Source organism: Pinus tabuliformis, chromosome 5_2 (genome assembly GCF_031772625.1).
Source record: "Pinus tabuliformis cultivar Carrire ecotype Pingquan chromosome 5_2, CPIR1, whole genome shotgun sequence".
Lineage (NCBI taxonomy): Eukaryota > Viridiplantae > Streptophyta > Pinopsida > Pinales > Pinaceae > Pinus > Pinus tabuliformis.
In genome coordinates this window covers 754,296,652-754,440,830 of record NC_142306.1, presented here as the reverse complement: position 1 = coordinate 754,440,830, position 144,179 = coordinate 754,296,652, and the positions used below count along the sequence as shown (strand labels likewise).

Sequence of the window (144,179 nt, the reverse complement as noted above, 5' to 3'; positions counted from 1 at the left end):
AACAAAGGCCTTTGAACATCTTAAAGAGGCAATGTGCCAAGCACCGGTCTTAGCTACACCGGACTTCACAAAAACCTTTATTGTGGAATGTGATGCTTCAGGAAATGGAATTGGTGCTGTTTTAATGCAAGATAAAAGACCCATTGCTTTTGAAAGTCGTCCAATCAAGGGAAAGTTTTTACACAAAGCTATTTATGAGAAGGAAATGTTGGCAATACTCCATGCACTTAAGAAATTGCAACCCTACCTAATGGGAAGACACTTCAAGGTAAAAACGGATCATGATAGCCTTAAATACTTTTTAGAACAAAGATTATCCTCTGAAGAGCAACAAAAGTGGGTCACAAAGATGTTGGGTTATGACTTTGAAATCATCTACAAAAAAGGGAAGCAAAATGTGGTGGCAGATGCACTCTCAAGAAAGGATGAGGATGGGGAAGCATTGTTGTGCGCCATTTCTATTATCCAACCAGATTGGATAAACGAAGCAAGGGAGGAATGGAAGAATGATGAAGAAGTGTGGGCACTTATTCGAAATTTACAACAAGATTCCAGTACGTCTGATACATTTAGCTGGAAAAATGATTCTTTATGGTACAAAGATCGCTTATACAATTCCCAACTAAAACAAAAGATTCTTATGGAATTGCACACTTCTCCCTTAGGAGGGCACTCAGGATTTTTAAAAACTTACCACAGGGTTAAGAAGGAATTTTTTTGGGATGGCCTTAAATCGGATATTCAAAGATTTGTGGCTGAATGTTTAGTTTTCCAACAAAATAAAGTTGAAACAATTAAGACACCGGGTCTATTACAACCTTTATCCATTCCAAGCCAACGTTGGGAGGAGGTTTCAATGGATTTTATCACAGGTTTACCCAAGTCTGAGGGAAAGAGTGTCATCATGGTGGTAGTTGACAAACTTACCAAGTATGCACACTTTTGTGCATTATCACATCCATTTAAAGCCAGTACAGTTTCTACTGCATTTATGGAAACAATTCAAAAGCTACATGGAAACCCAAAGATTATTGTAAGTGACAGAGATCCCATTTCACTGGAAATTTTTGGACAGAATTATTTTCTTGTCTTGGTACTCAGTTAGCTCATAGCTCATCTTATCATCCTCAATCTGATGGGAAAACTGAGATAGTAAACAAATGTTTGGAAGGATATCTTCGTTGCTTTGTATCTGATAAATAGACACAATGGATCAAATGGTTGCCTCTAGCTGAATGGTGGTATAACACTTCCTTCCATACAGCAACAAAAATGACCCCATTTATGGCACTTTATGGATATCAGCCACGATCCATCACATCATATTTAAGAGAAAATTCTAAGGTTCAAGCAGTGGAACATCACATCGAACATCAACAACAAGTCCTCCAACTCTTAAAGGATAACCTCGTGTTGGCACATAATAGAATGAAACAACAAGCAGATCAACATCACAACGAAAGAAGTTTTGATGTAGGTGATTGGGTATTCCTACGGCTACAACCATATAACCAAATGTCCCTCAAGCAAGCTAAGAAGGATAATAAATTATCACCAAAGTATTATGGTCCGTACAAGGTGTTGCAAAAGATTGGTACTATGGCATACAAATTGGAGCTTCATGCAGCTTCTCGATTGCACCCAGTTTTCCATGTTTCATGTTTAAAGAAGGTTATAGGCGACAAGCTCCCAGTTCAAACAATATTGCCAGAACTTGACGAGGAAGGAAAAATTATATTGGAATCGGAAGCAATCACAGAAACAAGAACTCGACAGCTACGAAATCGATCAATTTCGGAGTATCTTATCAAGTGGAAGAACTTGTCTGCTGAAGATTCCACATGGGAGGATGAGAATTTTAAACAGAGGCATCCAGAACTACTCAAATGTTGAGGACAACACTTTTTTGAAGGAGAGGGGCATGTTGGGTCCCTATAATACTAGTGATTACCCCATTACTATTGTAGTTGCATCCCTTATTAATATTGTTGTGCCCCTATTATCCCCATATTGTTATTACTGTGCCCCATAGAATCCCTCTATTGTTATTTTTGTGGCTTTATATTATTATTGTTAGGTCAGCTAGGTTATATTGTGACTCATTAGACTCCTATATATAGAAAGAAGGTTTTGTCATTTGAATCATCCAAGAATTGTTCATTTATGTAATGTAAAGGAGGTTGCCCCCTAGAAGAGGCTGAATTCTAAAGCGTTGATCTATCTTTTCTAACCTTTCTTGAGCTGGTTTCATAACAATTTGGTTCTCTTATTGTCATTGGCATGGGTTTTTCCATGTGTGACAGTGGTTTTCAGCCTTGCCTTGCCATTTTTGTATAAACATGGTGTGATGTGGTTTCTCTTACTTGGTTGAGTTGGATTGTTGGACGGTTTCAAAATTGTGTGGGGTGGTCTCAAAGAAATCACAAGGCCTAGTAATCCCTGGATTGGTAAAGGTGGGATTCTGGTAAAGCCTAATTGTTTATGCTCTCGTTGGTCCTAGGAATCCTTGACCGGTGAATGGCAGGATATATGGTAAATCCTAGAGGGTGGAGATGAAAAACTCCTCATGGTTTAGGTGGAGAGATCCAAAGACATCCATGCTTGTATAGGCATAGGAATCCCTTCCTGGGATTGTGGTAAATCCAAGTAGTGTATGTTTCTTGTTTAGGCCTAGGAATCCCTTGGCAAGATTACGGTAAAGCTTGGTTGTATAGATGAGGGTTTCAGGCCTAGGAATCCCTTGGTGGGATATATGGTAAAGCCAGAGGAAGCGCTGGTTGGTTTTGTTGTGAGTCCCACATTCATGCTTGGAATATGGTACAGGGGTGATTGGATGAAAGAAAGATTTGGTTCAACCCAATCTATGGTCGGGTGGTACATGGAAGTCCCTGACTTGGTTGAATTTTTAATATGTTAATAAGAACTATTTTCCTCTTGTGTTTTTATGTTTAAATTTACTTATTATTATGTGGCTTTAATGGTTGTTCTATCATAGTTATTATAATGGTTATATGCTAGTTATAAGCATGGTTTTATAACAGATCTTAGACATGGCTCTCATCATGTTTTGAGTAGTAAATGAATGAATGATGAATGTATGACCTAATAAATGATATTGCATCTATTGTGAGAGTGCATCAGTCCTTCTTGGAAAATCTGAAATATGTATGAGACCCCTATGTTCAGATAGTTGTTATGACCGGTAGATTACATGTTCATGATGTGTTTGACGAAATGCCTGTCATGGTTGTTATGGGTCAGGTCAAGTCCTTGTTCGAGATTTTTGTATCAGTATCTTTGTTTTAATGTTATTTATCATTTCTAGAAGCTTCATAAAGTTATGGGTAGAGGCCTGAGTCCTAGCCCTGAAAAAGTGGCTTAGAATCTAGGGTTGTTGGCACAGAATTGCCTGAAAAAGACTGCAGCCTCATGGATGGCTTTCCATGGGAGTGACTGGAGGCTTTCAACTGCTTTTAGGGCTTATCATGGGAGTGACTGGGGGTCTAATTCAGTGAAAAGCTAAATTGACTCAGGTGTTGGGCACCTGGAGTGGTTGGTTGGCTCCTGGGGGTCCTCTAACAACTGAGGAAGGTCTGTAAAGTGTAGGTCCATCAGTTCCACTTCCTTAAGATTATCTAGGAGGTCAAATCATATCGTAGTAACACTTCATCACATGTTTACCCCGCTGGACCCATTAGCTTGGGTAAATGTAGGAGGAGGGTGTTACACAAAGAAATGTAGGATGTAGTCGTAATGCTTTTCCAAAATATTTTCAAGAACCTAAAGATGCTTTTGAAAGAGAAGTTGAGGACAACCAGGATGTAGAAGAGTGAAGGATTCACTCCTTATTTCACTATAATTCATAATGTCTGAGATGAGATTGCAACAGTTGGGGAGACACCTCACGAGAGTGATCTAGTGCGTACAACTCTTAATGTTTTAACCAAGGAGTGGGCCACTTTCGCCCAAGGTATCCCTAGACGAGATCATACCTGAATGGGATCAGTTGTGGAGCAATTTCACATAGGAAGATATGAGGCTTTCTCTTGTCGAGAGTAATATAAATAACAACAATAGAAAAGGGCCAAAGAGAGTGAAAGATGAGGAGAATGTAGCCCTTGCATCTAAAGGGAAGGCAAAGAAAGGTCCTAGTCAGGAACAAGGACCAAAGGGAGAAGAAAATAAAAGAAAGATCTATCGAAAATCAAGTGCTTTAGATGTGGTGAGTTTTGTCACTATAGTAACCGGTGTCCCAAGCAGAAGAAGGACAAGAAGGCGACGGAGGAGCATGCAACAACTTCAATAGAGATTGATAATTTTTTCCAACAGGTTGGAGGATGAATTTGCTTTGTATGCAACTATACCTCCAAGAGAGAAGTGAGGATATCTTGAGCTATAGTACCCAAAGTTATAGATATTTGGGTAAGATCCAAGGAGGATAGCATCAGACAGGTGTTTCCTCACGAATCATTACCCGTGCTACAGGGGCCCATAATTTTCAGTAACAAGTCAATCAATGTCAGATGACACAATAAGATATTAAGGGACAATTACAATACTAGTTGCAGTCAGTTATTAAGGGGTGCAAAACCAGTCACGGCCGAGACAGACTCAGTAGACAATCCAAAGACTAGTTGCAGTTAGAGACTGAGGAGACAATTACAAAGCCAGTACAAGGACATATTTGATTCAATGTTTCGTTCTTAGTTGCAGTAGAAGCAAAAACATAAGATCAGTTGCAGCACAAAGCAGCATTGGTAGCAGTGCCTTTCTTGATGTGTAGATTATGAAAGATACTTCTTGGATATGTTAAATGAATCTCCTCCACCTTATATTTATACACAATAAAAAGGCTCCATTAAATCACATGTGTGGGCTTGGAAACTTGTCACAAGGTCTTTAAATGCCTAGTCGACCTTGACCAAACTAACACATTAACTTAAAAAATTCATATCTCAAGTTCTAGACCTCAGATTTGAGTGATTTTCAATGCTCCTTGTTTCTCTCGGGATCCTCTATCACCTCATATCATCACATGTCCAAAAATCCTCATGGATTCACACCCATATGCTCGGGTGCAAAGCCCACAAGCTTGGGTTTCACGCCAACAAGCCACACTTGTGTGCCAACTCCTCCACAACCCTCAAGCCTAGGGCTTGGAGTACCTCCCAAGCTATAAATATTAACACTCCCTCTTAGCGAGGGAGGTACTTCCAACACTAGCAAGTCTCATCAACATCATCCGACAACACTAGCCCATATGGCATCCATCACTGCAACATACTCTGTAGAATAAACCTTGCAATATTGGTAATGTCTCTGCCTCATCACATCTGAACATGGATATCCCAAACCTCCATAGGGCTACTCTCTCTAAAGCTAGACTCCCATTGAGCCTACACTATCTCCACTATCTCAGTCATGCAAGCACTCACCCTCCTAGATCAAATACCACTTGTACAAATCCCTTCAATCTCATATATGAAACATCACGATCCGATGAAGACTCTAGCATGGAAATATGTAGCCCATCAGATGAATAAATCTTGATCATCCTAATCTCATCCATGCTAAAGAAGTCCTCGAGCCATCCATGACAAGACATAGGAAGTCCACGATCTGAAAATCGATATATAACATACTGAAGTGCACAAGGTTCACCATCGATCCACCAGAACTCCCAGCTCATCTCACCATGTAATCTATCGAGACCACATCTCCATGTATTCATCTGAACCCTCTACTCCATGATCTAGACAACCATAAATCCCTCTGAGTTGCTTCATTGTGCACACTCTGATTCACTATCCCTAAAAGCAGATCAGACACGCTTTGATACCATGTTGTTTTTCCACGAACTTGGTGTCTAGGATATAATCTTAAATGTATAACGCTACCAAAACAAGAATCACAACAAATCTACTTTGCACAAATATAGACAACTTTTTACATAAATTTTGTACAATAACAAAACTTCATTAAATTAATACAATTGAATAATACAATAGTCTAGGGCTCCCGTACTAGGGATAATGGCCCTCATATATCCACTAATACAAAGATACAAAACTAGGTGTTGGTCTCAGTCCATCGACAACCAATCTACCCTCAACAATATACTATAACCATCTGGTTGTAGCGTGCTCTCTCAGCCCCTCTCGGTCGTACCCTGTACCTGTCTAGTCCTTCGACTACCGATCTGCAACATTACCTCTATTAATGATCCAAGTCCATCTGGCCACGGAAAATTGGCTATCCAATCTGCTCACTAGTTGTGCCTTAGTCCATAAAGGGCACAACATATCGAGACTCTTGTCGAGTTTTTATCAACTCCACTTATGGACAACTCTCTACTGCCCACTACTGCTCCTCAACTACTCAGGGACTTCATCCCATTATAGTCTTCCTGCGCTTCTTCAATGAAGACTAACATAGGGCTTAGAGGGCTGCCACCTATCATTAGAAGATGCCATCTCTCACAATGAACATGGGGTAGGAGGACTACCCATCTTCTGCTGTAGATGTCCTTCTCCACACACAAGTCTAGGGATACTCAAAACTGCTCCTGGATGATCAAACCCTTGAGTTTAACAACTGCCACTCTAACAACTACTTTTGTCCATTAAAGTGCTACACATCGGGCTCCAACTTGGGCACTATCACGCTGTCCTCCAATAGACCATAAATCCCAATCCACTATCCACACCTAGTCCACTCGCACACTACCCTCCAATAGACCACAAGTGACCAATCCTTATTCCAACATCTTCTCCTCGTTAGGGCATTTAACCACCTAGGAAACCCTCCCTCTTGGATGCTAACAGACTTCCAAACTGTCCTCTCCTAGGACACCATCCACTAGCATCAATTCAACCTTAACACATTAATACAATACATACGTAGCCCTGCACAACTTTTGTGTCACCCTGGTGCAGTCCGCTACACACTCATCCCTCACTCGCGATGCATGCACTCACATTCCTGCACTTGTGCGTTCTTACACTCATGCATTCCTGCACTCGCGTTGCCCGCACTCACACTGCCTTTCTTGATGTGTAAACTAGGAAATATGCTTCTTGGATATGGTAAATGACCCTTATATTTATACACAACACAAGGGCTCCATCAAATCACATGTGTGGGCTTGACAACTTGTCACAAGGTCTCTAAACGCTTAGCCGATTTAAACCTCGGGTTTGACTGATTTTGGATGCTCCCAGTTGCTCTTGGGATCCTCTATCACTTCAAACCTTCACATGTCCAAAAATCCTCATGGATTCACACCCATATTCTCAGGTGTAAAACCCATATGCTTGGGTTTCACCCCCACAAGCCACACTTGTGTGTAAACTCCTCCACAACCCTCAAGCCTAGGGTTTGGAGTACCTCCCAAGCTACAAATCTCAACATTAGCAACATGAGGGAAGATGTTATGGGAGAGAACAACTTCCTCACTAAGAGGGAGTGTTAATTTTTCTAGCATTAGAGAAGTGTTCTAGTCTCGACTTGTGTTAGAGAGGCTAAGAACATGAGATATTCAAAACCCATAAAACGTTTCATGAGATAAGCTTGTGAAACGCCTTAATTAAATTAATTAGCCATCATTTAAAATTTTACTAAGTCTAACTTAGTAAAATTGGTTAATTAACAATAATTAATTAAGGAAATGTGAGAATACTTTGGAAACTCACACAGATTGAGTTTGAGATGATCTTAGTTGTTGATGGAGATGTAATCATGGTCATTGGTTCACCAACGAGAGATTATAAGAGAAACTCGATGGATAGAGGGGAAGACACAACTTAAGAGAGCGAATTCATTAACAAATCGAGCGATCTAGCTGAAGAAGTCGAGCAGGGAAGATGAGTTCAAGCCAAAAGGAAGGCAAAAGTGAGAGGGAGCAGTATAAGTGATTTCTGGTGGGTTTCCAATGCCAAAGATTTTGTAGTAAAAGGGTTGAGATATTTCTCAGTGAGGCTGTGCAGGTAGCTTTAGAGGAGGGTTTGATTAGCTGGAGAGGAAAAGATTCTGTAGGAATTTACAGGGTAAGTTCCTCAGAAAGAATACCAAGAGGACACCGCTCACAACCAGATCTCAAATCAATACACCAGTATTTTTGACGTGGTTAAAACCCTCAGAGTGCAAGGAGGGAAACAGTCCACGGCCTGTCCCAACGTGGGTACAGACAATTTATTAATCAAAGAATGAAAATTTACATAAGCTTCTCTCATGCACGGATTACCCGAACAATGACCCTCCATGCGCTTTAAATAGAACTCATGGACCAATCGGGTGTCAAGCCACGGATCAAGTGTCGGTAATACCGAGGTGAGAGTGAACCGTCGGATCACTACATATCGTGACCGTCGGATTGTAAGTTACAAAATGTACAACGGTAAAGAAACACACTTTACCTAACTCTAACCTAACTCTATACTAGACCAAGTTGAACTTAACTATATCCTATGTGTCGGAATATCCTAACATCCCCCCTTAAGAACAACTTGGGATAGGATTGAAGGATTTACAAATATGACACAATAGGAGAAGGAAGGAGGCACTAGAGCCTATCCCCCCTTAGTGACAACTTCCTGAACTCCAAGCATATATCGAAGTTTAGTGAACTTCGCCTCTGTGAGAGCCTTTGTGAAGATGTCTGCAACCTGATCATCTGTTGGACAATATTGCACTTCAAGAACATGGTCATGAATGAGCTTTCTGATGAAGTGCATGTGTAGTTCAATGTGTTTGCTGCGCTGATGCTGGACTGGATCTTTGCATAGCTGAATGGCACTTTGATTATCACACCAAAGTGTGGTTGGATGCTGCTGCTCAAAGCCAAACTCTGATAGGATCTGACGAAGCCACAAGGCTTCCTTACTAGCTTCCACGGCACCACGATACTCTGCTTCTGCTGACGAAAGAGAAATGGCAGCCTGTTTCTTACAAGCCCATGTAATAGGTCCTGAACCAAGAGTGAAGACATAACCGGCAGTAGACTTCCGATCATCAAGGTCACCAGCCCAATCAGAATCAGTGAAACCAACTAACAGAGGAGCTGCTTTGGCACTGTAATGAATCCCAAACTGTACTGTACCTCGAACATAACGAAGTATTCTTTTAGCTGCTTTCCAATGACTTTCACGGGGGTTTTGCATAAAACGAGCAACAAGGCCAACAGCAAAGGAAAGATCAGGACGAGTATGGGTTAAATACAAGAGTTTTCCGACAAGTTGACGGTATAAGGTAGCATCAACTTCAGGAGAAGTACAAGAGACTGAAAGTTTGACTCCAGACTGAAAGGGAGAAGGGGCTGGCTTACAGTCTTCCATGTGAAAATGACGAAGAATATCACAAGCATACTTGGACTGGGAAAGGAAAATACCCTCTTGGGATTGCAAGACTTGAAGACCGAGAAAATAGTGTAAGTGTCCTAAGTCTGTCATTTCAAATTTCTTTTTAAGGCTGGACTTCACATGGTTTATAAGGTTGGGATCACTACCAGTAAGAATAAGATCATCAACATAAAGAACAAGGATGATAAGAGAGTTGCCCACTTTCTTGGTGTAGACAGTATTGTCAGAATGACACCTAGAAAAGCCAGATTCTAAAAGAAAGCTATCCATTTTGGCATACCAAGCTCGAGGAGCTTGCTTGAGGCCATAAAGGGATTTCTTAAGTCGACAAACGAGGCTGGAGTCTGTTTGTATGAAGCCAATGGGTTGTTCCATATAGATTTCTTCCTGCAAGTCCCATGCAAGAAGGCAGATTTAACATCCATTTGATGGACTTCCCATTTTAAAGAGGCAGCAAGGGAAAGAACAAGGCGGATAGAGTTCATTTTGGCAACTGGAGAGAAGGTTTCAGTGTAGTCAATGCCTTCAACCTGTGAAAAGCCCTTAGCAACTAGACGAGCTTTATGTTTATCAACTTTCCCATCTGGTCCATACTTGGTTCTGTAAACCCATTTGCATCTAACAAGTTTGCGTCCCTTTGGTAGAGGAACAAGATCCCATGTATCATTTGTCATCAATGAATGATATTCTTCATTCATAGCTGTTTCCCAATGTGGATGGCCTGAAGCTTCTGCAAAAGTGTCAGGATCATGATTTACTGGAGCTTGAGCCAGTAAAGAAGAGGCTCTTTCAAACTGAGAACGTGTACGTCGCTGATCTGTAGGATCACCGGCAAGATCACCTGCTGCATCCCGAGTAGCACGGACCCATCTTGGAAGTTGAGGATCCTGAGAAGGTGGGGAAGGATTATCATCCTCGCTTTCATCATCAGAAGAAGAAATGTTTTCAAAGATAGAAGAGATAGGAAGAGGTGGCACATCCGCCGGACTAGGCTCGCAGGCCGATTTATTTTCATCAAATTTTACATCTCTTCTAATGATAACATTTTTGGACTTAAATGGAATAAGTCTATAGCCTTTTACATCTTCAGAATATCCAACAAAAGTACATTTCTCACTCTTAGGTTCTAAAGCTTTATGCTTTTCATCTGGAATATGGGCCCATGCTTCACTTCCAAACACACGAAAGTGACTTACATCTGGTTTAATGGAACTCCAAGCTTCTTCTGGAGTGATATTCTCTAGAACCTTAGTAGGAGTGCGATTGATTATATAATTTGCACAATTAATTGCTTCGGCCCAAAAACTAAGACTGAGTCCTTTAGATTGCAGCATACAATTAGCCATTTCCTTTAAGGTGCGATTTTTCCTTTCAGCTACACCATTTTGTTGTGGAGTGTATGGAACAGTATGTTGCATTTGAATTCCATTTTCGGTGCAAAAGTTGATGAATGCATTTTTAACATATTCTCCACCATTATCAGTTCTTAGCTTAAGAATTTGATGTCCAGATTGTTTTTCAACGAATGCTTTGAAGGCCAAAAAGGTGGTAAATACTTCGCTCTTGAGTTTTAAGAAGTATACCCAAGTGCGTCTGGAGAAATCATCAATGAAAGTTAAGAAGTACTTGCAGCCAGAGAATGAAGCAACAGGAAGAGGACCACATAAATCACTGTGCACAAGCTGTAAAGGGGCTGAGGCGTGCCAAGAGGCACGTTTGTCAAAACTGTCCCGATGATGTTTTCCGAGTACACATCCGGAACAAACACCATCTTTGCAAGATACCATAGGAAGACCTGTCACCATGTTTTCTTTACATAGATGCTGAAGGGAGCGATAGTTTAAGTGACCAAACCGCTCATGCCAAAGTTTGCTCACTTCATCATTATGAGCAACAAATACTGAGGGAAGATGGGATGACCCAAAGTTGTGAAACTTATACAACCTTTTGGAATCATCAGCAAGACCAGTAGCTAGAATCTGTTTAGGATCTTTTAGATCCTTGATTACAACATCATGAGGTGAAAATTCAACAATTTTACCTTCACCTGAATGAGTTATCTGATAGACAGATAGAAGGTTGCAGGATAAGTTTGGAACACATAATACATCATTGAACTGACCATTGTCTAGATGAACAGTTCCAGTCCCTACAACATTAAGAGATCTATCATCACCAACATATATATTTTTGGTGTTACAATCATTTAAAGAAGAAAACATGGCTTGGTTTTTGGCCATGTGACAAGAGGCTCCAGAATCAATGAGCCACTCATGAGAATGAGAAGAAGAAGAAGATACATTTAATGCATAACCAGACTGAGATGATTGACGATGACATGCAGAAAATGCCGTTCCGGAAGTTGAAGTTGAAGTAGGCTCCAGATGGATGTTATGTTTCTTCATTGCGGCTTCCAAGGCTTCCATCTTCTTAAAGCATTTAGATTCTAAGTGGCCATCTCGATTACAAAAGTTACAATGTCTGTCAGTCTTCTTCCATTTGTTTTTATTGGTCTTGTCATATTGCTGAAATGATCTTTCATCTTGAGGCTGAGTTGGTTTAGGACCATTCCTTTGAGGATAAGACTTCTTAGGATTCTTTGAATTTGGTTGCTGCTGGGCGGCTAACGCTTTCGAGGAAGAGTTTCCAAGATTAAGAAGACCAAGGTGTAAGAGTTTTTCTTGTTCTCTTATTAAGGAATCACAAAAGGAGTCAAAGGAAGGGGGCTTGTAGTCTTTGCCTTGACAAATGAAAGCTTCCCTGGTAGAATGGAAAGTGGAAACAAATACAGAGTAGGCTGGTCCCAACTTAGTAAGGATGGAATAAATAAGGTTACCATCTTCTTTCTTAACTTTAACACCTTCCAAGAGATATCTAAGGGTCTTGAATTTGGACAAGAAATCTTCAATGCAAGAAAAATTATTAGGATCCAAAGTAAGCAACTCATTCTCAAGTTGATGGGCTCTAATTTCATTTTTAATCCCAAAAACTTTAGCAAGTTTTTCTAATGCTTCATGAGGAGTTTCAATTTCTGCAATGTGGAATCTAAGATCAGGAGAAACAGACATTCCTATCAAACCACGTGCTTGATCTTGTCGATTTTCCCATTTTTCGGCCTTGTCTTCATCTTTGGGTTTCTTCTCTTGGTCTGTGGCTATTCTGAAGAGACCTTTACTTCTAAGTAAATCTCCCATGTAGGCTACCCATTGGAAGTAGTTAGTGCTGTCAAGAATGACTTGGCATGGACTTTCCATTTTTTGAAAAACAACTGAAGCTGAAGATGCTGAAAGTAAGTGGTCCAATGGATAGATCTCGAAAAAATAGGCGGTTTTAAAAAAAACGGCTCTGAAAAAGGCTTCCGGATGAAGAAGTTATGGCTTTTTGAAAAAAAATTGTTGACGTTGCCGGCAAAGTGCGCGAATGTGCGGGAATGAAAAAATCCGCCCCCACAAAATGGAGACTTGAACCCAAGACCTCTACTCTCTTAAAAGGTCTTTGAACCAATTGATCTATACAAAATATTTGAGAGAGAGAGAGAGAGAGAGAGAGAGAGAGAGAGAGAGAGGGGGGGGGGGGGGGGGGGCCTCGATTTGCGTGCTTGCCTTGGGAAGACTCTTTTCCCCTACAAAACACAAAACACAAAACCCAACACAAATATCCAAAGAAAAACGAACCTTACGGCTCGAAGTTAGCTTTAGCCAAAAAACTAGAAATTTTAAAAAAAATCTCAAAGTTAGCTTTTAGCCGAAAAACTAAATATTTTTCTCAATGTTTCTGATTTTCCGAGATCACACTAAGGTGCAGGGAAAAGAGCATACGCATGAGAAAAATCCTTTCTTTATGTTTCTGATTTGCCCAGATCGCACAGAGTCGCAGGGCAAAGAGCATACGCAGAAATGAAAGGTATAGATCCGGAAAAAAAAAGGCTAAATAAACCGAAACCGAAATAAGCAGAGAGAAAATGACAGTAAACTGCAAAAAAAACACTGTATACCTCCCGATCTGAAAAATGACGCAGCTAGGGCTACCGGAAACCTTTTCGCGTGAAACGAAAGGGGTTCCTCACTGAAACAGATGCTCTGAACGCAACAGAGCAGTCCTCTCGGCCCGAAAGCAGTCAGAAACAGCAGATCTAGGAAACGACAGCCGCATGCAGTTCTACCGGCTTCAGATTTGGATCACCAACGGACGCGGCCCTCAAATTGCTCTGATACCATGTAGAAATTTACAGGGTAAGTTCCTCAGAAAGAATACCAAGAGGACACCGCTCACAACCAGATCTCAAATCAATACACCAGTATTTTTGACGTGGTTAAAACCCTCAGAGTGCAAGGAGGGAAACAGTCCACGGCCTGTCCCAACGTGGGTACAGACAATTTATTAATCAAAGAATGAAAATTTACATAAGCTTCTCTCATGCACGGATTACCCGAACAATGACCCTCCATGCGCTTTAAATAGAACTCATGGACCAATCGGGTGTCAAGCCACGGATCAAGTGTCGGTAATACCGAGGTGAGAGTGAACCGTCGGATCACTACATATCGTGACCGTCGGATTGTAAGTTACAAAATGTACAACGGTAAAGAAACACACTTTACCTAACTCTAACCTAACTCTATACTAGACCAAGTTGAACTTAACTATATCCTATGTGTCGGAATATCCTAACAGATTCAATTGTTGAAGCCTAGGAAAAATTCTAGAAGGACAAGTGAATCATTTCTGGAGGCTAAGTTAGACATAAGGACAACATCAAAGTAGTTCCAAAGGTAGTACGAGTTGGGTTGCGTAGAGGCGACGCAGAGGATGACGTAGGGGTGTTTGAGAAACTATTTTAAGCCAATTTCAGAGCTAAGATCAGTGTTATGTGAGACACAAATTCTCACTAATTTTTGGCCAGATTATTTTGTTGAGGATTGCCAGTTGGCATCTAGATTTTTATACTCAGATTTCACTGCGGCATATAATAATAAAATCCTCATCTGCTGCACCGGTTTTCCCACATTGGGTTTTTTTGGGGACATTTGTCAAAAATTAAAATGTCAATTTTATTACACGTGTGCTCTATTTTCTCAATTTCCAGTTTTATTTTCACAGTGCATTTTATTTTTGGTGAAAATTATAGTTATGATTTTATTTGTTGTTTGTCGTAGTAGAAAATAAACTGCACATAATTATATTTCGTTAGAAGAATAATTTCCAATTGTTGCAATAGTGAAAATTTCACATTAATTCCCATGTTCATTTTATCTTGGATGAGGTATTGGGTGACATACCTCCCGCACACTATTGGGTACATTATCAATCCAGATTTTAATCGTTTTATCTACTTCACACATGTTCATGTCTTATTGCATGTAGGATTATTATGCCTCTCCAACACTTTGAACCACCTTTCTCTCCTGCTCATCATATCTTAATGGATGTCATTTGAATTTCATAACTGCCACTTGTACTTTCCAAGTTAAATGATTCATGATTTTCATATTCTAAGGTATGGGTTTGATTGTTTATTTCCCACTGATTCTAAGGATAACTAGGGCGAAGGTTGATTCTTCTTTGACCAACATATCTGCTTAGTAATTGTTTTTTCCTTATAACACGATGAAGTTCATAAAATTAAAATATTTTGAGGGAACTCAAAATTGTAGAAAATCTATGATAGGTTAACCCGATAATGCAATATAAATCAAAGAAGAATAGTATAACCTGCTTCTATTATCAATTTGTGGAAGCTTAAAGATCGAGTTGAACAATATAACTAGAAGAAGAAGAATCAATGGCACAATACACATGAAAATACTTTGGGGAAAGTCTCAGATAAAAACCCCACACTATTGTATTATCATACATGGTGGAAATAAATAGGAATTATACAAAGCCATAGCTTTCATAGCTAGCCAGCTCTTAGTACAATCCTCACAGATGCTCACAGGTAATCTTGGCTTCTCTCCAGCCTTCCTCTCTACCCTCCAAGCTCCTATTTCCTTGCGTTGTTCCTTGTGGATGATTAGCCTATTACCAAGTGGAAAAACAAGCCTTCAAAACTACACAATCCTCAAGGATGAATCCTTGATTGCATGCATGAGTTTTCTCCATGAGAAAACACATGCAACTAATAATACATTGTCCTTGAACATTAATCTCAACTGGGTCTTTCTCAGCATAGACATGCATGAGTTTCTAATGAGGGAATCTTCAGTTAACTGGAGTAGCACTAGTTGAGTGCATTAATGCATCAACTGACTGTTAACTCACTATTAGTTCCTCAAACAGTTTGGAACTAATTTAACTGGACTTAACTCAGTAAACTAAGTTTAACTAATTACAACTCAAATATAACTCAATGTTATCTCCTTAATTTAAGGGATAACTCTTGCATGACTTCAAAATGACTTCTAACTTGAATTTCTCCAACTAATTAATTTAAAATTAATTAATTAGTTATTTCCAAGTAGTTGTTAAGACTAAATTCGATTTTAATTCACAATTTAATTCAAGGACAAATTAAATTGGAATATTCTTATTGCCATATTTCAACACTCCCTCTCAACAAGAAAGGGATTATCTGCCACCCGATCCTGTCTCTATGGAACTCGAATTTACACTTTGACAATGCCTTTGTCAAAATGTCAGCATCTTGGTCCTCTGTCGAAATATACTGCAGCAACATGATCCTCCTCGCTACACAGTCTCTGAGATGATGATACCAAACGTTGATGTGCTTGGACCTATCATGAAATACTGGATTCTGAGATAGTTTGATACAACTCTGATTATCACAATAGATCACAGTTGGATCCATCCTCTGATCAAACAAACCAAGTAGGATTTTCCACATCCAGATGGCCTCACATGCTACCTGAATTGCAGCCATGTATTCTGCCTCTGCCGAGCTGAGTGCAACCAACCTCTATTTCCTTCTGTACTAAGAAATTGTCGCTGACCCAAGGTTGAAAATCCCTCCTGATGTGCTCTTCCAATCTGATGGACTCCCTACCCAATCTGCATTAGTGAAGCCCTGTAGCTTCACTCCCTCTATTTGTCTATACCATAATCCATACTAACATGTGCCTCTGAGGTATCTCAATACATGCTTTGTCGCCTTCCAAAACATCTTGGTAGGCTGAACCATCGCTTGACTCAACTGGTTCACCGCATAGCACAAATCTGGTCATGTGTTCATTAAGTACATCAATGAACCCACAAGCTGCTTGTACACATTAGCCTCTACCACTTCTCTTGAAGTAGCAACCTCCTTCCTCTAGTTACCTGCTAGCGGAGTCTGCATGGGCTTGCACTTCTCCATGTGGAATCTCCTAAGTATCTCATTGGAATACTTGCCTTGATACACAAACAACTCCCCATCCTTCTGCCACACTTCCATGCCAAGGAAGTAATGCATGAGACCCATGTATTTCATCTTGAATTCTCTTGCAAGGTCCTCCTTGCAGGACACGATCAACTGATCATCACCAGTCAATATGAGATCATCAACATAAAGTACGATGATCAATAGATTACCTTTCACCATGATGTGGTACAGGTTCGCATCCGCTTCACTCTTTATGAAGCCCAACCCGGTGAAGTAGTTGTCTATCCTAGTGTACCAAGCATGAGGTGCTTGCTTCAGCCCGTACAAAACTCTCTTGAGTCAACACACATGCGACTCACGATCGAAGGTCTCAAAACCTTCTGGCTCCTCTATGTACACCTCTTCCTCAATCTGGCCATTAAGGAATGCAATCTTCACATCTATCTGATGGATCTTCCAACCCATCTGTGCTAATAATGCCAACATAGATCTGATAGATGAGTACCTTGCGACAGGAGCAAAAGTCTCATCATAGTCAATCCCCTCGACCTGTGAAAAGCCACGGGCAACAAATCTTGCCTTATGCTTCTCCACACTACCATCAACAGCTTGCTTTACCTTGTAAAGCCAACAAGAACTCACAACTGACTTGTTCTCCGGTCTCGGAACCACGTCCCAAACACTGTTATGAACTATGGAGTCATACTCCTCCACCATAGCATCAACCCAAATTGGTTGTTGCACTGCTTCCTCAAAGGAAGATGGCTTGGTATCAACATATTCCCCAGCAAGGGCCATGTATCCAGTGTACCTCTCAAGTGACCTCCTTTGTCTGCACTGAGAAGATGGTGCTCCCACATCCTCTCTCGCATCCTCCAACAATTTGTTAGCTTCTCTTGTGCACTTCCATCCATCTCTGAAAGACTCTACTTGAGTGGATGTCTCCACTCCTGGAACCTCTTCATGCGGCTACTCCACATCAATCTGAGGCTCCTCCTCCTTAGGAACCAACAGTTCCTCCACAGCCTGTAGTTGGATCTCCCTCTCAAGGGAAACTCGCACGGCCTTCTGCTCATCAAACTTGAGATCTCTACGAACCATTATCCTCCGACTGGTAGGCAAGTACACCCGATAGTTGTGAGGTGTATCAGTGTACCCCACAAATATCCCCAACTCTGCTGTTAGCTCAAGCTTCTTCCGTGCATCCTTTGTCACATGGAAATATATCGATGAGCCAAAGATCCTGAAGTGACCCACATCTGGTATCTTACCGGAGAAAGCTTCCTCTAGTGTCTTCATCCCAAGTATGTGATGCAGGCTTCTATTCTGCAAATAGACTGTTGTGTTGCATGCCTCAGCCCACAAGTGAAGTGGTAGGCCTTGGTCATGCAACATTTCTTGTGCTACCCCTACAATAGTTCTGTTCTTCCTCTCGGCCACCCCATTCATTTGAGGGTTATGAGGTGCCATCAACTCTCATTTAATTCCTTCCACTGCACAGAAGTCCTTAAACTCTTGAGAGACATATTCTCCACTGTTGTCACTTCTCAAGGCCTTGATCTTCTTCCCTGACTCTTTGTTGACCAAAGCTTTGAACTTACAAAACTTTGTGAAGGTTTGGTCCTTCTTTTGCATGAAATAAATCCAGCATTTACGAGAATAGTCATCAATGAAAATCACATAATACCTTTGCTTCGTTGTGGATGCCATCGAGAATGGTCCACACAAATCAGTATGAACTCGCTCTAAGATAGACTCTGCTCGACTGTCTCGATCATGAAAGGAAGACTTGGTGTAGTTTCCAAAGGTACAACCTTTGCATGTGTCAACTTGCTCAAGTTTACCTTTGGGAAGTCATGTAGATATCTGCTGCATTATCTTCAAAGCCCCATAATGCAAATGGCCCAACCGCCTGTGCCACAACTCGCCAATGTCTTGGCTTTGCACCAATTCTGCTTTCGTACTCAATGTTGCACAATCATCTACCTCTATTTTATAGAGATTCTTCACTCGAATCCCTATCCTCTTGGTCTAACTTGTGGCTATGTGTCTTAGGAATGCCTTTCCTTTACTGAAGACAACATCATAGCCTTTGTCCTCCAACATCGCGACCGATACCAAGTTCTTCTTCAGTCCAGGCACATACATCACATCTGTCAAGGTGAGAGGAGCTCCATGCTCCCTCTGAAAAGCAACCGTGCCCACTCCTGAAACACTATACCTTCCGTCGTCACCCATCTCTATGCGCATCTTGAGGTCTTTCTCCTCCAAGGCACTGAATAAATTTTTATCACCGGTCATGTGGAATGAGGCTCCACTGTCAAGATACTAGACACAACCCATCATCGATGACACCATGCATGCGATGAGGGTAAATTCCATTTCAAACTAAGAGGCTAATGCCTCACCTTTCGATCCTTCCAAGGATCCCTTCTTGGACTTCTTCGATGGGCAATTAGTCGCATAATGTCCCATATTGTGACAATTAAAGCATCTTACTTTAGACATGTCACCCTTCTTCCCTCCATGAGAAGAATTCGATTTGAAATGGGAAGCCTTCCCCTTCCCTTTCCTTGCCTTAATTGCTAAGGCCAAATTTTCTTCATCATCGTTCTTGGATGAAGAACCATCTCGTGTGCTCCTCCTGATCTCCTCCTGCATAAGATCCGACCACAGTCGTTCCCAATCCGGCAGTTTCTCCCTTCCATTCACAGAGTCTTGGTAGCTATTCCAACTCTTTGGAAGGCCAAGGAGAGTGAGGCTCACCATATCATCATTGGCAGTAGTTATTCCCACACTGTCAAGCTCATCTCTGCAGGTGGTGAGCTTGTTCATATATGTGGAAATAGTATCACCCTTCTCCATCTTGATTCTTCAAAGCTTATCCTTGAGTGCCAATTTCTTCTGGTCGCTACTGTTCTGGTAGAGGTCCTTCAATGTCTTCCACATTGAAAATGGAGTATCCTTCCCATGGAGACTTGAGACAATATGGTCTCGAACTCCCTCAAGGATGATCTGTCTCACCTTCGCCACAAACTTCTTCCATTCAGCCAACTCTTGTGCATTAGTTGAAGCTGACTTTGGGATTTCTTGATCAATGAATTCCTTCAAGCCATTATCTTCTAATACAACCTCCATTCTTTCTTTCCATGCCATGTAATTCGAGCTACCTTCCAAGCCATACTCAAGTCTCAAGCCATAGAATGCCATTAGCCAACCTTGAAGTATGATATGAATTTGATTTGCACCTGCAACCCCAAACTTCAAACTTCGAATTCTCTTCTCAGTATACTATTCACAGCTCTGATACCATGTAGAAAATCTGTGATAGGTTAACCCGATAATGCAATATAAATCAAAGAAGAATACTATAACCTACTTCTACTATCAATTTGCGGAAGCTTAAAGATCGAGTTGAACAATATAACCAGAAGAAGAAGAATCAATGGCACAATACACATGAAAATATTTTGGGGAAAGTATCAGATATAAACCCCACACTATTGTATTATCATACATGGTGGGAATACATAGGAATTATACAAAATCTTAGCTCTCACAGCTAGCCAGCTCTCAGTACAATCCTCACAGATGCTCACAGGCAATCTTGGCTTCTCTCCAGCCTTCCTCTTTGCCCTCCAAGCTCCTATTTCCTTGCGTTGTTCCTTGTCGATGATTAGCCTATTACCAAGTGGAAAAACAAGCCTTCAAAACTGCGCAATCCTCAAGTATGAATCCTTGATTGCATGCATGAGTTTTCTCCATGAGAAAACACATGCAACTGATAGTATAATGTCCTTGAACATTAATCTCAACTGGGTCTTTCTCAGAATGGACATGCATGAGTTTCTGATGAGGGAAACTTCAGTTAACTAGAGTAGCATTAGTTGAGTGCATTAATGCATCAACTGACTGTTAACTCACTATTAGTTCCTCAAATAGTTTGGAACTAATTTAACTAGACTTAACTCAGTAAACTGAGTTAACTAATTACAACTCAAATATAACTCAATATTATCTCCTTAATTTAAGGGATAACTCTTGCATGACTTCAAAAAAACTTCTAACCTGAATTTATCCAACTAATTAATTTAAAATAAATTAATTACTTATTTCCAAGTAGTTGTTAAGACTAAATTCGATTTTAATTCATAATTTAATTCAAGGACAAGTTAAATTGGAATATTCTTGTTGCCATATTTCAACAAAAATCTTCTCAATGGTTTCTCTTAAGGCACCCTCTTTAAGGAGGATCTTCTTCATAACACTATGGATGGGGCAGTTATGAATCTTCAATTATTGAAAGGCTTGCAATATTCCTTTCCTAAGCAAGAAGTAGTCTTTGAAGAAGGGCATATGCTTTAACATGATTATTGGTTCTATGACCCAAACCCCATGAAAAATCTTTACTCAATAGTTTCATTGGGGTGAAGGATAACCCCTCTTGCCCTTTCCTCCTCTTATAATGTAAGGGAGGCATGGGGGTGGGATTTGATCCACTTATGTGTGCATGGGTCACGAAACCACTTAATATGGTCTCTCGATTAAGCCCTCATGGGAATTAAAACTTGTCTAATGGTGAAAAATTATATTTTACATCTAATTTGAGCCCACATTATATTATTATTATTATTTTAATTTCTCACCTACCAGTTCAGTACAACAACTTTCTCATATTGGGCGGTAGAAAGCTTATTGGTGCAATAAAATAGTTTTTGTTATACCCATCCACATACAATCTCCATACATATAGTCCATTTGTCATCAACCAATTAACTCCTCTTTTTTTTTTTGAAATTTTGGTGTGAATTGATGAAATCAATGACTAGGGAAAACTTATACTTGAATGACATGGGGTTGATTTTGTTTGCTGCCACTAGAACCTCGAGGTGTGCCCATGAGACTTTAATCACAACACACAAAGCTAGTCGAGGTTTGTACTAACAATGTCACAAGTAACACTTTGATATTACACCCTATTACAAAATAAAACTATACCCAAGAGAGTTGACTCTTAATCATGCAACTTTTATTTATTTAGCTTTCCCCTAAGTTCCTTTTTAACAGTGAATTTCCTTTTTAAGCTTTTTCATTTATAATAAATTTATTATCATAATTAATACTTTTATCATCAACATCTTATTATTATACCTACCACAGGTATTGTTTATTTTACTTATCATAGGCAGTGTATAACACATTCAATTTTTTGCTTAACTAGTTATTAGTTTGTTTTGACAAAAGAAATTTGCAATATTCTCCATAGTTTAACATTACAATGCGAATTTTATTAATTTTTAATAATTTTTTAATTTATTTATTTTAAATTTGATTGGTTCACATCTTATTTTGTAATCATTACATGTGTACATGATACTTGATCATCCAAGTTTTAATGATGTGTAAATTGTGACTTTGATGCCAGTTAATCAAGAGTACAAAGATGATCATACCTATGCTGAGAAGGTTGCTGCGTAGATGAAAGTAGCTAACCAAAATTGGTTTCTTCATTTATGAATGATATTGATGATACCAATAATGAGTTTCATAAGTCTTGATTGTTTGGACTACGAACTGGCCTGCAAAGTTCTATCCCATCGCTATTCTACAAACTAGGAGCATGTCCATTATGCACCCCTCAACACATCACATGGACCATGCCATGTGTATTGTTCGGCCGCATTCCATCTCACCACAATTACGTGAGGTCATTGTTATACGAATTGTTTCCACGAGTTGCATGTCACGTGATCCTTTTCCAACATGCCAACCATCGAGTTAGGGTTCCCAGTGGCGTTATAAGTGGGTGACTTTGATGGGTTGGGTTGATTGAATGATGCTCATGACCCTTTGAACCTTTTGGTTGATAGTCCCTGCTTTAACCTTCATCATTTGACATTGTGAACGAGTGTTTAGTTTTGCTTACAACGATCTAGGGTTATTCTGTAATTTTTCTTCAAGCCCTATACAAAACCTTAACACCACACCTTTTAACTGTGTGTTGTGGGTTTAATCATCATAGTGTTGTGGGTTTTCAAACCCTTTTTCCCTTTTATCCTGAGATAATGGTTTCTACTGTAGTTCCCTACTTAATCTTATCATGCAAATTTTACTAGTGTTTAAATTACTTTAGAATATTGACTTATAATTATCAAGAAATATTGGTACATACCTACTGTAGGTTTTAACCCCATATAGAAATTACCTGCATACGATTTCTAAAAACATAGAAAATAAACAATGCGAGAGCATAACACATAAAACACATATACACAAAGATTTTCCCTTGGATCCCAAAACCAGGACTACCAGCTTGATTTTTCATTATGTTCCTTTCAATGTTATAATACATATTTATACATGCCGAAGCATCCAATACCATGGACCGAAAACCATCACGTCGAAAAAACATGTGCGAAAATCATGCACAAAACCATAAGTGGGTCCGCCCAACGTAACAGAGGGTCCAAAACCAAAATTTTCTGGAGCGCTGCCCTGGACCCCATAAAGTGGGGTTACCGTACACCTCAAACCCCTTGTGACCACCCCCCCGCTACACAATCGGCGCAACAAAGGGGGGCTCCGCTCCACCTCTAACCCCCCGGTTAACTACATGGGCTAGTCGTGGAAAGAATATAACACAACCCAACAGTACCTACAATGGTGAAATTGTAAATTTATTACTGATATAAATTTTGTTATTATTCAATTCCTAACTTACCTCCTCAAATTTAAATTTTGATAGGATATGGTCTCCTTCCATTTATTCCAATTTAAATATTCATATCTCATCCCCAAAATGTCCTCTCAAATTTACTTGGGAGAATACATGGTCCTCTCCAATTAATTACCAAATTATATATTCATATCTCGTCCCCAAAATGTCCTCTCAAATTTACTTGGGAGAAGACATGGTCCTCTCCAATTAATTACCAAATTATATATTCATATCTTATCCCCAAAATGTCCTATCAAATTTACTTGGGAGAAGACATGGTCCTCTCCAATTAATTACCAAAATATATATTCATATCTCATCCCCAAAATTTCCTATCAAATTTACTTGGGAGAAGACATGGTCCTCTCCAATTAATTACCAAATTATATATTCATATCTCATCCCCAAAATGTCCTCTCAAATTTACTTAGGAGAAGATCAATCAAATGTAAGGATGAGGGGGTAGTTATGACATTAATGAGAGGTGGTTAAGGTGGAGAAGAGAGGGGGGCATAAAAGGGGAAGGATGAGGGGAGGAGAGGGGATCCTTGGGTGTTGCTTTTGGTTTTGGTTTGGTTGTGGTTTTGGAGGATTTGTTTTGAGAGTAAGGTGGGGAAGAGGGAAGGGAGAGAAGGAGAGTATTGTTTATCTTGGACACGCCACATCTGGTTGGACTTGGGCTCGGAGGGCTAGAGAACTTGTGGAGGTTTCCTGGGCTAGGAAATACTTCCTAGTTGGCTGGGAGGTAAATCTAGTCAGTAGTCAAGAGGAGCATCCCAGCAGGATTAGGAGCTCAGGGGCATCTCGACCAGGCTATCAGAACAGGTATTGAACAATTCAAAATGGCGAGGACGCGAAGAAATCAAGGTCAGGGAGAGTCATCACAAGGATCTCCTACAAATAACCCATTACCTTCACCGGAATTGACTCTCATCTTGCGTTCCCTAGAAGCAATTGATGAGACTTTAAAAGGGTGCCAAACAAATGAAGTGGAAGTGGAACACCCTCCATTAGGGTTAGGAAATCTTGAGGGATCAAGAGACTCTGATAGAGGACCTCCAATCGAGGACATTACTAGCGAGCTCCAAAAGATTAAGCTCCTGGAGTTTGCAGGAGGTCGTGCTAGTGAAGGTGCATAAGCCTGGTTAGAAGGAATGAGAAGGTGCTTCACACTAAGGGATTATAATTCCAATTCAAAAGCTAAAATAACAATATTCCAACTTAGAGATAGTGCTCTGAATTGGTGGGGTAACTTAGAGCATCAACTACACCTCACTCCGGACATAGTTACTTGGGAGTTATTTGAGGAAAGATTCAGGAAAAAGTACCTACCAACATATTATGAAGAACAACAGGTAGGAGCCTTCCATGCTTTGGTACAGGGAAATCGTACAGTATAAGAATATGAAATTAGATTCATGGAATTGGTCAAGTATGTCTCCTACATGGATACTGACAAACACTAAGCAGATTGTTTTATTTATGGATTGAACCCTAGGATTAGGGCAATGGCACAGATGTGGAAAAAATTCTCATTTGTAGAAGTTGTGGAACAAGCTCGTTATGTCAAAGAACACTTAGACTTAAGGGGTGGAAACAAAACCATTTTTCCATGACAACCAAGGTTTATGGGGAAGGCCCCTCGTACCTTCCCTAGGGGAGGAAGTTTGAGGCCACCACCATATGGAAACAGGGTTGTACCTGGAGCACCGACAATGAGGATTTCAATGGTTACTAGTGTCGCTTCACTCGCAGCTTCAAGGGCGAGTCCAAATCAAGGTCATACACGAGGAGAAACAAGTAGGGGCAGGGGTCCCAAGGGAAGGAACTCTTTCCAAAGAACTCCACAACATTTGGTTCAAGGTCTACTACGCATCAATCGTTGGGGATGAGAGGGACCTCATTACCAACGTGATTGCCCTGAGTTACAAGCTGGTAACAACCGTAGAGAAGGAAAAGCACCAATGGGGGGGGCAAGTAGCCACCATCGAATCTATGTAGCCGTTGATAACTAGCAAGTTGAACACCAGTCTGCCATGGTAGAAACGTTAGGTATGATAAACAAAGTAAAAGTTAAAATTTTGTTTGATTTAGGTGCTACATATAGTTTCATTTCACCAGTTGCATTAGAAAAATGTGGGTTGGTAGCCTATGAGCACGATGACTTTAAGCAAGTTGAGATGGCTTCTGGGATAAAACAAGTAGTATGACCTAGTGTTGACCAATGTCAGGTAAACCTTAGGTTGTGTATGACTAAGTTGAAGGCATACGTCACAACATTGGGGACGTATGATGTAATTATTGGAATGGACTAGTTAGAAGCTCGTCGAGCTTTGGTACACTGTTTCAAGAAGAAGGTGATTTGTTTAGATGATGAAGGTAGGCCAATTGAGATGTTTGGAATCAAGAGAGGAGTGTCGCTATGATTCATATCCATGATGAAGGTAAAACGTTGTCTCCAACAAGGTTGCAAGCTATATATGGTCGAGGCTGTAAGTGACCAGAAAGGACCCTCCCTAAATCAACACCTAATTTTGTCAGAATTCAAGGATGTTTTTCCTAAGGAATTGCCTGGATTACCTCCTGTAAGGGAGGTTGATTTCACAATTGACCTAAAACCTAGTGTAGAACCAATATCTAAGACACCCTATAGGGTGATAACTCCAGAACTTTGTGAGTTGCAGATGCAGTTAAAGGAGCTCTTGGACTTGGGATTTATTAGACCTAGTATTTTGCCTTGGGGTGCACCAATTTTTTTTGTTAAGAATAAGGATGGTTCCTTACGACTATGCATAGATTATAGGGACTTGAAGAAATCCACAATTATGAATAGGTACCTGATACCTCGAATAGATGACCTATTTGATCAAATGAAGGGAGCAACGATTTTCTCAAAGATCAATCTATGATCTGGATACCACCAGTTGAAGATTAAGGAATAGGACATCTCAAAAACTGCATTTCGAACTCGGTTTGGGCACTACGAGTTCGTAGTTGTTCCATTTGGTTTGACCAATGCACCAAAAATATTCATGAGCCTCATGAATGGTGTGTTTAGGAAGTATTTGGACCAATTTGTGCAAGTCTTTCTGGACGACATTCTTGTGTATTCCAAGAATGAAAAGGAGCATGAAAAGCACCTAAGGGTTGTATTGACTTTCTTAAGGGAAAGTCAATTGTATGGAAAATTGTCAAAATGTTCCTTCTTTTAGAAGAAGGTTCATTACCTTGGGCACATCATTTCAGGAGAAGGGATTTCAGTTGACCCAGAAAAGGTGAAGGCCATAATGGATTGGCCAGTACCGAAAAATGCTCATGAGGTACGTAGTTTTATGGGGCTAGCAGGGTATTATTGCAGGTTTGTGGAAGGGTTTTCGAGGATTGCAAAACCCATCACCATATTATAGCGAAAGTGGGTTAGGTATGAATGAACATATGAATGCGACATTGCATTCACAGAACTAAAGAGGTTACTAACTAGTGCACCGATCCTTCGAGTATCGAACATGGAAAAAGACTTCACTATCTGCACCGATGCTTCAAAGCAAGGATTGGGTGTAGTATTGATGCAAGAAGGCAGAGTAATAGCTTACGCATCTAGAAAATTGAAGAAACACAAAGAGTTGTATGCTACCCATGACTTAGAATTAGCAGCAGTGATGTTAGCTTTGAAACTGTGGAGACACTACCTCGTTGGGAGAAGATTTGAGTTAAGAACAGATCATCAAAGCCTGAAGCATCTCTTCACTCAAAGGGGTTTGAATGCTAGACAAAGGCGATGGAGCGAATTCATGAGTGAGTATGATTTTGAGATCTCATACATCAAGGGAAAGGAGAATGTAGTGGCTAATGCACTAAGCAGGAGACCACGAACCTTCTCGCTAGTAGCCTTAAAGTTAAATTTAAGGGAACGTGTGTTAGAGAAACTCTTTGAAGATGGTTGGTATCTAAAGGTTATCTCAGTAGTCCAGAGTGGGAAGCAGATAGAACCAAAGTTTGAGGGATATGTCCTTGAACCAGATAGAGTATTGAGATTTCAAGGGAGAATGTACATACCTAAGGAAGGGGGTATAAGAAGGACCATCCTCGAAGAGTCACATAGAGCACTCTATTATGCACATCCTGGAGCAAAGAAGATGTATGCGAACACGAAGAAACTCTTCTTTTGGGCAGGCATGAAGCACGACATAGTCTAATTTGTCGCCAAATGTCTTGAATGTCAATGAGTGAAGGTTGATCATCGCCATCCAGCAGGACTCCTACAACCTCATGACATCCCTATGTCTAAATGGGAGGTAATTTCCATGTATTTTGTTGTGGGTTTGCCACTCATGTCACAGAGGCACAATGCTATATTGGTTATAGTTGATAAATTGACCAAAAGTGCCCATTTCATTCCAGTAAGAGACACTTACAATGTTACTGATGTGGCATGAGTTTTTATAAGTGAAGTTATTCGACTACATGGGTTACCCATAAAGATCATTTCTGATAGAGACTCTCGATTTACATCTAGGTTTTGGACAAGTTTGCAGTCAGCACTAGGGACTCAGTTGAACTTGAGCACTGCATATCATCCAAAATAGATGGGCAGAATGAAAGAGTAAATCAGGTTATGGAAGACATGCTTAGGATGTACGTCATGGATAATCAGACTCAGTGGGAAAGGTACTTACCATTGGTAGAGTTTGCCTATAATAACAGTTACCACAGTTCAATCAGGATGCCTCCTTATCAAGCTCTATATGGAAGGCCATGTAGGATGCCGTTGAGTTGGGAAAAGTTGGAGGACAGAGTAATAGTTGGGCCAGAATTAGTTCAAGAAATGGAGGAATAGGTAAAGCAAATTCGACAAAGGTTAAAGGAAGCACAAGATAGACATAAGAGTTATGTTGATTCACATAGGATTGATCGTAGTTATGAAGTAGGGGACCAAGTTTTTATTTGTATCCGACCCAACAAAAGCACCATTCGGTTTGGGAAGGGGACGGAGTTGTCACCTCAGTTCGTAGGACCTTTTAGGATCAAGGAGAAGATTGGACTAGTTGCCTATTGTCTTGTACTACCACCCCATTTGAATAAAACTCATGATGTTTTTCATGTATCTATTTTACGACATTATGTTTCTGATGAATCTCACAAACTAGATTGGAGGGAACTACAGGTCTCAGACATGGGAACCATAGTGGTCGAACCATTATGCATATTGGACTGTAGGGTTCGACAACTCAGACGTCGCATGGTGGACCAAGTTAAGGTCCAGTGGGACAAGTATAGCCCATGATCTACTACTTGGGAGGATGCAGAGACTATACATTGTGACTACCTCTCACTGTTTGAGCATCTGTGATGCCCATTTTTGACTTAGACAGCTACCTATGCTAAGGTTCTATTTTGCAGTTCCATGTTATTTATTTATGAACATTATGTAATATTGATGCATTTAGTTGGACACATGAAACTACTTATATAAATCATTGATGGATTTAGTATTGATGATGGAAATGTTTGATGTATGACCTAATGTATGAATCACTTGGTGATGAATTATCTAGTGCGTGACTTATCATAATTATTGTTTTTTCATGTATGGCTCAAATGGATATGATTTATTTAATGAATGACTTAGTGAAATTATGGTTTATTTCCAGTATGAACTGCAAGATTGACATGTGGATACTAGACTTAATAACACGATGTTTAAGATCGCTTTTCTATATATCTTGTTGTTATATAAATGCATGAATGAGAGCTAACCCACAGATTGGAAAGAACTATATGATAGCCAAGATCTACTCTTCCATTGGGGGAAGATCGAGACATCTCATGGGGAAAGGTATAATGTACATTTTTCTATTACATTTTGTATCTACTGGATATGCACTCTTATGACATGGGTAAAATGTGAATGGAAGGTGACAAGACTACTTGACTAGATTATTCGATGAGAGTATTGTTTATCTTGGACACACTACATCTGGTTGGACTTGGGCTCAGAGAGCTAGGGAACCTGTGTTGGTTTCCTGGGATAGGAAATACTTCCTAGTTGGCTGGGAGGTAAATCCAGTCAGTAGTCAAGAGGAGCATCCTAGCAGGATTAGGAGCTCAGAGGCATCTCAACTAGGCTATCAGAACATATATTCCTCTATTTATAGATTGCTCATATAAGTGATTGAAATGAAATGCTCACTATTTAATTGTAGGAAATAAATTTTAATGGTAAATTATCATCGATTAAATGTTTAGTTAGAAATAAATTATTTCCCGTTTTATTGTATTTGAAATTTGAGAAATTTAGTTCTGTTAGACGACCATAGGATGGAGCCTTACATCTACGGTACTAGCACGCTCAATTTCAGGTAAGTACGCTGTCAATTTGTTTCTTTTGGAGTTAGCTACAAATTCCTTGTCTCTTTAGGCACAAGGCTAATAGTATTTTTTGTCCTTGTTGAGCAAGTTCTCTGAATTTTTTCTTCATTTTGTTTACTTGTGATATTACTGTGAAACCCCTTCCAACTATATAATAACCAATTGCCCTAGAACAAAATTCTTTTTCTCAAATTTTGCATCCAGGTCACAAACTTCTTCAGGGTTAGGGATATTTTCATTACTTGAATTATAAGCATTTATGGTAGTTCTTCAGGCTTATATAGGGTTCGTCAAGGCCATATATTTGGAGGATTATACATGTAACTTCCCATAACAAATCCTTTGGTTCTTTAACTGTAGAGATTTTCTCTTATTTTTTAGGTTTTCGTACCCATGTCGAGTAACTATCTTCTTCTTTTCAACATGTGAGTGATACGACTCAACTGTCAGAGCCCCCTAGCCCTCTTTTGGTGCTAATAAATCTTACGCAATGATATGCTGTTGTGAAAGGCATCAAATCCTCTAACCCATCACAACTATACAAAAACTTGTATCACCGCAAGTAGCACCAAGGAATTCTCATGTTCTAGCAAAATATCCATATAAACATCTATAGATGTATGTATCCATATTAAGCCACTAAACATCTGCTTAAGAGCTCATATTAATGTTTGGTTTATGTATGTGTGCTTGCTATAACCATATGCACTGAAAGTGAGATTTTTATTTCCTTTATTGTAATATATAGTAAGCTTATATTTTTGTTTCCTTTTTTTTCAAATGAGGCAGTGATATATCGTAATCAAAGTCTTTGTTTAACCAATGTGCTACTAGCAACACACTTATATACTACAAGTGTTATGTTCATTGAGTACTAGTTTTCTATATCTATGTCTTTTTGTATTCATCTTTCTGAATGAGATAACATCATGCTAATGGAAAAATCAAACACTAATGTGTAAGTTAAACAATTGTGTGATTACTCACCAAATCCAATTGGACAATTATGTGATCAATGAAGTAAAGGGATTTTTACTTTGAGAGAGGTTTCCTTATTTTTTTCTTTTTCTTATTAGACAAGTAGTTGTAGTAAAACATTGCAAAATAATTTTCATTTTGGTGCAGGTTTTTTTAATAATTATTTTTTTAGTAAGTGAAGTAGTGGTAGTCAATAACTCGCCGTCCTGAGTCCCCTCATCACTCTCAAATTCTAATGAACCATATGTCAAAGACCTTGCGATTAAATGTTTCTTTATCCCCATTGTAAACGTCGAGAAGTGAAATTTAGAAAGGTTGAATATGCATATATTTCAAGGTTGTTATCTTCATTTTCTGGTTTATAAAGTCAAATATTAACATCAAATGCTCAAAGGTGTGGTTTTTGTTTTTAGTTTCCAGTATGGGATAATTTATTGATATTTACAGTGCTAGGAAGCTTTGAGTATGGGATAATTAATGAATACATGCAATTCTAGGCAACTTTAACTAAAGTGAAAATGACGCTTTAGCTGAATCTCCTGCAATATATTAATGCTATATGTAATGTAGGTACCACCACTTGGGATTTTTTCCATAGCTAACCTTGGCTTGGGATTTTTTCCTTCTTCTTTTTGGACACTTACGTAATTTAATATATTTTATTTTGCTTTATATACAACATTAGAATCAATATATACGACTTTGCTTTATATGTAATTTGATTTTATATATGTATTTTAAATTTAAAATAATAATTATTAAGTACAAATTTATTCATATTATTGCACTATTTCTTTTGTTCATATAGTTGTCCTATACACTTGTATACCATATTTAATGCAATGGTCGAGTTTTCTTCAAAGTATATTTAATATTATATGATGTTCTTATAGGTCACACTAAAGTAGAGAAGACTCTAATCTAATCACGTTATATATATAAAAGTTAGGATAGTGAAAGGGCCATTTCAATAGTTGGTTTTCAATGTTGTTGTGAATGCAAAGGACTACTCACATTCATTATATAATTCAATATACATATATAAGTTGGGATACTCAAAGGGGTTACTTCCATAGTTGGTTTCAATGTTATTGTTTACATAAAGACTCTAATCATGTTATATCTATAAAAGTTAGGAATAATCAAGGTTTTCAATACTAGTGTAGTTATTTTATTTTTTAATTAATATAAGATGAAGAGACAGATCTCAGAGGAAGGTTAAATAGGAAGATAGCTCATCCTAATGACTAGAGGAAAACGATTAAATTTGACCAAGGAGGGAAATTAATATATTTAAACAATTTATTTATTATTATATTTGACTAGGGTAGGCAAATATAATTTGTTTAATTATTTAATTTACCTGATTAACTAATTTATTTATGCATTATTTTATTGTTATTGAATAATTGTTTATATGGTAATGAATTGGAAAAATAAGAATTAAAACTAATAACTAAAAAATAAAATAACTAAATCAATAAATAAATAAATATAAAGAGTGAAAAAAGAAGAAGAAGGTGTTCATTAAAAAGTAATAATCAAATTATTTAACTAACACCTTCTCTTCTTTATTTATTTATTTATTTATGTTTTTTAACACCTTCTCTTCTATTTTTTCCATTGTTAATAATTGATTTAATTTTTTACACCCTTAATATTTATTTATATATTCCTCTCCTTTTTTTCACGTTCTCTTTTATTTTCATTCCCTTGTTAAAATTCAATTATTGATTAATTAATTACTTAATTAAATAATTTGATTATTACTTTTCAATGAACACCTTCTCTTTTATTTATTTATTTATTTTTTTCACTCTTTATATTTATTTATTTATTGATTTAGTTATTTTTTTAGTTATTAGTTTTAATCTTTATTTTTCCAATTCATTACCATATAAACAATTATTCAATAACAATAAAATAATGCATACATAAATTAGTTAATCAGGTAAATTAAATAATTAAACAAATTAGAATTGCCTACCCTAGTCAAATATAGCCGTTTGGTTAAAAAAAAAAAATTAAAATAATAACAATAATAATAATAATAAATAAATTGTTTAAATATTTTAATTTCCCTCCTTGATCAAATTTAACCGTTTTCCTTTAGCGGTTAGGGTGACCTATCTTCCTATTTAACCTTCCTCTGAGATCTGTCTCTTCATCTTATCCTGAAGATGAACCACACGCACTGGTTCCAAACGCATCGACCAAATATTGGCAATGTGATTTTTCCCGAAAATCTTCATTAATTAATAGATTATAGATCACAAAAGCTTGAATTCGAATATTTTATTTTTATTTATAAGTTATTTTATTTTAGATAAATTGTATTTGTTCATTTGTAGAGTTGAGGCTTCTGTGATCCATATCAAGTTTATAAAAGATTTTAAAACATAGGCCAACTAAGTCTTCCGCTTTAGCTGAGCATGCTGAGAAAACCAATCATCATGTCTGTATTGAGGAGGCTAGTGTTATTGCTAAGGTTGCGCACTTCCATCATCGGAAATTTAGGTAAGCGCTTGAGATTGAAAAGAGGCCTAACAATCTCAATAGAGAGGATGGCTGGAAAATCAGTAGGTGTTGAGAAAACCAATCATCATGTCTGTATTGAGGAGGCTAGTGTTATTGCTAAGGTTGCGCACTTCCATCATCGGAAATTTAGGTAAGCGCTTGAGATTGAAAAGAGGCCTAACAATCTCAATAGAGAGGATGGCTGGAAAAGTAGGTGTTGGGTCCCGGCACTCCTGTCTTAGTCATTTTTCCGCCTCCTTCATCCTTTTTTTTTTTTTTATTGGTATTATTTTTTTTTTATTTGTATTTTATTTATTTATTTATTTTATTATTATTATTATTATTATTTATTTATTATTTTATTTATTTATTTATTTATTATTATTATTATTATTTATTTTTATTTATTTAGTTATTTTTATTTATCTATTTTATTTTTATTAGTTTATCTTTATTTATTTATTTTTATTTTTAGTTTTATTGTTATTTATTTTATTTATTATTATTATTATTATTTTATTACTTTTATTTTTATTTTTATTTTTATTTTTTTATTGTTATGTATTTTATTTTTATTATTATTATTTATTTATTCATTATTATTATTTATTTATTAATATTTTATTTGTTTAATTATTTTTATTTTATTTTTATATTTGTATTTTTATTTACTTATTTTATTATTATTTATTTATTTATTATTTTTTTTGGTTTATTTATCACTATTTTTTTTTTTTTAACAAAGTCGTCTACTTGTGTATTATAAAACTTGCGATTCGAAAACTATTACAATAAGAGGAAGATTCCAAGAGCTGAGATTCAAAATTGGGCTCGCAGACCCATAGTTCTCGAAGCTCTTCTTAACTACACTTAATACTGAATTTAAACGGCTATATTGCCTTACAAAGGATCCTCCTACCCATTTATAACTACACTGCATGAGTTAGGGGGGATGTTGGGTAACCGAGTCATCCTGGAGAGGTTCCCTCTTGCTCACTCTTGTTGAAGCTTCTCCTTGCTGGCTTTCAGTTAAGGTGCGGAGGTGGTCAATGACTGCCTCCATGTGGATGCAGCGATCCTTAAGGTCTTCGATTTCTTTTTTCCTCTTCTCCAGCTTCTTTCTCTTCGAGTTTCTGTCCGCGTGAAAGTCCTCAGTGAGTTCTTTCACCTGCTTCTTCAGAGCATTGATCATAATGACATGTGCCTTGCACATATGGCAGTCTCTGTTGTTGAATATGTTATCCATCGGGTTCCTTGGCTGCTGCTGGTTAGCTTGCTGATTGTTCTGGTCAGCCATCTTGCTGGGAGCGGTGAAGGCTTTGTCAGATGCTGAGGAGTTATGAGGCTTGCCGCTTGTGTAGCCGGATTGCTTTGGTGAGGCAGAGTTGAGGTGAGTGCCCTGTTGATGATTGAGAGCAGTGCTGGGAGCACAGAACCAACTGTTAGTATTGAAAAGAACACAGATAAAGGGAAGATTGTTTACCCAGCTCAGATGGAGATCTGGTAAGTCCGCCCTCGTGGAGTTTGCTTGCGCTCGATGCTTGGTGCCACTGTGCGCAAAGGAAAGCCAGCTATTGCCGTTCACTAAGAGAATCTCAGAGTGTATTTGGTCTCCGGTGCTAGCCTTGTTACTGCAGAAAAGACCACCTTGGCACTGCCTCCGATCCAGAAGGGCTCTCCTGCGCGCGCTATGGTTTTGATGAGTAGTGAGGGCCTTTGGGTTCTTGATGAGTTTAAAAAGGATGCAACGGGCGATCTCCCACTCATGAATGGAGGCGGAGTGACTGATCATATCTGTCCTCGAGTGATCTGAGGTGCTCTGTGACCGTCCTTGTATTCTGTAACAGGTATGGGCATGATCACGCCTTCCTTTGATTCCGGGAGAGTGTCGAAGAGAAATGTTGTTGTTTTCTTGCATGTTCAGGTCCTGAGGCCGATTCCCTGTCCTGTACCCTCCGTTTTGGCAGTCGAGATCGATTTGTAGAGCAGAAGATCTCTTTTTCGCTGGCCTGTTGTCTCGAGTTAGATGCCTGAGGTGACTAACAGTCAGATGCATTGGGATTAAGATATATCTATGGGATATCATGATCATATATTTCCTCATTCTCCCTCACCTGGCCCGTGGGTCTTTTGATGGCCTTGTTGGCCAGCTCGTCAGCTGTCTTATTATGTATTCTGAGGACGTGTTTATAAGTCACGTTGTTCATGCCCCTGGCCTGTTCAAAGATTCTGTCTTTTGTTCTGTTCAGGGCACATTGGTTGAAGTTGTTCCCCTTGTTTAAGGCCGCTATTAGGATTGCTGAGTCTCCCATCACTAGAAGGTCATGAATTCCCCTCCTCCGCGCTATGGAGATCCCCAAAAGGAGGCTATATGCTTCTGCTTTGTTGTTTGACAAAGTCCCCAAGCTCCATTCATATGTAACCATCGTTTTTCCTTGGGGGTCCTTTAAAACTCCCCCTGCTCCAGCTATGCCTGGATTGTTCTTTGAGGCCCCGTCGAAGTGTAGTGTGTGCCTTTTTTGCCTTTGGATCCAGTTGTTAACTTCCTCTTTTGACCCTCTGATCTTCCATTCACTCTGTCCAGATCCCTTGATTGTCTTGAATTTTGGATTTGGCTTGCAGTTGAATCTTTGAACCCATGCTTTCACTTGCTCAGTTGAGTATTCCGGGTCAGCTTGTTGAATCCCGTTGGCTTCAATAGTCTCAGCTATAAGCGCAACAGTTTTGGCCAGGATATTTGAGATCCTAGGTTTTTTGTCTTTGAAGATGCTTGCGTTTCTGGCGAGCCATATCTGCCAGCAGAGGTTGGAGGGAATGCTGGACCAGAGTCTCTTGGCGAGGGTTGTGTCTTTGGTTGGAAAGGGAGAGAGTTTCCCCCAGCCTTTCTGAAGGAGAGAGACCTGGTTGGGAACCTCCCCTGTCTCTAGAGGGCTGGTTATGAGCTTCCAGCATGTCGATGCTATTGGGCATTCTATGAAGAGGTGATTGAGGCTTTCTTCCTCTTTCCTGCACATAACACAGATGGAAGGCCCCTGGATCCCCTTTTTTCTCAAATTCTCAGCTGTTAGGAGCTTGCCATGAAGCAAGGTCCAATTGAAGAGTTTTATCTTCGGGATACTTTCGATTTTCCAAGCGTTCTTGTGATATTGCCAATTATTCAATGCAGCTTGTTTTTGGAGCGCTTTGTAACCTTCCCTAACCGAGTAGGTGCCTCCATTTGGATCCCATATGAAACTGTCCTCTTTCCCCTTGCTTGTGGGAGCTGCTCCTGCTAATGAGAGTTTAAGGTTGTTCCATTGCTCCTTTAGTCCATCAGGAAGATGCCTGATTTTCCAGCCTTTCCAGCTGTCATGGTCCCAATTTGAAATGTCAAAGAGAGTTGTGAGATTTTTATCAGACATCCACTGCTGCAGCGGCCTCAGATGGGGAAGCTTTTCCTTGGCTTCCTGACCCATTATTTTGTCTTTCCATATGCTGGTTTGCTTCCCATTGCCTGGGGCTTTGGAGATATGAGATTTGAGGAGAGTTAAAGATTTTTTGATCAGCTTCCAGACCAGGGTGCATTGTCTTTCTGTGATTGTGTCGGAGAGGATATTGCTGTTGCTTCCACTTAGGTATTTTTTTTTCAAGACCTCTGCCCACCAGGAGTCTTTCTCAGTTAGAATTCTCCATATTAACTTGAATCCCATTGCCAAGTTTGCCAATCTGGGCACTTTAATTCCTAGCCCGCCTTTTTCTATGGGGAGGATGACCTTTTCCCATTTTACAAGACTGAATTTCTTCGTTTCTTGCTTTCCACCCTTCCAGAGAAAGCTTCTAAGGATGAGCTCCATGTGTTTATGGATACTTGAGGGGGCGAGCGTTATGGCGAATTGATAAATAGGGAGGGCAGATAAGATGGACTTGATAAGGATTGTTCTTCCTGCTAGATTGAGCCAGTGCATCCCCCAACTTTGAAGTTTGCCTCTAAGCTTCTCGATCAAATTAACCCATACTTCGTGTTTGATTGATTCTTTGGCCAGCGGGAGTCCTAGATACATGAAGTGAGACCAACTAGATTGGGCTGGAATTTCCAGAATCATAGCAATCCTTTGAGTTATATGTCTTGGAACATTCCATGTATATATTTTGCATTTGTTGTTGTTTAGTTTTCCCCCCGATGCTTGAAGGAAGAGATCAAGGATGGCCTTGAATCTCCTTGCCATAAGGCTTGAAGCTCCACCTATTAGCAGAGTGTCGTCTGCAAATAGGGAGTGATTGATCCCTTTAGCTCCTCTGATTATGTCCACTCCAGTGATTTCCTTCAGCCTTCTCTTGTTTTCTAAATGCAAGCTTAGTGTTTCCGCCATTATAATATAGAGAAAGGGGGATAGGGGGCAACCTTGCCTCAATCCACGGGTGCTTATGAAGGCTCTGCAAGGCCTCCCATTGATGAGCGGAGCTGTCCAATTCTGAGAGACACATTCCATGACCTTATTGATGAAATTCCTTGAAACCCCAAACTTTGCAAGCACAGTCTCCAGGAAGGCGTGATTTACCCTGTCAAAGGCACTAGCCATGTCCAACTTGATTATCATTCCTTTCTCGTTTCTAGCTATACTGCTGTGAATTGCTTCTTGAATCATAATTACATTATCGGTTATGTGCCTCTTGGGAAGGAACCCACCTTGATTGTCAGAAATGATAGAAGGGAGAATTTGTTTCAGCCTATTAGCTAGGATTTTTGAGATAATTTTATAAGACACATTGCAAAGGGAGATGGGTCTGAACCTATCAAAAGATTGGGGGCTTGGATCCTTTGGGATGAGGGCTAGGAACGAAGATTTAACACTACTTCCCAATTTGCTTTTGAGGTGGAAGTTTCTCACCATTCTGAGGAAATCTTTTTTGATAATATCCCAATGGGTTTTGTAGAAGCTTACCGTGAAGCCGTCCGGGCCTGGAGCTTTGTCCAGGGGCATGCTGTTGATGGACCACTCCACCTCTTCTATAGTGATTTCTTTATCCAGATTGCTGTTTTGAACTTCAGTAACCTTTCTTTCAATAATGTTGATGAAGTCCGGGTTTTCTTTGTACTGAGGGTCAGCTGAGAGCAGGGATTGAAAGTGATTTGTCGCGGCCTCCTTGATTTCCTCACTCTCTGTTAAATCTTTCTCATTAAACCTTATCTTACCTATATTATTTCCAGCTCTCCTTAACTTGAGGCAGTTGTGAAAGAAAGAGGTATTTTTGTCCCCCGACTTGATCCAGAGACATCTAGACTTTTGCCTGAGCTCTTCCTCCTCTTTTCGATGCTGGTTGTATAAAGCTTTGTGCATCTCCGCTTCTACCTTTTGATCTTCTTCTGTTTCTTGAACTGTCTCCCTTTCCTGATTCCATTCCTCCAAGCTTCTTTGCAACTCGGTTTTTGTCCTCCTCTCCTCGTTTGCGTGGTTTTTTGCCCAATTTTTTATGGCGATCCTTAGGTGTTTGATCTTTGATTCCCAGACATAATGCGGTGAGCCTGTTATCTCTATCCTCCATGTCTCCTTGATCAGAGATTTGAAGTCCTCGATGGCATCCCAGGTCTTGTTATATTTGAATGGGAGGGGGCCCAAATTCTCCTCTTTTTCCAAGTGCAGCGCTACAGGTCTATGATCAGAAGTGAAGCCCAGTAGGATTGAACTGTGGACCCTTTGAAAGCTGATTGCTGCACTCTCCTGAACAAGAATTCGGTCAAGTCTTTCTTTGATATTGTTTCTGCCTATCCTTTTGTTAGACCATGTGAAGCGGCCATTTTGAGGGGGGATGTCTATAAATTTGTGAGCTTGTATGATGTCCTCCAATTTGTCTCTGAATGGATCTGTGAAGTACTTCCCTCCAAGTTTTTCTTCTGCGTTCCTGATTAGATTCAAATCTCCTCCAAGAAAGATCTTCCTTCCTTGTAAGGCCTCTATATCTGCTTTCAATGATTCCCAACAAGTGGCTTTGTCCCTAAAGTGGGGTGGTGCATATACATTGTAGATTGTGTATTCCTCCCTCAGATCTAGACTTTGCATGTCGATTCTAATCCACCACCTGTTTGGATTGCTGTTTATGAGATTCCATTTGCTTTTCTTCCATAATACACCTATGCCTCCTGATGCTCCTATTGCACTCACGGCTGTTCCTGAATACCTTCTAAACTTTGAGGTGCTGATTTGGAATTCTTGTTCACTAATTTTGGTCTCCTGGAGTAGGAGGAAGTCTGGTTGTTCTGAGTTCATGAGATCACGGACTGCGTTTAATTTGAGGGAGGAGCCCATCCCCCTACAGTTCCAAGAGACCAAAATCATCATTTACCTATTTTGTTGTGAGGCCCGATTTTCTCCTTCGTTTTTTCGCCGCTTCCCTTGTTCTTGTCAAGATATGTGTCTATTGGTTGCTGTGTTCCTGTGGTCATCTCTTTTGCTGCATTCTCATCTCTTATTTCCTTATTCGATTTCCTTCCCACTTTCCTTGGTGGATCCGTGGCTGTAATATTTTCCTTTGTTTTGTTCCTTGTTAGGATCCTTTCCACTGTGCGAGGGGGGGAAGCCTGGAGGGGGGAGGAGGGGGGGGTTCTGTTGCCCTTGGGGGATGGAGGGGGGGATGAGGGTTCTTCTGAGGCTAGGGTTTCGAAAGGGTTGGAGGATGAGGGAATGGAATGATCCATGCTTGATGGGACGGCGGAGATGGGAGGGATATCAGTGTGGGGCACCTCTGGTTCAAGGGGAGGGTTTGATTTCTTTTTTTTTTTTACTACTTCCCATGTTTCCTCTGGGGGTTCAGAGCTGGCATTGACTTCTGTTCTAGCTTTAGAGCACCTATTAGCAAAATGACCATATTCGTGACATACCTTGCATTTGAAGGGAAGTTGCTCGTAATCCACTTGCTGTATGTGTGTCCACTGATCAACTCTGAGCTTGACAGCTTCTGGTAATCCTTTGCCCAAATCCACTTCCACGCAGATCCTCGCACAGGCGTGCATATTCTCTTTTGGCTCCGCTCTGTCCACATATTTCCCTATTCCGTTGCCGATTGCTCTAACTGATTCATCAGCCCAGCAGTGAAGCGGCAGATGCGGAAGGCGAACCCAAACCGGGACTGCATTGGGGACATCCATTTCTGGGTCGAAGTCCGGGGTCCAGCGGTTGAGGTAAAGGCCTCTGGTGTCCATGAAGTATGGTCCATTCCTAAAGATTAGGTTGCGGTCCTCCACAGTTTCGAAGAGGAAGGTGAAGAAGCCTCTTCCACAAAATCTTATCGCAATTTTCCCCTGAACCATAGCGTTCCAATTTCTTTCCACCCATCGTTGGACAGTTCGGGAGGACGGCCATAACCCCGTGAACTGCCCAACTAGTCCTCGTTCTGCCAAGGCAACAGCGGATCTCCTTGGGAGGGTTGGGGGGAGAGGGATCTCCGGTATTTCATCAAGCTTCTTGATAAATTTTGAAGCCGTGGGTCGGATCCGTTCTGGATTGTTCTCTGGGATAAGTGATGCAAAAGATTTCTCCATGTCGGCCTGACCAGTATCAGGAGATCCCATCATGCCGGAGGCGATTCGCAGGAGAAGGGAAGAGGCAAGAGGCCCAGCAGAGGGAGCAGCAGGCTGCCCTCGGCCTCAGCACGAGCAGCAGCGGGAGACGGGGCGGAAGGCCCAGGGAGGGAGGAAGCAAGCGGAGCAGGAGGCTCGCAGCGGGAGCTGCGACCCAGCAGCGGAGCTGCCGAGCGCAGTCAAGGGCTCGGGGGTTTCACCATCGCCAGAGAGAAATCGCGCAATCCTATTCTCATAACAATATCTAGCAGGATAATTGTTATTGTTATTTATCACTATTTTTATTATTTAGTTACTTTTATTATTTTCATGTAACTCATATTCACATTTAACTCATATTTTTATTTTATTATTTTTATTATTTAGTTATTTTTATTTTATTTATTTTATTTTTATATTTGTATTTTTATTTATTTATTTATTTTATTGTTATTTATTTTTATTATTATTTATATTTATATTTTATTATTTAGTTATTTTTATTCTCATTTAACTCATATTCACATTTAATTTATTCATAGAAGTGGTCTTTTGCAACTAATTTTTAACTATTTATTAATAAACTATTATCACTAATTTAAATTATTTTTATAACTTATCTTCTTTTCATTATTAAAATGTTTTGATCCCGGTCCATTAGTCAATATTAGCGGTTGGTCAAACTAGCCGTTGGAGGCTCTGCTCAATCTATTTAACCTGCTAAGCTTTGTCCTGACGATGAACCACACTGGTTGGTTCGAAACGCGTCGGCAAATGATATTTCATGTGATTTTCGCCGAAAAATCTTTTATAAACTTGTATTTGTTCATATTAATATGCTAGTTTTCAAAGTTAGTATAGTTTTTTTTAAAGATAAAATGCATTTGTTCACATTAATAAGTTATTAGGAATGTGATTCTTAATTGTATGTATTTTTAAAGTTTTATACAAATTCTCTTTTAGAAAATGAGGATGCAAAATAGATCTTAATTTTCATCATCAATCTCAAAACAAGGCTAGATTAGATGAAGTACCTTTTGCATTTTAGGAATTAAGAAAATGGTAAACCATTTTAATCAAATCTATAACATGGAATCATTAACGTAGGGAAGATGAAAAGTGGTGGTTTGAGAAACAGTTCACAATAAGGTTATATCCAAAATTATTATGACTACATTCAATGGTAGGATGATTGAATATTTAGTTATTAAAATATTTTATTTACTAACATCAAATAAGTATAAAATAACAAAGATAATAAAATACATCAAAAGCTATTACATTCTTTTGCTTAAATGTAGTTGTATGCTTGTCGTAAATGTAGTTGTCTTCTTGTTATAAGATAGGATATATGCAATTTTAGTTTTTTTTTTAATTGTTTTTACTTTAATTTAACTATATTTAAATTAAGCGACACAGTAGCTACTATTGTTTATTGTTTATTACCTTGTTTGAAGTTTATTTTTTTCATAGAATATTTTAATAAAAGATTAAAATTTATTTAAATGTAATTGCTTTGTATTACTTTACAATTTAATTAAAAAATATGATTTACACAAATGTCATTCAATTCTTATTGCTTTATATTGTTTATTATATTTTTGTAGAAATAAGTCTTTCAGATTAATTACATTGTTAGGATTTGGTCAACTTTTCGAACCAACTAATGTGGTTCATCCTCAGGACAAGGTAAGAAATACATTGATCATAAGGAATAAATAGTAAGGATGCAACATTGCCCAGAGTTAGCCATTCGAAATTAGTTGTTGGTGAATTAGTTAATAGGTAAAGAAATTTATTATTTTGGAATTAGGGGTGAGGAAAAATATTCTATATTTAGTTAAAAATAGCTATTAAGGAATAATTAAATATAAAAATAATATTTCAATATTATTGATTGATGTAGAAATAGTTTATACCATCTTATTTGTTATGGGTTGACTTATTCATAATAGAAAACTAGCTGTTAGGAAAATATATTTAATCCCGAAATAATTCATTCATTATTAAAAACATTAATTTCAATATTAAGATTATTTAATAATAATATCATGTTTATATTAACTGATAGAGGGATACTTAAATCTCTCGAAAAGGGAATCCAAGATAAATTAAAACAAATTAGAGTGAAATGATAACAGGAAAATATTTAAAGTGAAGCAAAAAAAAGAAGAAAAATCAAAAATAAAAAAAATAAAAAAAAATAAATGTATATATATATATATATATATATATATATATATATATATATATATATATATATATATATATATATATATAATAAAAGCATATAAAAATAGAAAAAAATTGGATAATAATAGAAATAAAAATAGGGAAAAAAAAGGATAAAAAAGAATGATGAGTTATGATGAGAGAGCTGGAATCCAGCTCTTACTCAATTTCCAACCATCTTCCCTATTAAGATTTCTGGAGTGCCTTTCGATCTCAATTGCCTCCCTAAGCTTCCTGTGGTAGAAATGATTTATATTAGCGATAACTTTGGATTCTTCAATGCAGACATGATGCTTCGATTTTTTTGCATGCTCAGCTAAGGCTGATGAGCGAGAGCGATTGTGTCTGATGTATGTTGCATGCTCATAGATCGACCTGTTACTCCAATGTAGGGGATACCATAGGAGCAAGGAACATGGTAGACACCTTTCGAGTCTTTAGGGTCAATAGGGTTTTTAACAGATCTAAGAGAATTTTTAATGGTATTGAGAGGCTTGAATGAAGAAGATATCCTCAAGAAATATCTTCTTCATTCAAGCCTCTCAATACCATTAAAAATTCTCTTAGATCTGTTAAAGACCCTATTGACCCTAAAGACTCGAAAGGTGTCTACCTTGTTCCCTACTCCTGTGGTATCCCCATTGACCCTAAAGACTCGAAAGGTGTCTACCTTGTTCCCTACTCCTGTGGTATCCCCTACATTGGAGAAACAGGTAGATCTATTAAACAGAGGATCAATGAAAATGCAACAAACATCAAACACAATCCTCCCGCTCATCAGCCTTAGCTGAGCATGCAGAAAAATCGAAGCACCATGTTTGCATTGAAGAATGCAACAAACATCAAACACAATCCTCCCGCTCATCAGCCTTAGCTGAGCATGCAGAAAAATCGAAGCACCATGTTTGCATTGAAGATTCCAAAGTTATCGGTAAGATAGATCATTTCCACCACACCATGTCTACATTGAAGAATCCAAAGTTATGGCTAAGATAGATCATTTCCACCACAGGAAGCTTAGGGAGGCGATTGAGATCGAAAGGCACGTCAGAAATCTTAATAGGGATGATGGTTGGAAATTGAGTAAGAGGAGGATTCTAGCTCTCTCATCATAACTTATTATTATTTTTTTATTATTGTCCAAAATTTTCTATTTTTATATTCTTTTATTTTATATATATATTGCTTCACTTTAAATATTTTTTTGTTATCCTTTGACTCTGATTTGTTTTAATTTATTTTGGATTCCCTTTTTGAGAGATTTAAGCATCCCTCTATGAGTTAATATAAACATGATATTATTATTAAATAATCTTAACATTGAAATTAATGTTTTTAATAGTGAATGAATTATTTTGGGATTACATATATTTTCCTAAGAACTAGTTTTCTATTATGAATAAGTCAACCCATAACAAATAAGATGGTATAAATTATTTCTACATCAATCAATAATATTGAAATATCTTTTTTATATTTAATTTTCCCTTAACAACTATTTTTAACTAAATATAGAATATTTTTCCTCACCCCTAATTCTAAAATAATAAATTTCTTTACCTACTAACTAATTCACTAACAACGAATTTCTAACGGCTAACCCGAGGCAATGCTACATCCTTACTATTTATTCCTTGTGATCAATGGATTTCTCACCTTGTCCTGAGGATGAACCATATTAGTTGGTTCCAAACGTCAACCAACTCCTAACAAAGTGATTAATCTGAAAGACTTATTTCTACATTATGATCACAAAAATCTTAGATGTAATATTATACTTCTCTTATTATGTTAATTATACATTTCTTATTACATGTTTGTTATTTTAATATGTATATTTAACTCTTATATATATTATATATAATAATCGAAAATAAATAGAACATGACACTCTTATTTGATGTCTATTTGCATTTATTTATTTATCATTTAATTTATTTACCTAAACTGATCTTACCTATACTAAATTAAAAAAAAAAATTCCTTTTAAACCAATAAAAATACATATATCTTAAAACGAGCTTCCAAAAATTTATTTAATTTATTTTTAAAATATTTTTATTTACCATTATTATTTTTATAATTTTCTGAAAATATTTCATATAAATCATAAATCACAGAGGCTTATGTTCTAATAAATTATTAATATTTGAAAATCGAGTTGTCTTTAGTGAGATTTTTTGGAAGCTTTTTCCAGTAGGTTTTCCCTGTCTAATTTCTTTAAAATCTGGCAAGAATTTATTGAAATCACAAGTTTAAGGGGTAACCCCTGCAGAATCTAAATGCCTTAGAAAGAAATTTTTGACGGTGCTGAATCCATATGCAATCAAAAAACCAATTTAAATAATACAAATCAAAATTTCACTTCAAAATACCAAAAAATCTAAAAATTCAAGTTTTTTTTTTTTTTTTTTTTAGGTTAAGACTAAACTAAGTACCCACGGGGAATTGAACCAGTGACCTATCCCAAGGAGTGCCTTAACAGTGCACCCATTCACTGTCAATCCAAAGCCCCGTGGGCATCTAAAAATTCAAGTTAAAGACAACTCCTTTAAAAATTATTAATCATATTAAAATTTACATTTTGAATTAAATTCCAACTCTATTTGTATATTTTTTTTTAAGTATAATACATTACAAAATTATAAAAAATTCAAATAAAAAATAAATTAGATTTTTTTTACTGATTCACAATATCTCTCACAGATTATTAATATTTAAAAAATATTATTCCATATTAAAATTTACATTTTGAATCGAATTCCAACTCTATTTGCTTTTTGAAAGTAATAATACGTTACAAAATTATTAAAAATTCAAATAAAAAAAACATATTACACATCGCTATCACTATCAGAACTTATACTCTCAACGGGACTCCCAACTAAACAATGCATTTTTAAAACAGATGATGTGTTTCACCTGGCATTTCAGGTTACAGAAGAGCCATCGAGGAGATTAAGCAAAACAGTACAGCAGGGCCGGGTGTGATGATGCAGTGGAATGAATCCATGATTCTATTTTTATATTAGCGGTCCCACTTCATTGCCGTGGTGATTCTAATAGCAGATGCATGAGAATTTACCACAACTGGCCCAGATTCAGAGTCAGGTTCGATACTAATTCATTCCTCGACGTGGACGAGTGAGCTCGGTGTGGGCTGTGGAAAATGACAGAAAATTAGAAAAAAGAACAGCAGATTTCATGCTGGACGACGTACAAAAGGATCCACAAAATGAAAATGGGAGAGGAAGATGGTATATATCTGGGTGAGGTCTGCCACAAGAAGAATTATCATCTTCTTGTGAGTAGTATAATCGTAATTGTTATCATCTTCAGCAGCAATGTCTGTGACAAGCATCCCCGAAGTGGAAGTTGAAATGAGCTCAGCATCGCCTAACGCCAGGACTGACGCCAGGACTGTTCGAGCCAGCGTTGTTCAGGCCTCCACTGTCTTCTACGACACTCCTGCTACTCTCGGTATGTTTTCGTATCTATGTTTCAAATTAGTCTGTGATAAGCCTAATTTAGAGTGCCCAGAGATTTTAATGTGGTAGAAAATATTCCAAGATGCAAACATGGCGTATCTGACAGTCTATTATCCTGTTTATTGTCAACATGTCCCATGGGCAAAATTCTACTACGAAAGTGATTCCTGTGGCAAGATGCCTCACGGGCAAAATTCTACTGCGAGATCAGTCAGACAGCTTAGACATCAGAGTTCCTTACTGATTACCAGCCTGAGTATTATCAGAAATCTTTCCTTGCAGTTGGAGATAAGACTTGTTTTCTTTTCTTTTTCTTTTCGTAAGGGAACCATTTATGTCGGCAGAGCCTGGAAAGGGTGCACTGATAATCAAACCTGAGCAGTTGTGTTTCTCTCACCAATCTACCACTAGACGACAGCCCAACCAACATACTTTTGTATCTTTTATTGTCTTCATTGTAGAGAGATGAAAGCTACAAAATGACTTCATACAAATCTATCTTTCAAAATTTAGATGCAATTAATACCTATTTTGTTTAAAACTCGGGTTTCTTTCCTCAAAACTGATATATAGATATTGACATAACTGCTGGCCGAGGAAAACTTCACATTGCCACCATACAAGTTTTGGGTTTCCTTCGGACATTATTTCATCTCGCAAAATCTTCTTGTGCTATTGCCATTTCCTCTAGCAAAATCTGTGTCAATTTTGACTTCTGTGATCACTATATTTTTCTGTACATGCCTGCAGCCAGACAATCCTTTTTGGCACAGGTCTGCACATGGATACAGAGTCGTACATGTGTATACGATTTCTGGCTGATATCCGTACTTTTCAGTCTGCAACAGGCTTTTTCTGCTCTTAGTTTCTATAATTCTATTTAGCCAATGTTCAAATCTTAGGTCATGCATATTGGTACAAAATTCCTGGAATTTCATTTCTTTTGCTCTGATACCATGTTAAATTTACAAGAGAGGAGAGAGCAAGACAGGAGAGAGGAATATTGAAGGGGAAGAGATTATTGTCATGTGAATTTGCATACATGAACATGACAATCTCTCCTACTCATTTGCTTAATGTTGTGGTTTTCTTAATTGCTGACCTAATAATGATTACTTGATTGACTATATTATATAAACACGTTCCGTTAATGACGGACATCACTTAACATTAAATGTTTCTATAACGTAATCTTATAGCCTAAGCAGCTAATACCTAAAGGTTAACACTAAATGTTTCAATAACATAATTTTATAGCCTAAGCACCCAATACCTAAGGGCTAACACTAAATGGACATCAACACTAACACGGGTAACTGTAAAACTGCCAGTGGCAAACCAGAAAACCGATACTTGTTTGAACTTGATATAGTCATCATACTTGTGAGTACTCATTAATATTCATAAGAAAGGGGAGAATTGATTGGCCAATATGCTGTCAATGTGAGATGGTTGAGTATTGAGCTGATTACTTGACCCATGGGCATTATTTCCATATTTGCAAGTATGACAATTATGCTTAGAACTGATGCTCTGTGACAGGTTCTAATGGATGACGTTGCCTCCTTGACACTGTTCTCTTTAAATGCCATTTTGGAAAAAGGATCATTTGCAAATTGTCCATTTAAAGTGTTTTTGCCATATTTTGAATAATGACCCAATTTTGAGAGAGCTAACTTGTACAGCCTTTCTCTCAGCACCTGTAGCACTTCAAGATGTGAAATTTGGAGCTGTAACACCCCTGATCCATCATCTTTCCCATGGTGGTGATCTTCATTTGATTAGACCTCTCAATCTCCAAAACATGCCCCTTCTACAGTGCCTTGCAACCGTGTGTTGCTACAGTCTTCCAATGTATCTTTACTTGGCTATGAAGGACCAGCATGTCTCTTCGCTGCCCAAGCATCCCTCATCACTGATCAGATAGATAGGCTGACTTAATGTTTTTTGTTATTTGAGGACCTGGTTCAAAACTATTATGTTTTTATTGCTGTTAAATCTCAATTCAAAGAGAGTTGGTGAAGTATTTTGTGCAGCACGAGGGACACTAAGGATCTATTCCCTTGGCTACCATTTTGGCAAACAAGTTTGTTATTTTTTGACATCAATTGGAAGGTACTTTTTGACATTAAAAAGGAAGGTATTTGAATATTTAAGGGGGTAAACATTTTTTGGAGTGAAATAGTTTTTCCCAGTTCCACTTTTATTTATAGAGCTCGTGGTAAGTTAAGATAATTTATTAGTGTCCAACAAGTGACCATAAAGTGGGTCCATGGGATTCAAAAGTACACCCTTTGTGAATAAACAATGGGAGTGCAAAAGCAACTTCTATCACTACTCTAGTAAAAGCAGAGAATAAGCAAGCTAATTAATCAATAGAAATGCAAAAATATCACAGATACAAAAACGACAAGATCAAAACCATGCCAAGAATACGATGTTGCTCTCAAAGCATGCTGGGACACAAAGTAGAGTGTGTAGAGGAAGAGGATGGCTCCCAATTTGAGTCATCGATGACTGTGAGGGGACCAATGTATTGCCTGATGATGTCCTTTGATGAATATCTATTGCTGAGAGGGCATGGTCATGTGATGTTGGAGGAGCCCTGGATTGATGAGGTCCATCTCTCCTAAAATCCAAGGTTGAGGTGAAGAATCTCTAAATTGAAGATCAATAGCAGGAGGGAGTCTGGAGAACAGTACTCTATGTAGATTTCTATAGGGCTTGGGACTTTGGGACCTCCTAGAGTTGATTTGTTTGGTGGTCTAGTGGGATATGTACTGGGATATAGAATAGGAGTTTGTCAATAGGCGCTCCTAGAACTTGGTCCTCTGAAGGTGGCAGGGTTGACAAATCCTCTTGGGGTGGCGAATGTGGTGACCTGTCTCAACTTTCAGCCCAAAGCTGATGGGAGCTCTATTTGAACTGACAAAGGGGGATGCTGAGGATGCGCGTCCAATGTCTACATGAGGTATACTCAGGTCTAACAATCATACTATCAATCTTGGAGGCTTCTAGCTAGAATTTTCTTTGAGTTAATTTTAGCAAGAGCTATCTTGGGAGAAAGATAGCAATTTTGGAAAAGCAACTCTCTTATTTTTATCAGCCCTTAGGTTTAAAACACATCCACAAGCACAAGTAAGCAAGAGAGCAGATCATTAGTGCCAAGTTCTTCATCCTTCTCTTGCTATTGAATCTTCTTGTCGACAAGTCTTACAGTCTGAGTTTGAGAGCATCAGCTAGATATCTTTGTCAATCAACCAGGCCTTGAGCAGCGATTTTCAGGCTATGTTCTCTTCACTTCCTTGGTGCAAGCTTTGATTTGATTTGTATCAAAGCTTTGTATCTTACGACTCTGATTAATGAAAGCGAGTTTGTTTGATTTATGAGGTTGTTTACTATTAAGAATTTCTTTGTGTCTTTCTTTGCTTTAATGTCTCATCCTGGGGATTTTAATTAGCAAGACTTACTTTGTGATTAGGTCATTGATTTTCTTCTTTTCTCTCCTCTCTCATCACCCATCGAACTTGATAGTAGTCACTCGTATAATTTAGAACATCTTTTTGTTATAATGATGGTCATATTTACATGTAGTCCTTTATGGCTAAGTGGCCTCCTTACTGTATCACTAGGTTATGGCTTAAGATCTAACCTAGTTTACATAATTTTACATTATTTTAGGTGATCAAGGTTAGCTACGCATTTATATGAGCTCATAACACCCTCACGGAGATGCCCCACCTCACAAGTTGTTTATAAATATACAACTCATGCCTCATTTGTAATGTCATTGCTTTATCTTTCACTTGAACATTTAGTCTATGGGCATAATACCTCTCTTGTTCATGGGTTCACGTTCTCTCTTTTTTGAGTGCTTCTATTGGTATGGTTTGCTCTTGATTAGTGTTGTTATACATTTGAAGTGTTTACTTGTTTGGATTATTATTTGCTGAATTTATTACCATAGATCAATGACTTCAACATGGTATCAGAGCCAATGTGTCACTTCCTTCCTTATCCAGTGCTGTTGTCATGGCTATATCTGGTCTAAAACTAGGATTTTCAACACCTTTTGGGACAATAAGAAATTTCTAGGGCTTTTTTCCCCAACACCCTCCTGCTCTCGTAGTTTTTGGGTCTTTTCAACAAAGGTAAGGGAATTCTTTGCAGATTTGTGCCTCTTTTAGGGCAGTGCTCTCTTCTTTTTCCCCCTTTCTAGTCTAAATTTTACGTTTCTCCAGGTATCACGGATCTGAAGCTAGGTTTTTTTTTCCAGCTTTGTTTTAGGATAGCAACAATATTTAGGGTTTTTGAAAACTCCCTTCACCACCAATGCCCTTCTCTTATTGTGATTTTTTTTGGTTTTTGGATCTCCAGCAGATTTGAGGGATTTTTTTTACATATTGATGCTCTTTGAAGGCAGTGCATGCTATCTTTCTCTCTATTTCAGCCAAAATCCACTGTTGGTTTTTGGAACAATGATGGAAATAGGTATTATGTAGTTTTCTCCTTTTTTTTGAAGACATTTGTTGGTGGGATTATCATTGCTGAATCGAGAGTTTAGAAAATCCTCTTTAGCACCTCTAGGGGTCTCCACCTCTCATATTTGTGTTGGACAATTGCTTGGTGGCAAAATTTCTGGGTTATAAAATCGACTTGAGAGACTATTGACTAGTGGCATTAGCTGATTTCTCCAGGTGTCACGGATCTGAAGCTAGGTTTTTTTTTCCAGCTTTGTTTTAGGATAGCAACAATATTTAGGGTTTTTAAAAACTCTCTTCACCACCAATGCCCTTCTCTTATTGTGATTTTTTTTCGGTTTTTGGATTTCCAGCAGATTTGAGGGATTGTTTTTACATATTGATGCTCTTTGAAGGCAGTGCATGCTATCTTTCTCTCTATTTCAGCCAAAATCCACTGTTGTGTTTTGGAACAATGATGGAAATAGGTATTATGTAGTTTTCTCCTTTTTTTTGAAGACATTTGTTGGTGGGATTATCATTGCTGAATCGAGAGTTTAGAAAATCCTCTTTAGCACCTCTAGGGGCCTCCACCTCTCATATTTGTGTTGGAGAATTGCTTGGTGGCAAAATTTCTGGGTTATACAATCGACTTGAGAGACTATTGACTAGTGGCATTAGCTGATCTATAAATTGTTGTGGATATTCCACTGGACAATTCTTCGCAACAAATCTACTAAAATATATTAGAAAATCCTAAATTCACACTATGAGGGTTTATTTCTCCTTAGATTTATCGATCAATTAATCACTGTTTATGGTGCGTGCATGCAAATTACAATTGTGTAGAAAATAGAGAACAACGAAATAAAACTCACAAACCACAAATTAACCAAAGATATAACTTGGAAATCCCTTTCTGGAGAAAACCTAGCTGGAAGGTGAGGCTTCTTTGCTCTCTTTCACTCAATGGAAAATGGAAGCAAGTACATAGAAGTTAGGCCTGTGGACCGTGGGCTATTGTAGTGCACAAATCCTTTCTATTTTCTCTCTCCCTATTCACTCACGGCTACTCTGCTCATTTATGGGACAAAATGCACTTGAATAGAATGGAACCCCTTTTACTCCTAGTGGCCCAGTTATAACATAGCCCGATAGCCTCCTAGTGGTTAAGGTTGCCTCCATCAACTCTTAATCAATGTTACAATATTGACTCTTCTAGAGTTTTCTTCATCATTATCACGTGTCTAGCTCCTTTAACATAAATAATGGGGGTTGATGTGACATCCTCTCAAACCATTGTGGAAAAATCTGGAAGGCCAACTTTTGAGTGACATAACTTTTGCACACAGACTCTGTTTTAAGTGAATTTTGCGCCATTGGAAAGATATATGTGTAGAATAACGTGAAAAGGCGTTGTGCTTAAGCAACAAAATTTTATCACCCCCACCCAAAAAATTAAAAAAATGCCATTTGATGCTTCAAACTGTGTTTGAAAGGTTTCTAACCCCAAATCACCAAAGAGGGTCCCGCTGGTTAAAATGGTCCCATGAGCTGATTCCTCCACTTTTTCCACTCTGAAAGCATCAAGATGGATGCCAAATAAGATAATGATCTAATCAAGATCATTGGCCCTAAAGGTTGTGGAACGATGGTTTTTGGATCATATTTATTGTAGGATTTTGAACCCTTATACATACCTTTAGTGGGCTCTCATGAAGTTTTCATGGAGACTTCTTTTGCTAGATAGATGGACTATTTCTTCGACATACATATAGCAGTGTACTTTGTCAATCAAGATGAACCAAATTCATAAGCAAACTTGGTTTATCATATTCAAAGGCAAGTTGGGTTGTACTGGATCCTTGGTATTCAACTCCACCTTATATGGCCTTTCTTACTTTGTCGATCAAGTTGAACCAAATTCATAAGCAAATTGGGTTTATCACATTCAAAGACAAGTTGGGTTGTACTGGATTCTTGATATGTGACTCTACCTTATATGTCCTTTCTATTTTAGGGGTTGGTACCTGTTAATTTTAGATAACAATGGTATGTTCTATGCTTAAGACAGTTTACTTCAATGTTCTTTTAGCAACACAATGACATATTTCAATTATATCCAGTAGCAATCACATTAACTTATCAACATTGATAGTAAATACAGATAGAACATAAAATCATACGCAGAAGGCAAGCCAAGACAAGAGGACACATGATGTGGCGGATGCTAGGGACAAACCCCAATGTGGGGAAACCCTTTGATCAAATCTTCTTATTATTCTTCAATAGTTCAGCAGAGAGAGTACAAATATCATAAATACAAGCCCAAAACAGATCTTTTAAATCAGCAGTCAAATCAGCCCTAACCAGAAAGTCAACTGTGGTCAAAGCTGCCCCAAAACATCCTCCAAACAGCAGTCCAATTTGGCCTTCTAGGAGAGTCAAAGTCAACCCAAATTCTTTGGTCAAACCTAGTCAAAGGAGAGAGAAAAACTGCCACAATTTTTTGCGGTCAAACCTGAAGTCAACGCTGGTCAACCTATCCCAAAATTCTTGATTTCTGTGCCAATAAATGCAGTCTAGAGAAATCAAACTTCTGGCCCAAAAACCGAGGTCAATGTTGGTGAAATCACCCTTGGTTAACGTTGGTCAATGCCCTGAAAACTTCAACCTGTTTTGCCCAGAAAAACTCGGCCTCCTGCCACACGTTCAAAGAAGAGAAAGAGAGTTGTCTGCTACACGTGCTAAGAAAAGAGAAAGACCCCCAAGCTGTCGAACCAAATAAGAGAGAGAAGATGATGTGATGAGTGATGTCCACATGAGGAAAATGTCCCCTCTATTTATACACTTCGTTGAGGGTGAAGAGACACATCTATTGGGTTTCATGAGCCTACATTTGATTGTGGCCAACCTTGGCAATTTGTCCATAAGAGAGATGAATTCATAATTCCATTTTTGCTTGTTAGAATGAGATGATCTTTATATCAAAATTGTACCTCTCCAAAAGAGGAATCCAATGCAATAATCATCTCCATCATATGAGTTGTCCTAAGGTGGAAGTTGGCCCTAGTTGCCAATTTTAACTGTACCTTTCTATTGGATGTAATGGTTGGTGATGCAAGAGCTACACCTAGGTTTCTATAGTGACTCATAGTGCCTCTCGCAAGGATATGAATGCTTGTTTGCAAAGGGAGACCCCTCTCAACTGCTTTGATGTGATTTCCATGTCATAGGTTTGTGGGATCTGTCCCACTATTTATTAATGACTATGAATATTCTTCTTGGCTTCTTTAAGTAAATCAACTTGTTTGTGTGAATCTTTATCTTCCATATTGTGATACCTGTCCTTCTTGGAAATATTACATGCAAGATTGTTCTCTTGGTTTCTCTTGGATGTACTTTCAATGTTTGCTTCAGTCTCATGAATAGATTGTGCTCCCTAATACTCCTACTTGACCAACCTACGTTAGTGACTCTTATTGATATTTGTAGCTCAGGCAAGTACGTCTACACAAGACTTGTGTCTAGGCATGCAAAATTCACACACATTCTCATTAGAACACTTGCTCAAGTGTGAGCAAGTTGCTAATGTAACTTAACCTAAATCTAGCTTTAGGAAAAAGCACAAATTAGTTTGTTGGCTTATTGAGCTAAAAGAATCTTAGGAAAAGCAAAGTAATTTACTTTAGTGACTTCGTTTTGATCTTAGTCGTTGATCTCAAGTGAGGTGAGATCTAATCTCGACCGCTAATCACTTTGAGATTATGTTTAGGGTTAGGGATTTAGCTCGATGAAAAGTTATAAAACCAAGGATGAAGAGAGGAGAAAGACACACTACAACAATGTAAGATTGAGAGAGGCATCTCAATGAGCAATGTGCTAGGTCCAAAGGAGTACAAAGATGCTGGATATCCAAATCTGTACGAAAGATCGAGCACCGTTCTAGGGCAGATTTGTCGGATCAAATCTAGGTTACTTGTATTCCGTATTTGCTCAGTTGGGCCATTATCCCAAGAGGAAAGCCCATGTAAGTTTGGATTTTGTTCTAATGTAAAACTTGTTGGGCAGAATCTTTGGTTGTTGTTTTATGAGATCAATTATTTAAATTTGCTTCCACTGAATTTACGTTAGTAACCTCGCTGTATATTTAATCATTAGATTAGTTTTTTGCTAGGAATTAAGTACCAAGCGCTTGGTTTGTAGGAAATCTAAGATGGTGTCAGAGCTAAAACCCTGAAGAAAATCAATCTCAGAATGGAAAAAGCGAGTTTCATATAGGGTCACCATGGCCAGGTTTGGTTGCGATTGTAGGAGGAGGATTTTCTTTTTTTTTGAGGGGTTTCTTGTCCACGCGCATAGGAAGTCGCCAAACTATGGTGGAGCACGACGCAGGTGAAAGGTTGCTCAATTGAAATGAGGAATTGGTGCCGGCGGCAAAGGAGACATAAGGCAACAATAGAAGAAAGTCACTGCAGGTTCACGTAGGCCTGGGCTGAGCGGCATAACTGTGTCACAAAAGTGGATGACAAATCACAGTGACTCAGCGAAAGAAGCCGTGGCTTTCACTGGTGGCGGTAGAGGTGAAGGTCGGGGATTGAGAGATATTGAGTCAACGTATCAGCCACTGGACTTGCAACAAAAGGAACAAGAGTGTACTAGCCATTTTAATGGCCAACAATTGTAGAGACACAACACTTGGGTGACAACTGCTGGTCTGGGTCAGCCACTAAGAGAATTGACGTAGAAACATGAGTTGGTTGGGGCTGAGGAAGTAGCAAACAAGTGCGAGGGGACACGGGATTGAAGTGATAACCACTATATATGAAGACTAATGTATTTGACCAAGTAAATATTATTTCAACATCCTCCTTGAGTATGCACTCGAGTAAGATAAATTGGCTGAATATTACAAAAAAGCCCCCCTCAATAATTAGGTAGGATTAGAAACAAGCAATCTTTGACAACATCTTGAACATTGCAAGGTCAAAAGAAGCTTGAAGTAGGAAGGCCATCGAAATCATAGCCGTGAAGAAACAAAAAATTCTTTGCCCCAATTGGTGAAGTGGACAAATATTTCCATCATTGAGCATAGGCACAAATGAATGAGAGTATGAAGATAATTCTTTACCTCATTTAGCTTGTGAAAATAATTCTTCCATTACCTGATTCCTGTAGCTGTAATGAGCAGGAGGGAGGTTTCTTTGGAATCCTGTATTTTCCTGGGATAAGTCCACTGTAGGTTAATTATGGCAGTTTTGTTGGCATGACATAAATCTGTGAATCAGTGAAAGGACCAGCACCTGCAAGGACGATTGTAGTGAATTAGCTGAGTGTACAGATGGTAAACAGTAGAATGTGATGGCAGTATATTACTGATCAAGAGCTGGAAAGTGATATGAAGAGTAGTATCTGAATTTTAGTTTTGAAAGAAGCTGAAACAGCAGCCACAGGACTGAACATTTTATTAGTTCTGGTGTTGAAATGGAATTGGACAGTGGTTGCCAGTGGGTATAACTATAGTAGAGCATTGCCTATCATTAAATCAGCATTGAAATGAATAAGTTTGGCTGAGTTATTAGTTGTTTTCAAAGGACATGATAAAGGTTTAACAATCAGCAGAAATAATAAGTGAAATAGTCCTGTGTGGACGAGACAAATAATCAGCAAAATCACCTCTAACTGTAGCGAGTTCTATGACAGAACCAGAGCAAGTGAAGGTCACTGTTGATTGAGCATGCTTGGAGACAGTACTTGTAGGTGTTAGAGACCACAGTTGGTTGCTTTACCCTGTATCATCCCTGCATAAGGGTTGATGTGAGCTTGGCTTGCTTTCCACACTCACAGTCAAGCAAATGGTGAAAATCCCTATCTGTGTTGAATATAGTAAAACGGAGATGGATGGCTGTTTTTAAATGATGAAGGAGAAAGCACAGGCTAACTTGCTTTGCTTGGTTACAGAAAAAGCGAAAATGGCTGCAAGGAAAAGCTGCGGTTCTCTGATCTGCATCAAATTGTTACCCAAAACAACAGCCTACTTTGCCATAAAAATGCATCCAAACAGCAGGAAAAGTCTTTCAAACAGCAGTCAAAATTGGAAACAGGAGTTTGACATAGGGAGAAGTCATAAAAAACAGAAAACTGTAAAAAGGATGCTTTTAGCGTGCAGGCAGAGTTCTTTTTTGCTTTGACATGCTTTGTTTCCTTTTCCTTCAAAAGTTAGGGTGAGTTGGTATGGAAGAGAAGCCTTTCCTATATATGCAGATTGGAGAAACAGTGGGAGGCTTGGACACTTTTGATCCTGAGACAGTGTCATTGCAGTGGAATTCTCTTCACTTTTCCACCCACCAGGCTTTGAAAGTTTGACCATCACCTCCATTGCAGGCAAGAAAATCAAGGTTAGCCTGTCACCTATCATTCACAATGATGTAGACAATCCCTTGCATAATAGGTGATCTAATACAATTATGTTTTCATATAGTGACAGACTTCTGAAGACATACATTGAAAAGATAATTTTTACTATTGGAACCTGAAGGATTGGCATCCTATATCTGTCAAGTTGGTGCTTGACTGAGAGGATTGGTGTCCTTACCAAGATTGGAGTCTTGGGAAGTTGCTCAAGCTTGGAGCCTTGAAATATTTTTACAAGTTGGAGCTTGTCATCATTGTATTAGAGGATTGGTGTCCTCAACACTATTATTAATAAAAAAATATTTCTTGTTTCCTATCTTCTGGTTGATAAATTGTGAAAAATCTTAATTGGTATTAATAACAATTGTAAAAGAAATACTGATTCACCCCCTTCAGTATTTCCAACAATTAATGTGTCTTCCTAGGCCAAAAGATAAATGCCTAGGAAGCACTTCATTGGTACCATTTTTTCTCAACAATCTGTCCCACACCACAACCATATACATATATTCTAACTGCTGTCATGCTCTTTACATGTCCATCTAATGCCTTATACACACTTTGGATAAAGCCTAGTTGTTTAACTAATTTTATCCTTTGACCATTAATGTGTCGACTTCACAATAAATGCTCAATTACACCAAAAATTGGAAAAATTTGATGACCAGGCCAAAAGCCCATACAACAAACAATAAACTGACTATCTCTGATCAGAATGAGAGTTTCAAGAAGGTGATTCGGTCTTTGTATGCCTTCAGCCATTAAACATTTATCCTTTAAACAAGGAGGAATTATAAGTCAGCACCAGAATTTTATGACTCTTAAACCAAATTCAAAAAAGAAACAAGGCTGCTTATGCTTTAAACTCTCTGGACAAAAACCCAGTCCATGACATATTAAATGTATCATGCTTGAAAATATTTTTGGAAAGTATTTCTCGATGCAATTACTACAGACAGTTTCCAGTTCCTGCTGAAGAAGGCAAACTCATCCTTGAATCTGAAGGCATTCTATTAACATGTACAAAACTATTATGATTCAGATGAATGACAAGCCATCTCATTAAGTGAAAGCACTTACCAGTTCTCGACGCTTCATGGGAACGTGATGCATCTAAAAATACATACCCTTCTCTTCCTATGCTTTGAGAACAAAGCATTTTAAGGGGAAGGGCTTGTCATATATGTAACTAATAACCTACTAATAAAAGGAGTCAGGGATGGTCATTGTGACCTCTTCTCTTCACAAGTATACATGATCCTAGATATTTTATATTGTAATCACCTTCACCTTTTATTTTTAACTTAATATATATTATACTTTTCCTTCAATTTGGTGTCTGACAGATTATTGGGCAATGTTAATGTTATTGAAGAGTTCATTTGAGCAGGTTAGTTTTATTCTAGGTAGAACGTGGCATTGTAATGTGTATGATGTCTATAATTGTTGATGTTGAGAACTAAAGTGGCAGCCTCTTTGTATCCAGATTTGTATGTTTTAATTAATGTTTTGAAACATGAGTTAATATAACTTATGATTATCCATCTTTAAGCTCTGTGTCTGTATTTCTTTGGACATTTTGTTCAATTGACTGGGTCACTGAATTTTATTGTTGTCTCTCATCTTTTGAGCAGATAAAGCTGAAAGATTGATAGCAGAAGGTGCTGCTTGTGGGTCACAGTTGTTTGTGTTTCCCGAAGCTTTTATCGGTGGCTATCCTCGAGGTTCTAGTTTTGGTGTTGTAATGGATATTATATCTTTGAAGGGTCGAGAGGAGTTTCGTAAATACCATGCTTCTGCTATTGATGTGCCAGGTACATATTCTCTCTTCCTTCTTGCCCAAAGTGGAGGTTGGCTTACTACTTGCCTCAATTGTGTCATTAGAATTATCTAAGTTGGAGAGAGGTGGATCCACACTCATATAATGTATGTTCTCTAAGTGCTACTCGTCTTTCTTTATTATATATTTAATCAATAAGATACATAAGGTTATGTGCTACAGCTTAGTTCCCTCCTCTTGTGCAATCAAGTGCGCTGGAGAGTTATGATGGTAGTGTGCTTGAGAGAGAATAACCCAAAGTAGAAGTGTGCTACCTAAGAGATGCACAAGTGGTCATAACAGAAAAAGGTAGGTGCTTTTAGGCATAAACCAAAGTTGCATGAAACGCTGAAACATTTCAGAGTTTCCGAAACGGGTACGTTTAGAAATATCATCTCCAAAAAATGGAAATGTCAGCTGAAACACTGACTAAAACATCATATATATATATATATATATATATAAAGTTATAAATAAGTGAATAACACATTATCTTGCAAGTAAAAAGGGAATGAGACCCATAGATGACAATTTAGAAGGAAAACCAATTCTATATTAACTCTCATAGATGATTACATGATGGTGGAGTTTCAGTCAAGTTACGGCCGAGTTTCAGAGTTTCGGGTATGGGTATCGAAACGCCAGGTTCCTAGAAGTTTCGTGCAACATAGGCATAAATCACTTTGTAAGAGAGATCATGAAGATCACAAGATGATACAATGCAAATGAAAGTTTAGGTGTCTTTATACAGAGCTCAAGTAGGGCATTACCCCCAAGAGGGTTTAATGAGCCATTGAGCCTACATGTACAAGTTTGACTAGTTTGGTCGTAGCCACACCCTAGAATTATAATAAATGATAATGAATAATCAAAGGATGGCCTTAGCCATGATTGCAAATACATTCATAACACGTGAGTGTTTCATAGCCACATGTGAATATTACATCCATAATCCAACATTAATGGGCTCCTTGGAAGTTGGAACTCTTAAGCTATGCTTGTAAATGCTTTAACACAAGGAACAAACATAATATAGTTATGTTCAAGTTACTTAGTACAAAACTTTCAAAACTAAGCTCAGCACTCTCAAAACTTCTACAAGGCATATTGTGTGGGTCCTACACCCAACATCAGTGGATACACATGAGGTTTCAAAACATTTGTACAGCATGTTTTCTCTATGTTTCTTTTTATTTGAACCGTTCTACAGCTAGAAAGAATAGAAATTTACTCCAAACACAATCTTTTATGATACTTGTTGACCCTGCCGCCTACACCTACCTACAGTTAGTGAGAAAAGCCTTTAACCCCACAAGGTGTGGTTGGTGGCAAGAAACTAAGAGAAGAGGCTATCACCTATTCCCAACTCTCTCCGTTTAAGCTATCTCCTAGGCTAGCTATGGGCAGTGGTCCCTGAAGGAAAACTAAGTTAGAGATGTGAATTTTCTAGGAGAATGTTAAAATGAAGTGGAATACTTTCTTAAGATTACAAGCAAATATGATGTGAGAAATATGAAATGAGATAACCATTAACAACCATCAACACATGAGATAAGCATAAGCATATGAAATACCAAAGCCTTTTAAAGTATTACTAAAAAATGAAAGATATTTGCTTAATATAAATGAATTGGTTTCAAATAAAGCACAAGTAATCCTGAAAGTGAAACAAGAAAATGTTAGCACAATGAAATAATCAATACAAGATATAAGGATGCCTTCAAATATATATGATCAATTGCTAAATCAAAGCATACAAAGATATCTTGCAAAAGGAAAACAATTAGTATTCTACTTGCAAAATATAGATGAAATAATGCTTGCCAAAACAAAGTATTCAATTCAACAATGACAAGTAAAATGACCAATTGCAAGTAAAACCATGAGATGTGTTAAAATGAAATGCACCTATACTAGATTTGGATGCAATTATCTTGGTTATTTTTAATCTAAAATGCCTAATCTAGGTGAGAAGTCCTCCTCTTGAGCTCTTACCAAAGGGTAAAAATTGGGGTGACTATAAGAAAGAGGGGGTGAGGGCACAAAGGTGTCATTAACGATACCCGTCCCCTGAGTCTTATGAGCCATATTGTGCCTTCGTTCCTACAAAGGGACAAACCACCTTCATAACTGCGGGGTCACAACACTTTTACCTTACTTCATATCAAATGGAAAAACTTTCCAAGAAAGTATTTTTTTCCCTATGATTTCTATCAACCAAGCTTATGCTTGGAGGTTGATTCTAAATGTGCAACTAAGATGCCTGCTATGATGTGCAATTAAATTTGAAAGTGCTATGTAAAAGATAGAGATGCTTTAAACACAAGATTGCATAAGCTTTATAACATGTAAAATTAAGAAATGAAAGTATTTTCTTTGACTTATGATAAATTGATGATCCACCAAAAGCAAACTTGAAACTTAGGAGCAATTGTTTTTGCATGTAAAATAAATGACAATGGCTGTGAAAAGTAAACTCAAGATTGTACTCAATTAGCTTGGCAAAAGAAAGAATAAAACTTCAACTCGAGAGATTTACTTGACATAAAGTAAATGTTTGCTTTGAAAAGTAAAATTGCCCAAATACAAGATACATCAAAATTTAAGATGTGAATTTGTTGCAAAGTAATGAAGCATAAATGGACTTTAGACAATGCTCAAGCTAAATATATCAAGTTAAAGAGAGTGCTTGCATGAAAACAAATTGCTATGAAATAAAAATTGTGGATTGTAACTTGTAGCAATTGATGCAAATAATGCAAGCAAAATATTAGTGACATTTAGGCAAAGTAAATGAGATTGTATGGTTGTGTTAATTAGAAAATTAGAGCATGCATGTAAGAGAAATGAAATACAAGAATCAACAAGTCAACCACAAGTCCTCTCCCAAAGTGGAGAGATGGGGATGCCAATGGGTAGAACCCACGCTCCCAAAATCAGAAACTTTATTAATTTACAAGAGGCAAGAGACCATGAAGCCTCCTCCAAACACAAGGAACTTTTTTTATAATGAAACCTTCAAAATATAGACTTTTCTCTGATGAGTTATTTCTGCATTGGAGGCCAAAGAAGGGCACAAGAAAATTCAATTTTTTTACAAGAAGATAAGAGAGGCTAAGCCTCTTTGAGCCCATGACCAAGAGAGAGAAATGCAGCCCCAAATGGAACTCAACCTTGCTAAAGAAGAGCTCTCAATGCCCACGGCCAAGAGAGAGAGAATTGATCTTGATTTGAGAGCCCAAGGTCTTGCACACACTTGTTAATAGTTTCAAAGACAAATCCCGCAAGCTGTCACAAGAAATAAGTTAGAGAAGGCTGGCAAAACAAACCAAGTATCAAGTCAATTTTTTTTACAAAGTATGTGTACAATATAATCTACAAAGGCTAAGCTAAAGAGTATAGATAAACTCTCCTCTTTGCCTAGCCATGATTTAGCTCTAAAATAACAACATATTAACAAATGAAACACAATATTTGAGAAATAAATATTGAATTATGAAACAAGAGATATGAGACCAAAACTAAAAAGAAAGCCTTGCAACACAAATTTGAATGATACAACTTTGACAATTGACAAATGTGGGTTCTCCTTGAGTATTTTCAAGAGTGGGTTGGTTCACCCAAGAACTTCCCCTCACGCTTGAAGCTTGATCAAAGAAAGATTTGCTACACAACTTCACATGAACAAAATCCAAATGGGCTTAATCAAATGCAATGTAGAGAAAATTCTAGGGATATATTTAACATCTACTAAAACATTTCTCTATCTAGAACAAGTAAATAATCCTTATGCTAATATGAGATAACTACATAACAACATAACTTGAAAAGCATCATGGAAATAATAACATAATGAAGCAAGTATAAATATAAGAGAAAGAATATCAAGAAGTTACCATACACAAGGAGAAGAACACCTCAAATGTAACCACAAAGTCTTTTGTATTAATTTGCAAAGAGAGCACAATCCAGCATTGTATCCTTAAGCACAATAGCTCGTATTCCAAATTACGTAGTGAGAGAACAAAACTCTTATTATATAGAAGCTTGGGAGCCAATCCCAAGGCAAAGGGTGACAATGCCAAAGCAAATGAATGACAACCCCAAAGCACCTTCATGCAAATTCGAATTTCCCAAGTGACATCAAGAATCCGTCAAGCAAAATCAAATTCTATGATGAAATGGCAAGTGTATATGGGTGGGAACCAATGTGGGGACAATTTCCCACAAAAATCTCCACCAAATATTCTCCCAAATCCTTCCAAATGTGCATTAACTCCACAAATTCGAATTTTCCAAGTAAGTAGCTTCCTCATTTATTGCCAGGAATTCGATTTCCTTGACGGCATGTTCTTTCCTTGATTTTAGGAGTTCACATCACCTTGGGACTTCACTTTAACTCCATGATTTTCCACCTCATTTTCACATCATTTAGCATGTATGGATATTTATTTTTCTCCATTCATCTAATTCTTGGCTTAATTTATTGCCACTTTTTCCACTAAACTTAGGAAAAGTGGGTTTGAGGGTCTAGAACACATTTTAACCCCTCAAAGTGTGTCTTAGTAGAAAGTTGAGGGTGAGAGGTGTAATTTTTGTTACTAATACCCAATACAATTTCTCTAGACATCACTTTTTATATTTCATATACAATTTTTATTCAAATTTACGCCCTGCAGGAAATTTAAAAAATAAAAAAATGACCCCCTAGACCTAATCATATTCCACAATTTTTTTGTGTGAGTATGGTAATATACATTGACCTTAGACACTAGGACTCACCCAAGGTCTCACCATCAAGTCGTACTCCAACTTTGGGGTTTACTTGGAGGAAAAAACTCAATTAATTATTAAGCCCTGGTAGGGAGATGATAATTAACCAAGTGAAAAAAACCTCCTAGAGTAATACTCACTTGATGATAAGGTCCCAGGCTACCCAAGCCTATTACATGACTCGACTCATATTGGTATCAATTTTGCATTGTCCCTGCAGGGATTGTGGAATTTGAGTACAACAAAAAATGATAAGAAGAAGAAGTAGAGTTTAAAAACTCTGGTAGTATGATGATCTCTGATGGCACAAGCAACCTTCGGTACATCCTTGGGCATGGAATCTTCAAAAAATCTACAGGTGCCACTCTAGTGGTCAACAATGTGAAAATTCCTAGACTTGAAGGAACCTCTACTGCAGCAAATTTGAATCTACTTCACCTACTTGATCTTTAAATTATATTCATCAAGTTATTCTTCTGAATACTGAAGCAAATTATTTCTGCAGCCTACACTAATTAAATATTTGATTTCATGAAACAAAAAACAGAGCAAAGAACAAGATACATAGGACACACTTATTTTTGGACACAATAGTCCCCGGAAGAAACCCAATGCGGTAAAACTGGTGCAACAACTCTGAGGGTTTTATTATTATGTAGGAGAAATATCTGAATACAAATCTAAGATGCTCATCTAGCAATCCTTTACAGAGAATATACTAGCGGAAAATCTGAGTGAGTTTTACCTCACTTCTCCAGGTAGAATTCTGGCTGATCCGGCATAAGACTGGCTAACCCTAGCTATTTCTGCATCACCTCTTCTTCCCTCTATGTCAGCTTTCCCGGCGGTTCTGGACAGTTTCGGTTGTTCCCGGCAGTTTCCGCTGTTTCTGGCAGTTCTGGCTGTTCCTGACACTTTCATCTTTTGCCCCCTCTGCGTCAGCTTTCCCAGCAGTTCTGACAGTTCCCAGTAGTGCCGGCTTCGCCCCTCTGCGTCAGCTTTCCTGGCAGTTCCCGGCAGTTCCGACTTCTGCCCTTTGCGTCAACTTTCCCGGCTGTACCGACAGTTTTGGCAGTTCTGGATTCTGCGTGTCAAACAACTTTTCTACGTCAGATCTTCTGGCTACTGCGCTGCCTCTCTGCAAGCTCTCCTCGCCTCTCTATTAGTATTCTTCGAAAAGTCCTTCTCCCGGATTCTCACTGCCCCTCTATTGCAAGATATCCCCAATTGATTTCCTCTTGAGAACTTCTCACCTCAGAAAATCGATTTCCTCAATCTCTCTGCGTGTGTTTCCAAATGAACCCCAAGCCTCCATTTTATACTTTTCCTGTTGAGTCTTCAATGGCCGAGATTAAGTCTCTAATCAACGGCTAAGATTAAAACATGACTTGATCCGCCTTTTAGATCATTCTCACCTATATTTTGATTAATACCCATTAATATTTTAATTTCCATAAGTTTAGACTTAGGAACTCCATTAAAAATGTTAATTATTTTAATAAAAATAATCCCGGTGGAATTTCACCAAATGGTTTTTGGGTCCTTTAAAACTCACGTGCCTTAACCTCTCCACCAATTTTCAAGGTTAGAGCACTTCCAATGCTACCAAAAACTAACGCTCCCTTTTAGTGAGGAAAGTGCTTTAGCAACAATGTCCACCTGCACGCTGCTCTGTTTCTGAAGTACCTCCTTTCTGCACTGTTGTTGTCACCAACATTGTGCTGCTGCTGTACTGCTGACCATGACATTGCCACTGCCACTGCTGCATCTGTACTACAACTCCCTCTCAAACGCTGCATCTGCTATGTTGCTAGAACTGCCACTGCTAACACTGCATCCGTACTGCAACTCAGTTGCTGAGAGAAGCAACTGAAAAACATCCAAAATTAGTTGAACTTAACTGTATTCAACATAATACAATGAATGTTGGAATTTGACTGCTGCTGATTCTGACCCTCTGAATCTTCTGCATTGTTGCTGAACTCCTGCACTGTGCCAACTACATTGCTGCCAACCTTGCTTTGCGCTGATCAGTCTTTGGTCCCCAACTACTGCATCTGTCCTCCAAACACTCCACTGCATCATCTGACACTAAGTCCATCTTGCTACTACTGAATCTTGGGCTCCCGTAGCAAGGAATTGATCCAAGAGGTGGACTCCTCAAGGATCCTGCCCATCTGTAGCTCTTTCGAACTACAACTCTAAATCTCCCCACCTCCCTCTTGGAGATGCGGCTGCCATCTTTACCAAATGTTGAATGACCTCCTCTCTCCTCTGCACAACACTAGACCGACCTACGCACTCCTTGCTGGAGCTTGTAGATCTGCCCCTCTCCACTGTTGTTCAACAAGTGAAGATTCAGACTCCTTGGCTGGAAGTCCTCTGAGGAGAAAATTCCCCTTCTATGTGTCTTCGCTCTTTTCCGACAGATTTCTGCCCCGGCAGAAACTGCGCCCTTCAAGCACTGCGCTGAGGCTTTGCGTCACTCCCTCTGCCTCTGCAAACTCACGAATTGGAAATCGTACCTCTCTGTCGTCTCACTCAGAGAGAGATTTCCTCGGATTTGCTTCCCAACAAGGACTGTGCAATCCCTTCAAGGGGATTCGAATTGTTGCTAAGTGCAGCTTTCGGCCTCACTGCTCAACATTGGATCTGCTCTTTCTGTTTCAAAATCAATCCTCTAATACCATGTGAAAATTCCTAGACTCGAAGGAACCCCTATTGCAGCAAATCTGAATCTACTTCACCTACTTGATTTTTAAATTACATTCGTCAAGTTATTCTTCTAAATACTGAAGCAAATTACTTCTGCAACCTACACTAATTAGATTTTTGATCTCATGAAATAGAAAACAGAGCAAAGAACAAGATAAATAGGACACACTTATTTTTGGACACGATAGTCGCCGGAAAAACCCAATGCGGGAAAATCGGTGCAACAACTCTGAGGGTTTTATTATTATGCAGGAGAAATATCTGAATACAAATCTAGGATGCTCAGCTAGCAATATTTTATAGAGAAAATACTGGCAGAAAATCTGAGTGAGTTTTACTTCACTTCATCAGGCAGAATTCTGGCTGATCCGGTACAAGACTAGCTAACCTCGACTATTTCTGCGTCACCTCTTCTGCCCTCTACGTCAGCTTTCTCGCCTGTTCTGGCAGTTCCCGACAGTTGCAGTTGTTCTCGGCAGTTTCGACTTCTGCCCTCTGTGTCAGCTTTCCCGATAGTTCCCAGCAGTGCCGGATTCTGCACTATGCGATAGCTTTCTTGATTGTTCCGACAATTCCCGACAGTTCCAGCTGTTCCCGGCAGTTTCGGCTTCTGCCCTCTGCGTCAACTTTCCCAGCTGTTCCGACAGTTCCGGCAGTTCCCGACAGTTCTGGATTCTGTGGGACAGACAACTTTTATGCATCAGCTCTCCTGGCTATTGCGTTGTCTCTTTGCAAGCTCTCTCCGCCTCTTTGTCAGTATTCTTCGGAAAGTCCTTCTCTCGGATTCTCATTGCCCATCTTTTGCAAGATATCCCCAATTGATTTCCTCTTGAGAACTTCTCACCTCAGAAAATTGATTTCCTCAATCTCTTTGTGTGTGTTTCCAAATGAACCCCAAGCCTCTATTTTATACTTTTCTCGTTGAGTCTTCAATGGCTGAGATTAAGTCTCTAATCAACGGCTAAGATTAAAACATGACTTGATCCGCCTTCTAGATCATTCTCACCTATACTTTGGTTAATACCCATTAATATTTTAATTTCCCTAAGTTTAGAATTAGGAACTCCATTAAAAATATTAATTATTTTAATAAAATATAATCTGGGTAGAATTTCATCAAACGGTTTCTGGATTCTTTAGAACTAATGTGCCTTAGCCTCTTCGCTAATTTTCAAGGCTAGAGCACTTCTGATGCTACCAAAAACTAACAAACAATACCTATGTCAAATAGTTGCATGGTCAACATTTATGATGTAATACTTTGTCCTTTTTGAGGCACCATATAAGTCAGGGTAGATGTTCTTGTGTTGTCTCCCTTCCAAAAAGGGGAGAACATTTCATAGCCATAAACTTCTCTCTTATTTAACATCCTAGACATTTTTTTGAAAGTATTTCCTTTAAACTCGAGAAGCATTACAACTGGCCTGAAGGCATTATGATTGGCTCGAAGTGGCCAGGTACGACAAGTGGCTCGTATGTGCAAGTGAAATGGTGAGTCAACTATAACAAGCACTTCCATCTAGCTAAGCTGCCTCAACGATAGGGGTACTATTCCATCAAGTCTACCCATGATTTGCAACTGGCTTCAACTGCTGACTCCAATTTCCAGAGGAGTTGAACCATGGTGGGTGGGCTAACATACCATGATACCACAATCTTCTCTGCCGACCACAATGACATTGAAAAAATTGGTCATTTTGATTTGGTCTTTTATAAAGAAACAAATTTATGAACTCCCGTGATAAAGTTTACAGATCACAATCTTTTGCAGATGAATAAGAATTTTCAGCTTCAACTGATGGGCTGAATTATGCTAGAAGCTATAGAGGTGAATGTTTGTAGGAAGGAGAAGATTCTTTTTCTAGAGAGTCATGATTTAGGAATATTTCCAATTAGATGATATGTGCTACGTTCCATCCTCATAATCTGGATTCTGATCACTCCCAAGATCCATCTAATCAAGAAAGAATACATTAATCAGGGAATGGTTATCAGAGAACTAAATAATTTTCTCTTTATGACTAATGACTAGGGAGCCCATCTTCCCTCACTTATGAAGCCCTTGACATAAAGGTCATTTTTCTTTATTATATTTAATTTAATTTTTTAATTTCAATTTATTTTTAAGTTGTTTTTGATAAGAATTTGTTTTTGTAATTATTTATAAAGCTCCTCGAAAGATAGAATCTAGTACATATCCATTTCTTCACCAAAACCTGGGCTTCCAGACCAGTATGGAGATATGGTTTTGCATATACCACCATGACAAACCAAAACAACCAAAACAAAAATTCTATCCTCCTAATATACAGTTTGAGCGTAACAACTGATATAAAAAAAACAAATATAGTACAAAGCATAAATGTATGAGTAAATTCCAGCCTGGGATGAGCCATTAATTAGGGCTTGTGTAAGGATCCCTCCCATCCGGGAGAATAATTTGGAGGGGAACAACAATAAGTGGAAGATAAGGTTCCACCAATTGACATTAATTAGAATTGCCTTCTTCCATCATTTTCAGGGCCTTGAAAGACTTTGATAAGGATAGAAAATTGATGATGGTTTGGTTGGCTTACCAATCTAGTACTTTGCTAATTGACCTTCTCATATGTCCAAATCAAAATGATTCAAAGCAGTTCAAACCCTGCATCAATATATTCTGCTTATAATGCCCCATGACAGACTCTGAATCTTACCATTCATATGGTCAATAAATTGCTTTCACTCCGTTCAAAGACAACTTTCTTAAAACTGAGTTTGAGGGCATTAGTCAATTCCAAAGTGAGAGCTTCAAATTTTTCTTAGTTGTTAGATTTGTGATTCCTGTTATTATAAAATCTAGTGCCTCATGCAATGCCTCACTAAGAACTCTAGATTTTAGAGCAACAATGGGATCAATCACCACTGTCAACTTAGCAATTGTTCTCCCCTATTTTATGGTTGAATATTATCCCCTCAAGGGAGGCTTCCCCAGCAGATCTTACAGATTAAATAAGCAAGTGTTCTGAAGATAAATACTTTCGTAGGGTTCTGCTAATAAAATCACCCAAGTTTAATATTCAGTAAGTAAGGTTTCATATGAGATGAGATGTAATTAAAGTAAAGAGTTCAAAAGACCCTACGGCTAAATCTAGAGGGCTTAGTAAGTTGTGGAGAGGTTCAAAGAGGTTCTGAAACACATGCTATCTTTAAATTACCAATTACTGTTATAAACTAGGGCTTCTAGCAACACAAATACAACATGCAAAATTTACGACAACAATAAGAAAAATAGCCTGAAATTGATAATAACAAGTTGAATCAAAAGGTTATTTAAAGAATAAATTAATAAGTAGATTACAACAAATTTCTATGGCTGAAAACACAAAACAACAATAAAAACCCTAGACTTCAGCAGTAATTAATCTCCAAAAATGCGTTACGAATGATATTTATGATTTTCTAATTTAGTACATGCAAAGTCTAACCCTAGGAATCTAGGGTCCAAGGTAGTCTATGCTATAAATTACAAATTTTGTGGTAACGTAACCCTAATTTACCCTAAAAAACATAAAAAAATAAATTTAGGGTTCTAAATTTTGTTATTTTAGGATGATTGATAGAATAGTTGTCTAAATCCTTTCTCAATCAAGGGGCCAATGGAGCCTAAGGTAAGGTCTAAGAAGAGGACTAATGGAATGACTTATCAGAGAGAGGAAAAGCTGCAATGAGGTGTCTCTACTCCACAAACCCTAGTGATTTTCAATCAAATTGGAGAATGCTGTACTAAGGTTCCTTGATGGAAACTTGATGATAATCTTGTAAAGGAGATGTTAAAGCCATAAAATATTCAATACACTAGATGGAAATTTCAATGAAAACCTAATTCTACAACCAATACAAGATGGAACAAGATACTTACAATAAATTTGCAAAAATCACCATAGATTCACCATTCATCATCCAATCACAATATCCTCCCCAAGAAAATTTGCTTATTTAATCCTTCATAATGACCAAGAGAAAAGAGACAACTAGTCTGTGAAACTCTGACAAAAAGGAGACCATACAGTTAGGGGGAGCTTGGGATCATTCTTGCAGAAGCTATCCGTGAAAGGGCCCTATGAAATCCTTGATGAGTCACTCATGGACAATCATCCTTTGATAGATCATCTCTCGGGAGAAACTCCATTGAAGAACATGATCCCTTACACATCCGATGGACTATTGTTGAAGATTTCTTCCATTTGATCACAAAGCAGGTGATCTTTCTTGAGATAAAGGAGTTTATAAAGGTAGGGGGAGTTGGTTCATCACATGAAGAAATGTAAACACATCTATCATGGACCACATTGCCAGAAGGAAGAGCACCATAACAGGGGGAGCAACATACCTATGAAGAACTATTATTGATGAAGAAAATATGATGAAGAGAAGCATCTTAATAGGGGGAGTACTTGGGCACCCCGTTTTCCATTGATGTCAAAGGGGGAGAAAATGTTGGAAGGGCAAGAATATTGCCATCAATGACAAAGGGGGAGATTGTTAGTCAAGGTTGTCATTGATGTCAATATGGCATTGGCTGAGATGGCAAATATTCTTGAGATGCCTAATGAATATCATGAAACCCTAGAATGAGATGATAAGGTTGAAGACAATAGATGCCTGGTTCCAGATGATGATGTCATAACTCTTGTTTGATAAGAATGCCATCAATTAATATGTCAAGCCACTAATGAAGAAGTCTTAAGAAGTGCCAAGTGCCAAGTGTCAATCATATGCCTTGATTGATGATCTAGAAGCCCTTGATGACATATGAAGGACTACACTTGATGATGTCATACACTTGATGAATGACCACACTTGATGATGGTCTTGATGACATGATTGGAAGACTGCCTTGGAGCTCTCCTAATGGGAAATTTATGTTGCACTATGACTTATCACTGCACAAGTATATGATGACATTGTTGGATAGTTGGATACAGGATGATACACTCATGCTGGATACACTCATGATGACATTATTGGATACACTCATGATGTCACTCATAATAATATTGTTGAGCCAAACAATGATGAAGCCATGTTGTCCCAAACAATAGAAAAGCCTTGCTGTCCTAATCACCTTCTGCACATAAAAAATTCAAGGACAGTTACAAAGAAAAATAAATTTTGGCATCTTGGAGGTAGCCTATCAACATGGGTCCTATACCATCTTGTAGAGTATATTTTTTCCTTTCTAATGAGCCCTTATTTGTCCCGAAACTCCCAGTAGTTTGTGAGATATTGAATTTTTAATCTATGAAAAATATAATTAATGTTGAGCCGACCTATGCTCAAAGACACAAGTTGGCCTCCATACTTAGATGTGTCTTTTCGTTTTGGCTTGCAAAATACCACTATTTATAAGGTTTCGGAGCTCATTATTTTTCCATTAATTTGGTCATCCAAGACAGAATATGAGCCTCAGTTCACAGCTCATGAACAAGGAAGATAAGGCACATAATTGAAGAAAATAAGCAAGGGTTAGGACAACACCTTCAGGACAGCATTAAAATTCTTATGAACTAACTGTGCTCGGACAGAAGTATACCCTTGCTGTATTTCTTGACCTCGGACTGCAGCTACAGTGGCTTGGTGCTTGGATTGGTGATGTGACTACACTCAATTGTGGTAAAAAAATCCAGTTCGGATTGGGTTATATGAAATTGTGGCTTAGACTGTAAGCAAGATCCTCAGACCTTGTAATCATTTACTGCAAACTGTGATCAGTACCTCCACTTGTAGCTCGGACTATGTATGCACAATAGCTCGAACAAGGTGTTGATAGTAGCTCGGACTAAGGTGCAGACGATGGCTCGGACAAAGGTGCAGCAGTGTTGATTGGTGCAACAACAAAGGATTGTAGTGTCTCGTCTGATCGACTGTGACTGTGGTGCAGTTACCTATCTCACAGTGACTTGGATTCTTGAGCAGTGGGCAGTCAACCTATCTTGGAATGGCTTAGACCAGTGTTGATAATATTGGTATCCTACATGCGGAGAAAGGATGAACCACGTCCCACTGACATGTCAACCACCAATCATAGGGAATGAGCATCCTACATGTGGGGAAAGGATGAACCACGTCTGACTGACATGTCAACAGATGCCTATATGCATCTCTCAATGGGGCATCCGCAAGAGAAGGTGAGCCGCTCATCCTGCTCATATGCCATAGGAGAAGGTGAACCACTCATCCTATGCATATGTCATCAACAATAGGGGAAGGTGAACCACTCACCCTACATACATGTGTCCACAATCATAGGGGAAGGTGAACCACTCACCCTGTACACAACGCACCAATTAAGGAAGGTGAACCACTCACCCTATGGTCGCTCATAGCAATAAGTACCCCAAGCCCCCAGGAGCTCCCAGAGCTCAATCTTCAACCAAGGATCCCTTCATATAGGGAATAGTGCCAAGCTGCTTTCTGAAAGTCAAGACTACGTCAATGGGAGCCTCACAGCTCCATTCAGCAACATATAGATGTCTATATATTAATTTACAGCAAAGATCTTGGCAGCACTAAGCAATCCCCCACTTCTTGCATATCTTGATGAAGAAAATATTTGACTGATCTTACTCCTTACCCAAGGAGATCATGGCCTAAGCTTGTCTTTCCAGGGTGCACAGTGTCCATCAGACAACCTGCTTATCATGAGATCTGTCCATTCAAACATGCCTTAAAACAGGAATCACCTTTGCTGTACCATATGTGATATGCAGTAGTATGTGAAATACTGGATTCTCAGAATCTTGTTTTGCAATATATAATGGCAGTGTGCATAAATGGCTCACTGAAGAGTTTCTTCAATAGAGTGGCTTCATAGTAACCCATGCATTCAGCTTCAATGGTGCATGCTCTTAGAGTAACAAAATCAAGTAATATGACATAACTCTGCTAACTGAGACAGTATCAGAATATTCATGGAGTCTCATATTCTGGCAGCATATTTTTTATCACAACAAGTAGCGAGCAGCTATCAATAAATGAGGCGCAAGAAAACCAGGGATCAATGGTTTCTCCATTTCATCAGGTTTTGAAAGTCATTGCACCCTCTAAATATGGGAAAGTGACCTTGCCCAAGTCATAACTACTTTTTCTTGTCATTCTGCTTTGGGTTCATGAGCCATAGTCATCTATACAGTTTTACCGAGGATTCTATGGCTCCCTCTGAAGCCTTGCTTCAGATAGTTATGCAAACTTCATCAATCTGATCCTCATCTTTAAAATAAGACTTTGCAATTGAGTCAGAGAATTTCAGAAATGTTTTTATTCAGATCAGAGAGAAAATCATCTTCATGGATCTATTACATATTTTCAATTATCCAGCTGCTTTATGACTGCTATTATTCCATTGTGCAAAGGTCCAACCATCCTCCTTCAAAGATTCAAGATCAGGGTCTTCTCAGTTTCCTTATTTAATGAGGAGGCTGCTGCAAGGGTCAGGTCCTGGTTCCTTTTAAGATAAGGTACTTTCAATGTTGCTCAGATTGCAACCTTCATCATTATTTTCTTTCTAGGGTTCTGAACTATTGACCTGCTTCAGGACTAAACTGGGATATCATAGATTTATCCAACTTCTAGATAGGACCTAGAGTAGCCTTGCTTCCCTTGATTCAGAGCCTATCTTGTCATTTACATTATTCCTAACATTTTCTGCCACACTCTGGAATCTAAATAGTTCAAAGAGAATCCAAGCTATGCATGCCATGAAATATTGTAGATATGGCGATGGAACTCTTGTTGGAAAACTGATTTCTGCTTCAAGATTCTAATACTTGTTACTAGCAGAAGCCTAAAATCAGCGACAAGCCAGTGGAGGATTCATGCTAACTCCTTGGATTTATCAAGAGAAGAAATCTCTGACATAAGGATATTGCCGCTAAGTTACCAGGATTCGGATACGGATACGGATACGGATCCGGATCCGGATCCGGATTCGCTAGTTTTTTGAAAATCCAGGATCCGGATACGGCAAGTACAAAAAATATAATAATATTAAAAATATAATAAAATTAATAATAGACACAAAATCATCCATTTTTATATATATATTAAAGCTAAATCATTGTCATTCATTTTGTGCTTTTACCATATATTCAAGTTCATCTTTAATTATCTCTTCAAATTAACAAATTGTTGTTTTTTAAGTTTGCATTCATAAAACACCATCATTAGTTTATGCCCACACACCTATATTTTAAGATTATTAAGACAAAATTAAATTTAAAATAATATCTATATATCAATATGTATATTTAAATTTGTATAAATTTTATATATCATTTTAAATTTTAAATTAATTAATAAAAATTAGAAAAAAAATATTTTAAAATAAAAAATATATGCTCAAATTCCAATCTATAAGTCAAAACTAAATTATAAATAAAAAGCAATATAATTTAAAAAATACATACCTATATTTTAAGTTTATTAAGACAAAACTAAACTTAAAATTATCGAAAGCCTTTTTGAGCCGAGGCATGCCCCTTTAAAAAAGATTTGTTTGCACGAGGTGCAAGCTTCTGACGTAGCTGGGCAGGTATATGAGCAAACATAAAAAAGAAAGTCTAAGACTTTCATAATCAGGTGGCGATCCAAACAGACACTGATATGGAGTAATGTCGGCACTATGACCAGTCATATTCTATTTATCAGTCGATGTTTGGGCACTTGCACTTATACCATTTGGATTGGGCAACTTCCGGCCATTTGTAAGGTTCGTTAGCCAGCTTCGAATGGTTCTGGTTCGGTAACAGCATTAACCGTACCAATTCAATTGCTTGGAGATCCTGCCAACCGGCTAGCGATAGAAGAAGGACGAGACGAGGTTCAGCTAGCGTCCAGTTAGTCCCAGTCCATATATATATATATTTGAAATTTGTATAAATTTTATATATCGTTTTAAATTTTAAATTAATTAATAAAAATTAGCAAAAAAATTATATGTTAAAATCTCAATCTATAAGTCAAAATATAGGTCTAACTTAAATATAGGTCTAATAGCTCGTAAAAGCTCGGGTCATGGGTCATAACACCGCAACTAGGGCAACTTTAAACCCTGCCTGCGTGCTCGAAACTCTGCACGTTTAAAAATTCCGGAGATCGTGTAACTTGAAGCCAAGGTCCGGCGTTCGAAACCCTTGGAAATGTACAATGACTTTTCGATTCCCGCAGACACCACGAATGTCTACAAAGTAAAAAAAACATGGCAAAAAACTTAGAAATCCGGAAAAGTGACACGGGATCCGTTTCCAGATTTCAACATCCGTTTCTAACAAATATTAATCCGCCACGTGCCGGTTCTTGGGCGTATTTACGCGGATCCGTGGATCCTGTACCCCAGAGGGCCAAATCCAGTAACTTAGGATATTGGTGACATCATAATCTCTCAGCAATGATGCAAAGATAATCGACTGTTCATCGAGACCTGACAATGTGCACCTGTAACCCTTGAAGATGTCTTCTCATGCAAAATGTGCTACTAAAGGTTCCTGCCAATTATATCAATAATAGTGCTCACTAGTCTGCTGACCCGCACTTCATTCTCAGCTTGAACACATCTTTGCCACAACTATAAAATGCTGCTTCTTTTAATGAACATGTTACAGTGCTTCCAGATAAATTTCACTGTATGCCTGTTGTCACACAGATTGTCACGACAACGCTCAGACTGGGGGCTGTCACCCTGATCCCCGATCTCTCCGTTTAAGCCTGTCTCCCGCGGCTAAGGGGGGTAGACCCTAAGGGATGATGAAGACCAACTGTGGACCAGTTGGGTTGGGAGACACGAGAGAAAACAAGCACTTATTTGATTTTAGTAAGTTAATAGACCAGTGCCTTATAGATTTAATGGCTAAATGATTATCTATCAAATGCTGCGGAAAGATGAACTCATTAACAATCATTTACCATCAGATAACTCAAGCAAATGCAAGATATTCGACAAACGCACAATGCTCTTATAGTGATCCAGCGATTTAAAGCTCAATAACGATATTCCAACAATTAAAATTTCGAAAGATAAATGCTTTAAACAACCACGTAATTTCAAGTGCCGACCCGTTATCACTTTCATATAGCTGATCTTCAGATGATCATTTAAGCATGTTTAACCACAAAAATGATAAACATTAAACCCACATCAAAAATTTAGCCTCAGCATAAAAGATGAAACCTAGGAAATTTCCGAGCCAAGACTGAAATTGGCAAAATATTTTTATGATTTTCAAACAAAAATTAAAACAAAATTTAAAAAAAATCTAAATCTATACTTTAAAAGAAAAGAAAACTCCCTTTTTTTATAATTTTTTATTTGATTTTAAAATTTTTAAAACTTAAAACTTAAAACCTAAAAATAAAATCCTATCTAATCCTAAAAAAAAAAAAAAAATCTAAAGTCTAATAAAAAAGGAAATTTTTATGTCTTTTTATGATTTTTAATTATTAAAATATAAGAAAGTTAAAACTTATTTAACAAAACCTAAAGCTTTAAAATTAATAAAATTAAAACTATCAAACTAAGCTAAATTAAAAAAATTTAATTCCTAAATTAAAACAAACTATTAAAATCTAAAACCGAAGTCTATTCTAATCCCAAACCTAAAACATATATACATAATCTAAGCCAAAGAACATAAAAAAAGGAAATTTAATACATATGAAAATCTAAACAAATCCAAAGCATATCGAATTCCTTTTTTAAACTTTTATAAAGTCAAAACAAACAACAGAAAAGGACCTACGCTAATTCTAACAATATAAAAAAAAATCGAAACCTGAAACGTCATCTCACCATACGAATATTACCGCAACGTGATTCCTGTTTAGCCGATTTACAGGTGTGCAGGTCAGCGACGTTGGAGCAGATCGAAGGGTTCAACGATGAAAAACACAGGTAAAGGATGCGTATTGTGGTTTTGATGATGCAGGGTTTTGTGACAGCGTGGGTGGACACAGGCGGAGAATGCTGCGTGAAGAGACTTGAGCTGCCAAAAGGAGGAATGATGCTGCGTGAGGGTAAGGTTGTTGCGTGGAGAAGAAATAGACTGTGGTAATGAGGACTGCTTAAGGTGATACGCGGGAGATGGATTGACTTCGTGCAGAGGGCATCTTGATAAGGAGCGATGCAGGGACACGTGAGGGGAAGTATAAGGCTCACTCCAGGCATGCACGTGATTTCTGCAGGGTCCGCGTGGGTGGAAAATAATGCGAGGGACACTGACCTGTGTGAAATGCCTATAGACAGCGGTGATTGCAAACTTCAGATGGCAGCAATGAAATTTTGAAACGCACGCAGATGGCTGGGAAGCATTGGACACTGGCTGCTTTAGGTTTTGTTGATGAAAACCCTAAAATTTCTCCAGATCCAAGACAAACACCCCTGCAAAAGCTATCTTCTGGGGCCAGATCTGGCTTTCAGAATTTTTTTTTATTTTAATTTTTTATCAGATTTGCAACCTGCAAATGGAAAACCCAAAAATCTGGAAAGAATATGCAAAGCTTAAAAATGAAACCCTACAAACCGGCTCAAAAATTCAAAATTTTAGCTCTACAACAGCCAGATTTGTCAATAATCACAGTAATATTATCATAATTTAATGTAAAATGCTTCAGAAAACCCTGCATGCATTTATAAAAAATATTTCGAATGATAAACCCGGGATCAAGAACTGGTTGGGCTCTTTCAGAAAACACAACCCGGGAGTTGGCTGGTTCAGCCGAGAACTTCCCCTAACGCCCGGTAATCTGAAAAAAAGGATTTCCTGCACAACTTAAAATCAACCATCAACATAGAAGGAGAAAACAATAGTGAAACCCCGATCAAATGGAGATACCTGCCACTATATTTCAGAATCTAAACTATCATTCAAACCCCAAAGATCAGACAAGATACCTGTGCCTAGATCAATCTTCATTAAGCTATCATTAATGGCTGAAAATAAAATTATGCAGAAAAAATAGAACAATCTTACAGCATTTTCAGAAGAGTAACACCAGCAAGATTTTTAACCCCAAAGTCTTCTTTATTGCACAAGAAAAATGACTACAAGAGAGCTTTCTTTAGCACCAGACTCTCAGATCGAATCTTATCTCAAGTGACCCCTAGCACCCTATTTAAAGGAAAAATCCCCAACAGCTAGTTCGAGTGATCCATGTCAAAATGATTTCGACCGTCGATGAGGATCAATATATCTCTTAATCTCATCAGTCGAATTTTTAATGCATTAAAAAATTGAAATTCTGCATTTATTTACTCAAAATATTATTATTTTTTAAGTTTTTTACTTTATTATTATTATTATTTTTTTTTTAAATGGATCCTCGAACTTAGCCTTTGGAAAAATCACCTAGGACCTAGGACTTAGGACTTATGAGGGAATTAAAAACATTTTCTAACCCTCAAAACACTTTACATCATGACTTTTACAACTTTACATCTCAAGGGGGAGAACCCATTTGACATAGACCCTCATAAACCACCCAGTTCTGCGACACAACTATAATCTAGCAGATTAACACACTAGGATTCTTTTAAGATTCTAATGACAAAATTCATTCCGGCTTTGGGGTTAGGCTGAAGGAAAACTCTGCCGATCATAGATTGGTGAGACAAAAAACCTTCCAGAACGTAGATTATCACTAGAAAATTAGGTCCACCTAGGCAATTTACATACATGACTCAACTCTGCTAAGGTTATTTACAATTAAATATGCAGACTGGGTTTACAACATAAATTGATCAAGCTGTCGATGACTGTCGAATGGCACGGACATGTCGATCAAGCGATATCCCTTTTTGCGAAGAAAAGGGGGTGTACTGCTGGGAAGTTGACACGTAGTGGTCAACATCTGGCTCCACTTGGGGACACGTTGCTGCACTGTAGGAATGTGAGAATCCAGAATCTGCACCCATGCAACACACAACAAAACATAAGTAGCATCCATCCAAAAAATCATCATATAACGTTAAGCACAGGAAAAATATAAGCTCTTCATTTATTAACTATCTAGTAACATGAAAAGTAAATCTTAATCCTAAAACAGAAATGAAAATGCTGAAAAAACAAGGAGTAAGGTTAGAAATACAGGGGATGCCCCATGGCATCAGATGTGTTCAATATAGTGTATACTGAGCATTTGCCTGCTTTCAGGCAAATCTGTTGGCTGCTTGTCGGATGTGCCATGTCCAATTCTACATATGGTAGGACTTTTTCCTATCCGAAAATCAAGCTGCTCGCGGCCGTCTGATGCATCAAATCTTCTTCTCATTCTCTTTCTTTTGCACTTTTTCTTCCTGGCAGGCTGGATCACTGATGACATGGAACTTTCTGCTTCAAAGTTATCAGATGAAGTATGTAAGATATGCGTGACATGTCTTTCTTTTTCCTGCATCTGATCTTTATCATTTTTAATTCTATCTGGATCACCTTCAATTAACCACCTTTCAATCGAACCAATGACCTCCTCATAGTAAGATGGAGCTTGTTGCAGCGGATGAGAAGGCTTTTGATCTATTGATTCTTCCTGGTTTCCTTCATCTTCCGACTGCTGTTGAAATTTCTGAAACTGTATTTTAATGGCGTCTATCTGACTAGAGTGTTCAGCCCTTATAGCACTGATTTCTCTGGCATGGTCTTCTTCCATGGTCATCAAGCAATGCTGCATAGAGTTTATCTCTTTCTTATGATTTGCTTGCATGGTCGTCATATTTTCCTCTAAGCCTGACATCTTGCTTTGCATAAAACTAATTTCTATGTCATGATTAATCTTCATGGCTTCAATTTCCTTACTATGTTGATTTTGCATGATCTCCATCTCCCTATTACGCTTTTCCAGGTGAGTGCATAAAGTTCTCACATCATTGGCGTAATTAGTTTGATTTATCTCCATATTTCTTACCAGTAGCAATAGATCTTGTATAATTTGCTTATGATCTTCCTTTTCATTGTCAACACTACTATGATCTGCAATGGTACAAGTGGATGGCACATTCTGATATGAAGAATTGTCTTGGACAGCTGGACCTTTTACAAGATTACTTTCATTTTGTTGCACAATTTTAGGGGCACAAGGCGAGCTATCTGGATCACCATATCTATCTTTAAAAGCATCGACAATGTCTTGCAAAGAAATGAAGGAATCTTCAGGACAACTATTAAACCAGTTCAAAGCATCACCCTTTAAAGAATGGACAAATAGACGCATCTTGACATCTTCATGATTATATTGAGGAAGTCTACAATATATGATCATTACACAAGTAAACCTGTTTAAATGCTGTCTAACAGCGACCGAATCACCACCTGAGAACTTAAATAATTTAGAAATGGCCTCTTTCGGAAAATCATGGAGATTATCAGTAAAATGACATGGTTTAAATGAATAATCCATGATGAATAATAAGGGATCAAATGGATGATAGAAAGAGATTTCTGCTCAAGAAAATTAAGAGATGAAAGAAGTGGAGTCGCCACTTGAACAATGAATCTAATTCTAAGATCCAAAAAGCAACCAACAAGTAGATATGAGGGAGGCTTCTTGTCTGGGAAAAATAAGAAAATGGAGTCGCCACCCAAACAAGAAACAAATCGAAGAGAAGTTGCTGATATGATGAAAGATAAGGTGATGAAAGAGATTCAAATGATGCCAAAAAATGTTCAATCTGCCAGCTCAAACGCGAGATTAGAAAGAATGATGAGAATAATGAAAAATGAGAAGATGAATGTCGTTGAAACGCCAGGAACAGAAAAACTTTGTCCCCGGCAACGGCACCAGAAAATGTTGTCGCACAGATTGTCACGACAACGCTCAGACTGGGGGCTGTCACCTTGATCCCCGATCTCTCCGTTTAAGCCTGTCTCCCGCGGCTAAGGGGGGTAGACCCTAAGGGATGATGAAGACCAACTGTGGACCAGTTGGGTTGGGAGACATGAGAGAAAACAAGCACTTATTTGATTTTAGTAAGTTAATAGACCAGTGCCTTATAGATTTAATGGGTAAATGATTATCTATCAAATGCTGTGGAAAGATGAACTCATTAACAATAATTTACCATCAGATAACTCAAGCAAATGCAAGATATTCGACAAACGCACAATGCTCTTATAGTGATCCAGCGATTTAAAGCTCAATAACGATATTCCAACAATTAAAATTTCGAAAGATAAATGCTTTAAACAACCATGTAATTATGAGTGCCGACCCGTTATCACTTTCATATAGCTGATCTTCAGATGATCATTTAAGCATGTTTAACCACAAAAATGATAAACATTAAACCCACATCAAAAATTTAGCCTCAGCATAAAAGATGAAACCTAGGAAATTTCCGAGCCAAGACTGAAATTGGCAAAATATTTCCAAAATATTTTTATGATTTTCAGACAAAAATTAAAACAAAATTTAAAAAAAATCTAAATCTATACTTTAAAAGAAAAGAAAACTCCCTTTTTTTATAATTTTTTATTTGATTTTAAAATTTTTAAAACTTAAAACTTAAAACCTAAAAAAAAAATCCTATCTAATCCTAAAAAAAAAAAATTAAATCTAAAGTCTAATACAAAAGGAAATTTTTATGTCTTTTTATGATTTTTAATTATTAAAATATAAGAAAGTTAAAACTTATTTAACAAAACCTAAAGCTTTAAAATTAATAAAATTAAAACTATCAAACTAAGCTAAATTAAAAAAATTTAATTCCTAAATTAAAACAAACTATTAAAATCTAAAACCAAAGTCTATTCTAATCCCAAACCTAAAACATATATACATAATCTAAGCCAAAGAACATAAAAGAAAAGGAAATTTAATACATATGAAAATCTAAACAAATCTAAAGCATATCGAATTCCTTTTTTAAATTTTTATAAAGTCAAAACAAACAACAGAAAAGGACCTACGCTAATTCTAACAATATAAAAAAAAATCGAAACCTGAAACGTCATCTCACCATACGAATATTACCGCAACGTGATTCCTGTTTAGCCGATTTACAGGTGTGCAGGTCAGCGGCGTTGGAGCAGATCGAAGGGTTCAACAATGAAAAACGCAGGTAAAGAATGCGTATTGTGGTTTTGATGATGCAGGGTTTTGTGACAGCGTGGGTGGACGCAGGCGGAGAATGCTGCGTGAAGAGACTCGAGCTGCCAGAAGGAGGAATGATGTTGCGTGAGGGTAAGGTTGTTGCGTGGAGAAGAAATAGACTGTGGTAATGAGGACTGCTTAAGGTGATACGCGGGAGATGGATTGACTGCGTGCAGAGGGCATCTTGATAAGGAGCGATGCAGGGACACGTGAGGGGAAGTATAAGGCTCACTCCAGGCATGCACGTGATTTCTGCAGGGTACGCGTGGGTGGAAAATAATGTGAGGGACACTGACCTGCGTGAAATGCCTATAGACAACGGTGATTGCAAACTTCAGATGGCAGCAATGAAATTTTGAAACGCACGCAGATGGCTGGGCAGCATTAGACACTGGCTGCTTCAGGTTTTGTTGATGAAAACCTTGAAATTTCTCCAGATCCAAGACAAACACCCCTGCAAAAGCTATCTTCTAGGGCCAGATTTGGCTTTCAGAATTTTTTTTTTATTTTAATTTTTTATCAGACTTGCAACCTGCAAATGGAAAACCCAAAAATCTGGAAAGAATATGCAAAGCTTAAAAATGAAACCCTACAAACCGGCTCAAAAATTCAAAATTTTAGCTCTACAACAGCCAGATTTGTTAATAATCACAGTAATATTATCATAATTTAATGTAAAATGCTTCAGAAAACCCTGCATGCATTTATAAAAAATATTTCGAATGATAAACCCGGGATCAAGAACTGGCTGGGCTCTTTCAGAAAACACAACCCGGGAGTTGGCTGGTTTAGCCGAGAACTTCCCCTAACGCCCGGTAATCTGAAAAAAAAGGATTTCCTGCACAACTTAAAATCAACCATCAACATAGAAGGAGAACACAATAGTGAAACCCCGATCAAATGGAGATACCTGCCACTATATTTCAGAATCTAAACTATCATTCAAACTCCAAAGATCAGACAAGATACCTGTGCCTAGATCAATCTTCATTAAGCTATCATTAATGGCTGAAAATAAAATTATGCAGAAAAAATAGAACAATCTTACAGCATTTTCAGAAGAGTAACACCAGCAAGATTTTTAACCCCAAAGTCTTCTTTATTGCACAAGAAAAATGACTACAAGAGAGCTTTCTTTAGCACCAGACTCTCAGATCGAATCTTATCTCAAGTGACCCCTAGCACCCTATTTAAAGGAAAAATCCCCAACAGCTAGTTTGAGTGATCCATGTCAAAATGATTTCGACCGTCGATGAGGATCAATTATCTCTTAATCTCATCCGTCGAATTTTTAATGCATTAAAAAATTGAAATTCTGCATTTATTTACTCAAAATATTATTATTTTTTAAGTTTTTTACTTTATTATTTTTATTTTATTTTTTTATTTTTTATTTTTTATTTTTATTTATTTATTTTTTTTAATTTATTTTTAAATGGATCCTCGAACTTAGCCTTTGGAAAAATCACCTAGGACCTAGGACTTAGGATTTATGAGGGGATTAAAAACATTTTCTAACCCTCAAGACACTTTACATCATGACTTTTACAACTTTACATCTCAAGGGGGAGAACCCATTTGACATAGACCCTTATAAACCACCCAGTTCTGCGACACAACTATAATCTAGCAGATTAACACACTAGGATTCTCCTAAGATTCTAATGACAAAATCCATTCCGGCTTTGGGGTTAGGCTGAAGGAAAACTCTGCCGATCATAGATCGGTGAGACAAAAAACCTTCCAGAACGTAGATTATCACTAGAAAATTAGGTCCACCTAGGCAATTTACATACATGACTCAACTCTGTTAAGATTATTTACAATTAAATATGCAGACTGGGTTTACAACATAAATTGATCAAGCTGTCGATGACTGTCGAATGGCATGGACATGTCGATCAAGCGATATCCCTTTTTGCGAAGAAAAGGGGGTGTACTGCTGGGAAGTTGACACGTAGTGGTCAACAATGCCTTGAGCTTTCCTTGTATCGAAATATTCACTGATGTGAGTACATTTAATGACAACATTGTTACTGAAAATAAAAACAAATCTTGATCTGACCTCGTGTATGAATATATATGAGGGCTGAAGACAGAGAATCTTACTTAGTCCATACGACTCCAAGTATTCTTCTCACTGTAGGTTAATCCTCATCAATGGGAGCAAAGTGATGAGCCTAGATTACTTTTATAGGAGTCTTGGCTCCTTTTACTTTGAGACATAGGCTTGAATTAGATTCCTCTTGAAATGTAGTTGTCGGGCTTGAATGATCAGAATTTTGAAGGATAGCTAGGACCTTATGCTCAGAAGGTTATGAGAAGATTCTTGCTTACAATGCCCTAAAATCGATATAGGATTAATTGATGACACAGATGTAAATTCATAATTTTTTTGTCATGCTGTTCAGACTTGGAAAATATACATGTTCAGATTATGTGTCACAAAGATGATAATTGTACCTTCCTTCTTAAAAAAAAAACCTCTAATATATAAGAGACTTCCAGAGGTCGGATTCGTTTCACTGTGGAGTTCGCATTTTATAATTTATAAACAGAAACCTCAGAACTGAACCTTCTTCTATCTGTTGATTCCAAGGTGTCTAAGATATGTTGTAAGTCTTGGTCATCTTCACAAGACATCCTACAATACTCAATCTGATCATCAACATTTTGTTCATACCAATACTTGAAAAACCAGTGTTGCGAACATCTCGATAACATCCCGATTTTATGTCGAAATCACGATTTTTTGGCCTAGCTGATGTTTGCCGATTTTTAAAAATATTTTTATGGTATCTTAATTTTGCCGATGTTTGCTGATATTTTCCTGATTTTTATGATTTTTTGGTTTTCCGGACCTTTGTCGATTTTATCCTGATGCCGATGTTCACAACATTGCGAAAAACTGCCTTCTAGGACAAGGACACACCCTTGTTCTCCTGGGCTAATAATTTGAGTCGCAGTGACTAGAGAAGAGGGTCCTTTCTAGACCTCTCGGCCTACCTACCAGACCTCCTCAACCAGCTGTATCTATAGTTTTCCCTGCAACCCTGAACCGAGATCCAAACCATACTAAAACATAAAAAAAAAACCCTTACATACCTCTGCATCAGCAATCCAAGTTTATAAGAAATCTGCTCCAGATTCTGTCAAAGATGTATGCCGCAGAGGGTAATCAAGACCACATAGATCGAATCTTATAATCAGAAATATTAATGAATATGACAACCCTCGCAGATGATTGGACAGTCTTCAAAACACCCTTCATATCCACCTTAAAGACTGTCACCTTAATTTCCAGCGAAGTGTTTTAAAGGCAAACAGAAGTTCTCCTCAAGTTACACGATCAATCTTAAGATCAGATTCGAAGGAGGGAGAAATCACCGTTGCAATCATACAAATTCCCTCAGAGCTGCCTGTAATATGAGCCAACAAAATCCTACCAAAACCCATGAAGATATGCCCAGAACTATTTTCGATCTCCATGAAGTTTAAGTGATGATTCCACAGGTCCAAAGGATTTCAGGGAGAATGAAATTGTCTTCCAAAATAACTAATTGATCTTGATGAGGCCAAGGGTTAGTAAGGTTTGATGCCTTGGTTCCTTACGGTCTTTATTCTAGGCTTTTATATCCTTCTTTCTTTTCAAATGGAGTGCAATATCATCATAACAACTCTCTTCTTTTAGGCCAAGAAGCACATAAGATGTTTTGAAATGGAGGCTAGATTTGGTGGCCAAAAATCCGGTCTTCTTGTGTAATTCAATTTTGCAAACAGGCTTACTGTACGAGACATTTTGTTCTAGTATCCGAGAGTTGCAGTCATCCTCTTGAAAAAAGTCTCCTAAACAAATCTTGCTTGGGCCTGACCTCTCCTTTGCTTTTGATACTATGTTAAATTTAGGTTAACATGTTCTTGCTTAGTTACTTCAAATACCATATTAGCCCATTTGTTAGTCCATTACACTTTCATTATCACTGAATCATTATCACATGGATAGCAACTTAAGAAAGAACATATACGATCGAATCAGAAGACAAGTCAAGACAAGAGAACACAAGTATATGGCTCAAGCTAGGGAAAAACCCGATGGGGAAAACCCTTCATCAACTCTTTTTATTATTAAAATCAAATGTTCAGCAGAGAAAAAGAGAGTACAATAAGAATGACTTGCCAATTTGTAACAATTAATCTGCAATTCTAATCACGTGTAAGGGTTTTCTATCAGCCGGTTACAACCCTCTTTTCTTCACTCCCAGACCTCCTTAATCACTGCGGTTTTCCTTCAATTATTTATGTTCTTCTTCGCTACCAACATAGGCTAGAATTTAGCCCTCCATGTCATACACCTATCTGATCAGGAGAAACAGACTTGCAGCCTACCAGTAGCCCATAATGCTTTACGACCTTTCTGTTCCAAGACAATCAGGCCTGCGGCCCACCTGTGGCTCCATACAATGAATGCAGCTAGCTGTAGGAGTGTTCCTTATCCAAGGATTATGCCAAAACATCACCCAGATCAGTCCTTAAGCCTGCGACTAGCAACCAACTCTTAACTCGGACCTGTGGAAGATAAATAGACCCAAACAGTTTGACCTCCAATCTTCTCCAATCTGTGGCTGCCTCAGAAGAATTTCCCAAGTCATTTGATGTGTCTAAAATGAGGGAGAAGGCTCCTCTTTATATACAATCCGATGGGGTTGAAGAGACGTGACTTTTGGGCTTATTGAGCCGACATATAGGTGAGGTTGACCTAGTTAATTTTACATGATAGAATCATAAATTCAAAATCACGCTTCTCCTTAACCAAATTTGATGATCTTTAGGTCGATTTTGGTCCTCTCGAAAAGAGGAATTTAATGCTACAATTATCTTCCCCAGAGGAGCTGTCCAAAGTGGAATTTGGCCCTAGTTACCAAATTCTAACACAAGTACACCCAAAATTATAGAAGCATGAAGTTAGCCATATCAAAATCTTATAACAACGGAAGCATTTACAAACATAATTAGCAAGAGACTATACTTCAATACTTCAACTTCTTGCCTAGGTTTTGTTACAAACCCTAAATCACATCCACAACTCATCAAGATATTATATCTAGGGTTTCAATATTTTTTCAACGACAAGTTCCTTCATATAGCAAATCGTAGAAACAAATCAAATCAATGAATCTAACAACTTTCAAAATTCATGTTTTAGAGTCTTCACTAAGATTTCATACATGAGATTCAATCAATCAAAACCAATCACAACTTAATTAGCATCATGACTAACATATACTAGGGTTTGATGTAAACCCTAGATTTCCATCTTCAAATTCTTAGCAATCACTATATAGATTCATAAATTCCAGACGATTATTCATACTAGAGAATTTTAACTATTATGAGGGTTTAGCTGCTAAACCCTAGACTTTCCAAACAACATCATCCTAGACCATCAAACATTGACTAGGGCAAACCCTAGGACTCCTAGGACTCATGACCATTAATACTTAGGTCAACACATATATCTAGGAATTCATCAGCATATCATAAGCACATCATATGTCTGGCAATATTAATATTTTAGACATATATCAACCTAGATCAAGCTAGGGAATCAACTAGTGGACACATACCCAGGATTTCATTCCTAGGACTCTAAATACATAACAAAGTTTTTGCTTATAGACCCAACCAAACCCTAAAGATCTAAGGTTTAATAGCAAAGCAAACCCTACAATACCAAAATTTTTAAAGGTTCGGGGTCTCAGACAAATATCATTCAACCCTGACAGTTAAGATTTTATGATCATACTGATATCCCAAGCATTACATCATCAACAAAAACTTCAAATAGCATTTTACAATAACCCTAAGTAGTTTTAAGGTTTCAGACATTAACATTAACATACCCTTAGGTTAGGGTTTTCCAGAGAACCTGTCTAAGGTTCTATAAAATCAATTAAGAATGTAGAGGGGTAGATTTATCGAGAGATGAATCTCCGTAAACAAGAATCTCTATGATTCAAGATAGTTAGACATAACGATGTTAGTAATGTAATGCAAACTTCAAAAATAAGATAAAGAGAATTTTATAAGATATACAAACATACTTGGAGATGTTTCTTGACAAACTTGGTAAGGATTCCTTGAAGTGTTTTCTTTGTACTAGGCCAAGATCCTGTAATACATACTTACAAGCAAACCATGTGATACCTAGAACGTGATTTAATTTCTTAAGTTAGATTTTCTACATAATCATGGAGGAGGGAATCTTATGATAAGTTGGTCATTCTTTCAAACATCAATAGGACCTTTTATTTGACATCCTAGATTACATGTAAACCCTAGAAGATAAGGATTTAAGGTTCTTAATATGTTAACTAGAAAGTACACTCTAAATCCTAGACTAGTTAGAAACAAGGATTATATGGACCATTAGTGATAATAGAAATTCAAATGCTTATTATGAGCATATGTACCTTGTGAATTACATACCCCTCTGATTTGTGCAATTTTGACAATAGTTACTTGATTTACATTAAGCTGGTCCCTTGTGCTTGAATTCAGATCCTTGATATATCTGTGCCAAGTTATATATCTTCAACGAGTGGAAGACATAATATTTTTCATTGCTTTGACCTTATCATTGTAACACCACCGATACCTTATTAGAAGCACCAAACTGATGTCACTGTGATACTACTGAACTGAGGTCATTGTGATGGCTCTAAACTGAAGTCACTGTAGTGGTACTGGATTTCATTGGCACCCAAACTGTGATACTGAAGTAGCACCAAATCACCTTGTAATATCACCGAAATTGTGGTTACTGTGGAGGTACTGAACTGTGGTAATACCAAATCTATAGTAGCACCAAACTGTAGTTAGCTTATCCTTGTAGTGCCACCGAAACTCGGAAGTGCCTTTTTCGAATTTCTGAGTATGTAATGCGAAGTCCTCACCCTTGTAACAACATTGAACCTTTCTTACAGTGATATCACTACTGTGATAGAACCGAGTCTCATACGCTGTATTAGCATCACTGAAATAGCACCGAGTTGAGGTCACGAGTTGATATGGTGATTGAGATAGCACCGAGATACTAAAGAACATAGACTTCCTATATGTAACAACACTGAGATATAACCAAACTGTATTCATTGTAAGAGCCCTGAAACTATGATTGTTATGAAGTTTATCCATTCATCATTTCAGCAACCAATCTGAGCTTCTTCACAAGACTGTCTTTCTGTCATTGCATCGAGAATACTTTTGTGATAACCAAACTTTAATTCAGAGATAATCCGAGCTTGTCACCTTGAGGGATCCTCCTTTTTCTACAAGGTGTTTTTAATATGGTGAATGAACTAGCTTACCGTAATCAACTATCCATTCTTTCAAGATATGTTCTTGATCTTAATTTTCAATGCAAACAGATCCTTTTACTGAGAATACTTCAAAGGTATATAGGTGATCTTCAAACTGCCTTTGACCTTGACCATACCTCTGATACCATGTTGGGAAATCCTTAAGTTTGGCAGTTAAACGATTTCCATTATTATGACATTAACTTGTGATTTTCTTCTTATTATTATTAAATCCTTTGATTTATCTTTTATTATCCTCAAGACTAATGCCAAACAATAAATAGAAGAGGACACAAGATGTAGGCACGCTGCCAGGGAAAAATGCCCCTCGAGGGGAAAACCAGTCACAAATTCTTCTTTCAGTAGATTCAAAAGGTGAAACAACCAAGACCCTTACAACTCGACCAAGACATCCTCCATCAAGTCATCCTTTTAGCTGTGAGAGCACTGATTTCTTATCACTGTGAGACTTTGTCACTGTAGCACCGAAACCATCTTGTAATAGCACCGACCTGTGATAGCACCGAAACACCAAATTGTGCCTTACAACAAAATCATTATGTGCCTAATCCGAGCTTCTGTAGACTGAACTTCTCACTGTGATAACCGAACCTTTGAGATAACCGAACTTCTCACTGTGATAACCGAACTTGTACTTCTGTAATTTATGCGAGTTTCTGTTGTGGGTAATGCGAAAACCTTAGCCTGGTATATATATTTCTGTGCCTAATCCGAGCTTCTGTAGATTGAAATTCTCACTGTGATAACCAAACTTCTGAGATAATCGAACTTTTCACTGTGATAACTGAACTTGTACTTCTGTAATTTATGCGAGCTTCTGTTGTGGGTAATGCGAAAACCTTAGCCTGGTATATATAGTAGTTTGTCCATAAATGAGCCGACATGATATTTTTGAAGAGCAGTGTCACTTAGTTTGAGCCAACATGAGTTCCCTCGAGGGTTGCTGACTTGATGAGGATTCTTTGAAGCCGACAACAAGGAGATCTTGATGGAGGAAGAGTTCTCAAACAAAAATTGACTTTGACAATTATCCTAAAGCCTTGAATGGAGGCTTGACCTATGACATTTGACCCAAGCATGAAACCCATGCTTTAATAAGTCAAATAAATAATAATAAAATACTTTTCACTTTCTTTCGACAAATATATTACGTTTGACTCAAGTACAATAATGAAGACCAAACCTAGTTACATTTTTCAACAAAACCCAGTCAACAACTCTTCCTTAAATAGTTTCACGAGATGATCCAAGACTTCTTGACCTAGACACAGACTTCCTCCAATCACCAAGTCAACCCTTCCTTTCTTCTGCAGATGATAATCTTCCAACAACAACTTCGACCTAGTACTTCAATCTTACAGCAGTAGAATTTCGACCTCTCCAGTAGCAGAACTTCGACCTCTCCAACAACAGAACTTCGGCCTCTCTAGCAGCAGAACTTCGACCCCAGCAGTAGCCCAGTAACTTCGCACAAGAGAGAGTGATAGCCTAGAAAATTTGATCTTGTCCTTCTCCTGCAATTCTCCCTCTTCTCTAGTAACTTCACACTTTTTCTGCCCCTCCTTGTTGTGTATCGAACTTGTTGAGTGAGTGAGCAAATGGATCAAACTTGGTGTGGAGGTAAGGGCCGACTTGGTGTGGAGGTGACAAATGACTTATTTTACTCAATAATAATTCTCTTTACATGATTCAAAAGCCCAAGAAGGGTCTCATTAAATGGACAATGACTCTAATGACTTAATATAAAACCTAGAAGTCCTCAATGGGGGCTTTGTCCTAAAACATGATGACCCAAGCATGAAACCCATGCTTTAATAAGTCATAATAATAATAATAATATTTTTTTTCTTTATTTATTTTGATAAATACATTTCATTATGACTCAAATACAATTATGAAGACCGAACCTAGTTACATTCTTCAACACATGGCTAGTGGACAGTAGAGCATCTAGTCACAAGACAGGAATGAGGTCAGTGGTCCATAGTGTTTCAGAGACAGGCTCAGGCTTCCATGTGAGTTGTGGAGCTAGCACCACGCATGCAGTGAAGGGGGTTGGATGTGTCAGATTCCAACTAGAGTCAGGAGGATTTTTGGAGGTGACAAGGATGTTATTTGTTCCAGGGTTGATGGTACACGTGCTCTCAGTATCAACCTTAGAGGATGATGGATATAGAGTTTTTTTCTAGGATGGACAGGTGCTTTTATATTTAGAGGGAGCAACCTTGGATGTAGCGGTAGCAGTTGGCATCAGACAGGGGCAGTCATACAAGTTGTTGGGACAACTTGTGGGTATATCCAAGGGGATTTTGGATACATGAACAATGTCAATGATTGAGAGGGAGCTGGTGGCAAGGAAAAGTGTTTATTCAGGAACTACCAGGACCCTCAGTTGGAATGATAGGACATTGTTAGATGCTTAGGAGCAGGATCTTAGGAGCATGGTTGAAAGGAACAGGTCTTCAGATCAGATTCTGAAGTAGGTAGCAGGGAAGTCTTCTAGTTTAGAGGGAGCAGCTACAACAGTGGATAATGTGGTGGTGTTGGAGATAGATCCAGGTGGAGGAGGTTCTTCTAGAAGTATCTCCCTTGCTAAGAGGGAGTGTTGAGTTTTGTAGCTCAGAAGGTACTTCTAGTCTTGTGTCTTGACTAGAAGGACCTTAATTTGCCTCTTTAGGAGCTCGCGTGCGACATGCAGAGTGTGCAAGTGAGTTTCTTTATACTTCCCAAGTGTTTTCTTTATACTCTAGAAATGCATTACAACTAGCCCAAAGGCATTGCAACTGGCCCAAAAAAAGGTTGGGCATCACTAGCAGTCCTTTTGCATGTGAAATTGGCTCTCAACGGGCGAGCTGTGAACCTTGGAACTCAAGAACTTCTGTTCCCCTATGCTGTTGCAACAAGGGGTTACTATTTCATCAAATTCACCAAGGACTTGTACCTAGCCCCACCTCTTTGTCACTGTCTTTGGGTAATTGAACCTTGGTGGGTAGCCTAACATGCCACCATCTTCATCACTGAATCATGACTCCAATGACCAAGAATACATTTACTGGTAATGTTTCCTTTTGTAATTTGTTTATAGAGGACCATAATTGCAAATATGTGGAATGTTTTGAATGTTTAAATTTGTTTACACATATTGCCAAAGTAATTTTTCTGGGGTAATTTCTGCTCTTCTGAATAGTGAAAGCAACAGACATGTTGAACAAGATATGATCTTAATGTGCTGATTGTGTTTTCCATGTACACTGTCTGATATACAGGTCCAGAAGTGGAGAGGATAGCAGCTGTAGCTGCAAAATATAAAGTGCATGTAGTAATGGGAGTGATAGAGCGAGCAGGTTTCACACTGTATTGCACAGTTCTTTTCTTTGATCCTCAAGGAAGATTCCTAGGGAAGCACCGTAAACTGATGCCAACATCTTTGGAGCGTCTGATTTGGGGTTTTGGTGATGGATCCACCTTGCCTGTGTATGACACTGCAATTGGGCGTCTGGGTGCAGTCCTATGCTGGGAAAACCGAATGCCGCTTATGAGAACAGCTATGTATGCTAAAGGTAAACTGTAAAACCAGTCTCAGTTAGTTGCAATTTGAATTTTCATAGAATATTAACAATTTTTTGGTGATTAATAAGAATATCTTTCTAAACAACAAGAGTTTCACTTGCAAACTAATATCCATGGGTTAAAGACATATGAATAAGGAACTCTGTAATGTTATGAGAAAACCATACCATGGATGATGCATTTCTATTTATTCTCCTTCCTCCAAGGGGAAAATAAAAAAAAAATGTAATTTATGTAATAAGGTCACTCACAGTTAGCATAATGTATTATAAATTAAAAGCTTTGATGTTTTAACTTGATTTACAACATTGATGATTTTTTTTTTTGCTTGTCATATATATGAATGACAGCCAAATGCTTTCTATCTTTGGGATTATGTTATCATTGGAGGACAAGCTGAGTCACGTGTTTCAACTTTCAATAATCTTTACATTATTTCATTACTATACAAGAAATTTTGTTGTTAGCTTAGAATTTGCATCAGTTTCAGCTCATTTGTATACTGGAAATATTAAATGCATATTTAGTTTAGATGGTGTTGCTGCTTACTAAGGAGGTTCCAGATAGAGCTAGGGATGTAATTCTTTATTCTTACACTTCTATATTGCTTTATTTGATGACATGCAGAACAGTTAGAAGTTGAGTGCATATTCCTTGCCTAATAAACAGGGAAAATTTGTAATGTACACATGTATACATCAACATTTTACACTTTAGATGGGTACTTAGGAATATGTATTTTGTATTTACTATTTAGTAACTAATTAGTAATTTTAACTACTAACAATCTCCTCCCTGTTAAATGTGAAAACTTCTATTATTGCTGGAAAATAACGATGTTATACCAAGTTCATATGAGGTGTCCTACCAGCTTAGAATAGTATTATTAGAAGCTTATTTGGTATGCAGGATTACTTGTTTATTTGAACTACTAGTAACAAAATGGATTTGAGTATGCCATTTGTTACTTCCCAAATCTCCCCTCAAGATATTTAAAATCCCAAAACTAAGTGCAAATCTAGAAGCACTTAGGAAGGTTGCCCGTTGTCACTACAACTCTTCCTTTCACTTTAGGTCAGCTCTCCTCTGACACAAAGGGGAATCTTGTGTTCCTGTTGCTTTAGGTTGGATCTTCTCTGACACAAGGGTGGGATCCTTAGAAAAGTTGTAAGATAAACTTTGGAAATATATGGGATGGTGGACCAAAACCAATGCCTTTTCAGTTGGGTGATGGAGTCAAGATCTATGAACAGAAGAATTTGAATATTTCAAAGAAGACATAATTAAGATGTTCGCTGATGTGATAATTAGGCCAAGACAGATTTTTAGGTTATTCAAGAATAAGTGAGAGCCCTTATACTAGATGCACCATCACAACCATAAAATTATGGCAAAAAGAAAATGAAACCATAACATGAATTCAAAAATGAAGTAGATAAGGTGGGACAACCTTCTATTGAATGAACAGCCCAACAGTACATAATATCTCCAAATCCTAATTTCATCACAAGATTATAAGGGTCCGACAGAGGGCAATGAAGGAGCACCCCCCCTCGAATCTGTGAAAATTCCTACACTCAAGGAATCCCTACTGCAGCAAATCTGAATCTACTTCACCTATTTGATTTTAATATACATTATCAAGTTATTCTCTGAAGATTGAAGCAAATTACTTCTGCAGCCTACACTTCTTTAATATTTGAATACATGAAACATAAAACTGAGCAAACAACAAGATACATAGGACAAAATAGTCCCCGGAAAAACCCAATGTGGGAAAACCGGTGCAGCAACTCTGAGGGTTTTTTATTATTAAGCAGTAATTATGAATACAAATGTTGGATGCCCTCGCGGCAATCCAATGACAGAGAAAATACAATGGCGGAAAACTGAGTGAGTTTTACCTCACTTCACTCAGCAAATTCCAGTTGATCCAGCAGCAAAACTGGGTAACCACAGCTACCTTTGCGTTGGCCCTGTGTTAGCCTTACAGGCTCTACGTCAGCTCTGCGTTGTCTCTTCTACCTACTGCGTCAACCTTCTTGGTTGTTCCTGTAGTTCCCCGACAGTTCCGACTTTCTGCATGAGGGCAGCTTTAGCTTCTGCGTTGGCCCTTCTGGCTTTGTGTCAGGCCTGTGTGGGCCCAGATTGGCCCAGCGTCAGTCCTTTTGGCTGCTGCGCTGCCTCCACTAGCTTCTCTCTGTTTTTCTGTCAGTACTCCCAAACTATCCCTACCCCTCTGTTGCAGAATGATCACTTAGTTTGAAATTCTCAGCTTCCAAGCCCCAGAAAGCGAACTCTAGATCATTTCGTTATATCCATGTGTGTTTCTAAATGAACCCCAAGCCTCCTTCTTATACTTTTCTTGTTGAGACCTCAACGAATGAGATTAAGTCTTTAATCAATGGCTAAGATTAAAACTTGTCTTGATCTGTCTTCTAGATCATTCTCACCCATATTTTGATTAATACCCATTAATATTTTAATTTTCCTAAGTTTAGACTTAGGAGCCCCATCAAAAATATTAATTATTTTAATAAAATACAATCCAGGTGGAATTTCACCAAACGGTTTCTGGGTTATTTAGATCTCATGTGCCTTAGCCTCTCCACCAATTTTCATGGCTAGAGCAAATCCGATGCTACCAAAAACTAACAGAATGTGCTCCCGAAGCGTGCTCCAAGAGGGAGCGACCCAGGAGTGCACTCCCGAAATCTAGTGCAAATTTTGACGCTGCTACAATGCATTAATTGTAGGTATGACATGCTCAAATTTCTAGGAGAAATTTTACGGGTCTGTGGCACGATTTTTGGGGCAAAAGAAGTTTGTTAGAGGCTCGAAAATCTAGGAGAAAATTCAAGTACGAGGGTGTGAAAATTGATCTAGAATTACTAGTCTAATATCATGAATTTCAAGGGTATACAATTAGCTTGTGGCACAATTTTACAAGGGCTAAATATTCTGACAAAGGGACGCGGGGGAGCCCCTCCCTTGTCAAATCTGATCCCAAAGCGCGCTCCCGCAAAAAAAATTGCTCCATAGCTTTTTCACATTTTTTTTCACAAAGATGTTCCATTTGTAATTTTTTTCAAAGAAACAAGAGTTTTTGAGGAGGGCAACCTAATATTCGAGCCTATGGCCCTAGTATTGATATGCAGTTCATGGCAATGTGACATTTTTAAAGTAAAGGTGACATTCTCCTTTATCTTTCATTTTCATCCTTTTACTTAAATTTTTAACAATACCATGTAATGACTCAGGATGTTTGAAAGTGGTTTCGACCTCAATGGATTTCATATGGAGAAAGCAAAATTTTAGATCTCACTCAAAATCCAACAGACTTATCAGTTTTTTAGGATTTTAGGATTGGGGGGATTGCAATGTTTCTATTGGATTTTGTCATGTACTTGTATGGAACTCGTATTTAATCAAGAGCACGAAGCCCTCTATGTACCTTCATGTTAGTGACATTGGTTGTCAAACTCCTCTATCATGACCCTACTAAAAATGTACACATCACTCAAGCAAAATCTCAACTTGACATGCTATGTTTTTTCTATCTTGTGTTAATTGCGTAGAGGGTGATATTAATCACAAAGATCCCAAGATAAGTAATGATTTTGATGATATGTAGGTATTTGTTGTAGCATAATTTTTTTGGATGCTTGAGGCCATCTAGAGCCTATTTGTTGATGTATTTTTCGGTTTAGAGATAGATTGCACTTGATGCTATTTTGGTTATGTGCACCCTTACATGCTATATAAATGAGAATTTGTAACTTGTGGACATGTGGTTGGTGAAGATTATAACTTCTATATGATTGATTTTATATGGCTTAATACATGTTTTAATGCTTTTTATATCTAATTCATCATTCTACATGCTTTTGTTAACATATATGCATCAAATTATATAAAAATTTGATCCCGATTCACTCCCGACCTGGGAGCTTTTGAAAATATCACTCCTCGCTCCCGCTCCCAAGCAAATTTGCAATAGCACGAAAATCGAGGTTAGAGATTACTGGACAATGGCACAAATTTCCAGATAGTGTCACGATTCTCTAAGAGATGGGCTGAATTCCAATGAGGAAGATAAGCACCCTCGTGATGTATTTAATGTTGTAAAAATTCTCTGAGATAAGCAAATAAATTTTTTCTTCCAACTAGTTATCCCTTTGTGGATTTTCCAATGTTTGGTTAACCAAATATGAGAGTCCAAATTGTGTTTATGCTTGTGAAATTTATCGTTGAAAGTGAAAGATCAGTGATAGCTTTTAGTGTTTTAATTGCTTTTATATTTAAGTTTGAATATCAACAATTAACCATGGGGTTTGAGCATTAAACTTGATGTGCAAAACAACTTCAAACCGGGTTGGGCTATAGGACACAACTTTTCTACATGGTATCAGAGCACCAAGAGAACCTACATGGCTGATAAAGTGTGACCAACAAGCATAAAAATACCTATATACCCAGAGATTTGTGGTTGAGAGGGAGAGTGTTTGCTCATTTTCAGTGTTGCGAAGTTGTGTTGGTTGAGAGGGTCAGATGGCTATTGCTTTGAGGGAGATAAGCACCCTCGTGTTGTATTTAATGTTGTAAAAATTCTCTGAGATAAGCAAATAAATTTTTTCTTGCAACTAGTTATCCCTTTGTGAATTTTCCAAGGTTTGGTTAACCAAATATTAGAGTCCAAATTGTGTTTATGTTTGTGAAATTTATCGGTTGAAAGTGAAAGATCAGCGATAGCTTCTAGTGTTTTAATTGCTTTTATATTTAAGTTTGAATATCAACAATTAACCATGGGGTTTGAACATTAAACTTGATGTGCAAAACAACTTCAAACCGGGTCGGGCTATAGGACACAACTTTTCTACATGGTATCAGAGCACCAAGAGAACCTACATGGCTGATAAAGTGTGACCAACAAGCATAAAAATACCTATATACACAAATATTTGTGGTTGAGAGGGAGAGTGTTTGCTCATTTTCAGTGTTGAGAAGTTGTGTTGGTTGAGAGGGTCAGATGGCTATTGGTTTGAGGGTGGAGGATAGGTTGAGTGGGGCTGAAAATTTTGGTCCCTGGAAGGAGAGGATAGTCTTGTTGCTTGAGGAGTTTGAGTTGTGGGATATTGTCGAGAGTGCAGTACAACCACCTATTGATCTTGTTCAGTTGGCAGAATTCAACAAGCGCAATGTCAAGGCTAAGAGGATCCTTCTTGATGCAATTAAAGACCACCTTATACCTCATGTATTAGGGAAGAAGCCTTCTTAGGAGATGTGTGGTTCCTTGATAAAACTTTACCAGAGCACCAATGAGAATAGGAAGATGGTGTTACGTGAGAAACTAAGAAACACCAAGATTGACACAGTTACCTCATAACTTACCAAGATCACACAGGTGAGAGATGAGTTGGCTATAGTGGGAGAGACTCTCCCTACCAGTTGGTCAGGACGACATTGAATGGTTTTCCCAAGAAGTGGGGTGCATTTATTGATGGCATTGTGGTTAGAGAGCACCTTCCATATTGGAGGAGGAGGTGGGATGATTTCATCTAGGAGGAGACCAGGAGGAATGCCAAGAGTGGCAGCCACGTGGTGGGGTTGATGAGGAGGAGAATGTTTCCCTCGTAGTTAAGGGAAAGAAGAAACCCAAGAAGGGGTTTTGTAGTGGGTGCAAGGCTGCAAGAAGAAGGGGAAGAAGAAGGGTGTTGTAGCATCAACCGAGGTGGATGAGTTTGCCACTAGATTTGACATAGAGTTTTCTTTAGTGGTGAGTCTTGCCACTAGTGTTACATCTTCTAGTGTCTAGTGAGCTTCACCATAATTGGCATTGTTTCCTCCACTTTTACTATGTGACTTCATATCTTTCTCTCCATTATCAGAATTATCCATTTTCACTTCTCTTTTATCATCAAAGTCAGAATCAGTGATCTTCACATCTTCATCATCTTCCTTATTATCGATTTCCTTTTGACATGCTTTAACTTCTGCACATGTTTTTTCTAAATGCTGAAATGCTTCTTGAATTTTATTAAACTGCTCAACGCAATCAGGACGAGAATGTAATGGCACATTGTGCTATGAACAACGTTCAAAGACTCGCATCACTATATTGTGTGCCATGGCTCTGATACCACTGAAGCATAAAAACTGATAGCTTGTAGACTTGAATGTAAAAATACACGAGGTATTGTTTCTTCCAGTTTCCTTGTAGACTTGAAACAATAAGTGGGTAGCCACTAATATCCACTTGGATCAATCCTACCCCCTTAGGAAGCAATGGTCCCCATTGTGTTGAGTGCCTCCACGAGATGGGGAAATTTCTACTGAACTTGGTCCCTGGTGAGCCACTTGCCTTGGTGCAGGAGTTGGCCAACTTTGACAACCCGATATAGTTGGATCTTCTGCTGGCGAGTGTTCTTGATTTGCGTGTCCATGATTTGATCAGTTGTGGCCTGTTCCATGCAGTCTGGGTTTAGCTCTGTTGGTGTGAGCTGTTCTGCAATGTTTGATGTGTCCAGTAATGGTGGAAAGTATGGTCGAAGGTAGTCCACATTGAACACTGGGTGCATGCCAAGGAATGGGGGAATGCTGAGCTCAAAAGCATTGTCTCCCACAACCTTGGTGATGGTGTAAGGCCCATATCAGAGTGGTTTGAGCTTCCAATGGGCTCCGGTAAGGCATTCTTTTTGCAAATATAACCAAACTTTGTTGCTCACCTGAAACTTGTGTGGCAAACGATGTTGATCATGTCACTGTTTGTACTTGGCATTGGACTTCTCTAAGATGTTGTGAACCTACTGGCGGATGTGTTGAATGTGTTCAATGAAGATGGTAGGTTTGTTAGCTTCGGACAGGACATGAAATGAATCTGCTTGAGTAGATGCAAGTGGTATGGCAACATCAATGTGGTTGGAATCCCAACCCCACCTGAAAGGGGCTGTGGCTAGTTGAGTTGTGGAGAGCTCTATTGTAGTTTTGTTGGACATAGGGGAGGCTTTCATCCCATGTGCATGGATGCTTCAAGTTGTATGTGCGCAGGATGTGCACGATCATCCAGTTGACGACCTCTGTTTGGCCATCAGTTTGGGGGTGGAAGGTCATGGACTTAGTGAGCTTGGTATCCAACAATGACCAGAGGCTTGACTAGAATGTACTTAGGAACCTGCTGTCCTAATCTGAGATAATGGACTGTGGGATCCCAAAGTGTACCTATACTCGTTCAAAGAAGAGTTTGACAGTAGTTTATGTCGTGATACTCTTGTTGAAGGCCACTAGAATGGCCATCTTAGAGAATATGTCGACGACCACGAAAACACAGTCATTGATATGCTTGGTAGAAGGAAGGCCCGACATGTAATCCATGGAGATGGATTCCTAGAGCCGGCTAAGAGTAGGCAAAGGAGTATACAAGCCTTGCTTCTTGATTGTAGCTTTGGCAATGGTGCAGACAGTGCAAGATCTGATGTATTTCCCAACATCTTGTCAAAGGTTCGACCAATAAAAATACTTTTGCAGCGCTGCCACTATTTTCTACCGCAAAATGTCTAGCGACCCGATTGTAGTGCGCCTCCCAAATCATCTTGGTGCACTTGCTTGAAGGAACACAGAGGTGTCGGAGGTGGCATAACGGTGCGTCCTGGAGGTGGAAGTCTGGAACTTGCTTGCCTTCCAGGAGAATCTGGTATGTGGTGCCAAATTTTGGATCACTCTTGTACAAATGTGGTCATTCCGAATTCTCGTGTCCACAAGAGTCAAACATAGTGGTTAGTGCCATAACCGACAGTTAGCTGAGGTAGTCTACAACATTATTGTGTTGCCCTTCTTGTACTTGATGTTTAAATAGAACTGTTGCAGATATGTGGACCATTTTTTATGGCGATCGTTTTGCAACTTTCCTTGTGTCTGTATGAACTACAGGGGTCGGTGGTTTGTGTGGATGACCGTTTCCTTCCCCAGAATGTAATGCTTCTATTTTCGACGACTTGCACAATGGAATACATCTCTGTCACAGGTGGGATACTTTCAAACTGTATTTGAAAGTGTCTTACTATGATATACCACCAGATCGCCCTGCTGGGTAAGAATTGTACCAATAGCATAGTCAGAGGCATCTATCTCAATTTCAAATGGTTGCTGCAAGTTTGGTAATGCGAGCACTGATGCAGAGCAAAGACGATTCTTCAACTCGACAAACACCTTTTGTTGGGATTCAGACCAAAAGAACTTTGCTTTTGTTTCGCCCTTGGTTACTTGACTCAAAGGCCAAGTGATATGAGAGAATCCCAACATGAATCTGCAATAGAAATTGGCAAGACCCAGAGTTCTGTTAGAGTGGTTGGGGCTGGCCATTTTTGAATAACTTGTATCTTGGTTGGGTCCACATGCACACCCCGCTCATCAATGATGTACCCCAGTTATTGAACTTGGGTCATACCAAAAGTGCACCTCTCCAAATTGACACACAATTTGTGTTGTCACAGAGTTTGGAGGACTTGTCGAATATGATGTAGGTGAAGATTAGGATGTTGTATAAATACACTACCACGAATGAGTTGGTGAAGGGACGCAAGATGTCATCCATTAGCCTCATGAAGGTTGTGGGCGCATTTGTCAACCTGAAAGGCATGACCAACCATTCAAAAAGGCTCTCATTGGATTTGAAGGTAGTCTTCCACACATCGGAGGGTTTGATTGGTACCTGGTGATAACCGGACTTCAAGTCAATCTTGCTGAAATATTTGGCCCCCTTGAGCTAGTCCAAAAGGTCATCAATTCGTGGGATTGGATACCTATTCCAAACAATAATCTTAATCAGTGCCCAATGGTCAATACAGATCCTCCAGGTTTCGTCCTTATTCTGTATCAACACGATTGGGCTCCCACAGGGTGATGAACTTGGCCCGATTTTCCCTTTCTGCGACAACTCTTGAATTTGCCTCTTTATTTCATCATTTTCCAAAATAGAGTGTTGGTAGATCGGTCCATTGGGTAGCGATGCGTCCGGGGTCAGATCAATGGAATGTGTGACCTGATAGTGTAGGGGTACCCTTGTGGGTGAGGTGAAGATGTCCCTATACTCCTCCACAACCTTGTCCATTTGCTGCTGTCGTGTAGAGGAGCCCTGTCTGGAGGCTGTGGATGTGGCCACAATCTTCTTCTTGCCTTGACAGCGAATCATAAGGACGACAAATTTCCTGGTCTGGGAAATGATCTTACTACATTGCTTTGTAGAGATCAAAGAGATGGCGGTAGGCGGTGCCACGTCTGGTATCCTGTATAGCTTATTACCCAAAGTAATAATAACAGTGTGAGGCCTAGACTCATACACAACATGATGCTTCCACAAGTATGGTTGGCATAATAATACATCTCAAACTTCAAGAGGAGCAACATCACACAATACCTCATTCGTGAAGGGCTTGATGCTGTAGGGAAAGCGACACTGCTGGCTGACGCAAAGATCTCGTCCTTGGTGAAGCCACTTGATAGTGTAGGACTGTAGGTGTAGTGTGGTCGGTAGGCCCAACTGCTTCACGACTTATGCTAAAATGAGGTTCTTTCAGTTCTCGTTGTCGACAATGCACTGCAACAGAGAACTCTTCACCCACATTTGTGAGTGGAAGAGATGCCCCCCCTCCTCTGGATTTTCGGGCTCAATCTTTTGAATCTTGGTGCTGGCAACGGTGGCACTGGGCTCCACATCAATAATCTGCTTCCTTTTTTCATGCCCCTTGTCGGGTTCTGACTCGAACTCAGAACATGCATCTGACTTAGAAGCCTTCAGCTCAGTCGCCAGTGACTGCTTGGTTTAACATTCACTTGTGTTGTGGGTGGGGCTCTTATGGAATCCACACCATTTTCATGTGTCCTTCTTTGTCTTCATGGTGTTGTTCTTTGCTTACGGCTTCGATGAGTTGTCTTGGGTTACCCCGCCTTAGTTTTATCCTTTGTTCTATGGTTTGGGGGCGCCTTTCCCTTGCTTCGGATTCGCAGATCCAAAGTCTCGCTTCTTGTGTTTAAAATTTTGTTCGATCTTGACAACGTATCAATAGGCGGCGCCAAGCGAGGAGATTTCCAGGAACTCCATCTTGTCTTAGATGTGCTTGTGTAGACATCCGCTATACTCGAGCACTAGATGTTGCTCAGAATCCTTGATACCCAACTTCGTGGAAAGGGTATGAAAAATATTCGTGATTCCCTCTCGTCTATCTTCTTACAGTAGGTTTGCCAGTCCTTGACGTGGGGGACGACTTTGAGGAGTGCAAAAGTAATCTTTTCCCTATTGGAAAAATCATGAATCGAAAAATATCGTTCCAACATATTTAACCATTTATCTACAACATCTGCATCTATCTGGCCTTCAAATATGGGAATATCAAAGTTGACTTTTACCTTAAACAGAGTGGTGTCCCCAGAGCGGCTGCTGGATGAATATGTGTCGCTTGTGGGTAGCTGCTGAAAGATTTGGGCAAAATTGTCCATCATCGTGTTCCTTTGCCACTCGAGGGCTTTTTCGAGCAATATTTGAAAGGATTTCCTGCTTGCCCGTCTTTCTTTTCTTTCGCCATGGGAGGTCGTCGGGGTTGGCGAGGCCGATCTTGCAAAGGTTCAACCAGTTCGAGCCCTAACTCAATATACCCTGACCTCGGTGGGGACATGCACAGAAAAATAAAGAAAGAGCAGACCGCTCTGATAACATTGATCTGGATTTATGAAGAAACGAAATGAAATACAACTATAAATAGAAACACAAAGATGCAGCAAAAACATAACTCCAATTCATTAATAACAAAGTACTGAAAATTGTTTACATGCAAAATGGAAATAAACTAGCTCAGGCGATGGTAGCTTATCTCTGAGAAGAGATGTGGTGGCTACATGTCTTCTAAACTGTGTTACAATGAGGCTCGAAGGCCTATTTATTATCGAGAAACAATGAGAAATAATGGTTTTTACTGTGGGTTCTCTGGTTTCTATCTTGACAGAAATAATGGTTTTTACTGTGGGTTCTCTGGTTTCTATCAACACTCAATAGTAGTCCTGATGATGGATCCCTGTTGGGATTTGAAATGTTGACAGAAATAATGGTTTTCACTGTGGGTTCTCCGGTTTCTATCAACACTCAATAGTAGTCCTGATGATGGATCCTTGTTGGGATTTGAAACGTTGACAGAAATAATGGTTTTTACTGTGGGTTCTCCGGTTTCTATCAACACTCAATAGTAGTCCTGATGATGGATCCCTGTTGGGATTTGAAACGTTGACAGAAATAATGGCTTTTACTGTGGGTTCCCCGGTTTCTAAAGAAGATATTAACCACAGAAGTCTTAAATCCAAAATCATTTCTCTATGCGGAGGGGATACATGGAGTGAAATTTGAAAAATTTAGGGTGAAGATAGCAAGAAGAGCTGCAACTCGCTATCAAGCTCTTCTTATATCAACACTTGATAATAGTCCTGATGATGGATCCCTGTTGGGATTTGAAACGTTGACAGAAATAATGGTTTTTACTGTGGGTTCTCTGTTTTTTATCAACACTCAATAGTAGTCCCGATGATGGATCCATGTTGGGATTTGAAACGTTAACAGAAATAATGGTTTTTACTGTGGGTCCTTCGGTTTCTATCAACACTCAATAGTAGTCCTGATGATGGATACCTGTTGGGATTTCAAACGTTGACAGAAATAATGTTTTTGACTGTGGGTTCTCCGGTTTCTATCAATACTCAATAGTAGTCCTGATGATGGATCCCTGTTGAGATTGAAACGTTGACAAAAATAATGGTTTTTACTGTGGGTTCTCCGGTTTCTATCAACACTCAATAGCAATCCTGATGATGGATCCTTGTTGGGATTTGAAACGTTGACAGAAATAATGGTTTTTACTGTGGGTTCTCCGGTTTCTAAAGAAGATATTAACCACAGAAGTCTTAAATCTAGAATCATTTCCCTATGCGGAGGGGATACATGGAGTGAAATTCGAAAAATTTAGGGTGAAGATAGCAAGAAGAGCTGCAGCTCGCTATCAAGCTCTTCTTCTATCAACACTCAATAGTAGTTGTGATGATGGATCCCTGTTGGGATTTGAAACGTTGACAGAAATATTGGTTTTTACTGTGGGTTCTCCGGTTTCTAAAGAAGATATTAACCATAGAAGTCTTAAATCCATAATCATTTCCCTATGTGGAGGGGATACATGGAGTGAAATTCGAAAAATTTAGGGTGAAGATAGCAAGAAGAGCTGCAGCTCGCTATCAAGCTCTTCTTCTATCAACACTCAATAGTAGTCGTGATGATGGATCCCTGTTGGGATTTGAAACGTTGACAGAAATAATGGTTTTTACTGTGGGTTCTCCGGTTTCTAAAGAAGATATTAACCACAGAAGTCTTAAATCCATAATCATTTCCCTATGCGGAGGGGATACATGGAGTGAAATTCGAAAAATTTAGGGTGAAGATAGCAAGAAGAGCTGCAGCTCGCTATCAAGCTCTTCTTCTATCAACACTCAATATTAGTCCTGATGATGGATCCCTGTTGGGATTTGAAACGTTGACAGAAATAATGGTTTTTACTGTGGGTTCTCCAGTTTCTAAAGAAGATATTAACCACAGAAGTCTTAAATCCAGAATCATTTCCCTATGTGGAGGGGATACATGGAGTGAAATTCGAAAAATTTAGGGTGAAGATAGCAAGAAGGGCTGGAGCTCGCTATCAAGCTCTTCTTCTATCAACATTCAATAGTAGTCTTGATGATGGATCCCTGTTGGGATTTGAAATGTTGATAGAAATAATGGTTTTTACTGTGGGTTCTCCGGTTTCTAACGAAGATATTAACCATAGAAGTCTTAAATCCAGAATCATTTCCCTATGCAGAGGGCATACATGGAGTGAAATTCGAAAAATTTAGGGTGAAGATAGCAAGAAGAGCTTCAGCTCGCTATCAAGCTCTTCTTCTATCAACACTCAATAGTAGCCCTGATGATGGATCCCTGTTGGGATTTGAAACGTTGACAGAAATAATGGTTTTTACTGTGGGTTCTCCGGTTTCTAAAGAAGACATTAACCACATAATTCTTAAATCTAGAATCATTTCCCTATGCGGAGGGGATACATGGAGTGAAATTCGAGAAATTTAGGGTGAAGATAGCAAGAAGAGCTGCAGCTTGCTATCAAGCTCTTCTTCTATCAACAATCAATAGTAGCCCTGATGATGGATCCCTGTTGGGATTTGAAACGTTGACAGAAATAATGGTTTTTACTATGGGTTCTCCGGTTTCTAAAGAAGATATTAACCACAGAAGTCTTAAATCCAGAATCATTTCCCTATGCGGAGGGGATAAATGGAGTGAAATTGTTTTACTCGACAAATTTAGGGTGAAGATAGAAAGAAGAGCTACAGCTCGCTATCAAGCTCTTCTTCTATCCACTCAATAGTAGTCCTGATGATGGATCCCTATTGGGATTTGAAACGTTGATAGAAATAATGGTTTTTACTGTGGGTTCTCCGGTTTCTAAAGAAGAAATCCTAAACATCCAAAAACATAACCCTAGGAGATGAAGGACCAAAACTATGGGCCCCGTTGAGGTAAATTGGTACATCAACTTCTCGGGGCCGTAACTTTGGCATACAATCTTCATTTGACACGCACGATACCTTGTTAGAAAGATCTATTCAAGGATGACAACTTTCAACTGCAAGCCTGTTTTGCAAAAAATGTTGTTTAAGGCCTCAAAATGGCTCCAGAAGTTTAGGACACGAAAGATTGCCAAAAATAGTAACTGTGCTACAATTACGGAAACTGGAAGAAGTAATGGTAGGGGGTCCAAGTGGAATAGGCAGGTGGCCACCAATATCCACCTGGATCAGTGGCAAAGAGGAAGAATAGGGCCATAGTCAGGGCAGTGAGAGCCATGTTACATGATCAGAGGCTACCTTTCGTTTTATGGGTTAAGCCTTGTAACACTGTGGTATATCTACAGAATAAGAGTCCATAGAGTGTGTTGGGGAGTAAGACTCCTGAGGAGGCTTTTCTGGGAAAAGGCTTGGGATTGGTCACTTTAGGATTTTTGGGTGCCTTATTCACTTGTCATTGAGGAGAAGCGGACAAAGTTGGAACCCACCACAAAGAAGGGCATCTTTGTGGGTTACAACGAGACCTCCAAGGCCTATCCCATATATATATATATATATATATATATCCCTGTCGAAAGGAAATTTGTTCTGAGGCGGGATGTGATGTTTGAGGAGAGGGCCTTGAGGAGGTCACAGGATGATGATCATGTAGAGCAGTAGGCTCCTCAATAGGGGAGTACACCACAAGTTTCATGATCTTCAAGAGGTTCACAGGGGTCAAGAGAATCATCTACTTCTAGGGTGACAGGTTCAAAGAATTCAAGATCACAGGGCACAAATTCCCAGAATAGAGGTTCACTACAGGCCACATGAGCACCCTCATTAGGATTACCGAGTCCAGGAGAGGATATTCCCACAATAGTTTAGGAGGATACTTCAAGGAAGAGGAAGCCAAGATGGCTTTATGAGACCCTAAAGCAAGCATAGGAGTTAGTGGGAAGACCCAAGTGGTCAGTTAGGGAGAGCAGACCACTAAAGAGGCTAGGTGGCTATTTGGCTTGTGTTGTAGAGATGGAGCCATCTAACTATGAGGAGGCTACGAGTCAGCAGATCTAGAGGGATGGCATGGTGGAAGAAAATACCTCTATCATGAAGAATGATGTTTAGGAGATAGTGCCGAGACTTGAGGGGAAGTCAACATTTACAAGATCAATCATGTTGTGGATTGCAACGCGGAGAAGTTCAAAGCTTGATTTGTGGCACTGGGGTTCTCACAGGTAGTGGGAGTTGATTATGAGGAGACCTTCGCACTAGTGGCTCGATACACATCAATTTGAGCAATGATCTCCAATGCTGTAGAGATGGGGTGGAAGATCCACTAGATGGATGTGAAGACCAACTTTCTCAATGGAGTCATATTGGAGGAGGTTTATATTGAGCAACCATAGGGATTTGAGGTGCATGTGAGAAAGTCTCTTGTATGCATGTTTAAGAAAGCCTTATATGGTCTGAAGCAAGCTTCGAGAGCATGGTACTTGAGGATTAACACTGTTATTTTTGGACAATTGTCCCTGGAAAAACCCAATGTGGGAAAATTGGTGTAGCAAATGAGGGTTCAAAAATTTGGAGTACAATCTATGGATGCCCAACTAGCAATCCAATCTAGCAAAATAAATTTGAGGCAAATACCTCAACACCACAACTGATTCTGCTCCGAAAACTTGCCAAATTGGGTTGTGCGAAATGCCGTTCATGAGCCTCTGTGCAGTGCTTGCATAGGCTCTATCTACTCTGCCTGCGGAACTCACCGAATCCTGCAGCTTTGCCTGTCTCTACCTCAAAAAGTGACTCGCTTGGTCTCCTGGAATTTGACTCGGCCCTCAACCACTCCTCCTTGGGTTGAATTGAACTCTCCCCAGAAACCCTCTGCGCAGGCCTTGTGCAGCTCCTTGAGGAAAACTCGTCCCTATCTCAGCGAATTCTTCTGGAACCAAAAATATCTTCCGAAGATCTGCTACTCCGCCCCTCTGCCACCTACTACTCGATCACTGGCTCAATCTCACTGTTGAATCACTTGCTACTGGAAAATCAATCTTCCTTGATCATTGAGTATTTGCAACTGGTGTGTTATCCATCTACCCCATCGACCTCCTCTTATAATCTCCAGTTGAGTCTTTAACGACCACGATTAAATCCTAATCGATGGCTGAGATCATCTCTAAGTTGATCCATGTGAGTTTCTAGAGAATTCTCACATTTCTCAATTAATTTATATTAATTAATCGATTTCCCTAAGTTAGACTTAGGCATTTTTTAATTATCGACTAATTAATTTAACTGAGTTGTTTCTAGGTGGAATTTCCAAAAACAATTTATCGGTTCTGAAGAACTCATGTGTTTTAGCCTCTCCACGAAGTTTGAGACTAGAACACCATCCGATGCTACAAAAACTAACGCACCCCAACTTGTTTCCTCTAAAAATTTATGTGATGAAAACCACACATTTGTCACTCATGCCACGTTGCAAATATGAGGGTAACACTGGATCCAACTTGGGGACATGTACTCTTTAAAAAAGAGTGTGTGAGGACCCCAAAATCTCTGATGTACCTATCGAGAAGACTCTCCAAGCAAATGGAATATAGCCATGTGGCGAAATGGATCCATGTCTAATCCCTAAACACCACATCCAAATGTTGATACAATTTATTACATCACAATTGACTTTATAAGAAAGAAAGGCATAAGCAAACAATGCTAAACATATATGAAATGAAATATATGTTCATGCTAGAGAGCTTATTCTTCTACTTTAATGCTTTGAAGAGCTTATTTCTCCTACTACTCTAACCTAAGAAAGTACAAGAGCTAGGTGAAATCATAGAGCCAATGTAACTGTTACCCATCTGTGTTGCTGGGTAAAACAATGGGTTGTAAGGTTTCGTGGAACTCATGTTTTCCATTAGTAGTCGTGCATGCAAAACCGATGCTATTAAGACCAACTTTTGTTTTATCGAATAAAAGACTTGTGAACAATTACTGTGTTGACGAATTGCCTAGTAAGGAAAATGTTTTGAGAATGGTATATGCAGAGGGGCATTGATGGAGAGCTTAAGATGTTATTAGGACTTTGAAATGATCTACGAAAAGGGAAAACAAAATATAGTGGCAGATGCACTCTCAAGGAAAGAGGAAGACACAAATGGTTTACTATGTGCTATTTCCATTCCACAATCTAATTGGGTGGAAGAAGCAAGGATAGTGTTAATTTTTCACAATGTTCTATGTTGAAACAATCACTTTAACAATTTCTTATTTCAGTAACAGCCACTTTTCCAATTTAGTTTCAATCACCCTATAACAATAAGCAATTGTAGATAGAACAGTAAAAAATGTGCACAATAGAAGACAACCAAGATCAATGAGACACAGAGATTTAGGTCAAAGACCAGGGAAAAATCCCACAAGGGGGAAAACCCAACCAGATTCTTCTTCTATTAGATGTTCATCAAATGTTCAATAGAGATATATAGTCCAAGTACATTCAACAAGTCAAAGTCAAATCCTTGACTATCCAAGTCAACAATCCAATAACCAATCAAAGATGAGCATAAAAGTCAAATCTGGTCAACTACCAACCTGCAATTTTCTAGCTTTGTCAAAGTCAAAGTTATTAGCAGTAAACACATCCTTAACTAGTCCAAGGTCAACGATCAAAATAACTTCAAATGGTTCGGTTAACTAGTCAAAGAATGCAACCTCTTTTCCTCAGTTGAACCTGGTCAAAACAGATCCAAAATTCCTACAACGGTTTGGTCAAAGTCAACAATTGGCTTGTGGTCAACCCTAGCCTCAGATCTATAGTCAAAGATGGTCAATGTGCCCAGAAAACTTAGGTCAACAACTCAGTCAATGCGACCTTCCAGAATGGATCCAAAATCGGTCAAACCAAGTCAAGTCAAATCACCCAAAGTCAACGTTGGTTAAAGATGCAAAAAACAAAGAATTCATCTCAGTCAAACATAATTTCTCTCTCCTCTCACACGTGTGAACTTGGGCTTGCAATTTTCAGATGAGATCGAATCAAATGAAGAAGATTGATGTGTGATGATGCTATCTCCAAGTGATGTCAACCTTGGTCAATTTATATATGGTTTAGGAGGTCAAATTTCTCCTCTTAGGTTGACTTGACAAATTTGAGTTGACTTGGACTAGTTATAAAAATAATATTTTTTCATGTGTAAAAATTAACTTTTCCAAGTCCAAGTGGGGTCTCCTTAGGGTTCATTGGGCTTCGCTAATGAAAAATACATGAGAATGTCATTTTTACGTTAAGAATTTAACATTACCATGAAATGCTTAATAATACAAGGCCATAGGCTTGAATATTAGGCTAACCCCACTCAAAAATTCCCGTTTTTTCTTTAAAAAAATGTGTTGCAAACATCTTTGATCAACTTAGACGGAACTAGCTGGTTCGGTGTCGAACCGTCCATTTCTGATTTTGAACCTCGAACCGAACCAGTGTGGTCCTCAAACTGGTCAAGCCAGCCAGTTCCACCGCTTTCGATCTGGTTTTGATAACACTGGGTACTACAAGTCTCTGGGCAACAAAACAACGATAAGATGAGGATATTTTTGACATGCATTACGTCAAAACTAGCCTATAGGAGGAGAGGAACGAAACCAATGTTTCAGTTTCTTAGGTACATCGAGGGCATTAGAGATGCTCCACTTGGGCATGATGAGGTGGCATTGACCATGATAATGTGGTAATATAGTGGACTTTTGGAGCCAATAGGGCTTATGAGAAGTTACAGCTAAGTAGTACCCTAATCAAGTGGAACACTCTTGATGCATAGGCGAATTGACGTCAAAATGTAGGGGAACTAATATTTGTTGCAAGTCAAAGGAAACATCTTCAACTAGTTCAAGTTCTAAGAGAACCAAGTTGAATTCCATGGTCAAGTCGAGTTACTATTTAATATGAGTGGAAAGTTGAGATCTTCTAGTGGAATGTTGGGGTAGAATTAACTACTATTCTTCATCTTTTGGTCGTTGGACTCTCTTTTGTTGTGTGAGTCAAATCAAACTCCTTTAGTGGGCAAACATCATGCAAAAATATTTCTCTCAACAGGTTGACTTAGTCTAGAACTTGTGGATGACAAGTCAAATAATATTTTTTTAATGGAAAAATGAAACCAATCATTAGCAAAGAAAACTATAAATTGATAGCTCCTCCACCATTTGAGGTTGTTGACTGTGAGATCATTTGATGCCATACAATAAAGAAACCATTTCCAATGATACTATTGTATTGAGTTGATTATTTTATGCTTTTTCTTCTTAACTTTGCTTATAATTTGTGTTTTAGAGAGCTAACTTGTAGGTACATTTTGATTATTACAATATTACTATAGTGATACATTGAGGGACAAACTATCATGTGGAAGGGAAGATCTAGGCCCAAAACCTTCACCTCACCCTTAATTAGTATCAAGAATACACTTTCCATGTGTTGGACGAGCTCTTAGGGTGAATATTTGACTGGATTGTTTGTATACTCAGAGTTAAATACTCCAAAAGACTTGGATTATGAAGATCTCCATTGAAGATACAAGAATATATATTAAAATGTATGAATGAGAATGATGTTAAAAATGAGAGTGAGGGTCTTTTTATATATCCTAGGCAGTTGTCCCTTTGTGAATGATCATGTCGTTAGGTACATACCTTTTCATTAACTTATTACTAATTAATCATTATATATGGTGTTTATTATTATTTATATTACATTATTTATATCTATATTTTATTCATAACATTACCTTCCTCCTCAAAAAGCTTTGTCTTCAAAGCTTGCTGATGAAAAGGCTTGATCCCTTTTTCTGTTTCGAATGTCTTCTCATCTCGAAACTGTCATCTTCGTTGATACAAGTTGATATGATGCTCTAAGTGATAAACAAAATTGTCGGAATGAGAATGGACCAGACCATCCTAAATTAATCCTTTGTGGAATCTTGTAGTTGCTAAAAACTTGTGATGAATTGTTATCACCGGATTGAATTGTGCAAACTTCAGAGTTCTTCAGAACATAAGTTTGTTGTTTATGTGTTGAGTGATACGAATTCGTAGATTGATTGAGATGTCTATTCTTGTGATTCAAATGTAGATAAGGGGTTCTTTTGGTTTGTCCTTTCCTTATCATTTGTGTGGTGAGATTTCAATTTATTTCAAATCCTGATGTCGTGAGTTGGTTACAGAACCTTCACTTGGGTTTTTCATTCTGAATATGTTTTCCCTTCAACTGGGCTGTCTTCTTCTTGAGTTCTGATATTGATTGGATCAGTATTCATTCCTCTTTCTTCAACTTGGTCTGGATGTCTGGAGACTTCGATATGTTTTGTGTTGAGTTCTTCTAGTTTGCTTTTCAATATTTTCTTGTTATTTTTAAGTTTCTTAATTTGTGTTAATAATTTCTCATTGTGGCCCTTGAGGTGAGTAAGTTCTTCATTTTTGTTAGTGGTGATTTTTTCAATTTCCCTTTGCATATTATGTATTACTTTCTTACTTTCTTGAGAAATTAATTTTGGGATATCTTGCATATCTTATGGTGTTATGGAATCTGGCTTCATTGTAACATCTTGTATTGTTGTCATTTTCTTTTTGTATGAAGATGTCAAAAAAAAATCTTCATATTTAGGATAAAAGATGATTCGATCTAGGGCGAACCTAGAATTATATCACTATTGTTGCAAAATAAGGTTTTAACGATGAATTGCGAGACAAAAGTATAGTCTCCAATACTTAGTTGTAGATTGCTTATGTGGTATTGTTTGTCACTTGTGTCAACAAAATACGTTTCAATTATATTTGATTCAAGAATCACTAATTGATCAGTACATTTAGTACTAACATAATTATTATTTTGAGTAAGATTAATAGAGATGATAACATTATTTCCTGCAATTGATCATTTGATTTTAAATAGCGCACCGATATATATACTAAAAGTTTTAGGAAAGCTTTATTAGTAGTTTCCATTTTTCTTTTTCGGGATGCTCGGGTTTTAAGAATAACCCCTTTTTTTTAACTTTAAATTAACACTTTTTGGGTATTATTTATAATACTTCTCTTTTTTATAAATGTAATAATACCTTTTTTTGTAACTTGTACTTTTGAATTTACAAACCCTTTAAATCAACGTGAACTTAAAAAAGTAAACCTTTTATACCTTTTCGCCTTTTTTCCACTTTATATAAAGTATACCTTTTTTTTTAATAATTACTTCTATAATTCCTTAATTTATTTTATTTATGAAATTCACTTAGCCTTAGTCTTTTTTTTTAAATATCACTTCACTCCTTCATATAATACCAAAACTTTTCTTTGATATTAATGCTCACTTCAATTAATATTGTGTACTCCTTTTATTCCACCATAACCCTCATTTCTATATTTTGACTTGAGGTTTTGAAACTTTCACTTTTATTTATATATTATAACTTGGAACACCTTTTATCGACTTTTTAATTACCTCCACTTAAAAAAAATTGACTTCTCGAATTTCCTTAATAAGGTCGCGACTATTTCCTGACCACTGTTCAATGACAATGAATAACCTTTGGCGATGTACAGATTTAACCTTGTGTTTTTAATTCCCTTTTCAATGTGTAATATATATCGTTACACCTAACCATACTACATGTGATTATATGCGGCATTTGGAAATGAGAAACGACGGTCAAGAGTCAATGACTGTCAGATGAGGAGGTACACAGAGACACGATGACTAGTTGTGACGGTCGAGTAGGCAGTGAGAGAATCAATCAATGACCGCCAGCGAAGACAGTAAAAACGTAGCAGGGGAATGACCGAGGCAGAGGCTGTAAGAAGAATTGCAATGCGTTGGACGATGTTGTGGCGGTGGAACAACGGAACAAGCAGACGCTACACCTGGGTATGTTTAGGCAACGATGGAACGAGCAACGATTGACGGGATATTTGCACTGTCGCTGTGGCTGATACGAATGGCGGCCATGCGAAGTGGTCAGAGAGCATCTGTTGGCAACGACTGTGTAATGGTGGATGGTGGTTGTGGCGGCGGTCACAGATTGGACAACAGTTGGCAGCAGGGAGAATCATCCAGAGTGGCGGCGTAAAGAAATTGAAAGGGGATCCGAGAAGTTCTTTGGTGGCTGTGGTCGTCTACGTTGCACCAACGGTTGACCAGTCGTATGGGAGGCGACAAGTACGAGGGCCAGGTAATTTTGAATTTTTTTTTTTGATTTTTGATTTTTTAATAATATTGTTTTTCTTTTTACAAAACATTTCTTTATATATGTACATATATATTTTTGAATATAACCTTCTTTAAGTTTTTTTCCCTTTATAACTTTTTTTATATATTTTTTTATATTATTTTTCCATATATATATATGTATATTTTTTTTAAACTTCTTTTTTTCTTTTTGTTTCCGGCTATAAATATGGAATCTTTTTTTTTTTTTATTTATGTCCCAGGGCCAATTGGCAAAAATTGAGAAACTCTAGAAACTTTGCAGCGAAACGCTTGAATTGCAATAGCAATAATGTTGACGAAGAGTAGATGGCCAAAAGCCGGATCGGACTGGCTGTATGCAGCGGTTGAGCAGCCAAAGGATCGAACAACTCTGATACCAATGTAATGAACAAAGTTCGTATACTCAAAGGAATGCTCTAATACCAATGTAGCGAAAAAAGTTCGTATACTCAGAGATAAATACGCCAGAGGACTTGGAATATGAAGATCTCCATTGAAGATACAAGAGTATATATTAAAATGTATGAATGAGAATGATGTTACGAATGAGAGTGAGGGCCCGCCTAAGATCCCTAAACTAAGTAATGATATTTATTATTGTTTATATCTATATTTTATTCATAACAAATTGTAGACTATTAATCCTATCGTTGTAGGGCATCTCGAACGAGTAGATCCTCCTAGTGGGATTGAATTTCTTGCAGGTTGTTCTTGACTAAGTGAAACACTGAGATGCTCAAGAAATCAAGTTGATCATAATATTCTAGCAACCATGGATCAAATTCAATTTGCAAAACATCTTCATACCTGTTAAAATTGGAAACTAGGGCCAAATTCCACTTTGGACAGTTCATTTGATGGAGATGATGATTGCATTGAATTCCTCTTTTCAAGAGGACCAATATTGATTTAAAGATCATCTAATTTGGACAAGCGGAAGTGTGATTTTGAATTTATGCCCACACATGTGCCAATTGTTCAAGTTGGCCTCATCAACATGTAGGCTCAAGAAGCCCAATGGATTTGTCTCTTCACCCACAACGAATTGTATAAATACAACTGACCTGTCACCTCATTTGGCATCTTCATCACCCACATTCTCTCTCCTTCTCTCATTAGTTCGCACTACATTGGGCACTCTTCTCTCTCACACGTGTGGATCAAGGAGGACAAAATTTCAGGCTGAATTACAGGGCTGAAAATCACAAAAAATTCTGCAGTTTGACCAGTGTTACCAACATTGATCGTGACCTTCCAAGCATCATTTGACTTTGATTTTCTACAGTTATTTTTGTCTCACTAGGCCGCATCTTTTGGCATAGAAACCGAGGCATTCTGTCCACTTTGACTGCAGGGCAAAATTATAGGTTGATTGCAGGGTTGACTAAGTTTGAAAGAAGATTTCGTGGTTGTTTTGTGTTGAATTTGACTACTGCTGGAGGCTGAGTTTGACTGGGGAAGACCGAGTTGTTTTGAGGATAATTTATTGTTGTTTTGACCAGTGTTGACTTTCTGGTTAGGGATGAAGTTTGACTGCAGTTGACTGCTGAAATTGACAGGGTTGTTTTGACTTTGAATTGGGCAAGTCAGTTTGACTTCTTGTCTCACAGATTGTCTAGGCAGCGCGACAATGCTCAGACTGGAGGCTGTCACCCTGATCCCCAATCTCTCCGTTTAAGCCGTCTCCCTGTAGCAGGCTAAGCGGGGTAGATCCTATGAGATAAAGGAAGACCAACTGGGAACCAGCTGGGTTGGGAGACATATTAAGGCAAAAATAATCACTTGATCGATTTTAGCATTTGATTAGATCTTTAAATGTTTAAGACCAGTGCCTTATGGAGTTAATGAAAACCAAGTAATTAATTAGTTGCTGCTGCTTATGAAGTAATTTAACAATTGCTTGAAAATATTTACAAAATATCCAACATGTAACGAGCATTATATAATCCAAGCAATGATTAATTTCACCAGATGCAAGATATTCAAAAGAAGTCAGGGTCTGCGAACCCTTTTTGGACTTCTCCTTCTCTATTTCTCCTTACATATGTAACAGGACTTGGCTCCTCGCAGTTTTATAATATATAAGTACCCGATCTTGTTAAAAAAAAAAAAAAAAAAAGAGAAAAAAAGATCAAATGCTTTAAATAACCATAAAATTTAAATGCTAACCAGTTACCACTTTCATATAACTAATCTTTAGATAAAATTTAAGTGTGTTTGACTATATAAAAATGACAAACATTAATCCGATACTTAAATTCTTTTAGCCTTAGCGAAAAGGATACACCCAAAATTATAAATGCGACAAATCGTTAAGTGAATATGCCAAGACTAAATGTGACAAAAATGTTTCGACACAATTAAATTTTTTATTTTTATTTTTTATGATTTTTTCTTTGTCAAAATAAACCAAAGTATCTAAATCTAAACTAAAAGAAAATGAAATTTAAAACAAACACTAAATATATACATATGAAATGAAATTTAAAACTAAAGGAAATTTGATAAAATCTAAATGAAACAGAAAAAATCAATACCTTTTTATTTTTTGATTTTTAAATTTTTTTATTTATTATATATTTTTTTATGATTTTATGATTTATTTTAAGATCAAAAAATAAAACAAAAACTGAACTTAAATATATGTCTAGAACTAAAGTCTAAGCCTAAAGAATTATATACACTCTAACTCCTAAATAAATACAAAAGAACTAAACTAAAGCTAAACCCTACGCCTGCATAGATAAAAAAAATCGAATGTTTGTTTGGTGTTGCTGCACAGGTAATCGACAGGAGGAGGGCAGCGATGGCAGCTTTGACAAGTTTGCAGGTTAGCGTGGGGGTTCCGGAGAGCGCACGAGCAATGGCAGCAAGCAGCCAAGAGGGGACCGAAGGTCAGCGTTGATGGAGGCAACGTACAGGTGGAATGGATGAAATGATGAACGCAGTGGACGCAGAGAAGAAAGATGCATGGAACAACAGAGAAGAATGGGATAGCAGAGGCTGCGGATTGGACGGTGAGGGTTAGAGACGAGGAGAGCGTGGCAAAGAGACTGCGTGAGGGCCGAAAGGAGTGAATATGAGGAGTCCTGGAGGGAGTTGCGGCTAGGTGAAGGAGTGGCCAGCATGAAAATGACAAAGAGACAAGGATGCAGGTTTGGGAAACGATGGAAGGGAGGCACGTAGAGCGATGAGGACTGCGGGGAAGATAGGAGACTCGGGTTGCCAGAGGGAGCCGCAGGAGAGTGAGGGTGAAGCGGAGTCTTGGCTGCGTGGAGCTAGACGAGGGATTGAGCTGTGGGCAGAATGAGAAAGCAGCCTTGAGGCGAAACGCATGAATAACAATGAAAGCCGACGTGCGGAGGAAGAGCAGGACGACAGCTAAGGGATGCAACTTGTTTGCAGGTAGAGATACTCGATGGGTAGGTCGATGGCTTGGGATGAGAACTGCAACAGAATGGGGAAGTGATAAAGTGACAAGGCTGTGACAGGATTGGCTTGTGCAGCGTGGATGAGGATTTGCTGCGGGGGAAATGCAGATGGGCAACAACAGATGGCAGCGCTGTGGGGTCTATGAAAATTGGAGCAGACAGCAGTGTTGGGGCCCTAAACAAAATTTCGAAATCCACAGCGAAATCCCACCAGGCAACCAGCAACTAAAGAAAATACTTTCCAGAGACCCTAATAAAATTATTTGGGCCACTTAACTTTAGCTTTGTTGATGAAACCCTCTCAAAGACTTCCAGATCTGAAAGTGACTGAAGTTGAAACCCTCGGACAACAAAACAGTGCCCCTGTAAAAACTGGTTGTGAGGCCAGATCTTACCCCCCAGGGCCTAGATCTGGCTTCCAACAAGAATCTCTTCCTCAAATCAGCAACCTGCAAAAACAGAAAACCCAGAGGCAAAATATGCAAGGAGAAAACCCAAAATTTAACTAAATAATTACAGTATTCACAAACTAACGATTCTAAGCAGCCAGATTTGTTAATAATCCACAAAATATATATTTTTTAAAATTTTAGATTTAGTATGAGGTGCTTCAGAAAACCCTTCATGCATTCACCAGAAATTTTTTAATGATAAGCCTGGGATCAAAACCCGCTGGGCTCTTCAGAAAATGCCCTTTCGGGAGTTGGTTGGTTCAGCCGAGAACTTCCTCGAACGCCCGGTAAATTCAAAATCAAAGATATCCTGCACAACTTAATTCAACCATTAACAAAGAGGGAGAAAAAGATACTAAAATCCAAATCTAATGGAGATACCTGCCATCATATTCAGAAATTTAATTACCATTCAAACCCTAGCGACTAAACAAGATACCTGTGTTTAAAATCACTCTTCATAAAGCTATCATCAATGGCTGAAATTAAAATCACGCACAAAATAAAACATCTTACAGCATTTCCGAAAGAGTAACACCAGCAAAATTTTAACCCCAAAGTCTTTCTTTATTGCATATGAAAAATGACTACAAGAGAGCTTTCTTTAGCACAAGGCTCACAGATCGAATGATCTCAAATGACCCCTGACACCCTATTTAAAGGAAAATTTCCCAGCGGCTAGTTCGAGTGATCCATGTCAAAGTGATCTCGACTGTCGATGAGGATCAAAATCTCTTTTAATCTCATTCGTCGAAATTTTAAATGCATTTTAATATATTAAAAATTAAAATTTTGCATTTATTTCCTCAAAACTTTGACTTTTTATTATTTTATTTTTTTAATTTTTTTTTTTTTTTTTACAAAGTCGGTTGCTATATATTGATTGAAAAAAGTGATAAGGCATGGAGCCGTACATAGTTTGCTTCGAGAGCATTACATATCCGAGGATAGAGCATGAGGTTCCTATCCCTGAATTGGTTTCTGAAAATTCTGACTACTAAAGAGCTAGTACTACTATATATCCGGACGAACTGATGACACAAAAATTTGCATTTGCAATACATAGTTAGTCAATGGAAATATGACTGATATTTCTCGCAGTGGAGTCCTCGGGATGCTGATCTGCTTCCATTGGCTTTGCGCTTGAAGAAGTTGATTTCTCTTTCTGCTTTGCTTCCAAAATTTCCCTTAGAATTGCCAACGACTCCTCGGCATGGATGCATCTGTTGTTGAGCCCGTTGAACTGCTCCTGAAGCGAGTGAACCCTGTGGAGAAACAAATTCATTTCTGTACGGTATTTAGCGTGGAGATTTCTGAACTGCTCCTCGAATTTTGCTTCTAGACTTCGAATCTGCTCTGCATGCCTAGCTTCCATATTTCGCACTTGATCTTCCAGAATTCGTTGTTGAGCTCTGACCTCGTCGAATTCGGCCTGGAGGTCGCGGCAATGGAAGCATTGCTCAGAACGAGCCATCACAAAATGGGGTTGGATTCTAAGAGGGACGGTTTCACAAGGATGATCTATAGACTCCTTCTGGCTACAAGAGAAAAAGGCCCGGGTAATAATGCGCGGATTATTGGCAGGTCTGGGTAAGATTAAAAAAGAGCAGATGAGCTTCGAGATCCCCGATCTCACTTTCAAGGATAGGTAAAAAAAGAGAATCTGTAAGATAGCTCCCAGGACTAAGAGATAAGAAATTGAAAAAAGGGGAGATGAGCCGGGTAGGTGCGAGCAGAGGGAGCAGGATGGAAGGCAGGTGGACGGCCAGCGAAGACGTTGAGAGAGAAGCAGGAATTGCTGAAGGAGGGGCACTGGAGCTCTAAGCTTCCCTTCAAAGCTTTTCCTGAAAGAGACCGAAGGATTGATTAGAGAAAAATTAGGCAGGAAATAGAAAACCGATACCAGAGCAAGGGTTCTCCGTCGTGGCTGATCCTGAGCGCTTTCTTCACTTTCGCGGGGCTGCTCTTGGTCGCAGAGTTGAGAGACAATAGAATGCATTCCTGTGCTCAAATTTATGGATCGGGGTCGACTGCAGCGGCCTGGAAGCATCCGATCCTCTGTAATAATTAGATATGTATCTATATCTCTAGGACGATTGACTGTGGCAGCAGAATCCTTCCTCAGTCCTTCACTGTGGTTATGAATTTTACTTGGGATATCAGCTGATCTGTGAATCGTATCCTGAGTGTGATTGCTTGAGCATTTCGAGCTGTGTCCTGAGACTGTTTTTACCTTACCCATCACACGCTTGCTAGATTTGCGCGCTTGGGTATTGTCAGTGTCGGCCTGATTCATGGCAGGGGCTGGAAGAAGGCTCGTTGACTGTGCCTCAGTGCTCCTTCCTGATGTCCGACTGCTTTATTAGCATGTTGATCCGCTTCCCCATTGTATGTGCGTAGGATATGGTAGAATCGGATATTTTCAAAATAATCGATGAGGAGAGTGATGCGATGGAGATGCTGTTGAAGACTACTGTTTGAGGATATCCTGTAATGGTTCATGTAGCCGATGATTATAGAGGAGTCTCCTAGAACAATTGCATTTTTGATTCCCCTATTTTTTAATTGCAGCAATCCTTGATACAGAGCAAGGGCCTCGGCATTATTATTTGTTTTTTCCCCTAAACTCCATTCATAGCTGCATATTTCTCCTCCTGATTCATCTAATATAATTCCTCCTGCACCTGCTGGTCCTGGGTTGGACTTGGAGGCTCCATCAAAGAAAAGGATTGGACAGTTATTGCTCATTATCCATCTTTTGAATTCCTGAGATGGTAGCCTTATTTCCCATTCTTTGGTCTTATGTTGGAGTTTCATGCCATTTCTCTGAATACTCTGATGTTGGCCTGGGCTACCTAGTATATGCCTGATCATGAGCCTCTCTTCAATTGTATAATCAGTTGCTTTAATGGTTCCTGAACATTTGACAGCCATCGTCTCCTGCGCCAGTAGATGAGCACTGCTACATGTTTTCCTGACATTGCCTTCTTTATTTTGAAATATTTTCTTGTTTCTAGTGAGCCAGATTTTCCAAAGGAGGTTGTGGGGGATGATGTCCCAGGTTCTTTTGACAATCTTGCTCCGCTTTTCTTTCCAAGGGCAATTCCTTCTCCAGTCTTGAATTGTCTCAGCAATGTTTTGCTGAGGATGCCATGTTATGTTGCCCAGGTTGGCCATGATAGTCCAGCATTTCTTCGCAAAGGCGCAATCAAGAAAAAGATGGTGGATGGTTTCCTCCTCGGAGCAGCAGTTAGGACAGATTGAAGGACCATGTATCCCTCTCTTTCTCAAATTTTCCGTAGTGAGAATTCTGCCCTTAAGCAGCAGCCAGATGAAGAATTTGACCTTTGGGATGGCCTCAGACTTCCAAATTGTTCTCCATTGATTCCAGACCGGTGCCTGATAAGTATTGTTGCAGATGAATTGGTAGCCAGATTTAATGGTGTAACCTGAGCCCGTGGGGTCCCATCTAAGCCCATCTAGAGCTCCTTTTTTAATAGGGGCTCTGTTTTGGAGGTTTTTAAGGAGGGCTTGATAGCTAGATTCCAAGTGTGGGGGAATAGCTGGGAATTCCCAGCTAAGCCAAGCACCACTCTCAGCGTCCCATTTTGAAATTTGGTCCAGCCTTTGAATGCCTTTGCTGTGAAGGTAAAGAATGATGGGAATGGCTTCTTCAACAGTATTTAAGGGTTGAAGCCCCATGATTTTGTCAGTGGCATAATTCATACTGCTCCCATCCCCCGGAATCTTTGAGGTGTTTTGAATAAGAGTGGGGATTGCTTTCTTGCAGAGTTGCCAGATTTTGGTGGAGTCTCTTATAGGAATATCAGATTCAAGAAGTCTTTGTCTGTGGTCCGAAAGATATTTGCATTCAAAGACCTGTTTCCACCAGGCTTTTGGTTCACTAATAAGTCTCCAAGCCATTTTAATCCCAAAGGCGAGATTTAGTATTTTGGGCATTCTGATTCCCAATCCACCTCTGTCTGGAGATTGAATTACACTTTTCCAGTTGACCAAATTGTATCTATTTTTTTCTTTTTTCCCTCCTTGCCATAAGAAATTACGGAGAGCAATTTCTAGCTTGTTGTGGAACGAAGCAGGAGCTTGGTAAAGAGTGAAACGATATAAAGGTAAGGAGGAAATACCTGATTTAAGCAAGATTAATCTGCCCGCTGGGTTAAGCCATTGAGTCCCCCATTGCTGTACCTTTCTTTTGACTTTGTCTATTATTTCATTCCAGGTGGACGCTTTAAGAGCGCCCAAGGTGACCGGCATCCCAAGATAGGTGAAGTGATCCCAGGTTTCTTTGTAGGCTACTCCAAAGATATTGGCAATACTGTGAGCTGTTTGGTTGGGAATGTTCCATCCATAGATGCAGCTTTTCTGAAAGTTAACTTCTCCTCCAGAACACTCCATAAATTGATCGAGGAGAGCTTTGAAGCGCCTTGCTATTGTGGTGGAAGCCCCACCAATAAGCAGGGTATCATCAGCGAATTGTGAGTGATTGATGTTTTTAACTCCATTCCCAAACTTGATACCAGAGATGAGGCCGACTCTTCGGCTGTGATCGAGGTTGCTGCTGAAGGATTCAGCCATCAAGATGAAGAGATAGGGTGAGAGAGGACATCCTTGCCTTAGTCCTCTTGAAGATTGAAAAGCTTCACAAGGGCGGCCATTAATGAGAGGCGAAATCCAGGGACCAGAGATGCATGCGGCAATGGTGCTTATGAAGTCAGAATTAAAGCCCATTTTTCTCATGACAGCGTACAAGAATGAGTGTCTTACTCGGTCGAAGGCGTTGGCTAAGTCAAGCTTGAGGACGAAACCTTTCTCTTGTCTAGAGGTGCTAGAATGGATAGCTTCTTGAACCAAGGAGATGGAATCGTGAATTTGCCTGTTGGTCATGAAGCCCCCCTGATTTTCAGATATGACGGAAGGAAGCAAAGGCTGGAGTCTAGCTGCTATGATTTTTGCAAAAATCTTATAAGAAGTATTGCACAAGGAGATTGGTCTAAATCTGGAGAAGGAAGTGGGCCTAGTTTCCTTAGGAATGAGGGCAAGAAAGGTTGAATTTGTGAAACCCCCCATTTTCTTTTTTCTTTGTATGCCTTTCATCATTTTTACAAGATCTTTTTTTATCAAATGCCAATGGTCCCTGTAAAAATTAATAGAGAAACCATCTGGACCTGGAGATTTATCTGGTTGAAGAGTCCAGATAGCTTTTCTTATCTCTTCCTCTGTTATTTCACTGTTCAGCCTCTCATTCTCCTCAGCAGAGATTTTTCCTGGAAGGTGTCGAAGGAAGGCCGTATAGTCCATGGCGCCATGATTTTCGGTGAGAAGGCACTTGTAATGATGGAAGGCTGCACTTTTAATAGATTCCTGATCTTCATGCTGGCTGCCTTGACTATCTGTAATAGTAGTAACAATGTTCCTTGATTTTTTTACTGTGGCCTGCTTATGGAAATATGCCGTATTTTTATCACCTTCCTTTAACCATATTTCTCGCGACTTGAGCCTCCATTTGATTTCTTCCGCCCTCTTAATTTGAGTTAGCTGTCCCTGCGCTTCCCATTCCTTACTTTTAAGCTGATTAGTGAATCCGTGATCTTCTATTTGTTTATGAATATCTTCCAAACTCTGTTGTATTTTTTCCTTTATTTTTTCTGGTTCTTGGTAGCTAACTTTTGCCCAATCCTTGAGTGCTTTCCTTGTGTTTCGAAGTTTAGTTTCCCAAATGTAGTTTGGGGAGCCCTCCACGTGATTCTTCCATGTGTCTTCTATAATTGATTCGGCCTCAAGGCTGTCTCTCCACAGTGGATTGTATCTGAATGGGATTGGTCCCAAATTGGCATGGGAGTCCATCGTTAATAGGATGGGGAAATGATCTGAGGCTGTGGCGCTTAGAATTTTGGTGTGACCTGCAGCAAAGGAGGAGAGAAGGGAAACATTAACCAAAATTCTGTCCAACCTTTCCATAATGTTACCTGGCCCCAGTCGTCTATTGCTCCAAGTGTATTTTCTATTTTTTGGGATGATGTCCATCAATTCGTGTTCAGCCATGATGATTTCCAGCTGCCTTCTGAAAGGATCAGGGGTGAAGGCGCCCCCCTTTTCTCATTCGCGTGGAGAATTAAATTGAGGTCTCCAGCAAGGATAACATTTGAATTCTGCTCCTTGTCTATTTCCTGCTTCAATTCCTTCCAGCATTGTTCCTTTTCCCGGAAATGGTTGGGGATATAGACATTGTAAATAATTAAGTCACAGCTTTCTTCCTTGTTGACGAGGTTGGTCCTGATCCAGTTTGGATTGAGGACAGAGGATATGCAATTCCACTGCTGCTTATTCCACATAGTGGTGATTCCTCCAGAGGCTCCTCTGGAATTGCTACTGATCCCTATGAAGGATTTTTGTGCTTCTATGATTAACTGCATATCATTCTGGTTTTGCTTGGTTTCCTGAATTAGAACAATTTCAGGCCTTTCTGAATGAAGGAGGTCTCTTAGGGCAGCTGTTTTAGAGGGGTGCCCCATACCCCTGCTGTTCCAAGATAAAAGCTTCATCATAAGACGTTCGAGCGAGGAGGTGCTCGCCTCTCAAGTTCTTTAGCTGCTGTGTCTTTCTCTTGAGAACCTGTAATAAAGGAATCCATAGGGGTTTGTATCCCGAGAGCTATGTCCTTTTGCGTGCTTTCTTCCCGATGCTGCTTGGCTGATTTTCTGCCTGGTCCAGGTTTCTTGTGGATATCACCGGATGCACCAAGGTCCTTGGAGGAACTTCTGGTAGTTCTGATGGGCTGGGGTCCGAGTGCTGGCTGAGATGGGTTCGAGGAGATCAAAGGAGGCTCAATACGGGTCAGTACTGGTTGATCAGATTGAGGGCCATCATTGGACACTTTCGATTTGTTTTTAGATAAGTTCCTTTCCACTGAGTGAGGAGGGGAAGCTTGGAGGGGGGAAGAGGGAGAGATTCTGGGGCCTTTGGGGGAGGGAGGGGGAGATGGAAGGTCCTCTGAAGCAAGGGATCCAAAGGGGTTGGAGGACGAGGGGAAGACAGGGGGAGAGGGAGGGGTTCCGGAGTGAGGCACCTCAGACTCAGGGGGAGGGTTTGCTTTCTTCTTTTTCCTAACTATTTCCCATGCTTCCTCATGTGTTTCAGAATTATTGTTATTGACATCTGGTTTAGATTTAGGACACCTATTTGCAAAATGACCGTACTCATGGCATACCTTACACTTGAAGGGAAGTTGTTCATAGTCCACCTGTTGAATATGCGTCCACTGATCCACTCTGAGCTTAACTGCCTCTGGAAGACCTTTGCCCAAGTCTACCTCCACACAGATCCTCGCACATGCATACATATTTTCCTTTGGTTCAGATCTGTCCACATATTTACCTATTGCATTTCCAATCGCTCGAACAGTTTCATCAGCCCAGCAGTGGAGCGGCAGATGCGGAAGGCGAACCCATACAGGGACTGCGTTGGGAACATCCATTTCTGGATCGAAATCCGGGGTCCAACGGTTGAGATAAAGGCCTCTTGTGTCCATAAAGTATGGCCCATTCCTGAATATTAGATTGCGATCCTCCACTGATTCGAAAAGGAAGGTAAAGAACCCTCTTCCACAGAACCTTATGGCAATTTTTCCTTGGACCATGGCATTCCAATTTCTTTCCACCCAACGTTGAACAGATCGAGGGGAGGGCCATAGCCCCGTGAACTGGCCAACCAATCCGCGTTCAGCTAAGGCTACAGCCGATCTCCTTGGAAGAGAAAGGGGAAGAGGGATTTCCGGAATTTCATCAAGTTTTTTGATAAATTTGGAGGCAGAAGGTCGGAACCTCTCAGAGTTATTTTCAGGGACGAGAGAAGCAAAAGCTTTCTCAAAATCGGGCTGGTTAGAGGCATGAGGGTCCATCGGGAGGGATGCTCAGCGAAAGGCAAGAGGGGGGGGCAGGAGGCCCAGGAAAACGAAGAGAAGCAGCAGAAGGCTGCCCTCAGGGCCGCGCGAACAACCAGGGGCGGGCAGGAGGCCCGGGATGCAAACAAGCAAGGAGGGCGCAGCAAGGAGAGCCCGCAAGGGCCTGCAAGCCCGGCAGCAGGGCTGCCAAGCTCGAACGGGGGCGGTCAGGGCTTTCAGAGGCGGGAGAGCTCCATCTCCAGCACGCGATCATTCATTAATGTTTGTATTATTAATAATTTTTAATTTTATTATTATTTATATTATTTATTATTTTTATTGGACCCTCGAACTTAGCCTTTGGAAAAAATTACCTAGGACCTAGGACTTAGGACTTATGAGGGGATAAAACATTTTCCAACCCTCAAGACACTTTACATCATGATTTTTACATTTTTACATCTCAAGGGGGAAAACCCATTTGGCATAGACCCTCATAGACCACCCAGTTCTGCAACACAAATATAATCTAGCAGATCAAGCAATTTGTAATAACCTAACCAAATAGTTAGGATTATTCCAAATCACTTTTACATAGACTCGATCTAATACACTAGGACTCCCCTGAGATTCTAATGACAAAATCCATTCCGGCTTTAGGGTTAGGCTGAAGGAAAACTTTGCTAACCATGGGTCGGTGAGACAAAAAACCTTTCGGAACGTAGATCATCACTAGAAGATTAGGTTTACTCAGGAAAATACATACATGACACAGATCTGCTAAGATTATTTGCAATTTACACATGCATACTAGGTTTACAACATAACATGATCGGGCTGATGATGACAGTCAAATGGCATGGACACGTCGATCAGGTGCTATCCCTTTTGCGACAAAAAAGGGGGTGTACTGCTATGGGTAGTTGACACATAGTGGTCAACATGACTATTGTACTCTCTCTCTACATAATAATAAGAAAAAATGGTCAAAGGGTTTTCCCCACATTGGGGTTTTTTCCTTGGCATCCGCCAAATCTTATGTCCTCTTGTCTTGGCTTGTCTTTTGCATTTTGTTTCATGTTCTATCTACTTTTACTGCTAATATGATTAATGGTTAATGTGATTGCTACTGGAAATTGCTATTGGGCTCCTTAAGGAACATTGAAGAAATTGTGCTAAGCATAGAACATACCATTGTTAACTAAAATTTAACATGGTATCGAGCACAGGTGAAGACAAAGCCCAAGCAAGAGAGAGAAAAAAAAATCACTAAGGGAGATCTGATAGACAAGATTATTGCACTAGCCTCAATGGCTACTACATCTTACTTCAAATTTGAGGATAAGCTCAAGTACAAATTTGACAGTCATGCATGGAAGATGACTTTGGATTTGACTTTGGAAGAGCATGATGCCATGGACTATGTGCAGGGACGAGTGGTAGAGCCTGCTAAAAGAATTATCATAAACTCCATTCAAAACCATTTGGTTTCCTATATTTCTGATTTGGTAACATCTAAGCAGATGTATGATAAATTGGTTGGGATGTTCAAATTAAACAGTGCAAATCAAATCCTCTTTCTCAATAACAAGTTGAAGGACATCAAGATGGATAAAGGGGAGTCTATCCACTCTTACTTTATGAAAATAACACAAATCAAGAATGACCTACTATCTATTGGAGAAGTTATTGATGACAGGGAGCTCACCCTCATTGCACTTGGAGGTCTTTCAAGAACATGGGATGTGTTTAACACCACCATTCTCAACAATGACAGGACTCCTAGTTTCGATGAATTATGGCCTAGATGCACTCAAGAAGAGACGAGGATGATGAAGAGAGACAAGCCTTCAGATGGAAATGAACCCACTGCTTTCTCCGCTCATGCTAAGAGGAAAAATAATGTTGGTCCAAGAAGACAAGGTCAAGGATTCAAAGACGAAGGAAAAGAAAGGTGCTACAATTGTAACAGGTTCGACCACTATGCTAGAGATTGTCCTCACAAGAAGGATTCTCCAAGGGATGACGACAACAACAACAACAGTTTCAAAGGCAATGGCAATCAAAGGAACAACAGGTTCAACAATAAAGGAAAGAGGAATTCTCCCGCTGCTCGATATGGAAATGGTCGACCTCCCAAAAGAGCGAGAAATTCTAGGTATAAGTAAAGTAATGTTGTGGAAAAACGAAAGGAGTTTTATCTTATTTTTGCTCTATCTACTGTCTCTCCTCCAGATACTTTGGATCATTGGTTGATTGATATTGAAGCTTCAAGGCACTTCACTAGGTAGAAGGAGGCCCTCTCAAATTTGATTGAAAAGAAGACTAATTGGAGATCATACTTGGATATAATGCCACCTATCCCTTGAAAGTGATAGGTACTGTTACTCTTCACTTGAATCAAGGTCAAACCATTCGTCTACAAGAAGTATTGTATGTATCCAATTTGAAGAACCTGGTGTCTAATTCTGTGATGGAAGATAAAGGCTTCAAGGTAGCATTCATTAATGGAAAGGTACGTATTTGGCAAAGAAACCCTAAAGATGCATTCACCCTTGGATTTAGGGTTGATGGTCTCTATCAAGTTGGAGGAAGTCCTTTAGCAGCCTTGACTTGCGATACTTCTTTTCAATCTGAATTATGGCACCAAAGGTTTTCTCACCTTCATTACAAAGCCTTACCTGGGGTAAGGAAGATGGTCATAGGTATGCCCATGAATCATGAAGGAGTTTGTCAAGGTTGTGCATCTGGGAAACTTACAAGGGGACCATTCCCTTCAATTGAAAGCCAAACTACCAATATTCTTCAATTGGTCCATTCTGACCTATTTGGTATGTTGCTCGTAACATCATTCGGAGGATACTTATACTATACAATTTTTGTGGATGACTTCTCTCGCAAAACATGGATCTATTTCTTGAAGAAGAAAGATGAAGTGTTCTTATGGTTCCGTTATTTCAAAGCCTTGGTGGAGAATCACATAGGGAAGAAGATCAAAATATTGAGGACCAACAATGGAACCAAATATGAATCAAATGAATTTAATGACTTTTACAGAGAGGTTGGCATTAAGAGGGAGACATATGTTCGATACACTCCAGAGCAAAATGGAGTTGTTGAAAGGAAGAATTGAACAATCATGGAAGCCACCCGTGCCATGCTCCATGATCAAGGTCTACCGAAGTTCTTATGGGGAGAAGTTGCTAACACTGCCGTGTATGTTCAAAATAGGAGCCTGCATCAAGCACTGGATTTCAAGACACCTAAAGAAGTTTTCACTGGTAAGAAACCTAATGTTTCTCATTTTAGAATATTTGGTTGTCCCGTGTATTTTCATGTGCCTAAAGAGAAAAGAAACAAGTTGGAAGCATCTGGGAAGAAAGGTACATTTGTGGGCTAAGTGAAAATTTAAAGGCATATATAATCTATGTGCCTAGTCAATGAGATGTGGAAGTAAGCCATGATGTCACCTTCGATGAAGACATTGCCCTTGGGAAAGCCAAAGATCTTCCCATTCCAAGGAAGGACAATGATGATGCAGTAGAAAAGTAGGATGAACCTCCGACAGATGAGCCTATGCTTGATGGATCCCATTGATCCACCTCCTAATGACCCCTCTACCTCAAGGAAAAGACCTTTGTGGCTTAAAGATACTCTCGAAGATGCCGAAAGGCATATTGCTCCAAGAGTGACATTTCATGAAAGTAAGATGCTAAACAGGTATCAAGGGTACTTAGCTGCTATGAGTACTATTATTCAAACTAAGCCATGTACGTTCGAAGAATCCATAAAGAACAAAGTCTGGAAGGATGCAATGAATGAGGAATATAAATTTGTCTTGAAGAATGATGTTTGAGACGTGGTGCCTAGACCCAAGGACAAGTCCTTGTTCACCTCTAAATGGATTTACAAAATAAAACATGGAGCAGATGGGAGTGCTAAGAAATATAAGGCCAGATTTGTTTCTCGAGGCTTCTCTCAAAAGGAAGGATTGGACAATGACGAGATATTTGCACCAGTTGCCCGATATATCACTATCTGATTTATTATTGCTCCCGCGCCTCTCAAGGATGGAGCCTACATCAAATGGACGTTAAGACTACTTTCTTGCATGACTCTCTTAAGGAGGAAGTCTACTTGGAATAATCTTAGGGATTCGAAGTTCAAGATTGAAGGACACACATATGCAGGTTGAAGAAGGCCCTCTATGGGTTGAAGCAAGCTCCTAGGGCTTGGTATGAGAGGATTGATAGCTACCTTATGAAGTTGGGATTTACAAGGAGCGATGTTGATCCTAACCTATACTTCAAGGTTGAAAAGGACATGCCTCTCATTTTGGTCCTCTATGTGGATGATTTTTTTCTAACAAGTGTAGACCCTCTCATTTATCAATGCAAGAGGGAGTTGGCCTCCGAGTTTGAGATGAAGGACCTAGCACTGATGCACTACTTCCTAGGCCTGGAAGTCTGGCAAAACTCAGGCGAGATTTTCCTTTCTTAAGAAAAATACATTGCGAAGTTTCTTGAGAGATGTGGGATGGTGGATTGCAACTCTGTGTCTACTTTGATGGAACTCAACTTCAAGAAGCTATGTGGGAGTGTTGTTGGGCCCGAATTGGCAAACCCTTCTGAATACAGACAACTTGTGGGGGCCCTAATTTTCTTGGTGAACTCCTATCCTAACATATGCTTCGCTGTGAATACGTTGAGTCAATTTATGGTCGATCCTCATCACATACATTGGATTGCTGCTAAGAATCTCTTGAGATATCTCCGTAGCACAATCAACTATGGACTGAGATACACCGTCGGAAATTTGAAACTACATGGATATACTGATGTTGTCTGGGTTGGCAGTGTGGTGGATGTTAAAAGCACATCTGGATGTTGCTTCTCATTCGGGTCTGCTTCAGTTTCTTGGATGAGCAGGAAGCAAAAATCGGTTGCCCTAAGCACTGCCGACGCTAAATACATTGCAGCGAGTATGGCCTGTTGTGAGATTGTTTGGTTGAGGAAGCTCTTTAGTGAGCTATTTGAGCATGTGCTGGATACCACCATGATCTTCTGCGACAACCAGAGTGGGATTCACCTTTCAAAGAATCTCGTGTTCCACGACTGCTCCAATCACATTGATATCAGGTACATATTTATCCGAGAAATGGTACAACGGGGAGCAATAAGGCTCCAACACATTAGGACTGATGAGCAGGTCGCAGACATCCTCACGAAGCCCTTAGGGAAGGTCAAATTCTTAGCCTTTCGAGAGAGACTTGGAGTTGTGGAAAGACCCCCTCCCATGAGGGTCCCGCTTGAGTTGGACACTGAGCTCTACGAGCTCCTGGGGGTTTGGGGTACTTCTTGGAGCTATGAGCGACCATAGGGGGAGTGGTTCACCTTCCACTATGATACCCCATGATGGTTGACACGTGTGTAGGGTGAGTGGTTCACCTTCCCCTACGTATGATGAGTCATGACACGTGTGTAGGGTGGGTGGTTCACCTTCCCCTATGATTGACATATGGATAGGATGAGTGGTTCACCTTTTCCTATGGCATATGAGCAAGATGAGTGGTTCACCTTGTCCTGCTGATGCCCCAGCATACGTCCTACCCATGTAGTTCGGGACTCATGGGAAGTACCTCTCATCTAGCCAATGAGTTGGGAAAAGTGAATAGGAACCATAGCACTATCGGTGGATGCATCGTGTACTGTCGTACTCCCTATGTCTAGGATGCATTGTGTTCAACAACTTGATCTGGGATCAAGTCTGATTAAGGTTCTACCTATGGACTAACTTTTGTCAGTGGAGAGTGGTAAGGTTTTGTGACTCACTCTCAATCGAAACTGCTTCATTATTCATATCAGTGTTCAGCAAAGTAGAGATGAGATGAGATATAGAGATGGTACATGACTACAGGAGGGAATGATGATCGATGATGGATGGATTGGCAGGTGGAATTCCCTCTAGTTGAGAGGGAGTGTTAAAATAGGCAACTAGGGCCAAATTCCACTTTGGACAACTCATTTGATGGAGATGATAATTGCATTGAATTCCTCTTTTCGATAGGACCAAAATTGATCTAAAGATTATCTAATTTGGACAAGCGGAAGTGTGATTTTGAATTTATGCCCCCACGTGCAAATTGTTTAGGTCAACCTCATCAACATGTAGGCTCAAGAAGCCCAATGGACGTGTCTCTTCACCCACAACGAATTGTATAAATACAAGTGATCTCTCACCTCATTTGGCATCTTCATCACTCACACATTCTCTCTCCTTCTCTCATTGGTTTGTACTACATTGGGCACTCTTTTCTCTCACACGCGTGGATCAAGGAGGATGAAATTTCAGGGCCAAAAATCATAGGAAATTCTTCAGTTTGACCAATGTTGACCGTGACCTTCCAAGCATCATTTGACTTCGATTTTTTGGGGTCATTTTGTCTTAGCAAGCCACATCTTTTGGCACAAAAACCGAGGCATTTTGTGCTCTTTGACCTCAGACCAAAATTACAGGTTGACCAAGTTTGAATGCAAACTCTGAGATTGTTTTGGGCTGAATTTGACCGTTGCTGGAGGCCGAATTTGACTGGGGAAGACCGAGTTGTTTTGAGGATAATTTATTGTTGTTTTTACCAACATTGACTTTTTGGTTAGGGCTGAAGTTTGACTACAGTTGACTATAGAAATTGACAGGTTTGTTTTGACTTTGAATTGTGCAAGTCAATTTGACTATTGTACTCTCTCTCTCTGCTGAACATTTTGATATAATAATAAGAAAAATTTATCAAAGGGTTTTCCCCATATTAGGGTATTTTCCATGGCATCCGCCAAATTTGGTGTCCTCTTGTCTTGGCTTGTCTTCTGCATTTTGTTTCATGTTCTATCTACTTTTACTGTCAATGTGATTACTGGTTAATGTGATTGCTACTGGAAATTGCTATTGGGCTGCTTAAGGAACATTCAAGTAATTTTTCTAAGCGTAGAACATACCATTGTTAACTAAAATTTAACAGTACCTCATAGATGAATGGAGTGGAGTGGATTCACGAGGGTGAACCTCCATTACCTTCACAATATTGCTTGCTTCACACTACATGCAATAAGTCTTCAAGATATGCAAGGAAAAGGGCTTCTTCATGGACTCGTTAGATAAAGCAAATATCTTCAAGTAAAACCCTTATCAAAGAATGTAGTTAATATGCAAATATTTAGCAAATTGGTATTTGTCATTCGAAATGTCACCAAAATGTTAGCTCTTAGGTTCCTTCTTGGTGCAAAAGTCCCTAAGTACACATTCTAAAATCCCCAAGGCAACTTAGGCAAGTTACACGTTGTCACCTCAATAGCCTTGCCTTTCTCACTTTAGACTTAAGTGAATGCTAGCCCAAGGCAAGGCTTCCTTATAAATCACCTAAGCTCAATGTGTGTAGTATGAAGTGGGAGAAAGCAAGAACTTAGCAATAGAAAACAAAAGGAAATGTGTGCTTGAGATTTTGTATTTTTGGGGTGGTGGATGAAAGAGAAGATCAATGTCTTTGTTTGTTTGGTCTATAGGTCATGGATGCAACTGTAGAGTGTTGTTCTTAATGAATATTAGGGTATTGTAGGAAGCCAATGTGACATGCCCAACAACAGCCCCAATAAAGTCACTAAGATCACAAGTTTGATAGGTGGGAAGGTTTTTCTAAATCCTCTTGTCAATACAATTCTAAGGGTGGCCCCTAGCAAAGATTATCTACAGCTGCATTGATTTAATGAGATCAAGTAAGCACCACAAAAAGAATTTAGGAGTACCCAACCGTCTTCAATGTGGCAACATTATTCCTCTATGGTCTTTGAATTGACTCTAACATCCACAAACCTACAAAACAAAGATTCCAATGGCATTCCTAGAACGAGATTGCCACACATATAACAAATTTATACATACAATACACAAAGCTTGGACAAAGATGAGTCAATTCTATTTTGTAGCTTGGGAGCTCTTTCACTCGCACCTTACAAATGGAGAGATAAAACTCTTATATAGGTTTAAGCTCCATCCCCCTTTACAATAAACAATAAGTTGTTTTCCTAGATCCACTAATCTCTCCAAGGAATAACAATAAAATGCTTCTTTCAAAAACTTGATTACTCAAAGTAGCAATAAGTTTGTTGAGTTCTACATTTTCCTCCAAGAGGTTATAATAAAACACTCAAGGAAAACAAATACAATGAAGCGAGTAACTAACTTCAATAGACATGTCATACGATAATATAATAATGGAGTTAGTTCTAACTTCTAATAGTGTCCAAGAATAAAGCTAAGTAGTGGGGTGCCTCTTTTAGTTGAGGCGTGGACCATGTAACAACCTCCAAAAATAGTAGATAGATGTTTATTTACATGTGTGCCCTCCAAGAGATGTATCCACATATGAACTAAGCATGAAACAACATGGACAATGTACAAAATGACCTCAATATGTGGACAATTGCTTCATGAATAAATCCATCAAGATATGTGCTAATATCCAACTCTATCCACAAGTTTGGTCTCCATGACCAAGTTGTCTTGTGAAATGTGACGAGGAATGTGCACATAATCTTGATGTGGTACATGCCATCATCCAAGGTAGAAGCAGCGATCAAAGATCAAATAGATATCCTCAATATGTGGATGCCCTAAACAAATGGCATTGAGATGCGTGCAAATAGTCTCCTCAGGTGGACATCCTCATCATGATCAGAGAAAAGAGTGTAATAGATGCCACAAAAGGTGGAGTGCTCAAGTGAAGTGGATCATAAGATATCCAAGATCCAACCTCCAAGTATAAGAACCCTCAAAAGATGTGCAAGAATTCCTCCAATAAACATGTGTGGCTCCATAAAACCATTAAAGAATGTGTAAAGGCATTGTAGGACCCTCATAATGTGGCACCTGTAGCTCCAAAGTATAATTAATCAAGTGTAGCTCCATCAAGTGTGACCATGAAAAATTGATATGAATGAAGGGGATCCACCGCATAATCTACTGAATCGACATCTCATGCAACATAATGGTGAAGTAAGAAGATAAAAATTATGAATAGAAGGTCCATCTGTTAAATTATGCAACTAGGGTCAAATTCCACTTTGGACAGCTCATTTGATGGAGATAATTATTGCATTAAATTCCTCTTTTCGAGAGGACCAAAATCGACCTAAAGATCACTCAAATCGGACAAGGAGAAGTGTGTTTTTGAATTAAAGCCCACACGTGCAAATTGTCAAGGTTGGCTTCAACATCATGTAGGCTCATGAAGCCCAAACGACATGTCTTTTCACCCTCATCGATTCATATAAATACAAGAGACCTTTGACCTCTTTTGGCATTTCATCATCTCACATCACATCTTCTCTAGGCTCATGAAGCCCAAACGACATGTCTTTTCACCCTCATCGATTCATATAAATACAAGAGACCTTTGACCTCTTTTGGCATTTCATCATCTCACATCACATCTTCTCTCCTATTCCTATTGGTTCGTACAACTCAAATTGGAAGGATTTCTCTCTCTCATGCCATGGACAGGTGGTTGTTTCTGATTGGGTCGAGTTGCAGGACAGTTGCAGGTCTGTTGCAGGGTGTTGACCAGCATTGACAGGGTGAAGTTGACCTCATTTGACTGTGGTTTTGGGTGGAAAAGTTCGATTTTGGCAGGCCGCATTGAAGGACACACAAATCGAGGAATTCTGAACAGTTTGACTGACATTGACTTTCTGGTTTGACCACAGAAAATTGCAGACTGTGACAGCTTTCTCTCTCTTTTCACCGAGTTTGACTTAGGTTTTGAGGACTGTTTTTGGCAGATTTTGACCAGCATTTGAGGCTGAGTTTGACTGAGGTAGACTGAGCTCCTAAAGGACTGTGTCGACCGTTCACTGCAGACTGGTTAGGGATGACTGCACTGCTGTTAACTTGGGTAGATTACAGGAAGATCAGATTTGACCATTGTTGACTTCATCTCTTTGTCTCTGGTTTGGATAGTTGTTTTGATATTGGATATTGACATTGGATATTGGCTAGTCAAAGTTTGACTTTGACTCTTGGATGATGTACTCTCTCTGCTGAACATTTGAAGACAATCTAATAGAAGAAGATTTGCAAGGGTTTTCCCTTAGTGGGGTTTTTCCCTGGTCATTGACCAAATATTGTGTCTCTTGTCTCTTGGCTGTCTTTCATTGTGCATTTGTTTAATTGTTCTATCTACTATTGCTCTACTGTCATTGGATAATTGAAGAAGTGAAATTGTTAAATTGGATGTTATTGGATATTGTTGAAGTAATAGTTGCAGCATAGAACAAATTGATGAAAAATTAACGCCGTCAACATCACAAAATGTTACCCTTGAAAACTTGTCATGTGATGAAAATCACACATATACTACTCATGCAAATTTGAGGAGCAGCAATCGGTAATGTCTCACAATCTACCTTTTTGTCAAATAGTTATCCATGTTGGATTATATATGATACATATACACAAACAAGCGTGAAGTGTTGATATGAGCGAAATCCCACCTAGGGATATAACACTTTATTAATAACCCCTACAATACATTACATAGATAACAACCACAAGCTAAAAAGGGCTCACATGGTGTCACTTTTATACTGTTGGTACACTGGTTGAGTCATGTTAGACTAACCTTAGGAAAGTCATATAGATTATAAGGCCACATTGCACTGCAACCCTTCCTAGAAGATGGTGTTTTTTATGGATGTATCCTGGTTCCTCATAGTCTTCAGTTTTCAGGAGTTCAAATGGTCAAATCTGCATTGACGAACTGCTCTTTGACATCTTATGTTTTCAAACTGTGCTGTAGTTAAGTTTTTTTTTATTTGTAATATTATTTGGTAAGTTTGGCATTGGTGAGGCTAGCCGCTACATCATGGTCATGTCCAAGAATAGGGCGGGGATTTGAACCGATGACTTAACATCTAGAAGTGCCTTAACAGCGAACCCGATCACCGTCTATCCAAGACCCTGTGAACGTGCTGTAGTTAAGCAGTGTGTATACTTATCTTTTATTTTTCAAATATTTGAAATCGAGCTCACTCATCGAATTAATGGGAACAATTAAGACTGGCATCTTGGCTTTTGCTGTTTTGAGGTGACATTAACAACTTTTTTAAATTAGAATGTATAACATCATAAAAGGATTCCTGTTCTTTAATCCTGTTAAGGTGCCTGTCAATTTGTTACGTCTTTAGTAATTGTTTGTTCAGGGCACCTCATTGGAGGTCATGAAATCATCTTAATTCATACTTACGTTGTATTTGTTTGTACAGGGGTGGAACTTTATTGTGCACCAACTGCTGATGCAAGAGAATCATGGCAAATATCAATGCGTCATATAGGTCTGGAGGGTGGATGTTTTGTGCTGTCAGCTAATCAGTTTTGCAAAAGAAAAGACTTACCTCCTCCACCAGAGTATGTCTTTGGAGGTTCAGAGGAGAATATGTCTCCGGAGAGTGTTGTATGTGCAGGTGGAAGTGTTATCATTTCTCCTTCTGGTACTGTATTGGCAGGGCCCAATTTTGAAGGGGAGGGTCTAATTACTGCAGATCTCGGTAAAACTACCTAAAAACACCATATAGTCTAGAAGAATATCTTCATAAAACAGTAGTGCGTTTCAGGTTACTTTCATCCACGTGGACCAGAAAACCACAGAAGTCTTCTTTTCATGACTATTTTAGAGAAATTAGTTTATTGCTTGTAATAAGATTATCATGGCTCATGTATCATAGGCAGTGTGGCCGACTGACATGTTTCTAGTCAATACCATTACGAGCATGAAAATATAGGACAATGTATTTGCTGCTTTATAGTGAAATTAAATTCTGAATTTTGTTTTCTTCACTGCAGATTTGGGTGAAATTGCACGAGCAAAATTTGATTTTGATGTTGTTGGGCACTATTCAAGACCTGATGTGTTGAAATTGATGGTGAATGAATCTCCAAATGATCCTGCCACATTTTCTTCAGGGACTATACACTCAGATGCTGCCTGAATGGATTTCAGAATTGCCATAATGGTCAACTATTCTACCATATGGCATGATGGACAAGCTTGAGCATGACTAGAAGGACCAATTTGTTATTAAGAACCGTTATTTAAGTACCTAAAATATAGAACTACAGAGTGTATTTTCTGTAAAATTTATCTTTGATGACCGTAAAGAACAATTTGCTATTGAGAAATCAAGGAAACATATATTTAAGTATTCAAAATATAGAACTACAGACACCGTAGCTTTTGTAGTAATTTATATTTGCATATAGCAAAAGTTTAGACATTATTTTATTGAAAAGGAGAAAAAACAAAGAATATTGTGGTTATAGATGTCTGTTTTGTTTAATAGGCAGAGATTACTTGAATAAAAATATATATTTGCATATAGCAAATGTTAGACATTATTCTATTGAAAAGGAGAAAAAACAAAGAATATTGTGGTTATTGATCTCTGTTTTTGTTTAATAGGCAGAGACTATTTGAATATTAGACCTTTAAATAATATGGATATTTAAGAAGCTTTTTATGAGCCTAATCTCTTGTTGAAAACAGTGTTATAAGGACCGAACTAGACCGGCCGGTTCAGACCAGTCTGACCTTTTTGAGGCAAAAACTGGTTCGAACTGGTGACTTGAACTGTTTTTGTCCGGTTTGATATGGTAAAGCCACGTAGAACGCGACAAGTGGTTCAATAACTAGTCCAGTTTTGATGACTTTGGTTGCAAATAACTGACTTCACGTTACATGCCATTTACTTCTTTGACTTCATGTTTTTCCATTTATTTGATCAAATTGAAACTAAGTCTAACATAGCACGATATATGTTGTTTTAATGTTTATGTATTATTTTTCTCAGTTATTGCAACACTATCATCATAAAGAACCCACTTGGACCTCCCAAGCCATATCAAGAATGTCGATGACTAATAAGCGTGGGATTGTATTTGAGCCATGATCTTCTCAAATTTACAACAATAAAAGATGTCATTAATGGTGCCAATTTTCACTCGCATTAGGATTATTAGGACAATTTTTATCCTTTCAAGCATATGTTCTCTAGATCTTAACTACTTATTAGAACTTTTCAAAGATGAGAACCCGTCTTCTTATGAATGATAAGCCTAGAAACAATCTCTACCCACTCTCACACAAGGTTTGTTGCTACCTTGCTAGCACCATAAAATAATCTGCACGAAAGTTACATCAACAACTTCAGTATAATTGATAACCCCCATCCAGCAAACCCTTGCAAGGGAAGAGCAGGCCTGCTAGGGTTTGACCTTGGGCGACTGTCACAACAATTGCTCCAAGTTGTTGTTGGATGACAGCTTAGTGGACTATGTATTGGAACTCATATTTCCATAGATGTAAGGTTTCCTTTTACTTTCATTTTAACACAAGCTCTAGAGTAGTGAATTGTCAAATCCCCTTAACTGATTTCTAGTGGGATGTGTTGATCCAATCATAAGGTAATTATGATACATGATGTTTTTTTACCTACATTAAAAAATTGTGTGGCTTAGTATCATATTTTTTAATTTTTTGTAGAGATGATCCACAAGCACCATCCTTTCTCTTGGCCTTTTAATTTGGTTGAGAACCTCTGGTCCATAAAATAGGTCTACTCTTTCTCAGTATCTAGCTAAATGGAAAAATGTAAAGGGCATACCTCTTTAAATGTGCCTAAAATCACATTGGCACCATCTGAACTTAACATGCCTTAATTACTTGGTTCTCTCTCTTTAGTTATATATCCATTTGACAATGGTCTCCAGTATTAGAAATTTTACTCCCTAAGATTTAAACATATCCCTTTCCAAAGCTTTTAATTGACTTTGGAATCTATATTAGTCCTTTGATTTTACGCCACCTATACTTGAAAATATTTGAGAGGTAATGATATTCTCAATGTTTTTTTATTTTTGATTTATTTTGCATGGAATGTATTATATGCTAATTTGGTGTGTCTATCCATAGCAGTTAAGTTTTAATCATTCTATTATTTTTGTCTTGGGTAATCAAGTCCATAGATACACCCATTTGTATGATGTGTGCAAGGGTATAAGGCCTTTGGTAAGATTGTTCTTTTTCTAATTTACGTTAGCGTTCAAGGTTACGTTATTGTGTTAACACTGTGTTTGGATGTGCTACATGGAACAAATGTTGCATAATGTGTGGATGATCCATTGTAATGTGACAACACCCTTGGTGTAGGGAGTTATCCTGCATTGTCACAACAATTGCTCCAAGTTGTTGGTCGACCACAACTTGGTGGACTATGTATTGGAACTTACATCTCCATAGATGTAAGGTTTCCATGTACTTTCATTTTAAAAGAAGCTCTAAAATAGTGAACTATCAAATCTCCTTAATTGATTTCTAGTGGGATTTTTTGTTCTAGTCGTAAGGTAATTATTGGAAATACTTAGAGGGGGGTGCATATTTCTTAGCAATTAATAACTTATTAATCATTTTCAAAGCATTAATTAATCTTCAACATCAGTTCAAAATTGTAAATGAGCAATAGACAATGAACACAAGAATTTTTAGGTGGAAAACCCCCTCCGAGAAAAAGCCACCGAATGTTTTTCTAATGATTTTGTGAGTACATAAAAAATGCTTGAACTCCAAATGACTGGGAAGACCCAACTCCTTACTACTCTAGAGAAGCGTTCAATTTTCCAACTCCAATTGGAATACCGCTCCGATCCCTTGGTTTTATCAGCAGTTAGATGAAAGGATGTTCCAACACCCTAGCAAGCTCCAACTCACCCTAGCACCACCCTCCCGCCCTGAAGTGTTTTAAGGATCCAACTTGAAGGTGACTTCAATCACTTGCCTAGCACCAACCAACCTCCCTGAGAATGATAATAAATCAGATCAATTATTGTGGGCTCTTGTACCAGGGACAATGACCCAATTTTACAATGAGCTTTTGTAATAATATTACAAAGAAATCCCAACAAAACCCAAAAACTCTTACTAGTTTATTGCCAAATCATGTTGTACCCAATGTTGCTCAACTGGTCCTCTGTTCAAATCCTTGTTTGCATTGATGAATCAGTTCTGCTTCAACCCTTACTGAATGATAACTCACTTATGCTTATATGCTTGAGCACTATGCTAGTGCCAAAATTCTTCTATCTACAAATAGGCTACAAAATGATGGAGATGATCCATGTTGCCTCCATTTCTTCAATGAAACGCCAATGTTTGCTACAAAGCCCTTTGATGATGTTCAATAATTACGATTTCCTATCGATGGAGTGCAACTGTACTTTTGACTTTTGATTTAGATCTTGCAATTGTTTATTGCAAATTGATGACTTTGAGAAGCATTACCAATACATATATTGTACTTTCACTTGCTTGTTTGTGGACCAATGAGAGGTCACTAGCCACTTGACCATTGTAGGATCCCTTTAAGGTTAGTTGAACATTGTAACTGAATTGATTTGATGCTTCAATCAATCTTCTTATAATGTTAGCAAGCATAACATGTCAAGCTTCTTAAGTCTTCAGCCCAAACTAGCTTCACATCAATTGTAAGAAAATTATGTTGATGCTACAAGGGTTAGTCTCAGACAAAACCACAATCCTTCTAGAACTAGCTGCTTGTAGAGTCGGCTTTAAGGTCTTTAGTCAAGTTGTCTTACTTCAGGGTGACTTCAAATCAAATGCTTCAGGTATATATATATATAGTGTTTCAACTTTTGATGCACATCAGATTTCAGTGGTGTTGAAACATACCTCAGTTGATCTTAATAGGCCGAGTACTACAACTATTTAAGCCAAAACATGTTCTTCAAGATCACAGACTTTTGAAGTGTTACAAGCTCATCTATTTCAGAGACAAATTATCGTACTTTATGCAAAGATCAGATGATGTAGGCTTATTGAGGAAACCTTAGGCTGAATTTCAGGATGATGCAACAAACCTTGTCTCTTCATGTGCCAGAAACAACAAATGACAAGCCTTAACTGCAATCCACAATTGAAATGAGTCAATCATTGTTCCAACCACCCTTTTATCCTCTTCAAAATTATTTGAACTCTTCACACTCTTTTGATCTAATAGTGATGACCACAGGGCTACAAGAGTCTTCAATGGATTTTGAAGGCTCGGTCTACTTTTGAATCAAGTTCAAGTGACCTGCTTGGTTTGTATCAAAAACAACTTCCCTTTCCTAAAGTGATACATGTTTACTTAGAGTTTAGAGGGGCCGAAAGTACAAAATACTAGTTATAGACCTTCGATCTTCACCTTTCAAAATAGTTTTTCAACAAAATTTTAATCTTTGTGCACAAAGATGTTGACCTTGAGAGGGTCGAATCTTAGAAATAAAAGACATGGTTGCTTCAGATCCAAACAAAACCCTTTGAATCCACTGTCAACATACATAGATTGAATGCACCAACAATATTAACTTTTGTTGGTCTATAATGATAAGCCTTGATAATAATTCATTGCCCTAGAAGGCCAAAGACATCCTTCCTAGAGTAAAATCAGCAATCACCCAAGTACCAAACCAAAACAAATGCAAAACAAAACTCCCAAAACCCTATCTTTTGATCTTTCGTTATCTCCACAGGGGTCGAGTTAGATTTCAGAAATCAATTGATTCAAAAGACATTCATTTCATGCTTACTTCGATGATAGATCAAGTGCCCTTTTTATAGATTTGGGAGGGGCTTCAAGAGATGCGTTGTTGTATGG

The 144,179-nt window shown here is 38.6% G+C and overlaps 2 protein-coding genes across 2 annotated transcripts; one reads left to right on the top strand and one right to left on the bottom strand.

Annotated features, from left to right (window-relative positions):
- Window positions 1–35,328: 35,328 nt before the first annotated feature.
- LOC149161447 (uncharacterized) lies at window positions 35,329–40,802 on the bottom strand. Its single transcript, XM_089434885.1, has 2 exons — window positions 40,113–40,802; window positions 35,329–39,465 (listed from the first exon to the last, which is right to left on the bottom strand). The coding sequence occupies exons 1-2, from the start codon at window positions 40,800–40,802 to the stop codon at window positions 35,329–35,331; spliced, it is 4,827 nt and encodes a 1,608-aa protein (XP_089291011.1).
- A 5,160-nt stretch (window positions 40,803–45,962) lies between these two features.
- Window positions 45,963–139,732, top strand: LOC149161446 (bifunctional nitrilase/nitrile hydratase NIT4A-like). The gene is made up of 5 exons (XM_089435527.1): window positions 45,963–46,502; window positions 59,019–59,198; window positions 93,453–93,746; window positions 138,738–139,019; window positions 139,315–139,732. Exons 1-5 carry the CDS (start codon window positions 46,367–46,369, stop codon window positions 139,458–139,460), a joined length of 1,038 nt encoding a protein of 345 aa, XP_089291653.1. The 5' UTR covers window positions 45,963–46,366; the 3' UTR covers window positions 139,461–139,732.
- Window positions 139,733–144,179: the final 4,447 nt, after the last annotated feature.

Coding starts and splice junctions, on each gene's coding strand:
- LOC149161447 (XM_089434885.1), bottom strand. CDS start 40,802: ATGGGATCTCCTGATACTGGTCAGGCCGACATGGAGAAATCTTTTGCA. Junction 39,466..40,112: donor AACTTCCCTTCAAATGCAAG/GTATGTCACGAA, acceptor CTCCTACTCCAG/GAGACCAAAATTAGTGAACA.
- LOC149161446 (XM_089435527.1), top strand. CDS start 46,367: ATGTCTGTGACAAGCATCCCCGAAGTGGAAGTTGAAATGAGCTCAGCA. Junction 93,747..138,737: donor AACAGCTATGTATGCTAAAG/GTAAACTGTAAA, acceptor TTGTTTGTACAG/GGGTGGAACTTTATTGTGCA. Junction 139,020..139,314: donor TCTAATTACTGCAGATCTCG/GTAAAACTACCT, acceptor TCTTCACTGCAG/ATTTGGGTGAAATTGCACGA.